This window comes from Lingula anatina, chromosome 4 (assembly GCF_051362555.1).
Source record: "Lingula anatina isolate TDL-2025a chromosome 4, LinAna3.0, whole genome shotgun sequence".
NCBI lineage: Eukaryota > Metazoa > Brachiopoda > Lingulata > Lingulida > Lingulidae > Lingula > Lingula anatina.
This window is the reverse complement of record NC_141770.1, coordinates 24,117,716-24,219,385: the sequence shown is the minus strand read 5'-3', so window position 1 is coordinate 24,219,385 and position 101,670 is coordinate 24,117,716. Positions and strand designations below refer to the sequence as shown.

The 101,670-nt window shown below is 37.2% G+C and overlaps 4 protein-coding genes across 8 annotated transcripts; 2 read left to right on the top strand and 2 right to left on the bottom strand.

Moving 5' to 3' along the window:
• The first annotated feature begins 8,429 nt into the window (after nucleotides 1-8,429).
• Nucleotides 8,430-28,266, top strand: LOC106179235 (GTP-binding protein RAD-like). The gene is made up of 5 exons (XM_013562775.2): nucleotides 8,430-8,724; nucleotides 8,938-9,597; nucleotides 20,875-20,957; nucleotides 22,561-22,750; nucleotides 25,176-28,266. The coding sequence occupies exons 2-5, from the start codon at nucleotides 9,000-9,002 to the stop codon at nucleotides 25,445-25,447; spliced, it is 1,143 nt and encodes a 380-aa protein (XP_013418229.1). The 5' UTR covers nucleotides 8,430-8,724; nucleotides 8,938-8,999; the 3' UTR covers nucleotides 25,448-28,266.
• Nucleotides 28,267-38,751: 10,485 nt separating this feature from the next.
• Nucleotides 38,752-41,085, bottom strand: LOC106179243 (exosome complex component RRP41). Its single transcript, XM_013562785.2, has 3 exons — nucleotides 40,872-41,085; nucleotides 40,176-40,382; nucleotides 38,752-39,535 (listed from the first exon to the last, which is right to left on the bottom strand). Exons 1-3 carry the CDS (start codon nucleotides 41,040-41,042, stop codon nucleotides 39,167-39,169), a joined length of 747 nt encoding a protein of 248 aa, XP_013418239.1. The 5' UTR covers nucleotides 41,043-41,085; the 3' UTR covers nucleotides 38,752-39,166.
• Nucleotides 41,086-41,216: 131 nt separating this feature from the next.
• Nucleotides 41,217-59,599, top strand: LOC106179242 (5-oxoprolinase). The gene is made up of 34 exons (XM_087010827.1): nucleotides 41,217-41,581; nucleotides 42,288-42,479; nucleotides 42,834-42,959; nucleotides 43,090-43,196; nucleotides 43,688-43,803; nucleotides 44,552-44,631; nucleotides 44,850-44,902; nucleotides 45,186-45,298; nucleotides 45,581-45,669; nucleotides 45,889-46,006; nucleotides 46,253-46,395; nucleotides 46,831-46,959; nucleotides 47,323-47,435; nucleotides 47,621-47,709; nucleotides 48,000-48,081; nucleotides 48,479-48,616; nucleotides 49,071-49,209; nucleotides 49,490-49,602; nucleotides 50,042-50,105; nucleotides 50,498-50,598; nucleotides 50,844-50,880; nucleotides 51,208-51,318; nucleotides 51,720-51,821; nucleotides 52,047-52,221; nucleotides 52,603-52,712; nucleotides 53,013-53,087; nucleotides 53,389-53,535; nucleotides 54,829-54,963; nucleotides 55,296-55,445; nucleotides 55,760-55,834; nucleotides 56,232-56,314; nucleotides 56,733-56,893; nucleotides 57,339-57,436; nucleotides 58,026-59,599. Exons 1-34 carry the CDS (start codon nucleotides 41,393-41,395, stop codon nucleotides 58,212-58,214), a joined length of 3,942 nt encoding a protein of 1,313 aa, XP_086866953.1. The 5' UTR covers nucleotides 41,217-41,392; the 3' UTR covers nucleotides 58,215-59,599.
• Nucleotides 59,600-63,025: 3,426 nt separating this feature from the next.
• On the bottom strand, nucleotides 63,026-100,902 carry LOC106179240 (uncharacterized). 5 transcript variants are annotated; one of them, XM_013562781.2, is made up of 9 exons: nucleotides 100,639-100,902; nucleotides 90,187-90,368; nucleotides 74,306-74,476; nucleotides 69,323-69,580; nucleotides 68,851-68,880; nucleotides 68,031-68,176; nucleotides 67,453-67,678; nucleotides 66,374-66,490; nucleotides 63,026-65,837 (listed from the first exon to the last, which is right to left on the bottom strand). In XM_013562781.2, exons 2-9 carry the CDS (start codon nucleotides 90,365-90,367, stop codon nucleotides 64,696-64,698), a joined length of 2,271 nt encoding a protein of 756 aa, XP_013418235.2. In that variant the 5' UTR covers nucleotide 90,368; nucleotides 100,639-100,902; the 3' UTR covers nucleotides 63,026-64,695. The 5 variants fall into 5 exon arrangements, with proteins under 5 accessions (XP_013418235.2, XP_086866955.1, XP_013418234.2 ...); XM_087010829.1 differs by lacking the exon at nucleotides 100,639-100,902 and adding an exon at nucleotides 97,979-98,134; XM_013562780.2 differs by lacking the exon at nucleotides 100,639-100,902 and adding an exon at nucleotides 97,066-97,230.
• Between the last annotated feature and the right edge of the window lie 768 nt (nucleotides 100,903-101,670).

Here is a 101,670-nt window from a genome sequence, read left to right as displayed (position 1 = left end):
TAATGTTATTTAATCATGATCGAGACAATTTTGTTTTGACGTGAAATTTGTTAGGATTTAATATTTGCAATTTCCTGGTAATTTTGTGATGACATTTTCGAACCTGTTGGTTTCCAAAAGGGTCAAACTTGGGCATTTTCGTTACACTTGAAAGCTAATTTTTATTTTCCGAAATGCGTAAAATGTTCATAATCATATTGTTTAGAGTGATCCATGAAGAACCCATTACCGGGACTGAATGTGGCTTTTTATTATTTTTTTCTTTCGTGAAACAAAGTCATTATATACTTGTACCCGGTGATTCGTAATTTTCCGGGGTGATGCAAATTTAAGTACATGAATCACGGAGTTCATAATTATTCCAGTAGTGTATTTTCGTGGGATCTTGCAGTATCTCTGTTGATGTCATCTGCATGGGTTGGCACAGCACTGTGACGTGCAAGCAGGAGAATTGCTAGATCTAATTAAGTGGTTGTAATCTGTCGTGGTAAAATGGATTTGATCTTTTCCTAATTGGAGTACTACCATATAAAATTATATACTAGGCTTTATTGTGCTAGGCAAAAACACTTTCGGTCTAAAAGGGTACCTACATGTAGTTATAGAAATGATAATGGAAAGTGAATTTCCCCCCTCCTTCGTATCCTTAATTTTTAGAACAGGCTAGTTTATACATGTATATGTTACATACTCATTTTCCGAGAACAATAAATAAGACACAGATGTAGACTGCATGTTTAATCCATATCTGATTATAGATACAGGACATTAGCGTAGTAGCTATAGCTTCAAAGAATTGTGTTACAAATTCAAAATAAAGAGATACAGTACAGTTTGCCCTACGTACGTCTATGCAAACTGGTAGGCCTACGTCCTACATTTCGATGCCTGTTACATTTCGTAAGGCTCTAATCGAAGAGCTAAATTCGAAAATCACCCCCCTTTTTAACATAGTTTATTAGCAAGTACAGACATGGTTATAAAACCTATTCACAAGTCAGACTACTACACATGTACATGTAGTAGTCACAGATACATTCATGAGAACTCGATGCCCATATTCCAAGCACTTTCTTTGTGGGTCTCAAGCGTTCACTCTCTGAAACACTCTCAGATCAAAATAAATAGCAAACTCGACATCGTACGTGCATGCACTGGAAAAAAAAATAAGCACTAATTTTCTTACTTTTCTAGCAATAATATACACAATAGGCCTATACATGGGACAACAGTGGCAACCACACCTGTTATGAACCAATCGTTAAAGAAACACTTTCAGGCCAATACAGAAAAGTCTGCAAAGTCGACCTTACGTGCACTGTATCCAGACACAAGCAGCGTTATCTTATAGACCCTGGAGGTGAGATGGCCGCTCTCTGCCTCTCTGAAACAATGGGAATTATATTCCGCCGGATATTATCTTTACCATCACCGCACCCGCTGCTTTATTCAATACCGTAAATAATGTGTAGATGGCATCTGCAAGTATCTCTTTTCACATTTCCATAAACACCATATGAGATTCGCAATTATTGCCCATTGATATTGAGAATACATTCGATGTTAATCTCTTTGCCATGTGTTAAGACGTCTATTACAGCACGGTTGTGAACCGTACAATATCATACCCCATGATTCTTAATTAATTGCAATCAATCTACCTCAGCATGCAGCTGTTGTATGAATAAATATATGAATAACATTTAAAAGCTTTTATTTGCGTATTCAGTCGAAAGTTCTTCGTATCACAACCAACTGTGACGTGTAATAACTGTATCTGGCGGTTCTGGAACGCTCTAGAACCGCGCTTGAACCGTTCTTAACAACACGTGTGGGCGCAACAAAGGTCAATCAAGACCAAATTAATGAGACCGAAGGTCAATAAGGCATATATCGTCTAATTTCGTGGCTATCTTTCTCAGTGGGTCAAAAGTAATAGGGCTGGCTTTGATATACATGTCGCCATCGATTTCAATTCCGTGGCACGATCACTATTGTCATTTCTATTATTGTTTTTCTCGTATCCCTTGCTCGGCTAGCAGGTGTTCATTAGGATGTTTATACGTTTGTCATTATTTCGTATTCAGCAAAGCTATTTCAATATACTTTTTCTGCGTCATTGTGGATACGTGAGGCAACTGAAGTGGACATGCAAACGTATATACCATCCCCATGTGCACGTATTGTTTATTACTATCATTGTATTTTTATTACCTACGCCAAGAAGGTTGCCCATTTGCCTTTGCTGGTTTGTTACATGTATATTGCAGTTAACAGCCGAACTCAAAAAACTTATGGACGGATTTTGATACATGTCAAGAATAGGTTAGAGATGGGCTAACTTCAATGTAGGTAGAATCGATTCGATTTCTGCGGTGATCCATTCATTCATTGATAATGAGAAATGATCTCTCTTGGCAGAAGTCTGTGCTCTCTGGGTGCCTTTCTTGTTACTTTTAGGGTAAAGCCTCGTAATGGATAACGCTGTTATAGTTAAAGTTTAGTCGTGCTGTTGTGTTTTTAAGTGTCAGTGTACCTAAAAAAAAAAATTCTTCGTACAATGTAAGGCAATGCACATTACAATAATGTTTTCGTAAACAGTTTAATCTGTCTAGAAACAATTTCCCTTATATGTCTAATCACTACACGAAAGCCCATTTTTCCATGAAAAAAATGTTATTATCATGATCAAAAATATTTTGATTTAGTGAATGGAGAGGGGGATAAGGAGGAGAAAGACATAAGTTCTGTACCGTGCAATAACTATCTATAATATGAACTTATTACTATTTTAAATCTGCCTGAGTACCCTTTTATTTTTTGAAGTTTGGAGTTAAGAATAATGCATCTTTTGGAGCGAGCCATATTGGTGCCAAATCTTTATGAATCTTATTTAATCTTAAAAGTAAAATTGATGAGTTCAAAACTGATAATGGAATACCATGAAATGTACACGCAACAGTTCATGTCGTTTCAACAATATTCCCTTTCAACATAAGGCGAGGATTGTTATGATTTCTAAATTTTGCACAGGATTTTTTCCAATTTGTTTGAAAGAGGGACAAACATAATCGGTACAGATTGTCATGAGTATAACCTTGATTTGACCAGCCAGTGGCAAAATCGCAAAACAAACAGCATCAAACCGTGGCAAAAATACGTAGATGTAGCTATGTGATAAACGAGCACTTATAACCTTTTCTTGGACGCTATTCTTTCGCTTCCGACTCTAAATCACACGGCACTCAGGTCAGGATATCGCACGGCTTGCTTATTCCACCGACATTATATTGCTTTTGGAACAATAGATAAATGCTCGGATTTGTTTATTTATGGCTTGATCTTCACAGAATCGAACGGCTTTTATCAGAAATTTCTATTTTGATGTAGTTATCGAGTCATTTCCGAAACTAATTATCACTTGCATCAACACCACCTCGCTCTTCCTAAACATCTAAAAATTCCACATAAGCTAAGTCAATTGACTCTGCGTGCTGTTTATTAAAGGTTTAATTTATATGGAGATGCGGTACTTTCATTTTCTTTTTTTCATAAATTCTGCAATGGTTCTTTTGAACGTTATTTCGGGTAGGAAGACGGCAACTACAGGACGATATTAACTTTTATATTAAATAAACATACTCCCACATTCAAACATGGGACACAAGAACCGACAAAGCATGTTGCGTGGTTCCCGTTTTGGAAAAATAAAAACAACTATACAGATGAATAAACACAGGTGTCCTTCAGATAAATGTTGGAATTACTATTGTTCCAGCAACGTGCGTGTTGCTTATAAAGCGTAACAGACCGCAATTTTTATTTGCCAAACGATCGCAATTATAGTTTTTCTAACACGTAGGAAGAGAAAACAAGCCGTGTAAAGATGAAACTATGAGTAAACAAAGTCGAGAATTTTCTTTGAGCTTTGCGAATTTGGCCTTCCCTTTGCGGACACTTAAGTAACATTTTGAATTCCTTGAGGTTTATGACATTTGAAATTCGATTCATATGTTGTTGGAACCTTGTCGTGATGTTATACATTCGTGCAGCACCTGTTGTTTTTTGCACGAAATTCATGGTTACTGCGTTCGACGACTCATGTTTATCACCGTGAGTCAGTTGAAATAATCTTTATCTGTGCTTTTGAAATGGCCTTATGTTTATGACCCAACCGTTTTTGTCGTTATTATTCACTGTCTATTATTCACCTAAGTGATTGAAATGTTTCAATCTGTATTTAGAAAAAGTGAGTAGTGAAATGCTTATTTTCGTATAAAGAGAAAGGGAAGTATATCCGTCATACATTAATCATCAATGCTTTTAAGATGCAGAAAAAACATCACCTGCGACCGTACACATTGTGTGTATCTGAAGGCGATTGAAGAACAAAACCAGCTGGGACCTGTTTCGCGGATTTAGGGAGGTTCCTGACCCCCTTCGGTTACTGAGAAGAAAATCACAGCAAAAAAGCGTCTTTCAAGTGACCTATCGACTCTACTGACTTAAAACAATTAACAAATAATGCTGTCAGTCAGTTGTTGTGTTTGATTTTTGTCATGTTAGCATACTTAATTTACCAATAAATGTACAGTGTATACAAAGTTTCGTTACAGCCTGGATGTATTCTCAATAAGCTGCACTTCCTAACTCCACGCCCATTACATGGTGTTGTTGCTATGTCGCTGAGCGCTCGTCAATATGACTGGGTTCCATCTCCGAGGGCTCTCTGATTTTTTGATGTTACAAAAAAAAAAAAAATAAATAAAAATAAACGGATCGCCTTGGGTCACTGTCACTGGGCATTATCCTTCCCGGCCCTTAAGTGTCCCAGGACTGTGCACTGTTTGTTTTATATTACATGTATGATATTGTCCGCTTTGCATCCGAGGCCTGTCATTCCTTAAAAAAGGGACACCCCTTTAAATAATCCTGGATCTGCCCCTGACAAATTTTTGTAAACTTTCACTAAGTAGGAAAAATTAAGCCATCAAAGCATTAAATCAAAGATATTATAAAGGTGGCAATATACTCTCACCGGGAGTCAGTGAAACTGTGACGTGCTGTACAGGTACCGGTAGCTGCCCTTAATGCTTGTGTCTGTACAGCCACAACAGGACCCACCATACAGGATGACCATATTTTATCTCTTCCATACACACTTATGAAGGATCCAAGGACCACTTTACTGGTACTGCTAACAGGGGCGGGTCTAGGATTATTTGAAGTGGGTGGGGGAGGGGGGGGAGGGGAGCTGTGGATGCTTAAACCGACCCTCACCCCCCCCCCCCTCCAACACTTGGCGTGGGGAAAATTTTTGGCATTTTAGAGGGCGAACCGTGCGATTTGGCACGGTATAGAACTACAATTCAGCTAGTCAAATTCAAGAGGGGACCAGAAATCGATGGGGAGGGGGGGGGAGGGGTCAGGACCTTCCTGACCAACCTCTTAATCCGCCACTGGCTAATATCAAAATCGTCATTCCGCATTTTTTTTTTGAAAGGGGGACACAATCTCCCACTTTCCTTCATGAATGTCACACATATCAAACATGTATGTTGTACGACCCCTTTTAAATCTTCACCTTATAACGTTACCCAAATTATCGTTAACCTCGAACAAATCTCCCGGAACAGTTCTTTTCCTGATAAATTTCAATATCAAACTGAAATGAATATAATTATTGCCCAGAATGTACTTGAATCTACGCCTTACTCGTACAATTTCTCCCGGCCCTTAAGTGTCCCAGATTCATGTTATTTGACCAATGGTGTAGGTTTAAACGGATAGGCATACACGCAAACATGTTTATTGAAAATGAGCTGTCAGGCCATCCTGGTTAACAAACAAACTACTTATATTTTGACACGATTATTAAGAGCATTGATATGTATTTATATAATGCACTATAGATATCATTACCAAGGACGTGTTCTTTAAAGGCGCATTCAGAACAATTTGATCCGCGGACTAACAAATATGCGGGCAAAATATTGCCGACCCACTTGAATGCTTGCCGTATAATCCCCAAAAAGGCACTAAATAGATTCCACGCCGGAATTACGCGAAAAGCTTTCAAGTGGGTCGGCCATATTTGATCTGCGGATCTGTTAGTCCGCAGATCATCTTTGGTTGTGAATGCGGCCTAGGTACATTCTGCGTACTCTTATAAAATAGATAATTATTATGGGGGTATTTTCAACGTGTTGTTGTCATAGAAAGGTGCCAGTATTATATGTATGCGTATTCAAATTAGTAATAACTTTTAAATGTGGCCAAGGTTTGAATACAATACCTCAGAACGGGAAGCCCCATTGATGTTTAAATTATTATTGACTATTTTGACGCGGTGTGGGTTTTGGTTTTTAACGTCTTAAATTGTAAGATCCACAGAGGCGGCAATATTGTGTGACTTTGATTGCAAATCTTTTTTTGGCATTGGAAAAAGAAACCTGAGACGTTCGCATTAAAAGCTGGTTAATTTCATCGTCGTGGGTGACTGTATTATCTGTAAAACACATGAAACTCCATGTGACAGCTGTGAATATATTGAAGCTGCGTGATTTTTAACGTAAAAAATTCCATTTTGCCATTTTGAGCATGTTGTTGATTTGACACTGACGTAAAAAAGTAAAAAGACCGGACATGCTGCAACGTGCGGCGGGAGTGGTGGAAGGGACAGCTTTGCATATAATAATGTTAGACAGGTAATTAAAGAACTTAATCAGACCTGTTTGGCCACGCGGCTGAGGGATAGAAGGCTTAGGATGGCAAGTCTTTCAGTTTTATCTATTTATTTATTTATTTATTTTGCCGTACTATATGTGAAACGAAAGTATTGTTCTACCCGGAAACCTCCCATTAATCAAACTTACAGCCTTCAGGACATTTCGTATTGAAAATAAACTCTATGTGCTTTTTGTATCTTCTTGTAATCAATTGGTTTCTTTAAATATGTTAATCGATTATTAGCTATCTTTGGAGCGTAAGATATAAATGGTCCTCTTAACATAAATGTTTACGGCAAAATGTTTTTGTAGGTTGCCAAAGTGGAAAATTAAATTACTGCTAATTCTTTGAATGTAGATGAGTCGGATTTTCCCCATCGGAATTTAGATACTGCAAATACTTTCTGTATTTTTGGCAGAAATTTTAGGATTTTCCCAACAATAGCATATTTACGTCATGAAATGTTCAACTGAGCACGCAGTCTCGACGCGGACACTTTAACTAGACAAACAATCATCGTGGTTATTTTACAACAAATCAACTAATGCCAAGGACGTGCCTTTCTTCAACTTTATGCACGTAGGTCTAGGCACTGGCTAGCAGGAACAAGTTCGTCTCCAACTGACTAGTGGGCCTCATTAACAAGTTGAGTTACGTTGTCACTGTGTATAGGCCTACTTATCTGCACGTCCACGACACTGGGTAACAACAATGGGTTATCATATATGAAAGTCTGTCGAAATATTCCTATGTGTTGGATTACAGTGGGGAGTGTTTCATGTGAAAGGGGATGGATTTGTCTTATGATAACAAACAATTTTGTGTTTCCAAACATTACTAAACTTTTTGAATTCTTAGCCGAAAATGACATTCAAACAGCATTAAATCGGAGACACGGACATACCGGTCTGTTTTGAAGCTGCACATTATGGAAAAGAAAGCTCTCCGAATAGTATTGTTTCGAATGAGACTAATTAAATAAGCTATATCCGGTTCCCACTTTTTAAAGCACTACAGTCGATTTCATAACATCGCTGTTTAACCGCCGATTCAGGATTGCACCTTGCTTTGTCAACTCTCTGAATTTAAGTGCACTTTTCCCTGATAATCCTATATGTGTTCAATGTCACATCTTGCAATTTTTATGGATACATTTAGCAAAATACGATTCATCTTCTGAGCGGAAAGCGTGCTAACAAAATTATTGAAAATGTGATGCCACGTTCCATTGATGTTGCCCAGTATTGTGGACATGCAGTATTATAGAGTAGCCTACCTGTAAAACCCTTTACAAACGCACACGATTTCTAGAAACGGAGGTGGAATAATGCTTGGTGCCCAACCCAAATATTAGGCAATTATGGCTCTACGTTGTACCCCTCAGTCCTTTACTTCGTATAGATAAGGGTAAGGGCAGTTTCTCTTGTTTTGTCTTGAAAACTGATGGTTAGCCCCCGCCTTTTCTCTATTTGTATGTCTGTCTGTGTGGTTTGACCTGGCTGTCGTCCTCGTAAGAATAACAAGTCCTTGTCCTCCTACAATGTATTTTTTTTCACACAATTTCTTTTTTTTTTCTCAAGGTAAAGACACTGCTTTGGTCATACCTTAGATAAACTCTTCCCCGGAACTTAGACACTAAAAAATTTAAGTTCAGTAAACCTCACAGTTGGTGCTGGGAATACGGTGAACACATTCGAGAGTGCTGTTCCCAGAAACCGCCACGAAGCGAGTGCCGATTTTTATCTCCACTCGTGTTCTGATAAGTTGAGACTTGCGTTGATTGACAGCGGCGCGTTAGTATTTATTGGATTTCTCAGGCAGGAATAGGCAGTAAATATAACGGCATCATCTCGGCAGTATGTATGCACAGGCAATCATTTACTTGTGGTGATATTGGATTTGATCCGGGAGAAGAGAATGCGAAGAGTCAGAACGGTGCATGTTTAAAGCAATATCGACAAGACGATTCATTTAGCCACTTTTAGGTGACTACTAGTAAGTTGTACATTTCGTAACAGGCAATTAGCCCAATTAGTATTGTAACAGTTTTGATAGATTGTAGGGCATATTTTGGTGTGGTTTAGAGGAAAAAGTGTACCATTATGCTCATTTTTAATACTTTGGCGCCAAACATTGTTTGAGCAGAGAAAAGAATATTTTGCCAGACAGTATCGAAAACCGCTTCAACAGCGCAAAACAATTTTACAGAACAAAAAATCTTTGGAAAAGAAGTAGTTTAAAAGATATCACAAACCCTCTCCTACTGACTCATGGCTGACACGGAGACACATTTGCTTGAGATACCCGCCAGTTTGGACGAAATACGTCCGCGTTCGGCCAGTTGGTCGTACTGCAAGGGCTCTCGGGCCAGCTCCCCGTGCGGACTCAACAGGCACGGCAATCACGTCACCATCCAAGACAAACGAGTCTCGGTCTCCTCAACCTGCCGAGGGAGACCTCGCAGCGACAGCATCCCAGCCACAGTGTATCGAAGTCTTCCAAACTCGGTGACCAGACTCCTTCAGCACGGCGACACGGAGTTGATTCCCGTTCGAGAATTCAGCACCTCCCCCAAGGGACTGCTCAAGAAGGCGGACACTTTCAGAATTATATCGCGAAGCAATCAGAGTATGTCGTCGACGGGGAGCGCGGAGTTAGGGGACTATTTCACGGGGGACCGAGAGGGATATCGTCTGCGCTCCAACAGTGTGATGTCTGGCGGGAGCAGTCATTACAGTGAGGATGCCTGTAGCGACGTGGGGCGAATCTACAGGGTGATGATGCTAGGCCACGAGACGGTGGGGAAAAAAGCCCTGGTCCAACAGTTCAAGACGTTAGACTTTGTGGAAACTTTTGACACGGACGAATGTAAGTATTTTCCTTTTCGTTTTGTAAGTACATTATTGATATTATTATCATTTTTTGACAAATGTTGCATTCTGGTTAAGCGTTGTGCACTGTTTGAAAAGGCAACGCAAAAAAAAAGCTTAGGTTCAAAGTTACTGTATGTAGTGAAGTGTGTTATGTCTAATGAGTATGGGTAGATTCTGGAATTTTTGTTTTTTTTTTCATTCATAAAACACTTCACAGACTGCGTGAAACGTATTGAAAGGCACAGGTTGGGAATCCTGTTGGAAATCCACCATGTTGCGCTGGAATTAAGCACCACAATTAATATGCACATCCTAAAAAAACTAGTTCTCAATATAAGAAGTTTATCACTTAAAAGTTGTTTCTTAGGCAACTCAGACAAGGTAACCGCGAGCAAATTTTTTTTTTTTTTTTTTTTTTTTTTTTTTTTTTTTTTTTTTTTGCCATACCAGCCCTCGTCCCCCGTGTATTTTTCAGTTTTTGACCATTAACGCCGTGGCCATTACCGGGAAACATAATTCCCGCGAGGCATCGAGAGATCTGTCAAACATTCTGTTCGGTAAAGATGGAAAACATGCATAAGCACAAGTGTTGCAAATTCAACGCGTCACGCAAATGCGGCCCGTGATTCCACGGAATAATACATCCATGAGGTTTTGTCTTAATTAGAAAACCGTGGGATTAATGACTGATCGAGAGCACTTGTCGACTTGCGAAACCGGGTCCATCGGTATAGGCCTATACAGAACTACTCAATTGTAATATCTGCTTTTCGTTTTATCTCAAAATATCGCGATAATGGGGAATAACAGAGATAAAATTATAACATTATCCAGGTTGACTCATCTGCAAAGACCCATTTACAAACTGCGATTTTTGTGTTTGTGTTAACTGCCGCAGTAATGGGTAATGATGGAATTAAAATGCCATTCGTAATCACACGAGGCCTATTTGCAAGCGTTTATCACGTCTCCGGCGATATATGACCATGAGATTTCCTCTCACTACAGAACTGACAACGAGTGTTCGACCCACAGGACAAAACAGATTTATACCAAGAAAAACTGTGTCACGTAATATCACAACACATTGCTGCCAGCACGTTTATATTCACGTGGACAGTGAGCTGACGTTGTTTTATTCACTACACTAGTAGCCCAATTCAGAATACATTTTAGTAGAATGACAGTGGTATATAACGCGGATTTATGGTTATGATTATGTCACTGGAAATAAAAGCATATGAAATACGTATAGGCTAACGCAACCCCTTATCCACCTATTTTCCAAAAATGATATTATATTATACTATGAAAACTGTGTCCATAGCTGGAAAGTCAAGGAGGTCGATACGCCATTTGTTTAAATTAACCAGAGGCCGCATTGAATAATGTGTCCCCGCTATGTTATGTAACAAACATATATGACCGTTTGTTCTTCGAAACGGTACACGCAGAACAGGAGCGTCAGGTTCTCTTTACTCGAATAATTAATTGGTTTTCTTTTTATAATAGATGAATTAAATGGACCGTGCAATAGGGATGATTAATTGTTGACATAGTCTGACAGATATTAATTGTCTATGTGCAAAAACAACCCAGCGTAAAGGATGGATGATGTCATGGTTATAGCTATGAATTTGTGCAGGAGGGACTTTTCAAGGAATCCTACATAGAAAAGCAGGCTGCTAAGAATCTTGACCGACTAAATCTGAGTCTAAGCCGACTAAGTCTATGTCTAATCCCAAAGACAGTATGATAAAAGTCTACAAAATCAGTGGTGATAACTAATTTTGTTAAGTATTTGTCATTCTTAAAACTATCAAACACTGAACAAGTATTATCGTTAGGTTGGGTTATACCCCCTTTACACTGGACGGCGTCCTTTCTGCGACCATGAAATTTGGCATCGCTGTGGTCTTAATAAGGAGGCACGAGCATTAATTTTGTATCAGAATGAATGCTCAATGATCGGCCAGTTGTCGGGACGTAAAGCATTATAATTTTTTAACTCTCAAATGGGGCCGTACTGCTGGACGCAGAAAGGACGCCGTCCAGTGTAAAGGGGGCTTTAGCGGCGTCAGCTGTCTGACAGAGCCAGTTTTAGGTTAGTCTCAAAACCAAAGTTTAAACGCACATGTACTATTACATTAAACCCGGGAACACCGAATCGTAAATGGGCTGACAAGTATTCAAGTTAACCTGCTGAATTAATTTGCATTGGTCATCAGTCGGATGTCCCAAATCCCATCCCAATTTGAAGTGACCCAATGTTGACCCCATCTCTATCTGCATATCATTACCGCCAAATCCTATAATCTGGCTAAATTCCGGTGACGTAATATCATTTCTTTTCCTGTTTTTCAAAGAAGAACAAGCTTCTTGTAAGATCGCAGATGACAGACAAAACCCCTTCGTCAAAATTAACGGAATCGAATGCTTCGTCATGTACATTTAAAGTGACGCATTTAATTTCACATCTCTCTCTTTTTGTCGGTCTCTCTCTCCATCTGAAGCATCGTACTTTTCCAACAGTCAACATCTACATGAGTGCCACGGGCGCTACGTAAAAATTTCCTTACATGTACCGGTATAACGTTGGCCTTCAACGGCCGCTAAATCCCCTCTCCCTCACCCAAGGCCCCTGGCCACTGTCCGGTGGTTTGTATTCGTCCTTTCAGCAATCCACCGAGATGAGCCGCCAGAGACCAAGATTGGCCGACTTCCTTTCCCCCTACACACATTTATTGAGTAAAGATGTTAGGACAATCAAGGTAATAGATATCCTCTTGGGATATGATAAACTAGTGGTCGGTTGGAGTATACTATGGACACCCTGGCATGACGCATGCATTGAGTTAAATGCAATCAAAGCAACTATTTCTGGAGTAAGTCCAAAAATCACTCGTGACGTCAAAAGGAACACTTGGAACCGAATCTGTTTTTCTCTGTGACGGCACTTTAAATATCCCGTCGATCTGCATCGGTCTCTCGATGAGAAATCAATTCTTTTCGAGGGTGATGCAAATGGTGTTGTTATTTCAATCAACTGAATTATTAAAGACGCGTCCCTTGCGATTTGCTGCCAGATTATAGTCGAATATTTGTCCCGTAGAGCTTGACGGAAATTATGTCAAAGTTTTAAAATGTATTTCGATCAGTTCTGAAACAATATTTGTTTTGCTCTGAGTATTGATGGAAAGATGATAATTTGAAACTGTTACTTTTGTCCGTAGTCTACCCGGTGTTGTTTGGCAATGATTACACGGACCTATGTTCAGAACTGACATGTTTATTTGTCTCTTTCTTCATTGTCCTTATTCAAAATGCAATGTGAATTAGAGTTTTTTGGCAAATTGGATTATATGGTTTGCTTAACAAACAGTTTAGGATAACAAAGATAAAACAAGCATAATCGACGTGTTATTTGGTAGCAAGCAGATTTCGAAGCCATTTGTACTTTTTCTTTGACTACGGCCTCTCACAAGTGTTCGATATGTTTCTGATAGTGTTTCTCATCTTTGACAGTTCTATCGTTTTATTTACATAACCGATACTGTCTGCCATAACGGCAATCTTTTCATTTGACGTTTTGCACTCAAAAAAGGGGTTGGAACCATTTGTAAGAAAATGTCAGTGCTCGTCCCTGCGGACAAATTTGATTTCGTCTAACCTGGTGCTGTCTATCACAGTTGCTTGTTTTCCCTGTGCTACCGGTGTGCTTAATCAAATCATGTTCCATCTGGAACGGTTCCTGGACCAGCCACCCGGAGTTTCTGAGCTCTGGCACCAACTCTCCATGTTATTTCCACCGAGAGAGACACGTGGGACGAAGATACTATTACTTTCTGAAACTTAGGGTGGTGTCGCGCGGTTTGGTGCCTAACGTACGTTGTATTCCAGTGGGAACTTGACTACAGCACAGGAAAATGTCAGAGATACATCGTTTTTTTTTCAATTACAGAGGGGTTTGTCCGGTCCTCGACATTTCAGAAGCCATGTAGAGGAGAAATGTTTTCATCTTTGGTCACGTATATTTTCATATGTTGAAATCAAGCAGGGCTTCGATTGCGGTTAAAGTATATAGAGACGTAGCCGAGTTCTACGCATCACGTATGTGACACGTATGTGACGTTTGAAAAAGAAAAGCACGCCTTCTTAACATTGTTGATAAAGAAAAGGATATTCCACTCGCATGCATTTTATCAAACAACGTCAACAAACTGAATAAAGATAGATGGGTAGAAATAGTAAGTGCGTCAGCCAACGGTCAAGGTATTTAAAAAACAACTGGTCTCTCTCCCATTTGACCGTCTTAACAGCGCGTTTCAGGCTTAATCCTCGTCTGAATGCATGGCATAGTCACATAGCCGCGGTAGGTTTCCTCTACCCTCAACCAGGGCCGCAGATTAATTATCTGCACTTTTCTCTAATGTGAATAGAGAAAAGGGTCATGAAATAACCAGAGACATATTTGTGAATATCTACCGGAAAATCAATCTGTGGCACTGGTAGCGGGACAGTTTCCCCTGATAAGCAGTCATTGGTGAGATAACGTTAAATGACACCTTGTCACTAAGGTTCCAGCATAGGCATCGAGTAATGGTATCTTTTTCAGTTTTAGATATTAAGCCATTAATTTTAGATCATTATTGATGGTGCCTGTGTATAACCATGAAAACAAGGTTAATACGTGATGCTCACCGACTAATACTGTATGAGCCTTGCCATATCAATAATTAATGATATAGCCTACGGACACTTTAAAACGGAACAGTCCCCCATCGATGGTTGTCTCTTAGCTAATGGGACTGGGTATAAACTGGTTTTCAAGGCCTGTGTTTCGATTACTATATGTCGTAAAATTTAACCCATGTTTTCGCTAGTTCAACCCAAGTGTAGGAACATTTACATTTCAACTGACTTTCGGAATCTGCACCTAATGATAAGCAATTTAGGATTAAAATTAAAGTGAATTAGATTCTGGAAAATATACACCCACCTGTTTACCATGAAAACCTAGATGGCTCGTGGAAAAAGGGGGCTTAAGAATGAAACGTAATTTTAAAATCCCCATCATCAACTGTAGGAATAAATTCTTCTCGAAGTAAAAGTAATCAATGTAGCAAATCCATCGAATGTAATTTCATGTCTAAGATAACAACGGAAACAAACGAAGGACTGGATGTTGGGAACATGCGGTGAAAATTCCCCTCTGTTGGCAAAATGTAATAAGGTTGAACAAAAAAGTAATTTACGATCTAAAGGCATTCTCGATTGAGTCGAAGGGGAAAATATGGCGGGTTCTTGTGTGTGTTTGTGTGTGTGTGTGTCTTATGACGGAGTAACCTGAGGCCCAACTCTTAACTGAACTGTACTAGCTACCTGACGAAGCACATATTCCTTAGCCATCGTATCGTATATCAGCTTAATAAGACCAGCATTCTTTCCACCACAAGGAAATTAAATCAACACCGAAGTTATTAGTGTTCTATGGCATGTTTTTATGCCAAAATAAGTTATTAGTGTTGAAGGACTCCATTATCATGAAATTTGATGACATGTATATGTTATACATGGTTTTTATCATCAACAAAATATGATGGTTATATTAGACATTAATTTTCTTTGTAGAGATATTAAAAACCTCCCATGCACGAAAACCGTTTGCACGCACAGAAAGAAAATAGCGTGTGATATTCAGTTACCGGCGTGTATTTCTTTCCCATTTTATTACAATAGTGCCATGGTACAAGATATATCAAAAATTTGATTTGAATTCGATCATGCTACCAAAAGATTATTAAAGTGTGGTGCCTGATACTGATTTCGGTAATACGTTTTAACAAGTCACCATAATGTTTGCAATGAACCAATAGAGAGTAATGATGTTTTTCTCCTCACATTTTCTTTTGTATCCATGATTCCTGGTCATATTACAGTGACTGGTAGAGATTTCGTTGTTATGGATTAAAAAAATTATGGGGAATTTCGCAGCACGTGAACAGGAATAGTGCATTTCCCATTCAGTTCAGCAATACCTACATTATCCATGTCAGAGCGCGGCGGGGAACTCGGTGCGACAAGATGAGACTCGTTTGCAATGCTTGCAATTTGGCGCAGCGTGCCGACTGCAAACAGAGCTGTGTTTTCTGTCAGTCTTACCTGTGATGGTCTTCAAGTAGCAGGCATTGGTTTTATGAACAATAATGCCCGGAAAAACATGCTGTTACTGCACGGGATGTCACAACACTTGCTGTGAATTAAAAGACGATTAATAGCCGCACTTCCTTGTATTAGCTAGATGGATGTCTACATTATGTGTATTTGATAGACGAAGGTGTTGACATATTTTCTCTTTTCTCTTTTGGCCTTGAATAGTGTGTGAAATCTCTCTCTCTCTCTCTCTCTCTCTCTCTCTCTCTGTATCGCTATAAACATGACATACACAAATGGCCGCTCTGCTATGTAACTGCATACCAACAGTGCATATGGTGCAGCCTTCTCCCTTGACACTCCCTGTTTTTATCTTCGTAGTTCTTGCGAAACCGTTATTTTTTTCCAGGCGGGGAAAATGTAAACATAAATCGTACAAAACAACACGTGTACATTATCTTGTTTAAAAAAAGAAACACAAGCAAAACATTACAAGGTTTCTGTGATGTACCAACGCACCAATGGCGCTGCGTTTGCGATGATTGTCGTGTGCGGCTTCCTTCACCGCAGATTTCGACATTTCTAGCGATAATCTAAATGTACATACTGATGTTCAGACAATCTACTTGCAAAAAAGAAGGACCTTCCTGGCGAGTCTCCTCTTTTGGTCTGAGTTTGGCTAATTTAAGCGATTATCCCAAAATAGGCAATAAGAGAAATGCTCACCATCGGGGTTATGGAGCAGAATGACAAAGTGAGTAGACATAAAGGGTCGAATAATGTGACAAGGTATTCTGGTAGATACATCCCCCACTAATCGGCTTGAAATTTGCTCCACACGTCTGACTGTGTGGCAAATGGAAAAAGTGATGACAAAATCAGCGGAGAAGCAAAAGTAATTTTACTTCTCCTTGTTGTTACCGCATGTGGCCAACTGAGATGTAATGTGATGGTATTAGCTACTCCTCTGTACTTTCTATGTACCAAGGAGATTTTAAAAAATGACGAACAAAAACAAACAAACTAAAAACAATACAAGGAGTGACCGGAATAACTGTGGTTTCTTTCCTTCTTCCCACTGTGCAGCTTCCCCGCTGATTGAATCCCCCTGAGTTTCAGGGCAACTTCTTTTCCTTATTTGTAAAACAAGATCAGGAATGGCTAATAACACCATCTAGCATGATCGAGTGTGCACAGCATATTCCTCTGACACTCGGAGTGAATAATGAATAGGCTCTTGCCTTGGCTTTGATGATTCACCATTAACGCAGATAGTCAGAGAGAGAGAGAGAGAGAGAGAGAGACGTGAAAAAGAATAAACTGGCATAAGTCAAAAATCGGTCTTAACATGCGTAGAATATTTAACCAACTAAGTTGAGTTTTACAATGAATCTTAAAGACCGCTTCTCTGCTTTGATTTGGTCTGTTGTGATTGTCTTGACAACGTTGTTTTTTATACAGCGGGTACAAAGAGCCTTTTCAGACTAATATTGGCGAATCGTTCTTCAAATGCTCGCGAAAAATGTTTGTAAAAAATACGAAAGCTTCTGTATATAAGGTATGATAAATGGCACAAACGCTGCATGTACATTTACATTAAGAACACTTCCCAAACCCAATGCCCATTGAAATGATAAATGCTCAGATATAAGCCCGGTGTAAAGAATTCATCTCCATTAGATTCACATTTATTTATATTGGACTTCATCGCACGGTAAAAATAGTGTCTTTTGGGGATAAAAATACTATCTTCTGAGCCCTGGACAAACCACCTCTCTCATTTTAAGACAATACACACATGTATTTAAATGTCTGTGCCATACCCGAAAATGAAGAGGACATATAAAAGTTTCAGCGTCTCTGATACAGTCTCACTGAAAAAATGGACATTTTATGTTCCTTCGTTAACTGTGCAGAGTATGAAATTACACTGAAATTACATTGCTGTATGAACTGAAGCAAAACCTTACAATAACTGCGACGCCTGCCAGCACTGGTCTCTAGCGAGGAGCGGTACATGGCCTATAAAAAATTGCATCATATCCCAAAAATAGAAGGAACGGTACTAAAGAGATCCGTTGCAGAGGCCGTGTTCTACCGGGTAAATTTATACATGAGCAGTGCAGATGACGCTGTTCTACGTCCTCTTTCCTTTTATTCATAACAAGGGACGCGGTATCACTTCAACCCACTATACTCCTGTCCACATCAGGACGTCGCTCAGGGACGCTGTGACTTCCTAATTATACGTCACGTGACCGCAGACATTTGCCCGAGTCTCGGAAGTTTTTTAGACCTCGTAATGACTCCTCCTGGGAATCGGTATTTATCATTTGACTTTTTCCATAACAGCAACAACAACAAAATACACATGTAGTAAAAACACGTGCCTGATGTATATTTTCTTCTTTTGTTAATTATAGGATAAGGAGCTGTAAGGCAAAATGAAGTATTTGCCCTTTATGGGTGAAGCATTTTACTCAAGAAAACAGTAAACAAATTCTTCGTGTTCCGAAATAACAGTGTGTCTTGTCTTGCTACATTAGTGACATCTTTGGGCGGTGACGCATGATCGCATTCTTTTAAGATTATGTCGAAACAGTTAAATTAAGTATAACCTCACATTATATAGTGCTATAAATAAACCTATGACAAAAAGAGCGTTGACCTGTCTCACGTGGATGAGACGCTTGTCTTTCGCAGCAAACTACATCACTTTGTGGCAACTGATCACTTCATTGTCTTCATATCGCTTCCTGCTCACCTTCACTTATACGACTTCGCAACGACATTCTTTAAAACATGTGGCAGTGTGTTTCCATCTCGAGGTGCCATCCTCAGTGACGTGAAGCGGGGCTATCAACCGTCTATTATAGCATTAAGTCATTCAGCCGTGATCGTCAGTGGCACTCATAAGGGCCTACTGGCTTATATGGTAGGCCCTATTCTCGTTTTTGTGAACTAGGCCTACATATCGAACGTAAAACTTAATATGATTTATGACGTTTGTGTAATTAAAAAATATAACTTCCACGACATTTCACTTTGGCATCGACATACCACGAGGCTGTCGCGTCTCTAGTGACATGCTTGTGATGCATGTCCATCAAGGGCGGATCCAGAGATATTTTTTGACAGCCTTCAAAATTACTTTGTTGATCTATCCTCAATTTTTGATCGTCTTCCGTCAGAAAAAATAAAAAATTATATACCCATCAATGTAAACTTGAAAAGTTTCACCGTCTTCCGGAAGACCCAGAAGCCGCACTCAATCCGCCCATGCCCATGACCGCCCGTGTCAATCAATTTTACCCATGGTTCGCATGCCACTAGTATTAGTGTATTCATGTATTATAAATATAATATACATGTAGGCCTACTTATAGATATTCATGGTAATTATAAAAATCGGAATGAACGAATGGTTTCTGCACGTGCCCATTATTGTAAAAATACAAAGAAATCTGAGAAAAAATACAAAAAAATCACAGAAAAAATGTCTGAGACAATATATATCACCAGCACTAATTAAATCAGAATCTATAAATGCTATTTTTTAACACGGGGCTTCCTACCACGTGAATATAAAGCCAGACGAAGGCTTGCGATTAGTCTAGATGTCAACGCTTTATTTTTGTCCACTGGTGGTTAGATTTGAAGACTTTAGACTACAGTGTATGTTTAGAAGGTCTCCTCAACCAGAAGTCAGTGGGGTGATGACGTAAGTTCTGTGCAAATTTCCTCGCTGGAGAGCACAGAAATAAGCCAGAGAAATATCTGGTGAAAAAATCTCTCTGGGGTCCTGGTAGAGGGTGGTAGGAAGCAGCGCTTCTGTTCCTAGCAACACATTTGTGATTAAATCTCCTTATGACAAAATTTACCCTGTACTTTTAAGATAAACCGTGTGCATTATACAGTGGCGTCGAGAGACTTTATTTCAATCACTACAACGCAGTTTCTGGTATTGAGATATAAAAATTTCAGGATGTTTACATCAAATTCTTCCCTCACATTTGATGTGAAGTCCCGGGAGGCGGTACAACAATTAAAAATAAATCAATAAAGACAGGATACACCTTTTTTGGGTTGCTGATATCTAAGTATATCTGAGCGCGTCTTAATATCGATGAGAATTCTTAGAAACTGGGTAATTAGATCCCTGGATGTATTCCCGTGATTTCACAGATGTTCTTTAATCATGTGAGTTCAGACGGAGAAATTAGGTTCAGCGAGTGAGAACCCTAGATTTAACGCCACAACGGGTCCCTGTCAGAGATTAATAAAGCGTTACTTTTGATCCAGACCTTGAGTGCAGGAATTAATACTGGGAACGGTTATATACAACAGTAAGACTTTTTATGTTGGATAAGCTCATAAACACGTTGATTTTTTTACCTGAGGGTTTCGTAATTGACCAGTCCATTAGACCACGTGTTCTGATGGCGGTCAATTAATGTAGATTTTTTTCTGAACACCAAGCATTAGCATTGGTTGTTTTAATAGTCCAAACTGGATCTGACTAAGCATTTCTTCTTGCATAAGAGTAAATGTCCCTCTACGCAACTGAATAATAATTGCAAGATAAGATTTGTGCATGAACTCTGTTAAGGGCAATGGCTCTGCTCCCAATTGCCTTTCTTAGGGGAAATGGCGCATCACTTTCAGTCCTTTGGAAAAATTGGTGTCAAATATGTGTGGCAACTTAAAGATTTTTTTTTGAGAAATCGATGCCAAGAAAGATGCTTATTCAATCGAGGATCCGTAATAAGATTTGGCAAAGAGCTCTGTTGAGCGTAAGAATCTCAGATTAGGGGTGATGATCGACGCGTCATTTTCACGTCGTTGTTTTGTAGTTTGATGCCAAATATGCATCTTTCATTTTTATAACGATATCAAGAAAATGCCTTTTAAATAAAGAAATCATTTGGCAAGGAGCATTCTCCAGAAGTGCAATAGGCGAATAGCTGTATTTTTTTTATATCTTATATTTCCTTTTAATTTTACTATTATTTTCAATGTATATTTCATTCGAAGGAGGAGAACTTTTGGCCAATTTCCCCTGACCATCATTGCACACAATGATCATATTAATGACGCTCTAAACCGCCTTTCATTCCAGTGGACAACAGCCAGACGTCAATATCAGTCGTCCTTAATGGGGAAGAAGCCGAGCTTGTGTTTATTAATCCATCAAAGGCTGAGGTGAGTGGCGTGTTATGGAATAATAATAACCTGTAATGCATCATTCTCTCTGTTTGTATGCCCATTGAAGGCAATGGATGGTAAACTGATTTAAATTGCCCTTTTTTGTCCTTTATGCACGGTCCCTTGACAGAACAAGTAGCTGAGACTGAGTTTACATTCACGGTATGGTGCTACTCTGAGAGCGGTCTGATCAACTAATGAAACCTACGTTCTATGCACGTAGATTGATGTAACTCATAGAAGACTATCGCGAAATGCAATCAGTTTAACAAATTAATACGCCTCTTCCTGGTGTTGAATATCTATACCGAGAAGCTGGTGATTGCATGAGTGCGTTGTAAACAAGAGGAGGCGTGTTAATCTGTTAATCTGATTGCATTTCAGCGAGAGTCCCCGCGGAGTTGGATCTACAAGAACCGATATTTTTACTGGGAATAAGCCTTAAGTCCACCATCGGCGACACAAATAAGCTTTATTGCTATGAAGGGATTCACAACAGATGATCCTCGGATCTACTGATCCACGGATCAAATATGGCGTACCCGACTAATCCACTGATGGTACAAAATGTATCCCCGCCTCCACACGCGCCGTCCTTGCAGGGGTCTAACAATTAAACCTGGAAGCCGTGATTTAATCCGTTCAGTGGCGCGTGCGGAGGCAGGGAGACCATCAGCGGATTAGTCGGCTCTCCTTTCATGTAGGGTCCGCCGTATTCTGTTGTGAATGCCCTGCTAACACTGCTTATAACATTTAGACTAATATTTTAAACTACTCGAATCCAAGACAAATCCGTAGTGGGTCTATCAGAAGTTCATGACCAATTTTCAGGTTAAATACAACTGGCCCCCATACTTGTTTTTACATGTACCAATGTTACCTTTCTTTTTGACCCTCACAGTATTTTGACTCTGGCCCCGTGCGTAAAAGGTGGTGTCTATATTTTGTTTACAGCAATTTACATCTTGAAACAAAAATGAATTATGTGGCAATATCAGTGTTTTTAACTGATCTTACAGATTCCTTTGGTAACATCTGGAAAAAGGAATCTGTGATTTTATGCATTGCTTCCAGGTGTTAAGCGTTCTGAGCAGTGCGCACTGTCTTTTATCAAAAAATAATCCATAAAAATCTTGTTTTTCTTCATCCGCTCTTAATGGTATATATAAACCCCCTCAGGTTGTAAGCGTGCATATTTTCTAATAGTTCAGCAGATTTGACATTCACTAAGAAGTAATCTCTCTCTCTCTCTCTCTCTCTCTCTCTCTCTCTCTCTCTCTCTCTCTCTCTCTCTCTCTCTCACAGACACACACACACACACACACACACATACACATACATATATACACACACATACACACACACACACACACACACACACGCATTCTTGGACTTCGCTGAACAGGACTGCCGACTACGCAAAATTGTCTTTGCGTTATTAGTTGGCTTATACTTTGCAGCCTACAAAACTGACTTAAGATTTTTTAAAGTTTGCCCCAAGGAATTTTCTTTCAAAACACATGGGGATACCTATCTCAATTCATCTAAACCACTCGTCAGTGCCTGGCACCAATAACTAACATTCAGCTTCTCTTTCTAGAACACAGACTGGCCGAGAGACGTCCACGCCGATGCCTACGTCATCGTGTACGCCGTGTCCAACGAAGACTCGTTCAAGCACGCTGAGCGACTACTTGAAGAACTAAAAAGTGGGCAGACCAAGGACCGGTCTATTATTCTAGTCGGAAATAAAACCGATCTTGCCCGGGGTAGGGCAGTGTCGACAGCCGGTAAGCGCCATGTTTTGTTTAAGAAAATTTTCACAATCGACGTTAAATAATCGACGTTGTGCCATGTGCACATCTGCATGGTTTATACGGTGGGCATTGGCGGCAATCAAGACCGTATCGTGTTCAGCTGATAAACGAGTCACGCACGTTCAATCACTCCGTGTAAACTGGACTTTAGCGGGAGCCGAGACTAAATCACTCAATTATCTCATCTGAGTGTGACATCTAACTGCTTTCGATTATATAGGCTACATGTATGCTGTTTGATTTTTACAAAACATTTTTGACTAACACAGGGATCTAAAATATATCAACAACGTGCCTTTTGATACTGAAACCGCCGCTGGGCAAGCCCAATAACGTAAAGAAAAAAAACTGGCGCCATATCAAGAATTAACCTGAAAAAAAGTCTGCAGGTGAAAAAGACATGCAGTTTTCGTGAGATTAATGGGTTAAACTCGATATATATGATATTCAACACATACTAGTCTATTTCAACATGTGCCAGGTAATCGTTTTCAAATGTCATACAGGACTTCGATCGGAAATGAAATATAAGGACATGAAATCTTATTCGCCCCAAGAAAGGCCAGGCTCTAACCTGAGACAAAAATGCCTACCGACTTACAGATTAACGAGACACGCGAATAAAAAACATGGCGTGCAGCGTCGTTTATTGTGCCCAAACAGGATATCTGTTGTCTGAAATATTGCGCACATTGATTACAAGTAATGACTATGACATCGAGATTCGTAACTAGCTGACCAGCTTGATTTACCCAATTTGCCAAATGATCCTCAGTACAGGACCTATGAGGATATTTTTCTCATCCCCCTTTAACAAGACGAACTGCCCACGTCATTACTTTTTAACAAATGAAAGTATGTGTTTCGCTTTAGGACATGTTTTTTGGGGAACAACCAAAACAATCGATAATACATTTTAGATAATGAATGCCACAGATATACTCAAAACTAAGGTTAGAATGAACAACCACCTCGTTGTATCTTGGGCGAATTTAGATTAAACCAATGCAGTATAAGACTGACTGCGGCGAAACTACAAACTGCGGTATATGACTCTTACAGTGGTCAGTAAGAAATTCTCATGTCTTTGTTTAAAGTAAATTGCTTTTCCTCCACACACCCCTCATCACAAGGAATAAATAATTTCGATGACAAGATAGATTTTCAATTTAAATGGAGAGACAAAAGTATACTCCTTATTTTAAGGCGGATTTTATTGCCGTTTATGTCTGCCTGTTAAGTAAGTACCGGTATTTGTTGTTATACATAGAGCTAGTAATAACCCGATGCAAGTGGTTTTTCGGACAAGTTTGTCGTTAATCACGATGATTTCCATGGCGTAGAAGATATCCTATGCGAGATTTTTTGCATCACATCCGATTTTTTCTCGAGATAAAAAGCGATTTCTTATACGCAGGAATCACAACCCATCTCTGTGCTAGGATTCGATATTTTTTGGCATTTCTAATCAAATAAGTTCTTAGCTAATCGCGATTCATTTACATGTTCGTCGGACATTTTAGAAAGAATAATTGACATTATGTACTTTTATAGGAGGGTTTCCATCGTTTCTTTGTCTGGATTGTGAAGATAAATGGCTTTGCAGGATAATTTGACATGCAAATGATTTTAGGATACTTTCAAATGTGAATAGTATATCCTCTTAGTACACCGATCTTAACAGCCAAAAATAATTTACAAATAAAGATTTAAAGAAACAAAAGTAACTTTCCAGTATTACATATTCCGAGTCGAAACAGTCTATCGGGAGATACTACATCTGTCTTTCTCTGCTACAGTGAACTTTTATAATGAAAAGTGAACGTCCTCTTAAATGGCCTGGATTATGATTACTGAACGCCTACGTAGCGAACTTTTCCGATAACATTTCATATCTAGGGTCGATTATAAGTATGTACTAATGATCATAGACTTGAATTAGCTTCATTCATTCAAGTTTCCAGTAAATGCATCATTAACCTGTTAGCATGTTAGCGTAATGAACTCAAGTATTTTAGATCGATAAATATGGATATGGTCGTAATTAAATCATCATGCTTCTTTAATTTTTAGCTTTTGGCCAATTGCCACTGTAATGTACCGTACAACAATAGAAATGAAAAAAAAAGTAAAAAATGGAAAAGCAGGAAACATGAATGAAATTTGTCCTAAATAAAGCAACTTACTCACTACTTTGAAGTAATCGGATTGGCTTTTGGAATTTTGAGGACCTGTCCCAACCTTTAAATCGATTCCTTAAATCAATAGGCCTATAATGTACTTAGTACTTAGGCCATTTAAAAAGTAAAAGCCTCAAAGTTACAAAAGTTAATAATCTCCTTCAAGCGTGGAATGGTTTATTTTTAGCAAATAACGTTGCAATTTTTATTCTTTTCAGACGGAAAAGCACTGGCTATGCGATTTAATTCCAAATTCATCGAAACGTCAGCACTTCTGAAAATAAATGCGGACGAACTGCTAGTTGGCATTCTGACACATATACGGCTTCGGGAATTCACGACAGGTGGCGGTACCTACAAGGACAGACCACGCCGAAAGTCTAAATCACCGGTAGATCTCGCTAAAGACTTGTATGATAGACTCACTCTGTCTCCTTGTCGTAATAGACGAAATTCTCACCAAGTTTGCGAAGATTTTAATCTTATGTAAGAACAAGGAAACGGTCAGATGGTAGCATCGGCCAAAAATATGAAACTCAAAATATGTGAACGCACAACAACTTGAACATACGTCTATCGTCTTTTTTTTGGCTGCGGCTAGCAGCGGGAACTGCACATTGAAGGAATATTGGTCCTACTTGAATATCATCAACGTAAAATCGGGTATATATCACACTCAACGTACCAACCAGCCTGGCCAAAACAGAAACACGTACAGACCAAATGGACAGCATTGTTTTTGTTAAGTAGCGGATGGAACAATCCGAAAAGGTGTTCGTTTTCCTCTCCTTATTGTCGTACTTCTGTAGACTCTCTGAACTGTAATTTTCTCCTTCAGTGGGAAGTTTCAGTGGACGGATCCATGATTTTGTTTTGGAAAAAAAAGGGGGGGGGGGCTCAGTGCCTACTACCACCCCCCCTCCCAGCAACTGCTTGATTAAACTGCCGTAATCGACCTGTTAGTAGACGGTCATGAGGAACTTATTCACTGCTTTATATGCTCATTACTTGATAGAATTCCATTAATAAGATTCCCAAGTTTCTGGGTTGTAAGCCATGAGAGATTTCATTCGCCTTTCTTTTTGACACTGAAACATTGTGGCGCAGTGAAATATAACAATATACATTTGTTTCTGTGCTTCCGTACAGAGTGCAGATCTGATAAATGGCAGACGTTGTCTCTATGGTAATTTAAACGCTATATCTAAGAAAACAAAATAGTTACCTCGCTATTTTTAGCAAGTAACGAGAATTGTGTTTTGCACCAGTGCACATTTTAGTTACATCTGAGCACATTTTTGTAAGTAACAATGTTGTCATGGTATTTGGATACACTAGTACATTCTTTTTTTTTTTGTTTGAAACAGAACATGCATACCAGTACTAGTAGTGACTAATATTGTCCTGCCAAAAAATGTTCATTGCCAAAATAGGTGCGTCTGACATGTGTGTGTTATTTATATTGAATACTGTCAAATAAACTTTGTTCAAATTTATTTTCAAAAGGGGCACCAAAATGTTATTTGAAATACTAAATAAACGGGCGAACTATAAATTGATTAAAATGGTATAATTTTCTTGACAATTGTTTTCAGTATGGACCTGGTATATGGAGGGCTAACATGAGCGATATAGTTAATTCTTATGGCACCCCCTCTTTTTTTAGTATCCCATTACGGATATTACTTAATTCGTTTATGGCTATTTAAAATGTGCTGTTTTTCATTACGTGAAACACCAGACGTACTGTAATCTTATTTTGGCAGACGTTCCTATTTTGGTGTAACAATATTACCGATCTGCTGTACAAGACGTGTATTACTTAGAAGGTTTAATATTTACCTCACGTACCACGTTAATAGGCCGTTTATGGGTTAATTGATGATAAGTGCGCCCGTCGTCAGTGGGATGTTGCTAATCATTTTAACAAAAATAAAAACTGGATACAACTGGAACACGTTTAGCTCTCCATTATTAATACTGTCTAGAAACTGGTTCCTGGTAACGCACTATCAATGTGATAGACACCAAAGAACAGTGGGGGTGAACTTCCAAACCGGAAGCACATTGAGTAGAGCTAGACATTTTATCAGGATAAGAAGTAAACCCATGTCTTGGCTTTCGTCATCCCAGAAATGCCCATAGAATTTGGCCCAGGTGCTGTGGTATATAAGCCATCTGGACCAGGTGTCATCAAGGCTGAAACATTTTATCCCATGGACAGTGTTATCCACAAGAAAGCACTATGCAGTTTTGATTAATTAAGCCAGGCCCTGATGTGTGGGGGAGTGAATTATACTTTATTTTCATAATAGTCTTGCTAATACCAATACACCGTATTTCTATTTGTTAAACAATCTTGGCATTGATTTGACCATGGGTGTTTTTTCCCTTTGCTATGTAGTAAATGTGTAGGACTTAACGAGGGGCTATTGGCACTATCTGTGTCATAATTAATCCGATATAAAACATATCAGAGACGCTGATATTGCTAAAGGCTTTGTCTTTCAAGTTTAATATTTGTGACCGAAATTGACTTCCTGTTTCAAGTTTACAACTTTTTATAATGGAAAATGCCTGCAATTGTCTGGCATTGCGCAACACAGGTTTTTTCTTTTAGGGGGAGGGGTAAAGTTTTTTTTTCTATATCTTCGTGTATTTTACAACCAAGACATACACTGTATAAAAGAGTATTTTAAACAATTTTCTAAGTTCTTGAACGTGAGAGTGCAGGCATGCCACATGAATGCCGTGGGATATGACAAGCCATTTTGGTGAACATGTGAACACCAGATTTGTAAAGGCATAATGGAAACAGTTTCTGGATATATCGTGGCATCCATTCCATTTGTTATATGATTCGATTTTTCTATCGCACGTTTGACCTCTTTGCTTATTTTTCCATGTATTTTCACATTGTTTTTTAATGTATTATCATATCTTTTATAAGATACATTGAATGTCTTCTGTGAGATTTTTTATAAAATGAGAACTATTTTGTTTGTCCGTATGGCACGTTTGTATGAATCCACTGAATAATGTTAAAAGTTAAATCAGAATTGTGATACCCATTGTTTCTTGTAGGTATAGCATATCCTTTATGTCAAATACAATCAAATTTAATACATGTAGTACTTACTAGTTTGCTACCACTTTATGTGAGAAAAAATTAAACTCGGTTTCAATGAAATGCTTTGGTTCGTTTACCGCTGTGATATTATTCCAGTCTGCTTTACAAAGTGTATAGTTATAAATTGTGATTTACTTTTGGCCTGTAGGCCTGTAATACTGAATAAATGAATTTGAACTCAAAAGTACCTTACACAAACTAACAATTTGCAATATTTTAACATTGATTGCTCTGACACGACCCATTTAGATGAAAACAACTCTTCTTGCTAATATATCAAATGTTCAACTGAAACTGCAGCGTTAAATGTCAATATTTCTTCTTCTCTTAATTTGAGTTTGTTGTTTGTGAATAACGTAACACAAAAATGCAACGCTATATATATATATATCGAGGGCGGTCCGGTTATCTCAAAATTTGCTATAAATTTTCGTAACTGAATCGCTTTGCAGTTTAATATGCACTTTAATATTAAAAATATGGGAAAGGCAAAATGAGAAAATATACATGATTGTACAATAGTAACCAAATATAAATATCTTAAAGTGACATTTGCCCCGCATTTTTATCAAACTTTTTAAAGGTTATCTCTCTCTTAAGTTCCTCGACCATGGGGTAAACAGTCATATGCAATCTTCAAAATAACCACTTTGTTTAAATTAACTTGAAGATAGATATGAGCTGATTCATCCCAACAAACAATCAACGGGGCGTTATTGTTAGGAACGCTGTCAAATCAGGTTTTTCAGATGATAAAAATCTGAACTGTCTGTCACAGTTTTTACCATACTGTCGACCAAATCCCGCAAAATCGCGCGTGAGACTTTGGAATATCTAGAATAGTGCCTATTAACTTCCATTTCTCTGAAGCAGCATTCATTGCCTTCCAATGTACATTTTATGGTATTTATTTGAAAACACGACATTTACATTATTCAAGGGCAAAATGAAGGACAGCAACCAATTAAACGAATTAATAAGAAGTGCATAATTACCAAGATAGACTCATCAATCGTGTGACGAACTTAAGGGTGACAATAAAAGTTTATCTAACAGTGAGACATTGAAATGATAATAAAAATGGACTGCAAATAACTCTGAATTCGTCTGTTATTAAATTAACAATTGTTACAGCTGTACAGTCGTTATGTCTTTTCTGCGATAATGGTAAGTATGGAAACAAAACGTTCAGTAAATAATTCATTCTGTCTGGGAATTGTTTGTACGGCCGGCTTTCAGTTTATGGCATTCAGTGGCGAAGTGTCAACTTTCCCACAAGTTCACAAAATCGTCAAAGAACATAGAACTCGACCTGTCTGAATACATTGACGACATAATGTCCATTTAACGTTGTTAATGTGCCTGTATAATGTGTCTGGGATTAAAAACAATACAAAACAACAACAACAGGATACATCACACGTGTAGTAAATGCACATGGAGGAGAACAATTCAAGACCAATGGTCAAATCATCGGCAATTAACCCAGTTCTGCTGACCACTACCAGCGCCACTCCTACAGAGAAGTGAGGGATGGACAGGAATGGTGGGACATTAATGAAGACAACAATAGCACATTTGACTTTGATTTATCGCTATTGAATAATGCATGAAGGACAACTGGTATCTAAGTGGCAATTTGCTTACAAGCTCACAACATTGTCTTCTAGGAAATCTTCATTCATTCATGTGTTCTTTGTCTGTTTCTTCTATTTCTTAACACCACTCGTCCTTTCGATGAGAGAATATACCATTATTAAGTGAAAAAAGGAAACCTCGAGCAATTAAGTATAAGATCTATACATAGATTTGTCAAGTTATTTCTAGACTTTAATGTATATCTATAGATTTTTACTAAAACAATGATGACGTTGCGACATCCTAAGGAAGACTTCGGAACGTAAGTGAATTTTTATTGCGGAAATGACGTATGTGGCCAGGGTGCTACTCATTGTCCGTATACAGACATTGAAATTCCAGAAATAGCTTTAAAAACAATATGCATATTGCAGCAAATCACATCTATTAGTTGTCTGATAATTTTCATCAACTTAGTATAAAGGCCATGGCTACGAATAGATCATCAGAAGGGTGTTTTTTTTTTGCGTCGTATTCAAACCGACTTCAATAGATACATCCGGTGGAAAAACTGCAGTATATGTGATCGAGTTATCTAAATACTATTTTTTTTGCTGTTTTTAAATTGTAAGAAATACTAATGTCGCGTTATATATTGATATATTTCACGTTTAGTTGGCGTTTCATTTTCCGTTTCCTTACCGTATTTTTTGTTCTACAAGAAAGGCGCTTTTCCACCATGTGCTTGTATTCCATGCGGTAGCATTATTTAGGAAAGATTTATATAAGATTCCCTGGTATACAATTAAACATAATCAGATTCAACCCAATTTCGGTCTTGATGTGATTTGTGAAAAAAAAACAGTATTGACTATCAACATCCCTAAATGATAAAATATTTGAGATTTTGATAGCATTTAGAAGGTTTCGACTGGAAGCCTTGCAATTGACAATGTGCGTCCGTTTTCTTGCAGGCTGTAAAGAACACGACTTGACAAAGAGGGTTGATACACAGGCCTGTAGCCAGGGGGGGGGTCGGGGGTTCAAAAGAACCGCCCCTTTTGCTGAGAAAAGGTCCACTCTGGGTAAAATTTGATCTAGGTACATCAAGTTTTTATGGAAAAAGGTCCACTTTTTCAGAAAAAGCACCCCCCCTTTTGAAATTGCTGGCTACGGGCCTGATACATTTCTCCCTATCAGGACACGCGACATTTTCAGCTCTTTTTTTTCTCACCACATACTCGCATTGCCCGAAATCCTAAATGAATCAATATGGCTTCAATTTAATTTACATGATGAGTTCTATCGATTAAAGCTATTTGCAACAGAGAATAGCTAGGGTCCATTCGCTCCAGATTTTAAATGAAAACAGAAACCGGATAACTGAATGATCGTTTAAAATTCAACTGCCTCGGAGCGAAATATCTCTATTTTATTGGGTTGTTGTGGCCCATTTATTGGTTCATATCGATTAATAAAGATACTAAGGGTATTTCGATATGGATTCATTATTACGGAGTGGCAAAATGGTGCGTATAGAGGGGAGTAGAAAGCGGTTTGATTTCAGTAACAGATAGAGAAACACCCTTTGAGCTTTTACATATAATTTTAATGTCCAAGTTGTGTCTAAGGCGGTCATCTGCCTCTGTCTGCCTTGACTTCAGAGGATTATAATCCGGTCTAGCTTGTCCGAAAGTTCTGCCCTCTGTCTCCATTGAAACGATGCGCTGTCAGCATGAACTTCTAGTAGTAGCGTGTGGAGTCAACTAAAGTTCAAGCATGAATCTAGTGGCGTTCACTAGATTAACGATTCAGAATCAAACGTGTAGTGTGTAAAACGTCAACTCCATAAAACTAGTTTATATACAAATGACATAAAATCTTGGCTACGCCATATTTTTGTATTCTTATCAATCATTCGAATTGCAATTTTGATTAGCTTGTCAATTAGTTAATTTGAAATCATAAAACCCCACATGGGGTTGGTATAGTAAATGAAAACGGCATTCAATGGGCAAGAATCAATCATCCTAAATATTTGGTTTGTTATTCATGTCTTGACCGAGATATCGCATGGCTCGATGTGTGTGTGTGTGTGTGTAGTGGGAAGGGGCATAAGCGGGAGGTATTGTCGTAATTACTTGTCCCTTAATATTGCACTCACTTGTGTCTTTTCACATCAACCTCAATTGAAAAGTTCAAACTTGCATTCTGAGCCTGAAAAAAGGAGAGTGAATTGTTGGCACATTTCATGAAATTTCGGTCGCATTTGTCAATAAAAATCCACCTTTTCATTCAGTCAAAACACTGTATCTTTTCGATTTTAGTTCGTATTTTGAAGTTTTTACCAAATAAACACACTCACACACACACACACACATTTATATACCTCCATGGACAGAGTGAAGCATAATATCGATGTCTATAAAACCAATAACAAAGTAAAAATGCTCTATGTAAACATGTAAACATGCACATTTAAAGTCACTGGATTTCAATACCAAAATTCGCTTTAAGAAATAAAGGACAGAAATAAAAGACAAACTTATTGACTTAATAGACTTGATATGACAATATTTTACTGACACGCGGACAGTGCTAGAAATAAATGCAAAGAAAGCGCCTTTAGATTATCTTATTGAAATTTTAGGACACATATAAGGTTAATTTCTGGCGGCGTTAGATCAGTCTTCCTACGCGACAGAAGCAAGCAGCTAGAGCCGAGAGACGAACCTGAGAATGGAAAACACATTGTGTACCAAAGTCTGTTATTGATTTTAATTACTATGCGCTTTTTTATGGCGAATGCGGTTGCATCAACACGCTTTCAGAGCAATTCTATAAGGTGGCATGAGGATTATGTTTGTGGTTTGTTCAACGCCTTTTTTGTGTCACACCATTTTTATGTCAAACAAAAGATAATGAAAAGTGTTGCGAGATGTAAGAAACATCACAACAGATTGCTTTTAAGTTGGTTATATCACCATTCTTTCCTGGAATAATGGCCTTTCTATTGTGTTGCAGTCTGAATACAAGATACATTGATTCTGTTTATTTTACCAATACAATATGTGCTAATTTAAACGATTGATTTCTGTGAGGTACAGTAGATGTTTTCTTCGTTCGTTTGTTTTTTTTACCTGTACTAACAAGACACATTAGCCAGCTTTTTTTTTCGTTTTTGTTATTTACTACAATTTTATCGCATGTCTGTTTCATTCTCTGTTTGTTTGTAACTTTCCTAAGGCAATTCGACTCCAGTTCTTCTTCTTCTTCTTTTCTTCTTCTTTTTCTTCTCTCTCTCTCTGGCTATTTCCTAACTGAAATTCAGCGTAGTCAGTCTGGCTACAAAACTTCTAACTTCTCTACTTCTTTTCCTATATGTGGCCAGAGTTACACAGATGTTACCAGCGGCACAAAGCTAAGTGGGACGATGAACCAGATGATGCTTGTTTTGGAATACATGTAAATTCAATAAAATCGTGGGACGTATAGGGAAAGGTCGCTTTCCCAGAAAACTGGGTTCCTCTAATCATGCTATAATCGTGCGAACGGATTCCTTTTCACAAGCACTTTCCTTAATGCGATCTTTATTTTGTCATCTAATTTGGCATGTGCTGTTTAATTGAACCCAATGGAAGGACAGCTCCAGTGAAAATGCAAAGATTGAGAAAGTTATTCTAAATAAATGTATTTAGTGAATTACCCTACAGAATACATGTAATAGTTTCAAATTAAAGGACTTTTTCTATGTCAGCTGTGCACTTGGGTATCGAATACAGTAACAATTGACTTAGTGGGATAATACTATTCACACCTGGATACACGAATACGACAACAGACCAGAACAGGACATCAGAGAAGATGCCTCCAGTAAAACAGGCATAAAACACAGGAGCAGGCTTACTGATTGGGCTGTAAAACAAAGAAGACCATAGCGTCCACAATGAATCTATCGTACTAACTACGGAGCACGCACTCCACGGGGGCTCTCGCCAAGAGGAGGTGTGATTAATCTGATTGCATTCAGCAAGAGTCCCCTTTGAGTTAGTACCCATTAGCTGGATCGACATAACTCATTCTGAAAGATCCCTTAACTTTCCTCTCCTTTTTCTTCTAAACTCTGACAAATGGACAGTTACTGTCACAAGCTCTTTTACAATAGGTTCGGACCTTGAAAATGGTGAATAATAATAATAATAATTTATTGTCATATTTATACAAGTATAAAATGAAAATTGGTATGATCTGTCGATAAAATGTAAAACAATGGAATAATTAAAATACATTTTGTTCATTAAAAATACGTAGTGCTGATGGAGCAGTACCGTACCAGACGGTAATTAAAATACATTTTGTTCATTAAAAATACGTACTGCTGATGGATTAAAACTATATATTTTAGTGCGCGTGGAGGTTGCTTTTAATGACCGTAGTCGGATGATGACATATGCATAAGTAGGCTATTCGCTGTTTGACCAGGGTCACCCGTGATTGACTTCACTTTCTTTAGCACTCGTCTCGTATACAAACATTCAATTGACGGCAAGTCCCTACCTACCATGCGCCTGGCAGTTTTAACTACACGACTGAGGCGATTCTTGTCCTCTGCTGTAGCAGTACCGTACCAGACGGTGAAAGATTGTGTTAGTACACTCTCAAAGGAATGCCGAAACAGAACAACTTTTAAGAATCAGGCTTGGTCGACATGTCTTAGACTGGGTTCCCATGCCTAGAACAATCTAACAGGATCGATCCATCTCCAAGGGGTTTCTCGCTAAATTGCTTTCAGCTTAAGTGGCTTATATATCTGGCACGCCTAATGAAGCTGCAAAACGATAGTTATTTCCCCCCCCCCCCCAGCAGCTTCAGTAGGCGTTACAAACATCTAAGCCGCTAAAGTTAATTGCAATTTAGCGAGAATCCCCTTGGAGATAGATCGATCCACACTTAGTACGAAAGGGTCTGGGAATGGTCCCTTAAACTGCATCAAGATCTCACCGAGATCTCGCGTTATCAGGCTACAAAATTTCCCGAGAGACCCCGTTGTCTCTCGTTTCTATTTGGCCGTCGCTGAAACGATTTGGGCCGATCACTGTTGTTTAAAGTCAGTCGGGTGTAAAGGCACCAGCCTGCTTCAAACAAATTCTCCGACTTTGCGGGAAACGTATTTTTTGTAGGATGAGGTTCATCTCAGACAATTTAGAATTACTGAAGTATATCTTTGAGGGCGTCTCTTTTGTGTGCTCACGAAACCCCCGTTTACTCAGACCAGACTCGACCGGAGACTTCATTTCCCATTCTTCATAGATCAAACTACTCTGTCGCCTATCATACACCATTACTTTTGTGAAACCTCTAGACAGGGTTGTGTCGGTGCAGTTCCTCCGCGCGTCATTATACACGGCGGGTAGGATTAATTCCATTACACTTATACATCTCTCTAAGCTCCATTAGCGAAGAGATTTACAGTGTAAGCGGTTGTTTTATGCAAAACTGCTCCTGACTATGTCATTGTCAATTTGAATGATGACCGCCATTAAGTAGACTCATTTGCCATCACGTTCAGTTGTCATATGCATTATTAACGTCAGTTTTTTTAAGCGTGGTTTAGATGATTTCTAATTTAACCAATTAATTCAGAAATGCTATCCAGTTCAAATTCTTAAAATAATATTAGAAAGGGGTCGGAGGTCGCTTTTTGATTCTGAGAGTGCAGTTTTCAGAGACAAATCAGCTGCACCCAGACCAAATACCAAACTGGTATTAGAATTTTACTAAAGTCATTCGAATAGTGCAAGTCTGTCAAATCATCAATATTTAAGCTATTGTCTTCTCTTTCTGGTGTTAAAACAAAAACCTTAAAAATCTAAAAATTGGTAGACGTGGCTTTGCTTTTCAAGTTAATAAATTGGAAATCGTTTCGTAAGTAATGCTTAATTAAGTGAAATTCTGTAAAAGTACATTACAAGTATACATAGGTATATAATGCTGATAAGCTGAAATAAACCTTTTATTTCATTTCTGTATTTGATACTTCTTTCGTGCTAGAAGCTGCTGCTAGCTAAAGGGTAAGCGTTAACCGCAATGTTTACGCCAGCTATCGTTTAGGGATATTCACTTCTATTGCGAAAGCGGCTCAAAATTTGAAAGCCAAGAACTCAAAGACGGGTTTGTAATGGAGGTCGTGTTTTATTGACGGTTTTGAATTTGGTGTACCTTGATGATTAAGAGTTTTCTCCAGAAAAATTAATTTTTTGCTGTATAAAGTTTTAGCACTCATTGTGGGACTGTAAACGAGTCGCTGTAATTTCCAAGAAAAGAACTGCGTGCAACGGAAACTTTTATTTTCTTTGCCTTTAAATGTCCAAATTGCTGGAAGTTTAATCCTTGTCATCAATAACCACAGGATATCCGTGAGATCACAAAACGATTGCATCGTGCCAAATAAGCACTGTCTAACAGAGGTCTTCTCTTGCTGTAAACATATAGTTTACATTAGACGTCTTTCGTATAGTTTTGTAACAGCTACATGTACATGTAGCTAGAGAAACCTTTAGTAGAGCGTACAATATAAGCCTTTTACAGCAAAAGCTTTCAGCCACTCTTCAGATTTTGTGTTGTGGTATGACCTAATCACTGGAAAGGGGAAATAAAGGTAAATTCAACCGCAGTGGAGTGTTAGGTCTACTAAAACTAAAATTGACGTAAAGTAATTAATGGGCTAATAATGAAATTAACTTTGTTAGCTATTTCTGACTACACAATTTTGCACTAATTTCGAGACAAAACCTATTAGTATTCCATTATCCAATCAGTTCTGTGAGACCTCATGTTGGCACAGAACAGCCGGTTATCGAAATTCAATCGACAGACCTCTTTGTGACAGGAGATGAAATAAGAGTATCATATCATTTTTACGTATCACTTTTATTATATTTTGTAAGTTTAAGGAGAGATGGGAGTGTTCGAACGTCTGGAAATGACGGATGTTTTTATGATTTCTTTTTTTCTTCCTCTTTCATTTTTTTTTTTTTTTTTTGCAATAATATAGTTTTACCTCCATTATGGAGAGAAATCTAGATACAAACAGATACCTAGAAAAGCGGGCAAGGTCTACCGAAACCTGGCAAAGACTCCCTTCCAGGAAAACAGAGATACAAAGAAGCATTTGCCTAAAAGCAAACAATCGTAAGTGTACAATTTATGGTCCCAGTAGACCTTCAACCTTTTTCAATACTTCCATTTGCAAACAAAACTTGACTGCGCCAAAACGTAATGAAATATGTTGGCATGTGATATTCCACAGTTTAAAGTAGAGCTCCATGACATACTCAATATTGAAATGAGGAGTTCAATTCCAGTATTTCCGTTGCTCCTCAACGTTACTGTGAAGGAGCATCAGAGTAGAAATTACTTACGCCCAAAAGCATGATTCTAATAATTACTTGTTTTTCACAAAACGCAAATGAAACCAGCTTGATGAAAGAAAACATCCCATTATCCCTAGTGGAAAGAAAGATTTCATCTTACTTGCAAGATTTAAATACCATTTAGGAAATTGGTGCTTTTGTGCATTTTAATGTTAACCTATATATAGGTTTTGGGAAGCTTCCTTTTAAGTGCTTTTGTCCGTTTCTTAAAAGGAAAGCAGGAAAACAATGTTAATAGCTCCCGTGACCTTGTCTTCTTTTTTAAAGATCAAAGACGGTTGGAATCCAAAAGGAACAAAAATTCACAATGATGGCAATTTGTTTTGCACACTAAAACCGCCAAGCATTTGCAACAAGCAAATAAATACATCCAATGAACAACTAGGAAAAGGACTAAGTACATCACAGAGAGAGGAAAAAAACAAGGAAATTGATTGCAACAAGTTTGAAATCCTCCCAAACCAACAAAATACATGCTCTACCGTAATGCTGCAATCAATTTTCGTTCGGTCGTTTCCTTGTCCTTAATGGTGTAGCATGTCACTTATCGTGTTCAGTTTGAAAGGCAAAGTCCAGTTAATTGCATTTATTTTTGGGGTTTTGAAATTTTTTCCGGTGGAGCATAAATGACTTCTGTTTGTGGTGACTGGTGGGAGAAAGCTACGTGTACCCCCAGGGAGATAGGTAGATCCAGATGGATCGATCCAAATCTGTGGGAATGCGGTGTAAGGGACCATTCCCATAGATATTTGTATCGTTCTATCTCCCTGGGAAGTCTCACTAAATTGCTGCCAATTTGACCGGCTTCATTGTCGCCTACTAAAGCTGTTAGGGGGTAATTATCTTTATCCCCTAGCTGATTTGGTAGGCGTGACAGACATTTACGCCGGTCAGTTGATAACAATTTAGTGAAACTCCCCAGGGAGTTAGATCGATCCAGATGGATCAATCTATGTATAGGAACCAAGTTTAATAGTAAATAAATTCGTTGAAACTAAAGACCATTCATTATACGCAACAAATCTATAATACGCAGTAAGCACATTTTCCACATTATTTTCTTGAATAGTGCCCCTTAAAACAAGCGAGGAAATAAAAGAGGGCAAACCCTATTCCAAGATTGCCATATTGAATTGGGAAATCAGCAGAATTTCTATTTAAAGTAGTCGAAAGTTAGGGACCATTCCCACAGATATTTGGATCGATCTATCTCCCTGTGGAGTCTCACTAAATTGCTATCAACTTAACCACCTTAAATGTCTGTCATGCCTAGTAAAGCTGTTAGGGGGTAATTATCTTTACCCCCTAGCTGATTTGGTAGGCGTGACAGACATTTAAACCGGTTAAGTTGATAGCAATATAGTGAGACTCCCCAGGGGTTTAGACCGATCCAGATGGATCGGTCTAGGCATGGAATCCAGTCTTATTAACCCAGTTAGAGCGATCCAGCTGGCATGATGGGTTTATGGGAACATAGTCTTACACTCAGAACAGTCTACTGAGTTAGACAGCTTAAGATGTTTCAGTGTACGCTTTAAAGTATTTTTTAAACATCCATTAAGCATTTACAGAAAAGCGATGAAAATATGCCTTCAACAATCTGTCATCCCAACTGATATCACATTTGTAGGAGAAAAAACTGTGCTGACAGGATTACGAAATGATACATGATTTATTTAGAAACTTTTGCTTCTACAAAAATACAACCACATTAAAGTGAATTTCTAAAGGCCATGAATCAGGATTTTAAAAACTAGACAATTAATCTTTACAGATTCCATACATCTTCCTAAAAGTACCATGTACATAGAAGCAGGTCTTACTGTAATCCAATACTTTTTGCGATTTCCTCTCTTCTTACAAAAATCATAATTATCTGGCAACCACATCCCTGGTTTTCTAAAAAAAAAATCACGGTAACTGGCCGTCACGTCCAAGACATCAAGGCAGAAAATGTATTCACTTTTTGTATAGTAGTACCTATTTATTCATTTATTTAAAAAAAAATTAATTATTTTTTGGCATAGGGTTCCCCAAGGCCCAAAACTGCCAGTCTATTCTCTATCGACTATGTGACACTACTGTCCTGTAGTGCTATACTGCTGGTCAAATGTTCTCTGACTGCAGTGTCCAGTATAGAGTGGACATCCTTACACCCCTGAGTGGCCATGTCCATTACTTTACTGAGATTGTCCTCGTGCAATCTAGAATTCATCTGTAGGAGTACAATCTGCTCTGACTTGGGCAACATGGCCATGATGAGCTCGGCACTTCCCGATGACTCCTCCAAATAGTTAATGTCTACTACTGGGTTATCTTCTATGTAGCTGGCAGAGCAGGCGCAAACATAGTCTTTCATAGGAATGCCTGCATCTATGATGGCTAGAGTGGCAGCGTTGACACTGGCGCAGTAGTTCCCACCATCAGACTGGAGAACCTGAAGCAATAACGGTATTGTGTTAGGTGTGCTGGGTGAGCATTTGGGGAATGTGCAAGTGTCTGAGCAACAAAGAAAGTCAGCAGCTGTGTTAGGCACTCTTAGTTACAATTATAATATTTTTGTCAAAGAATGGCTTTACTCATAGAATTATTAACAGTACAACGGTTTTAGTATTATAGCCTCACTCCCTGATGAAGGTGTCTTGTTACACAGTAAAATATTGAGTACTCATTACTCAAACTAAACTGTCATTTGAAGAAACAGGTTTTTGTAACTTTGAGTACAATTCATAAGAATGAGTGTTAGAGCATCCACTTTCAATTTAGAAGCCAAAAATTCTAGTTATGTAGTTTGCTCTTATCTCAACATGGCTAGTATAATGTATTTTCAGGTGTATTTCAAAGTGACAAACCAAAGCATTTAAATCTCAGCTGTCACAAAATCTTGTAAAATATGAAATACCTTTTATTATTGTGTCTTGCGTAATGATGGTGAAAGTAAAATCATTTGTAAATTTGTTGAAAGGTAAAAACTGGATGCCCTGTATGTAGATACCCATTTAATGTCTTTAGAAACTGTACTATTTTGCCTATATTTTTCTTTGTCTTGCATTTTCTATTATAATGGTCCTACTTACCTCAACAAAAATATCAATTTGTGACCTGGGATACAGATGTGTCAGTACAGCAGCCTCAAATGTCTGCTGTAGGTGTTTTGTCATCTCCTGTGACTTCCTGTCTCCCCGCGGCCTCCTCTTTCTCTCCCCCGTACTAAATGTGGCCATGCTGTACTGACAGTTGATCAGCACCTTGTCTGGTTGCATCTTCCCTCTGCTGCCTCGGATCTGCAAAGGTTATTATGATAATGATATACATAGTAAAATATATTATATATGATTAAATAATCCATGTAACAATGTATGACTACAATGTCAATAATTAATTTCTTGCCGCAAGAAGTAATTAGATTTTAAATTTAACTATAAGAGGATAAAATCAAAACAATAAAAAATAGACAATAAAATAAACTGTAAATAATGAATAGGCTGCTCTAATAAATTGATAAAATAGCAGTACTAAAATCAATCAGTATATATTATTAACTTATTACTAATATTAATAATTATATTATTATTATACAGATACGTTTGTGTATTAAATCATGAATTGCGTTTCTGTTAGGGAAGTTTAATAGTTTCAGTTTGGAATGCATAACTGAAATCTAAAATGTTATCCATAATAATACATTAAAGCCTGGAATACTATCTCTGTGCATGCATTTTAAATGGAAGTGGGAGTCTGGACTTTCAAATTCAAGAATAAGAATGAAGCACCTCATGTGGACCGTAAACAGCCGCTAAAACTTTAGTGTTCCCTTGTTCCACGTACGCAGATCCCTCTGCCTGACCGAAAACTCCCATGCGACACTGTATTCTTCGCAATTCATGCGGCCGGCGGCCGTCTATGCGGAAACCCTGATCAGAAAGCAACTCCAGACCGGCCATGCTGCTTCCTGCTCTCGTGAAATCTCGGGTTTGACCTTGTTACCGACGTGAGTTAATCGTCATGCACAAAATATGCATAAATCAAAATTGCAAGCTTTCTGTTCTATTTTGAGCACATGATACTATTTTGCATATTATACAAATTGCTTTTTCATTGACGAACTTAAACTATACTTACACATGATCGCCTGTTTATTTAGTGGCTTATCTTGGTTGACCCCAAAATCCTAATCCTGATTGAGGTCGCATGTGTAACCTGTACCTAGTAAACAAACAGGTGGAGCGTGACCGACAACTTTGCAAAATCCTAAATCCACTTCGTCAAAAAGCTTGGAACTCGCCCGTAGATCATGGCGAAGATGGATCTCAACGATCTAAGCGATGAGAAGTTTGAATTTGCGATCGACAGAGGCGGGACTTTCACCGACGTTTGGGCAAGATGTCCAGGTGGGAAAATTGTTGAAATGAAATTGTTGTCGGAGGATCCGTCCAACTACAGCGATGCTCCTCGAGAAGGCATTAGGCGAATACTGGAACAGGTAGGACGGGGAGCTATCAGGTCTTGCCAGATGGACAGTATGGCGCCTAGCTTTTCCACCCTTAATACCGGTAGCATCAAAGTCAAATCCAAACTGCAGATATTATAATTTATATAATGTATTTATTAATATGAGCAGTTGAAGGGATATTTAATACATATCTCAATACAAAAGTACAGGTATGCTGAGCTGCAGTACAGTGAGGACCTAAGGCTTGGGCGTTTTCTGGATGTCAGGTTCAGCTGTGCAGGTGGCATAAATAATTGAAGTTAACCTTTAGATGACTGCTGCATAATTCTATTCTTGGCTCAGCCACATACCAGTATATATGTAATGTGATATGCATGTGGTTTTGATATATTGTATTATGTTATGTTTAACTGCAAATTTTAGTATTAGTTTGAACACAGTCATAGAGCATATATAGAACAGAAGCAGGCTACATTTTTTCTAAAGCTTTTCAGACATTTTGTTTAAAATAATTAGCTTTTGAAAATGCATTTGTTAAAATTAAATATTATTATTAATATACCCAGTGCAAAGATAATGACAATTAGAAGTTAATAGATCCAGGAATTAATGGATAGAAAAGAATAACAAAAAAGATTATTAGTAATTATGAAAGAAATAGGAAGAAAGAGATAAATCAGCTGTTTTAACAGTCTCAGTTACTGCATATAAAATTAATGTTATGCTCACCTTTCAGGAAACAGGGATAGAGATGCCTATAGACCAGCCCGTAGAGTCTTCCATCATAGAATGGATCAGAATGGGGACCACTGTGGCCACAAATGCTCTCCTAGAGCGTAAGGGGGAGCGTATTGCACTGGTGGTGACAAAGGGCTTCAAAGATATCCTGCACATTGGCAATCAAGCTAGACCAAAGATATTTGATTTGGTATGTGCCATATATGTATGAAATAAATGTACTATTCAGGGTTCAACTTGATTCAGATGAAAATAAAACTTCTACAAATAAAGAAAAATTTATAGTTATTGGCCAGTGTGATATTATTTGACAATGAGTTTGTGACATTTTATTATTGAATAAATAAATTTAAATAAATTGCAAGAACATAAGTAATGGTCAGTCACTATAAAACAAACAAGTTAAATATGACTAACATATCTGGACTTACCAAAGTATAAAAGTTAATTTTTAGATATATATTTAAAGACATAAGGTTTTTAAAATGGATGAGAATCAGAAAAAAAAAAAAAAAATGTATTTTAAGTTGTTTGTAAATTTCAGGAAATTGTAACCCCAGAGGTCCTGTATGAGACAGTTATTGAGGTTGAGGAGAGAGTCGTGCTACACAACGAGAAATGTGAACTCGGAAAGAAATGTGAAAAAGTCCAAGGAACCACAGGAGAACAGGTATCTCATATAAATTTTTAATAGTAGATATTAAACGGATTCATATGATGTATTTATATTTTTGTCTAATTTATTTTCTTTTTTCTTTTTTTTTTTTAAGATTGACTACATGTTCGTTTTATATTTTCAGTTTGAAATCTGGCAGCCTATCAATATAGAGAGATTGAAAGAAGACTTGAAAGTAGTTTATGACATGGGGATTAGGAGCCTTGCTGTAGTTTTGATGCATGCTTATTCGTAGGTGTTAACTTTCATTGTTATTAGTAAAAGTTACAATTATAACACGAAGGACTTCAGAATATTTATCAAATATTGAAATCATAACTGAAGAGTATTAAATAAATATAATCATTTGATTTTTATAAATAAATTTAATATGATGAAAGATTTTTTATCTGTATTTCTCATTTGTCTAATAAAGAATGATTTGACTCATTTCATAAAGATGCATAGAATTACAAATTAAAGCTTATAGTCTTTTGTCTATAAGTTTATTGGTTTAGGTTATTTGTGTGAAAAAATGTTAAATCATAGTTGGGTGATACTACAGCCGACTCTTAGGGACTAGAAAATAATTTGTTCAAATTATGCAAAGATTTACTTTCTTTTCTACCAGTAAACACATTTGCTACCAGTAAGCAATTATTCAAGTTATAAGATAAAGAGCACTTCAGAGCCAACTATATTCAAACTCAGGTTATTGACCATAGCTCTCTATCCTTGTTCAGGCTTGGCGACCATGAGCGTGAGGTGGGACAACTGGCCAAGGAAATGGGTTTTACCCAGGTGTCTCTGTCCTCAGATGTCATGCCTATGGTCAGGATGGTACCCAGGGGCTATACAGGTCAGTGTAATAATGTCTCAGGGGGTGTACAGGTCAGTTTTATACTGTCCCTGGGGATATACAGGTCAGTGTTATACTGTCCCAGGGGGCATACAGGTCAGTGTTATACTGTCCCAGGGGGCATACAGGTCAGTGTTATACTGTCCCAGGGGGCATACAGGTCAGTGTTATACTGTCCAGGGGGGGCATACAGGTCAGTGTTATACTGTCCCGGGGGCATACAGGGCAGTGTTATACTGTCCCAGGGGGCATACAGGGCAGTGTTATACTGTCCCAGGGGGTATACAGGTCAGTGTTATACTGTCCCAGGGGGTATACAGGTCAGTGTTATACTGTCCCATGAGGTATACAGGTCAGTGTTATACTGTCCCAGGGGGTATACAGGTCAGTGTTATACTGTCCCATGAGGTATACAGATCAGAGTATGCTGTCCCAGGGGGTATACAGGTTAGTGTTATACTGTCCCATGAGGTATACAGGTCAGTGTTATACTGTCCCATGAGGTATACAGATCAGAGTATGCTGTCCCATGAGGTATACAGGTCAGTGTTATACTGGGACTTCTTCCCTGTCAAGCCAAGGTGGTACCAAAGGGCTACAACAGTTTTCGACAAATACTTATATTTTATGTAATGGAAGTATTTGCATTGTTTTGGTAGATCAATAATTTTTTCTTCTGACCCCCTGTAAATTGTCCTACCTGTGTGTACATATGTTTACTGTACTCTATGTATTTTGTTTTCTCCAGCGTGCGCAGATGCTTACTTAACCCCCTGCATTAACCGCTATGTCACTGGGTTTATGTCCGGCTTTAGGGATCATTTACAGGTGAGTGAAGAGAAACCACAGGTGGGTATTAAATTTTTTCTTGAGTACAGGTATTCAAAATGCATACTATTAATTTAAAATGCTTGTCTGGGATCAGTCTTGCAATATTTTAAAAATAGAATATAAGATGTGAAGTACCTGTAATATGCATTAATGAACCAGAGGCATCCTCTTTGGGGATTAAGATAATAAGATGTGTATTATAATGTCTCTTCCAGGGAGTGAGAGTTCTGTTCATGCAGTCAGATGGAGGCTTGACACCTGTTGGGAAGTAGGTCACTAAACACTCCATCTTCAATTAAATTGGAATCGGTTTCACAACAGAATTTTTGTTTTCAAATCTAAGCTATCAGTTGCTGCTTCATTTAAGGATAAATATTTAAGTTAATCTATTCTTAATGTGTCTTGTTGAAGTGACATACAAAGTATTTATACATTTAATTTGCACCATTTGCGCCTGTTGAATCTTGTTAAAATGCACAGTGCTTTTTCAAGTTAATCAGTATAAGAAGACCTATTAAATACAATATGATTATAAATGCCTATTACTCCAGATTCAATGGATCCCGAGCAATCCTGTCTGGCCCAGCTGGTGGAGTGGTGGGCTATGCACTGACTACATACCAGAGGGAGACGGAATCCCCAGTCATAGGCTTTGATATGGGGGGTGAGGGAGCTTTCATTATAGCTATTTAAATGTAGCACTTTAGGCAAGGCCATACTTTGCGTTTGCCAAAGTGTTTTCTTTTGTGAGAAATTTCTGAAAAGAAAAAAGAAAATTGACACCCAAATCCCATCTATAACATAATTCAGGGAATTGTAAAACAGGACTTTTTAAATTTAGTAAAAACACAACTGTGAAGTATGCATAATTGTGTTGTCATGGACATATCTACCTGGTAACTGAGGCCTTGTAAACAGTTGTACAAATGAATGGATTTTGCTTCAGGTACATCCACTGATGTCAGTAGGTATGCGGGACATTATGAGCACGTGTTTGAGACAACGACAGCAGGAATAACCATACAAGCTCCACAGGTTAGACTTAAAATTAACAGTGACGTACCCATATACCAGGTCACCACAAAAAAAAAAGGGGATTTCTCTTTCGGCTGTGTTTCTATTTCAAGTAAAAAAGAGATACCCCCAAAGCTTAATATTTCTTACATTCTTATAATAAAATGTAATAATAGTAAGACATATACACATAAACAAGAAGAAAAAAATCTTACCATTTGTTTTGGTCCATCACTTCAGCTTGACATCAACACAGTAGCAGCAGGAGGTGGATCCATGTTGTTCTTCCGCTCAGGGATGTTTGTTGTTGGTCCAGAGTCTGCAGGTGCCCACCCTGGGCCTGTGTGCTATAAAAAAGGTAATTATCACACTGGGTCCAGAGTCTGCAGGTGCCCACCCTGGGCCTGTGTGCTATAAAAAAGGTAACTATCACATTATCACAAAAAAGTAATAACTAATATCACCATAGATTGCTAGATCTTAAATTGGCATTAATTTGTGAAAACTTTTTGCTAACTTTAACTTAAAATTGTTCACCTATAGTCCACTTTAATGAAAAATTATTACTATTATTCAAGCATCTGAATACACATTCCTTTTACAGGTGGACCCCTGACAATCACTGATGCCAACCTTTGTCTGGGAAGACTTCTGCCTGATTTCTTCCCTAAAATATTTGGTGACTCAGAAAACGACCCCTTGGACACAAAGGCCACAGTAAAAGCATTCACAAAGCTGACCAAAGAGGTAAACTCCGTCATGGCTTATAAACATATATACGTATCATGCATTCTCTTCAATGTCAAACCTAAAACACTATGTCAGTAACAGAAATTAATGCTAATATGGTCTTAAGAGCTTGAGTCTCTTTCCTAGAAAATTTCTTATTGATGTGATTTAATGAGTGATTTAATTTTGCAGCTGACATTTACATATAAAACAGATGATGTAAACATTTAGAAAATTTATACTTTGAGGTCCTTTTTTTTTGCACCTGAATTATTTTCTTACTTACATCTCTGTATTATAATTTTGCAATTTATTTTCTGCAGTTACTCATGTAATACTGCTTGCTATAGTTAACAAGACATGGTATGATTTGATTTCTATGATACATTATTTATTCTATTTTTAAGAGTTGAAGTTGTATTGTGTTGATCTAATGGCAAATTTATTTTTCAGGTAAATAAATACTTACTCAGCAATCCAGATAACGCACACAACAAAGCCATGAGCATCGAGGAGGTTGCCATGGGATTTCTCCGAGTTGCCAACGAAGCCATGTGTCGGCCAATCAGGGCTCTGACTGAGGTAGGAAACATGTTGTAAACTCTATGAAAAAGAATAGTCAAAATAAAATGGTTTCTTAAATATACAGAAAAGTTTTTGATTAAATAAAGAAGGCCCAGCTAAGAAGTGATGAGGGATTAAAAGTAATGTGGTTTTCTTATTTGATCCTTTATCTTCAATCAAAGGTGACAACACTCAGTTTGGGTTGAAATCCAAAAACGTATGATGTAGCATTCTTATTTTGCAGTTTAGATCAGTCTCCACTTCTCCACTTCTTGTATTGAACATTTTATGAAGAATTTTATATTTTACAGTCTATCGTTCTGCAGGACAACTCTCCTTGTTTGCTGTGGCATTTGAATGAAATATTTTACCATCTTTCAGGCCAGAGGTTACGACACATCTCGTCACGTCCTGGCATGTTTTGGTGGTGCGGGCGGCCAGCATGCATGTTCCATAGCACGGTCACTGGGGATGAAGACTGTATTTGTACATAGGTCTGACATTTTTTGAAATTTGTTTTCCTGTATTGGTGCAGGATCATATAAAAATGAGTCAGAGTAAAATGTATAGAACACGGGATTTAAAACTGAATGTAAAACTAAATGCCAGACATGACATTCATGTGAAGTAACAAAACATTTTTGGAGAATATTATATATTTGTGTATCTATTGTTTTAGATATGCCGGTATATTGTCAGCCTATGGCATGGCTCTGGCAGATGTGGTACATGAAGCACAAGAGCCTTGCGCTGCCACCTATGGTAAAGGTAAGTAACAATGGTGATGACATGTATTATTACCAGGTAAACACTGGCAAACTCTTGCTTTTGCAAAATTATATTTATCTGACAGTTTTGTAATATAGGCAGAAAAATCTGACCAATTTATTTTGATAATAATTAAAATTTTCTTTCTCGTATAATAAAATCTTCAGTGAGATATTATCACAATGACTGTAGTTTTTAATGTAGACTATCTAATTTCCAGTATTTTATTATTAAGGAGCAGCATTATTACTACAAATAGATTCAAGGCTGTTCTTTTTTCTCTCTCTTAGATTCTTCCTCAAGGATTGATGAGCGCATTGATGAGTTGAAGAAGGACTGCTTTCAACAGTTGCATGAACAGGGATTTAAGAAGTATGTCACGCAAGACATTTCATATTATGATAATCTGTCACAATCACAGTGAATGTTTATAACTATCATATGGAAATTCTTTTATAAGTTTTGTGGATTTTTGTATGGCATTTTGTCAAACTAAAAGATTAAATTAAGATAACCATTTTAATATGATTTGATGAATGAGTTGACTGTAAAGAATATAGATTGATATCCTTAGAAACCATTTTTGAAAGGATTATTTCAATATAAGACAACTGTAATAATCTCATAATTCAATAGATCAATAATAATAATAATAACAGTAACAATAATAACAATAATAGCAAATGAATACAATAAAATTTTTAGAAAATAGAATAAATGTTTAGTTGAATTTGTAGTGCACTCTGATCAAATATAACATCCCTCCCAGGGACCAGATTCACCTGGAGCCCTATCTCCATCTGCGCTACAAAGGTACAGACTGTGCCCTCATGTGCCCTGGGAGAGGCAACCCAGCTACAGGAGACTCCTCCAAACATGGGGACTTCAGGGCCTCCTTCCTGGACAGGTAAGGGACTGCCTAAATACCAGACTGACTGACTGTGAAAGTAGGTAAGTGTACCCTGAGTTTCATAGGTCACTCAAACCTGTGCTGTACTGGTAGTCATGTTGCAAACAGAGGTGTGCTAATAATAGGTTATATCAAGTGACCTCTGAATCTCAGGGTGAATGAGGATCTGCGTCATTGATAGATATTTTAAATGGATATCAGGATGATATACCAGGTAAATGTAGTAGGCAACGAGTGAAGTAAAACTCTTATTTTATTTATTAAGGGCTCAGTTGATAAAGTTGTAGGATTTAGTTAATAGAATGTCAACAAGATTGTAATATATAAAAAGATATATAAGCCATGGTTTTAGAATTGTTGAAAATTTTTATATTGAAGCTTCTCTTTGGCAGACAATAAACACAAAACAGCAATCATAAGTTTGCCTAATATAACAAAAATTTAATTTTAGATACCAGAGGGAGTTTGGATTTACCATCCCAGAGAGAGATATTATAGTAGATGACATCAGAGTGAGAGGGGTAGGGTCTACTGGAGTCTTAGATCAGCCAGACATCCCACATGCTACTGGGGAACCAGTCAATAAAACTGTGAGTTTGGGGAACCAGTCAGAGAGCTGTACTCCTTTGACACCACTTTTACACACTTAGTATATTTATATAGAAAATGGGAGCTCTTGTTTAATAAATACAAAAATTGAGACAGGTTATATTTTTATCTCTGAGTCAGAAATATTCACAAGTACTAGTATCAAATAAATTGTTTAAATAATTGAATGGCGTTATAGGTGGTGACATTTTTCCAACCTTCTTTATCAAGGGTATTTCTTGCTAACATAGTAGTCAATTCACATTTATGCATCATTTCCAGAAAACCAAATGCTACTTTGAAGATGGCTACCTGGAAACAAGTGTCTATCTACTGGAAGAATTACAGGCAGGGCACAAGATTCATGGGCCTGCTATCATTATGAATGGGAACAGGTATCATATTTATTGAATTCTTTGGACTTTTATTAAGATTTAAGGAGGTTTTAACAATACGCCTGTGTAATTGTTAACAGAAAGCCAGATAATAGACCAATAATTTGATTTAGCAGTATGTACCTTAGAAAATTGCTTTCATCTGTAAGCGTCACTGACAAATAGCTTTTACATAGAATACTTCATATACTAATACAATTTTTTTTTCTGAAAATCTGAAAAAAAAAAAAAAAACTGGCTAAATGTAAAAGTGCTTGTCAATAAAAAGAAAAACAAAATAAATCCCAACTATTAAAATTATACTAATAACACACATGAGACAAGTTGAACATTTTGGATACATACTAGGATTAGTGCATGTTTTGTTGTGAATAAATATAATAAATAAAATAAATAAAATACACAGATGCCTATTCCTTATTTAATAAACTCATTTCAGCACTATTCTCATTGAGCCAGCCTGTGAAGCTGTCATAACTAGACATGGGGATGTGAAGATACATGTAAGTACCTGACAGTCTCAAGGGGGAAGGGGGGGGAGGATGAGTCTGTTACATCAGCACTGGTGCTTTGCCAAATACCACTTTTAAAAAGTAAATTGGGGCCTGTAAAATATTGTCAATTTTTTTTAGTTATTTGTTTTTGCTTTAGGCCAGGAATTTTTTTCCATATAGACCCTTTTACCCGAAGGTACAGTAGGCTTAAAAGTTTCTCGCTTGGAATGGTTTTGATATACAGAATTTCTTGATTTCAACTCTTTTCCCAATGATTCATCCACTTTTGCTATCATGGTCTTGGATATTTAATACAAGCATATTCTATACAATAGCTATAGGCATATAGTGTAAAATAAAAAAAGTTATTATATATATTAATAATTGTTTTCCTATTCCAGATTGGAGATGTTAAGACTGATAAAGTAGGCCCAGAGCTGAATGCTATCCAGCTATCCATTTTCTCTCATAGGTTTATGAGTATTGCTGAACAGATGGGAAGGTATATAAACATCATATAATAGTTTTTAATATGTCTTTATTGAAAAGTTAACATTTTAAATAGAATAGATAATAAAATAGCAGTGCAATCGGAAAGCCAAATTTTAATATTTTTAGCTATTGAAAAATATTAAAGATTTCACAGTACAACAGTTCTTTGTCTTTTTGTTATCAGTTGGATATCTGATAATGTCACTGTTTAATCATGACTGTACCTTCTTGAAACTATGATATCTCATATTTCAGAGTCTTGCAAAGGACAGCTATTTCTACAAACATAAAGGTCAGCAAATTAATTGCCTATGAAATAAATTGCTTGATAAAATGTTTGTAAGAACAAATGTGTATATTAATTTCTGCATGTTTGCATTTGCCTATGTTTTATATGTGTTTGTTCTTGTCCGTCCTTCATCTTTGTGCTTGTGTGTGTTTGTTTGCATGCATGTGTCACAGTGTGAGTGTGTGTGTTTTTAAACATCTGTGAGAACTTGGGATTTATTTTATGTGTGTGTCTGTAATTAGGCTGGGAAATACATCTTAATGCATATAATATTTTGATTGTTAATTCCTATGTGAATTGCCTAAAATGTTATTTGAAATAATGTTTCAGGAGCGGTTAGACTTCTCTTGTGCAATGTTTGGTCCAGACGGAGGTCTTGTGGCTAATGCTCCTCATATTCCTGTCCATCTGGGAGCCATGCAAGAGACGGTGCAATACCAGGTAGACTTAATTCTGTTTATTTGAGAATATGTAATGTCCCAATTTTAATCTTATTGTTGAAAATCTAAGCATATACTTGATATATAAAAAGCAAGAATCTAGATTTTTGCAAAGTCTGTTCAACCAAAAGTATACAAACTTAGCTTGATAAAATGGCCTCTTAAGTTAATTAATTCATGCTGGGATGAAAGTTTGTTTTTTGGCAGCTGTGAATTTCCTTACAGACATGTCGTGTTATTTTACACAGATTTATGGTCTAAAATGGAATCTTGGCAATATCATGTTTAAGTTTTCTACAGTGACATGAAACTTTGATCTTTTCACACCCTGCATAAATATGATAAGATAAATAGAGAGGTCAATAATATCAATGTTTTTTTATCAAGTATTTGTAACTGCAGATTAAGACCCTGGGTTCCGATATCCACGAAGGTGATGTCATCCTTAGCAACCATCCCTGTGCTGGTGGAAGCCATTTGCCTGACTTAACTGTTATCACTCCAGTAAGTAGAAGTAGAATCTCTCTCTCTCTCTCTCTCTCTCTCTCACACACACACACACACACACACACACACACACACACACACACACACACACACACACACTTGTATCGTTTCTTGGAGTCATTGAAAATTGTGTCGGTATGCTGATGAATATCTGTTGCTGTGCAACCAATTCAAATAACCATGTAATGTGCCAATCAAATTCTTTCTGCTCCTGTATTCTAGGTGTTCTTTAAAGGCATTGAGAAGCCAGTGTTCTTTGTGGCAGCAAGGGGTCACCATGCCGACATTGGGGGTGACACCCCGGGGTCGATGCCCCCACACTCCACACACATTATGCAGGAGGGGGCAGTTTTTAAATCATTCAAACTGGTCGAGGCAGGGAAGTTTCAAGAAGAAGGTACTGTCCTCCTGAACTTCAATGTAAATTGTTGTGTGATCCATTTTTTTAAATTTGTTTGTGTATCTCTGTTGCTGACTCAGAGAAACAATGCCAGTACAAACTGTACTTAATAATTCAATACTTTTTCAAATCATTTATAAACAATTTAAAGAACACAAAGCATAATCATCTTTTCATTCACATTTCACCAACCTGGATAAATATGGATGCTTTTTGGCAGGTGTTTTAGAAAAAAAATAAACTGATAAATCATATATTAACCTGTGTCAGTTCAGCACAATAATATAAATATAAATATAAAGGTTTTTTGGAGAAAAGAATGAAATTATAAATTATGTATTAACCTGTTGAGCACCAGTAATTATTTTTCTTCATCAGCACTGACAGAGGCCCTGATGGAACCTAGAAAATACCCAGGATGCAGCGGGACAAGGAATCTCAACGATAACATCAGTGATCTGAGAGCTCAAGTGGCAGCTTGTAGAAAGGTCAGTGAGATGTATGTGGAGATATCTATCCTACCTTGATAGATATTCTAATCTGTCAATACCCCAGCTGTATGTTTTACATATATTGTATCCTTAAGTATATTGTGTATTATTAATGTGCCCTGTGTAAGAGTGTCTGTTATAGTATTTGTGTAAGGTGTAGTTTTAGTCTGTATTGTGTATAACCAAAGAACATGTTGCAAGTATTTGAAAAGATAACAGTTACTACATGTATATTAATAGCTGAATGTTAAGGGTCACAGCTCATGTGATTAATACACTGCTTTACTTATCTTTTAGGGTATTGATTTGATCTGTGGTTTAATTGAGGAATATGGGTTGGATGTGGTGCAAGCTTACATGACACACATTCAGGTAATGTTACTTTAAGATATGGAAAATGTACATAGCAAATGCCAATATGATGATATTTAGACACTGTTATTTTTGTGCTTTTTTTTAAGGGTTCCTAAAATTATTAAGTTGTCACTTAGAGCGCCAATTTAAAATAGATTGTAATTCAGATTTAAGTATATCGTATAAAAAAACACCATTATGTGTTTGAAATGAACAGGAATGATAGTAGTGTCTATTTATCATACGTATAACTTGTGGAAAAAGTTTGTGGGATGTGGGAAAATATTTTTACTTGTCAACATAAGTAACATATCTCCAGACCAATGCAGAGGTGGCTGTCAGAGACATGCTGAAGGAGATCGCGGCAGCCACCAAGGAGAGGACGGGCACCACCAGGCTACAGGCGGAGGATTTCATGGACACAGGCAGCAATATCCGTCTTTCTGTAGAGATCTCTGAGAAAGAGGTAAGTAAATATATCATACTGCAGGTAATCTTAGTGTATTAATGGTGGAAAATAATAGCTGAGTTACAGGTGGTTAAATAATGTTGCTATCAAATATGCCTCAAATTAAAACTATTTTATATATTTGCTATGTTTTTTAAAGGTTAAAATGAACATTTTTGATGGCTTGCTAAGAAAAATGAGGCTGAAGATGATGACAACTGCAAGAAAGACACAAAAAATATTGGAAACAACTAAATAGAGTCTTTTCCACGGTCACGTGACTTCCGCTAAATTATCCGTGGGAACGCGAGATTTTGCAGGATTTGAAGTTTCAGGGGGAAAGTGTGGAGTGTACACGACGGACGCCATATCGAGGAGTGCTCATTTCAATCTGAATTTTCAAAGTTTCGTAACATGTTAACACCTGATTTTTTTTTGAAAACACATTCATGGGAGCAGTTGGAATAGAAATTTAGCAGAAGTGCCTGATGACTTTTCAATGAAAGAACTAAAAACGTACCTCATCGACAGCAAAGATAGGACATTCGGTACTTTTGTAGTATACCCCCCACCCTGTAACTTCCTGAAACCTTCATTTTTCAAACATTTTTTTACAGTGTCTTTTGCACCTATGTCAAAGCTGTTGAAATAAAATGTTTTTGTAATTACCTGTGGTCTTTTTATTAGTTTTAATCACGTTTAATCCATCCCATCGAAATACAATGTGAAAATTTACAATGTAACCGCAGCTTGCTGCGTTTTTGTTGCCTAACTCTACCTTATTTTATGTGAACATAGGATTGATACATTGTATAATTGGATTTCCTCTGTGAAATTATTATGAGCTACTTGTTCACATAAAATTACCTTAGGGTTAGCCAACGAAAATGCGGCAAGTTATTGACTGCGGGTGTAAATTGAAGATTCTAACTTTGTATTTCAATGGGCTGGATTAAACGTGATTAACACTAATAAAAAATCCACAGGTAATTACAAGAGCATTTTATTTCAACAGCTTTGACATGGATAAACAATAAAATGTAAAAAACTGTTTGAAAAGTGAAAGTTACAGAAAGTTACAGGGTGAGGGGGGGGGGGTATACTACAAAAGTACCGAAGGCCCCTTCTACTCTTTCCCCCTGAGAAACAGTCCCGCACAAAATGGCGCGAACTGCGCATGCTCACGATTTCGTGGAAAAGACTCTATTTTAACTGTTGCTGTGAAGAAACTATTAGAGAAAGTCTTCAATTATAATATACAATATATACAATATATATAAAATATCAACTTTTGATTACCTTTTACCTCAGGGCAGTGCAGTATTTGACTTCACTGGGACAGGTCATGAGATATTTGGTAACACAAACGCCCCCCGTGCCATAACTCTCTCTGCCATCATATACTGTCTAAGGTGTATGGTGGGCCATGATGTGCCACTGAACCAGGTGAGCTGGAGCTTTACATTTATGAATTAGGATAAAATAATATATTAAACAGCCTGCAGTGTTATCACCCAAATCCAGGTGCAATTCCGGAGTAGATTTGGTCTGATATTAAAAAAAAAAAATGAAAGATTTTTTACAGTGGTCAAGCCCAAGCAATCTACCCCTTATGTTATAGATTAAGTTTTTTTCTTTTCATATTTTGATTTTTTAAACTATTATTATCTGCAAGTGAAAGTGACCATTTTCCTGAAAAAATTGAAGGTGCAGACTAAACGAATATCTTTTCTGGACTAGAGACTACATAATTCTGTTATTTTTGCTTATCTTTTTAGGGCTGCTTGAATCCCATCCAGATTGTGATCCCCAAAGGGTGTCTTCTTGATCCATCCAATGATGCGGCTGTCGTTGGGGGCAACGTGGAAACATCACAAAGAGTGGTTGATGTCATACTTAAGGCTTTCGCTGTTTGTGCTGCCTCTCAGGTAATGCTGTGGCCATAACTAAAAAAATTCTGAAGATGCCAAATGTTTTTTTAACTATGAGGCAATGTAAAAGACTTCATACAAAACAAAAAAGAATGTGGTTGCTTGGCTTCATACACATTAAGATAATTACGGAGAAATATACAGAGATGAGATTTTTCCAACTATTGGCAGATTTCTGACTTTTTGGGAGCTCAAACTATCAATGGCCTAGCAACCACCTAGACCCATGCCATATTTTCTCACTTTTCTCTTAATGGCAGTTTCATCATTGCATGTGGATTAATATTAGACTTGTTTGGATAAAATTTTAGGGTAGCATGAACAATCTGACATTTGGAGACGGAGACTCAGGATACTATGAGACAGTGGCTGGAGGGGCTGGAGCTGTAAGTATTGGTATTTTACTGTTATTCTGAAGTAACATTATTGAAAGAAAGAATTTCAAATCATGTGGTTAAAAAATTCTAAAAGAACTTTTAAGGGGCTAGATATGATATACTACTTAATGGTTTTTAGTACTGGATTATAAGATTTTGCATAGATGTCTTGATGAGGTTCTTAGATTCATAGGAAGAATATTTCAAAAGTTCATCCATTAAATGAGTTATTTCTTTTATAAACTATCCATCCAACCATCAATCCAACCATCCACCTATCCATCCATCCATCCATCCACCTAGATAGTGTACTTGTTCTCTTGTGAATTGATGGTATATTGAAGTTGAAAAAAAAAAGCATTTCTGCCATAATATAAAATGAATTGTTGTTTGGCCATGTTTTCAGGGTCCAGGGTGGCATGGCAGAGGAGGGGTCCACACCCACATGACCAATACACGAATCACAGATCCTGAAATATTGGAAAAAAGGTAATTCTCACTCTGACATTTAGATTTTGAAAAGTGAGCAAGTAGAAAAAAATGTTCTTCAAGTTTTGATTTTACTGATAGCAGGGGTTTTCCCCAGGAGTTGGGGTACAGGGAGTCCAGAATGTGAATTTATAATTTGGTCATCATATTTACAGGGAGTTCAACCCAAGCAAGACCAACCAACCAACCAACCCGTCATTTCCCAAAAATTATGTAAGCTGTCTAACCTTTTACGCTGCTCTTTGAGGCAAAATATGCCATCCAAATGACAGCTGGACGGTTCTTTGTGGAAAGCCTTGACTGACAGATTTTTAGATAGATATCAGTCCCAATGCATTTTATTATGATAACATTGCTGGAAGTTCAGTAATGGAATATTGGAGTGTTTTATGGATTCTTTATTATTTATCTGTTCTAGGTATCCTGTAGTGTTGAACTGCTTCAGTCTTAACCATGGCAGTGGTGGTCGTGGCAAGTACAGTGGCGGAGATGGTGTGATGAGAGAGCTTTTGTTTAGGAAGAGGTTAACTCTCAGCATCCTCACTGAGAGGAGGGTGTTCAGACCCTATGGATTGTTTGGTGAGGATCATTGTGTGATGTCTGTTCAGTCTTATTATACTTCCCACTATTATGTCATTGAGTGGGTCGTAGACTTTGATTTCATTTCACTGTTCATACAGTCTTAACCTTTTTTCTGATGGTCGCTGTCATTTTAATATATGTAAAATAAAGTGCTAAGCAGCATTTGATGATTGTATGTATGTGTTAAGTCAAAGACAACAACAGTTAGTTATTTTAATCCTTTGATATTCCTTAAGTTACTTTTGTAATGAAGTTATATATATTTATATGGTAGTAGTTTATTCTGTCTTCATGGGCTTTTATTTCATCTTAACAGATTTCATCTGCCCATATCATTTCCTGACTTTTCAGTCTTTCAGTCTGGGAGTCAGTAAAGACTAAAATTTTGACTCTCTTTCTATATTTTGTTATAGTTGTAGCTTTTTTCTTTTATGATGTACAGGTGGTGAAGCAGGACAACGTGGATTAAATCTGTTGATTCATGCAGACGACAGAGTGGTAAATCTGGGGTCCAAGTGTTCAGTAACAGTATCAGCAGGGGTGAGTGACATCTTGGTGATGTAGGTGGCATGGTTGTAGTGGTTGCCCTGCGTGAAACTCAGTGAGATAAATAATTATCAAAAATTTATCATTGACAAATTTTTACTCTGTTTTAAGTGCAAGTACTGTGAAATTTAAGGTTTTTTCCCTCTCCTCTCTCCCCTCTTTTGAAGAGAAGTATTTTAGTAAGGATTGTGAATAGAAAAGTATAGAAAACGTCCAGTAACTTTCAGAAACATTGGGTGCCTGCTTGGCAGTTAAGTCTTACACAGTCCAGCTTTCTCTCGGATAATTTGCGGATTTTTTATAGCTGGGCAGTGAACATTTTTTGAAACACAAGACAGAGGATACATGAGCCCCCTCACAATTTTAGTGTGTTTGAAGCTGAGGATTTTTGCAATTAACTCCTTAGATGAGCATAATGTTTTTTGAAGTGCCTCACTAACTATTTATTTTGATCTCTTGGTAATGACATTAACATTTTCAAATACTCATAATGCATTACTTCAATGTGAACAAATAGTTACTGAGTTATATTAGTCATTTTTCTTGTCACTCTCAATTAATCAATGCTCTTTGATTTCTGTAGGATCGGTTCCGTCTGTTAACACCAGGTGGCGGTGGATATGGTGACCCTGACGACGATCACCTTAGCGACCAAGAACATGACCATGATCACAAAATGTTCTTCAAGAAAAGGAGGGCAGATAAAGGCCATCACAAGTACGCAGAGAAAGGTAGCGTGCATGCATACAAGATGAAACAGGAATCTGCATGAACGATCAGAGATCACTGCAGGTCACAATTTTATTGATGATAAAGGACAATATAAAAAAAAAAACTTTTTAAAAATATGACACCTTAATACCTTATCCTATTACAAGAACTGTAGAGGATTGGTAAAAGTAAAAATGGTGAAAATTGATATAGCCCACAGACGACCACCTGGCTGTGGATAATAGTTATAGTAAGGGACAATAAACACTTTCAAATTTAAAGGGTCACTATGATAGCACCAGGGGTGAAAGTTTTAACTCAAAATTTCTCATCGCATTTAGACCATACATAAAAATCAATCAAAATTAAGACTGAAAATCCTGAAAACTTACCCATATATAACTGGGACATTATCCAATGGCGCCGTGATGAGATGGAGTGATGCCTTGACATCAAGAAATAACTTGGGCTTGGAGTGAAATATTTTGTGGTGATTCATGACCAAGCTTTGTATGAATTGTGATAAATAGGAAATTGCTGATGTGTTGAAACATTTTTTTTCTAATGTAAAACCTTGAGTTATTATTTATTTTAGAATTCTTCATGATTTCTCTATTTTTGCGTAAGCATAAACTAGGTTAATATAATCACCTCATATATATGGCTTTGAAAGCAAACTTTAAGGCAACAGATTTTATTTAAAGGTGTGTTATTTGTTTATGTGGAACTATAGGATCCATATTTAAGAAAAACAAATGCACAAAGAAAGCAACAAAAAGTTCTCTATTTTAAGGGTTGCTTTGATAGTATCAAGAGGAGAGAAATGTCCTCAATATCATTAACATCAATTATTCTCTAGTTATCATTTCCATTAGGTGAAATGTAACATAATTATACAAGAGACCATATTAGATTGTTTTGCAATATGTTTTATCTATCTGTAGTCCTTCCCAGTTGTGTTTAATTTACTGTTATATTGATGATAATGCATATTATATCATATATTAATTATATTTTTTGTAGTATAATAGGAGTCTTACTCATTTTTTTCTTTCCACAAGATAAACGTTATACCTCATATATGGGATTAAACTTTCCTTCTTTGTTTTTATATTTTGAATATCAAGGATATCAAGCTTAAGAAGTAAATATTTTATTTAAAAATATTAATAAGTAAAAATGTTTATTAGGCTGGTGGTTGAATCACATAATAGTAACTTTTTTAACACAAGCTGGATATTTTCCTCAGAGGCATTTATCAGACTGGTGAGTAGATGTTGTTACGCACCAACTGGGTTAGCAGTAAGTTAACTGTAAAATCCAGCTTAAGTATGTTAAAAAAAAAAAAAAGAATTACTATTATATGTATTAGTATTAGAGTGCATAAACAAGTGTATGAAAGTTAAGAGAAAAGGAAGGATTAAAAATAAATAGTAACACTGGTGATTCCCCCATTTATTTTATTGTATAAAATTTAATTTGGGAAGTACAAAAAGGTTAACAAGTTCTGGAATTCTAATGTGTGCATCAATATATCACAAACAAACCAGAAACGAACTTAATGCAGTTCATCAACACAATGAAATGACTCAGACTTAAAATGTTTAAGTTGCATGTTTCCATCCTAAACTAGAGGATCAGAGAGGCGATACCGCCTCCGAATATTGTACCACCAGCTGGAGCAAGCGCATTCATATAGACCCCCACATATACAAAATAAGGAACACAGCCACCAGTCTTGTGCTTGACAAGCTGTAAAAATGCAATCAACAAGAATTTTTAAAATATGCAAAAAATATATATATTACTAAAAATGGTACAATCAAAGTTAAGTTCATCGCAAGGTAGGTCAAAGGTCAATTCCAAGGTCACAGTAAATTGCCAGTATATGACTTCCTATTCAACTTCAATCGTAACTATGGGCCTATCTCTGCCAGGTTTGGAGTTAAAAGAGAAAGAAATTAGCAGAGTTCAGTTCATGATAATAAGTAGGTCAAAGGTCAATTTCAAGGTCACACTTACATTGCCAGTATATGACTTCCTATTCACGTTCATTAGTAACTATGGACCTATCTCTGCCAGTTTTGGAGATAAAGGGGAAGCAAACTATGCAAAGTTCAGTTCATGGTGAAAAGTAGGTCAAAGGTGAATTTTAAGGTCACTTTTAGATTGCCAGTATATGACTTCCTATTCAACTTCAATAGAGACTATGGACCTATCTCTGCCAGTTTTGGAGATAAAAGGGAATCAAAATTTGCAAAGTTCAGTTCATGGTGAAAAGTAGGTCAAAGGTCAATTTTAAGGTCACATGTAGATTGCCAGTATATGACTTCCTGTTCAAGTTCAATAGAGACTATGGACCTATCTCTGCCAGTTTTGGAGATAAAAGGGAAGCAAAATTTGCAAAGTTCAGTTCATGGTGAAAAGTAGGTCAAAGGTCAATTTTAAGGTCACATTTAGATTGCCAGTATATGTCTTCCTATTCAACTTCAATAGTAACTATGGACGTATCTCTGCCAGTTTTGGAGATATAAGGGACTAAATGTTTTAATTTTGGAGTTACCATAATGTGCCATATATTTCCTACAGAAAAAATTTATTAAAATAAAGAAAAGGTCATTTTGGTCAAAATTCTTGAAATGGGAGGTGCTCTGAAGTTCCAGATGTTCAAATTTGATGAAATGTCATTTTTGACCACAAGTTGTCTGCTTTGTCAAGCCTTTTGTTTTATTTTTCCGGAGTTCAAAATTTATTATCCATTACCGTACTGCACATTTTGCTTTCACCACCAATATGACTTTTTGATACAGCGTAACTTTGGAGATAAAAGGGAAGCAAAATTTGCAAAGTTCAGTTCTTGGTGAAAAGTAGGTCAAAGGTCAATTTTAAGGTCACATTTGGATTGCTGGTATATGACTTCCTATTCAACTTCAATAGTAACTATGTACCTATCTCTGCCAGTTTTGGAGATAAAAGGGAATCAAAATTTGCAAAGTTCAGTACATGGTGAAAAGTAGGTCAAAGGTCAATTTTAAGGTCACATTTAGATTGCCAGTATATGACTTCCTATTCAAGTTCAATAGTAACTACGGACCTATCTCAGCCAGTTTTGGAGATAAAAGGAAAGCAAAATTTGCAAAGTTCAGTTTATGGTGAAAAGTAGGTCAAAGGTCAATTTTAAGGTCACATTTAGATTGCCAGTATATGACTTCCTATTCAAGTTCAATAGTAACTACGGACCTATCTCAGCCAGTTTTGGAGATAAAAGGAAAGCAAAATTTGCAAAATTCAGTTCATGGTGTAAAGTAGGTCAAAGGTCAATTTTAAGGTCACATTTAGATTGCCAGTATATGACTTCCTATTCAAGTTCAATAGTAACTATGGACCTATCTCTGCCAGTTTTGGAGATAAAAGGGAAGCAAAATTTGCAAAGTTCAGTTCATGGTGAAAAGTAGGTCAAAGGTCAATTTTAAGGTCACATTTAGATTGCCAGTATATGACTTCCTATTCAACTTCAATAGTAACTATGGACCTATCTCTGCCAGTTTTGGAGATAAAAGGGAAGCAAAATTTGCAAAGTTCAGTTCATGGTGAAAAGTAGGTCAAAGGTCAATTTTAAGGTCACATTTAGATTGCCAGTATATGACTTCCTATTCAAGTTCAATAGAAACTATGGACCTATCTCTGCCAGTTTTGGAGATAAAAAGGAAGCAAAATTTGCAAAGTTCAGTTCATGGTGAAAAGTAGGTCAAAGGTCAATTTTAAGGTCACATTTAGATTGCCAGTGTATGACTTCCTATTCAAGTTCAATAGTAACTATGGACCTATCTCTGCCAGTTTTGGAGATATAAGGGACTAAATGTTATAATTTTGGAGTTACCATAATGTGCCATAAATTTCCTACAAAAAAAATTAATTAAAATAAAGAAAAGGTCATTTTGGTCAAAATTCTTGAAATGGGAGGTGCTCTGAAGTTCCAGATGTTCAAATTTGATGAAATAATGTCATTTTTGACCACAAGTTGTCTGCTTTGCCAAGCCTTATGTTTTATTTTTCCGGAGTTCAAAATTTATTATCCATTACCGTACTGCACATTTTGCTTTCACCACCAATATGTACTTTTTGATACAGCGTACCTCGAAAACCGTATGGAATACAAAAAAACGGAGACCACCTCCAGTGTTGGGCTTTACATGCTCTACAAAATGCAAAAAAGAATGGGTGTCTAGCATTAACGGTTCCCGAATTAGAGACAGTTTTCAGTTTCGATATCTTATGGCCGCTACTCTCGTGAAAATGCACCGATTGACCCCAAATTCACGGAGATGAAAGATGACCTGAAGGGTAACACTTTCCATTAATATTATTAGTTAAGTCTGTGTGGTGTCTGAATAAGACCGCAAATAATTTTTTTTTCGGCAAAAATTTTGTTTTTTTGAAAATTTTGGCCTGTTTGACCTTAAAATAAAGGTCAAAGGTCACATCCAAGGGCATATTTGAAATCTACACATATGACTTTTGGAAAGCTGTCTGTAGAAATTTTTCCCATAATTCCTTCTGTAGGGGAGATAATTAGCATTTAATTTTGCCAATTTTGGACAAGGGTGCATTGCAATGAGTGCCACACCTAGACCCCAATACCGACAAAGCCCAAATTTTACGTGGAACGAGTTGAGATTATAGGTGACCTAAATCCAAGAGATGGGTATGGAGGCCCTTACCGTCTAGGAGGAGAAGCGGTAACGGTGACTTGGCGGCGGAGCCGCAGGAGCCGCAGGAGCCGGCGGAGCCGGCGGAACATACGGGTCGGGACTAAAACCATGTGTACCGCCAGCGCCTACGCTGGTGGTACAATAAATACATCCATTAAAGTGATTTTAACATCTCTAGGTATTTATTCAGTATGTTTTCATTTGGGTTTTTTTATCAATGAAATGTATGCATAACAACACATATTTACATGGAAATTGGATCCAACAAATTCAGTTGATTTCAGATTATTTATATAGAATTCATACTTAATAATAATATATAATACTTGACAAAAATTTGTTGATTCAATATTCCTTGACGCAAATGTACTAGCAGAAAAAAGAAATGCTTTCAGTTGTACATGGCTCTGAATACAAAGATTCAGTTTAACTTAAGTACTTTAACTGAAGTATATTTCCATTCACATCAGAATCAAATAATACAAATTTCCATTCAAATTAGGTATAACGTAAACCTATTTCAGTACCTTGTAGTAAGATGCCTGGAAATTGGATTTGTGAAATGTGAGTAAAGACACTCTCAGTAGCTGTGGATCTTACATTAGACCTGGCTATTACCATTAGGTACCATATTCTCTCTTCAAGTTCTGATGTTCAGGGTGCCATCAGGTAACGATGTGCCCTTTTTCAGGTCTCATGCTCATGTTACCATCAGGTAACCACATTCTCTATTTAGGTTCTGATGCTCAGGGTACCATCAGCTATACATATGCCTTTAAATTTTTACCTGCTGCTTTGCTTAATTCCAACTACTGTTTACAGTTTGACCAGACAGAGTATCTTTCTAGACTGGAGGTGTTGATCAAGAAACACTCAAAATCACTTTTCAAGCCAGACTCTTGGGGGACTCTATAATCTGATTTTATTGTATGCTGATCTCTCTGTGGCTTTTATGTTTTGCCAAATGTTATTACTAAATTATCACCTCTATTGTCATTGCTTTTGGACAAGACTGTCATTTCTAGGTAAAATGAACTATCTGGACAACACCCAAGCAGAAAAAGTCCATAGATCACCAAGGATCACCTTGGCATCTTTTTGATTTTGAAACCCTTTCCTCAGAGAATGATGGATTGCATTAAGAATGGTTGTTGAGAGCCTTTCAAAAGACTAAGTTAATGGAAGTCCACCTACTAAATGTAAGGATATTATATTACCCTTATCACATTTTCTTAGAAATCTGGCACTGATGTCCCATATACATGTATGTTGTCTTTTGAAGTTGGCAGCATGAAATAACTAAGAATTAACTAAAATGGAGGTCACGTGATCAGGAAAATGAAAGAATAAAAGGGTCCCATTCAGCCAAAAGACCACTTATCTCTGGAATATTTTCAAAGACCTTAAGAAAATTAAGTTACATTTCGTATTTTCCTTTTTCAATATTCCTTTTTCCTTTTTTGCTGTTCACACTTCACACTTAGTGTCATGTGCCAACGTTGGAGAATTTCTTCCAGACACTATTGGTAAAAAAAAGATTAATTACCATATAATTATATATAAATCAGGAGACTCATAAGCCAAGTAATGACATTTTGACCCTTCATCAAAGGGCCTTGATCACATTACTGTGAGCTTTATCAATATTACTTGGTCTGTGCATTTTGGAACTCCTTGATCTAGAGCCTGGTGTTAGATCATTGCTGTCTATGAGCCCTAAGATAATGGTGACAGCAGCAAATTAAACACAGATAGCCCACAAGCACAGAAACTATGGGTGTAGATGCCAGGTTTTTTTCAATGGTCACCAGACCATTCACTCAAAGCGTGTCACACTGGCTGTCCAGAGTGAGATTGTTTTAAGCTCTGTGATGTAGGTGGCGCGCGAACTGTTACATCGGCATCGGTTGTTGTGTTTGGTATTGTTACATTGCCCCTGCTTCGTTCCCAAACTCTTTCGTCCTGTACCACATCAGGCTTTGGACTTGGTGGACCTCGCCTGCTGTGATTATCACTGAGTTTCAGTCTAGGATTGTCATACTTATTGCTTTGCTTTTTGTCAGGAAGAGATGTCTGTTTGGGGGTAGAAGTAGTGGGTCCTTGCTGTGAATCCTTTTGAACATCCTGGTCATTTAAAGTGATCATTGCTATGACCTCTGGATTATTTTTATTTGCATCAACTCTATTTCTGTCACTTTTCTTACTTCGCCTTCGCCGCCTTCCACCTCGACCAGGACTGCGTGCTGGACTTTGGCGGTTACTGTTGTTACCACTTTGTGACTGGGGCACCTGTGTTGAAGGAAGAGGTGGAGGTGGGGGGCTAGGGCTTGTTCTCTGTGTGTTATTTGATATAACAGATGATGTTGTACTTAACATGGGATCACTTACAGCTTTATCTAGAGAAGCCTGTCTTGGTGGTGTTTCTATACACACAACAGTTGGAACTTTGCGAGGAGTTGCGTTTCTTGAAGATCCATTGCCATTTGCTTCATCAAGTATTCTTGAGATGCTCTCAGAGCTTTCATATTTATTCCCACATGCCATTTCTTCAGTCTCATAATCAGAGTCATCTTTTTCTGGGACCAGCTCCTCTTGGTTACCTCGCCCTCTACTGGATGTTTGTGAGGATGGGTTTCCCAGAGAGATATGAAAGACACCATTCCGCTTAACAGCTGTAATGTCATCACTGTGAAAACGTCTTGAAACTTTTAGTGCACTCTCCTCATCTAGCAGCCCAGTTGGAGTATTTGGGACAATAACTTCATTCATGTTTGTTAGCAGTAGCTTCTGAATCTCCACTGGGTCTAATACAACTCGTTCACGTAATTTTTGCCGAAGCCTGGCCTCCTCACGCCTATGTCTTACTGTGAGACAAATGGATACTGCCACTATGATAACTAGTAAACCTCCAACCACTCCCAGTATCACAGCATGGTATTTCATTTCTAGTGGAGTTGTAAGGCTGTCTTCCTCTGAAATTATATTTTTAAAAAGCTTAGGTTGAACTTGGCTTCATTTACAGTGCTGACAATATATAACAGAGACAAATAAGTTCAATAAGCTGAAAAACTTTTAATATGGTAGCCTTTTGATTAAGCTCTGGACCTGTAGCCTGCTATTTCAAATGGGAGATTTTTTCTGAAACTTTAATCACTCATTTAACCTAGAACCTGGAATAAATTTTGATACAGAGTTGACCTTTTTCCCTGCCAAAGTGGTGGATTTGTTGAAATCCACCCCGCTTCCCATCCAACTCTTACTGGCCTGAACTCAGTATATAAAATATTTTTTATAAAAGGGTGAACTGCTACCTTTTACCAGGGCCAAAGGGACATTTTTCACTAGATATTCCCAATTATATCTCTCTTTGCACATTTCTGTAATTCTGTAATTATTTTTTCTTTAAAGTCCTCACCCATATGCCAGGCCTCTTGTAAATATTGAGCAGTTAGCACAGACATTGGTGAGAAAAAGTTGATGAAAAAAGTTCAAGGAACCTGGTCATTACCTTTTTTACACTTCATTTCATCATAGGAGAAGTTACAGTTAATCCTGCCATTACACTTCAAGGTAGGGCTTATACAGGTCTGGTCTCCACAGTCAAACAGGCTGTCCCTGCATGGACCTGAAAAATTGGGAATCATGGAACACATTGTAATACATATAATTGCTTGCAAATTTTAAACACCAATTGTTTCAAAGATATGTCGTTCCATGAAGTGTTAATATTGTTTTCTAAAAAAAACTATTTTAATGTTAAAACATCTGAAATTAACTCACAACTAAAGGGCTAACAACTGTTCGTGTGAGATTCATATTGCACAATAAATACATTGTAAGCAACTCATAGAAATATAATATAAATTCCATAAATAATATAAATTCCAATTTAACATGAAAACCGTGGTTATTGAATTATTTTGGAATCTGTGCTTGCCATTGGACCATGTGACCTTTATAGATGGCTATACCTACAATCTTCTCTTAAAAGATTTTTACAAAAAAAAAAAGACTATTTTTGAATGTCATAACAGATTCATTAGCCACTGACAAGTATGGGAAAAGTGCCATTTGCCCCAGGAAAATCCTTATTTTGGCCAAAATGAACAGTTGTTATCCCTTCCACTTTTCAAAGAAAAAATTACTTTTATTATTTGAAGTTACTGTATAAGTGCTGTGAAGAAAAGACATTGTGTTCCAGTCTCAACTACCACAAAGAACAGCAACTGTATGACTCATACTTGTAAAATTGAATTTTTGCTGATTGCTTTTGTGATAAATTGGCTACAACTGAGCTTGATTGAATTATTCTTCAATAAAATCACAATCTTTCGCTTTAAATCTATTCATAGAAATTTTAAACAAAATCAATGACTCTTAGACTGAAACGGTTCTGCTAAAATGTCTTTTTTATTAGGAGGAAATGTGAGGTATTGGAATACGTCTAGAAAGAATGGCCTCAGGAGACTTTATTTACTTACATTTCCATTTTTAACAAAAAATACTTGTAATATGGATTGTCTCTTTCATGCCCTTTGAAAAGATTTGCAGACTGTGGGAAGACATTCCCACCTCTTATTAACTTACCGTATTCAAATATAGTATAATCCACTTTAAATTCACTTATGATGTTCCTGTGTAAGTGGAAACGTAAGTACACTCTGTTACTTCCAGATTTGTACTCTCCTGAAGATGGAGTACAGAACTGACGTTCCCTGTGATGGATGCTTGTTGTCCTATCATATATTTCCAGAAAATTCAGTGAACATTCCAGAGGGTTCTTCATTTCAAAAGAACTAACTTTCAGATGGACCTTAAAGAAACAAACACATTTTTTTACCAATTAAGTGATCATTTAGACATGATCCTGATATAATCATTTGCTAAACAGCTTTGGAAGACCTACATGAAGTAAAATCTGTTCTTATTTTTATGTCATGTTCCTGTATATTTTTATAGTATATTGAGTCCAAGTTATAAAAAAAGTGTCCCTTTGTTTGTAGGTATGTTGTTTTCCTTTTCCTTTATTTCTTTCTATTTCTGTCAGTGGATCAATTTTGAGGATACATGCAGGGATCTTACATATTATAATTAAGGGTGACGGAAGGGCTGGGATGGAAAAAATGCCCCTTCCCAGGAATTTTTGGATCCAGACTCTATCTTACTCTCTGTCCTGGTCTGACAAATATTTCCCATGTGCAGTCCATGTCTTCAGTGCCATTCCAGGCATTCACCACCAATCCTGGGGGAAGGTCCTTTATGGTCAGGTTACCATCTTGGTAGAAATCTGTAGCAACTGGCAGACGACAGACTGAAATTCCAATATGAAAATATAGTATCATATTGTTTATTCACTAGTGTTTCAGACCGCCTAATAAAGACCTAACATAAACCTGTATCATACTGACCATCTGGAAGTCTACTGGTCATGTTTAATGACAAAGAATTGAATAGGTGTATAACCACCATCATATACCTGTATAACAGACAAAAAGATCCAGACCTTTGCCAAGTCCATTTAACCACACCCGCATGCACACACACACACACACACACACACACACACATATGCATGTGCAGACATACACACAAACACACACACACACACAGTAGATTGCAGATTTAGATTCATTATGTCAAACCTGCTGACTGTCAGAGAAAAAAAATCGAGATCCATGGCTTTTTGTTTCCATTAATTCTGCTAGTACTTCACTTGGATTCGGAATATATGAATTGATTGATCAGTTGAGTGATATGGCAATCAAGTATAAAGCAAACCATTACTTGAATAAATAAACTGATTAATTTGAAGAAATAAAATGAAGGTGGAGAATTTATTGCATACACACCTGTATACATATACAGTACTGTGTATACATGGACAATGAATATTAATATTTTACTTGTTTCCAGTTTTTATGGCAGAAGGACTTTTATAATTTAGGTTCATTTAGTGTTCAAAAACAAAGATAAAATAACGCTTACATGCTACATGGCCTGCGTCTAGTCTTGGTGCTGTAAGGTAAACAAAAGCAGAAATTTTGATATGTTTAAATGTCTAAGAGAGTTTTCTAGAGTTATCCAAGTATTGCTAACTTAAAGGCTATTTAAATGATCTTAACCTTGATAAGTTGAAAGAACAAAACAATGAAATGAAATCATCACACATCCTTTTTAAAGAGAATTTAAAGAAAGTAAACAATGCAGTTCTCCATGGAATATAAGAATATAATATACCGTATATATATATATATATATATATATATATATATATATATATATATATATTTGTTTGAAATGATATTGAGATCTGTTGGTAATGTTTTTCTAACAGGCAACCTTTTTGTTTGAAAAAAATAAAATGTAAGTATAATCGCAAAATTTAATGAGCGATCTGTACAAAAGTTGTAAAATTTGAAAGGAGAAAAAATCATTAGGCAACAAGGACATCTGGTACCTGTGTTTGGCTGGTTTACAAATTCATACACAGCCTGAAATCCCTTGTACTCGATGGTACCATCTGTCTCAAAATGGATCCACATAAACTGGGATGTGGACTTAATCAATGGTGGAGGCTTGGCACCACAGAATCGTCCAATGAGAGGAGAGTACCCATATGGTCCATCATGGATCTCAAGGTAATCATATTCACAGTCGTATGATGGCTCAATTTTAAAAAATTGAAATTCAAGTTTGATGACAAAGCCTGGTGGGGCTGAAAAAAGAAAAAAAATGACTACATGTTGTCAAGAATCAGTCGATATATTGTTTATTTATTCATTCATTTATAATAAAGCATTCATTATTTAATAATACTTACAGTAAGGTTGTTATTGCATAATTTGTTTTTATTGATCTTCTTATTATTATACAGAAAGTCTATCAACTGAATTGTTATGAAGTACAACTGTCAGTGAGTGAAATAAAATATGATTAAACAGTTATACATAATTCTGTAGATTGAGCTATCTAAATTCGCTTCTACATTTCTTCTGCAACAACCTTTTGGGCCCCAGGCACCACTTGAATACAAGTATTTTGTATAAAACAAGCATCAAATGAGCAATACTGACAGGTGATAGACATTATATGCATTAAAAGGGTTATATTTAATTGGATAGGGGTGAAGTGATGCTAAGCCTCCATATATAGTGTACCATTAAAATATATTGATAATTGAAACACTGAATTTACAGTAGCCTGTAGATGGAATATGAAGTATGGAATGGTCTTGGGAGAGAGAGAAAAAAAGAGGGAGAGGGGGTCTAATTCATATGTTGATTATGATGTGGTAAAGCAAGTTGCAGTTGGCAACTATGGCAACTGATGGAGCATCTCCCTACATTGGGTAATACTCCTTGGGGTATGGTGGTCCTCTTTAACTGAGGGGTGCATGGGGATTGGTCAAACAACAATTACTGGAACAGCTGAGAGAAGCAGAAAAAACATTAGTCATCAGTTCTTGGGCAAATTTGAATAATTTTTTTTTTTTTTTTTTTTTTTTTTGTATTTGGAAGAAACCTTGTCCTTGCACTTCTGTACAACATTTCCATTCATATCATTTCTTGTTTGTGTCCTCTGCTTCAGAGGCTTCCATAGACAAACTCTTCTGAGTAGTGTTATTATATTTATAATTGTTACATCTTGCTTCTCTGGGTTGTATAAAATGTTCCGTTCATCCTGCTTTATCTGCATTTTTTTTTCTAAAAAAATCTTTCAACTTTTATGTTTAACTTTAAAAAGTGACATCAATAATTATTAATGGATCCTGGAGTTTTGTATTCAACTTTTAAAACTTTGGGTTGTCAAAACCAACTCTTTCATAATTTAAATAGCATACAGATATTACAGCACTTAATTAATCCTCACTTTATCATGTCAATACCCCAAACAACAAAATTACAATATCATATTAGGTATTGACAATTTCTTTAGTTACTTTTGTTGCATCTTTTGGAAACTAATTTCAGAAATATTCAATTTTGAATATGTACAATATAAATATATAAAAAAAATACATGTTTCACAAATTCAGAAAAAAAACATCAACAGGCTGGCAGACAAAGCTGGAACATACCCAAGCACGATGAAAAGTCATGAGATGTTACAAGAAATCATGATTCCAATCCAGTGGTATACCTGGATATCATAACAAATCTAAATATTTTCCTTCTCTGAACTTTCTAGCTCTGTCACTTATTTTGTGTGCAAAGAGCAGAGAAGGTCAATTGATGCTCATGTGCAAAGCATTATTGAATTATGGCATATTTTGAATGTTGTTGCAACATGCCAACTTCAGAAAGTGATTGTGCAAAAACCAGGCAGATTACAGATACTGGACCTTAAAATATCTAGATTTACCATTAGTGGTGATTCAGCTAAAGAAACCATAGGCAAAACTGCCTATAAAATGGGCTTCTGGCAGCCCATTTTAATTTTATGCAAGTTGTAGAATTTTTTCAAAATTTAAACAATATGACGTGCCCCTTTAGAATAAGGAGTATTTAAAAGCACACACAGGGAAGGTGCCTGCAGCTGGCCTTTGTTTCCCAGGGTAGTTACTAGTCATGTGAAAAACAATTTTTGTCCTATCAGCTCTAAGTAACTAGGCCACATGAAAAACATCCAGTAGCGTGGCCAATGGTCACTCAGCTTTGTTTCATATGCCTATTAAATTTTCACTCCTGGGGCAGTCTTTGTTTAGCGCAGCAAGCTGTAACATGCGTAATATTTTGCGTTAGTACACCAACTTTGTTAGTTTAAAGCCTATTCTGCTCTGCTCTCCTGCTACCCTTTCCTTTCCATATTCGGGACTTTTCATTATCTTAACTCAGTCGCAAGTGGTGGGATATTTCATTTTCTGTTGCAGAAATAGCTGAATTTTTTATGGTCCAATTAATTACTATTTAATTTGTCTGTTCTCCTTATAGTGTTCTAGATTATGGGAAATAAAGGTCATTTTGCCGACTCTGTGTGTGTTTTTTAAAGTTTTATAGTAAGTATGAAGAATTTTATGACATACATAAATACAACATATTTAAAATGTCACGAAATTGAGGGTTTTCTTATAGGAAAATTTTATAATGAAAATATTTAAAATAACTAAAAGCTTATATTTTGGCTATCCCGTATGTCATTGCCGGGCTTTTTTCCAAGATGATCTTCTCTCGCTTGTGAGATCATTACTTTCTGTTTAAGATGCATCCTATTCAGAATTAATCTCTCAAAGGACATGAACCTGAGATAAGGTATCAGAAAATGTCAAACCCGATTCATTTGCAGTTGATGTGTATTGTTTTTCTTTCATCCACACTTATGACCTGACAACATATGTGTATCTTTTAGTGCGTTCTCAACAGCCTGGAAGAACAAACCTGAAGATATCTGTTTCTCAAGGGTGGATATAAAGAGTCAATTGGGTCTTCAGGAGATGATCAAAATTTTCTTTAAAGGCACCAATGGTAATTATTTAAAAAAAGTTTAACGCCTCACTCGTTCCATATTATTTTACTTTGAAATTTCAAGATATGGTATCCTTTAAGACCCTTTGCCAATAAGAAACAAATGTGGATTTATGTACCATGCAGTTTCTTTCAAATATTTTCATAGATACAATAGCATATTATGTAAGGAAGGGATATTTGATTAATTGATTATGTTTAAATTTAAGGCACAGTCATCCTTAATCAAGAGCTTAAATGAAATGAAATATATAATGGAATCTGTTACATATTGGTGATATTCATCAAAAAACTGAAAATTAAAGGAGTCATTAGGGATGTTTATTAAGCACCTTGTTAGGTAACATTTTTAAAAATAACTTTGGGCAGTAGCTGGAACATTGCACCCACCTGCTATGCAGCTATTTACATGAAATTCTCAAGTTAGCACCCTGTGGTTCAGGGGTCACTGGATAAAGGATCGACAGCTATGGAAAGGGCAGAGCCATTTTGATAATTGACTGGTATGGTAATTACTTGGTCTTTTCAATGGCCAAACTGTCAGATACATATAGTTTTATTATAATCACAAAAATTATATTTTTTGTGGCATTTGTGTTGCTATTACTGCATATAATGGTAGTAGGAATGTTCTTATTGTGAGAAATTTTGACTTGAAAAATATAGTATTTGTAACATGCACAATTTCCCCCACTGAAAAGAATAAGATGTTACCACAAGTTTCCAATGACCATTGAAACCCTGGATGCCAATTTAACTTATTTTTACAACAAGTGGTTGGTTGGATACCAGGCTAATAAAGGAATTACTTGAATTTCCTTAGCATGTCGTATAATTACCAATTACAGCTGGTAATTCAATCATCTACTTCCAAGAGTAAGACTATTGAAAATGTTTTAGAGTTCTCAAAGTGCCAAGTGTCCTGCCATGCTGTGAAGAATCAGAATGTCTTGATTGATGACATCTAGGAACAGGATGATGCAGAGTTGTTTTATTAAGTTTGCTTTGCAAGAACATGCTCCTTCCATTTCAGCCACTAAAAGTGCATTTGAACTGAGCTGACATGTCAAATCTTTGCCAAGAAACCCGACCAAATGACATTGTATAGTTTCAAACAGCATATATAACTTAAACAAATGCCACAGGGTATTGTTTCATATTTCCCCAAAAAAATGACATTTGAACAGATATTTTATGTTTTTTCCCCAGTTTTTTTAAAATTTAGGATGGAGCTCTTCAAGCCAAAAGAAAGTCTAGGTTCATTAAAAACCCAAAACCCCCTGCCTACAGGCCAGTAAATGAGTAGACTGAGCAAACTGACTGCCTAAAACTCAGGGGCATCTCGATAGTACGAAGGTTCATTTGGCAAAAAAATGGTAACATTTTCATTGTTTTTTTAATCAACCTTACCTTCGGACTATTGCTGTGGCCCTTAAAACTCAGGGTTCCTAGCTGGCAGTGAATATCCTTTGAGCAGCCATTCGTGAATTAACGGATACATTTAAGTGAATCAGGTGATTAGAGAGAAAGGCAATAAATACCAGACCTGGTCAATGATGTGACTGCTATGTCACTTAGCTAACACAGACATAATAGATTTAATTGTTCCATTCATAGGGTGACTCAGATCTGACATTGATCTAATATGTGGTTGTCTGTTTTCCTAATGATCACAAAACAATTAGCTGTATTGCCAGTGCCCTCCCTGGGGAGTTGAGATCATCTACACCCAGGCTCAATTACAGCACAAAATGTGCCAGATATAGTGTTTATCTGTTGTAAATGGAGTGCAATGTGTGAGAACCAAACTTTACTTTTACTTTTTGAAATGTGTTCTGTAGCATGGTATAACTCTTTTATAAATGTGTAACTCTTTTTCACTGGCCATTTCCATATTTGATTTTATGAAGCTGGAAATATTATAAACTAAATATCTAGAAGGAAAAAAAGAAATTTTTGAAGCAAACTTTAAGTATTACCTGCTAAAACTTGTGTACATGTGGTGCCATTGTCGTAGTTATTGGGGAAGTTTGGGCTGTAGAACTCTTGTAAACCTTGCTGGTTGCCGTAGGTGAAGTTCCAACAGGCACTGGGTACATAGTCACCAATGTGGGGGGCAGGAAACCTGGATGCTGTTAGTATATCATCAGCTGAAGATATAATAATAATAATAATAATAATAATAATAATAATATGCATCAAGAAAACATAGCAGGCACTTGCAATTGGTACATGATCACCACCGATGTGAGGGACAGTATACTACCAGTAATAATAATAATAATAATAATATTAATAATAAGAATAAGAATAATAATAATAAATAGTCAAAAAAAAAACAGAAAGATGAGTGGGTAATGAATGAGAATTCTTGCTGAAGAAATCTAGTTTCAGAGCAGGTACAAGTAGGTGGCTATATATCTATTAATATTGATAGCCCTCATGTAAATAGACCACAATTGTCAGGATGTCAGATAATAGCTGGCCAGTAATATGAATACAACAGATATATTCATATAAAGACTGGATATTAGCAAAAAAGAAAAGTGAAGTAGCATTTTTTTTCATTAATATTTCTATCCTGATTTGTTTAAATTCTTGTTGTAAATTTGAGATTCTTATGTTCTCTCCAGCATATAAAGCACAGATAGAAATCCAAGAGTATCTGTGCAAAAATTGTTTTTTGGAAAATGATGTAATGAAACTGGTATTTCATTTAGGTAACCTATTTGAAACTAAATGGTGGCATTTTGTTGAGTTCTGCAGCATTAATTTGACGTAGTTACTTGCTTAATGTGCAAGTATGCATTTTTATTTCATTAATATGTTAATAATGTGTTTTAACTTAAGCTTAAATTTTTTTGAAAAAAAAAATGATTTTAACTGCCAATATGAAAAAGTTTGCACAGAAATTGACTTTTTATCATATAGCACAATCGTGGTATGCACATTACATTTAAAGTGAACACTGATCTCAAAATTAAAGTAACCCAGCTGAAATTTTTGAAATTCTCTCTTTTAAATTAGATACAATAAATTAGATTTCTTTTCTACGCTTCTTGCATCATGACTAAGAATAAATATCTAGACAGAGTTTTGGTTTGTTGCCAAATACACTGATGGACAAGTTTTTATCTTTGAATACCTACAAATTAAGAACTTCAGTTGCCTGTGGAGAACAAGTGAGAGCACAGCTTCTCATAGTTTTCTCCCCCCCCCCCCCCCCCCCCCCCAAAAAAAAAAAAAATGTGTGGAGGGCATACAACTTATTCTTGGATTAGAATACACAATTCACTGGTCTTAATGCAAACATAAACCAGTAAGACTTCAGAGAGAGGGGAGGGTGCTCTATGTGTTAGGTTGACCAACACATTTAAAACATATGGAAGCCAGAACATGCATATTCAACCTATAACCCCCTGTTGCTAGTATTTTATCATTTATAATTCTACAGAAATAGGGACATTTTTTGTAACAAACCTTGTTGCATTCTGTGCTTCTGTGAAGTGAACTGAGAATTTAGATTAAATATCTGAAGAAGTTTGTAACAGTTTGTGCAGGCTGAAAAATTCTACAATTTATGCCTACACTAGTAACTGGACATGTGCTTTTTTAACTGTCAGATACAAATATATGAAAACAACAAATAAATAATCAGTTTGTTACATGAAAAAAATTGTCAAATAAGTTCAGACTGCCAATATTTAATATAATTTTTACTTAATACTAATCACTTATATCAAATTTGAATAAAACAAATTCAATTTGACAGTATGTTCTCTAAAACAATGTTGTTTCTGGATGACTTTATGTCAAAAAGATCATTTTTGTGTGTAGCTTAAGCCTGTAAAACCTTAAAAAACTAAGATTTTATTGTAAAAATGAGCCATGTGAATACTTAAAGTAATTTCTATTCTTTTCACCTTCCATACAATTCAAGCAAATGGCTATCAGCTAATTATGTGACTTGAGTAGTTCTGGCATCTGCCTCTAATTTCCTGTAGTCTAGATAGGGACAAGATAGCCACGATGTACTTACCTACATTGAGGGGCACTAACCGGACGATGATTAAATAGAGTGTTATCACCAACTTGAATTTGGAATGCATTAGATCAAGTCAACTGAATATGTCCGTGCTTCAGAATACTTCTTGTAGTCAAGTCCTCAGTTAAAATGGCTTCAAAAGAGATGAACAAATTGAATATTCATGTGTGTAGTTCACTGTAACACTGTTATTCACTTCAGAAAGTTGGGAAAAAAATGGACATCATGTCCATGTTCCTGTTATTTGAGAACCAGCAGTGCTTCCAATGTTTGCATTCAAATGAATTGCTGGCTTGAACCAAATACACATGTTTACACGAATAAGTCATATGCTAAAAGTCAAACAGTTGTTGTGAAACGGTGTCTGTCAGCATAAGAACCCATTTTTGCCACATATATGGGTAAAACAAAATACACCAACATATGTTACTATTTGATTTTGCTTGATATTTTAACTCCAATGAGAGAACATGGTAAAATTTAAGAAAAATCACTGCATGGATTGTGATAAATTTGTAAAATTATTTTCATGGAAAATATGAAGTTGAGATTTCTGGCAGCTCTGTCTTTTAATGCAGGAGGTTGGTAGCTTTCCTGGTGATGAAAAAGTTCACTTTTTCTTCACTAGACAAATGTTAACCACTGAAAGATTCTAGCCAATATATAGAAATCATCTCCTTGCAAATTAATTTTTAAAAGCTTTTTCAGCATACTTGTAACATACTGTCTCCATTTTTGCTGGATTTTCCTGTTTTGCTATTGTAGTTTTGGTATAATATCCATTGAGTTTTCCTTGTTGGTATGTTTCATCTGGTGTAATATTGCCATTTACAGGTTGCATGGAAAGACAAAGCACTGTTTTTTTTTAAATAAAATGAAAACCACAAGGAAGAAAGTCCATCTGGATCAGAGAGACTGTGTAAATGATATGGTCAGTACCTTGCCTGTACAAGCCATACCATGATCAGCACTTATGGTCACTATGTATTAGTCTTCCATTAACTATAACTTGTCACAGACAGATGAACTCAAAAGAAAAAATATCCTCTTCCAGAGCTTGTTCAGCATGGTCGATACATTAAGGTGTGGCTATGGTTAAACTGATTATCAATTAAATAATAACAATATTTTGAGGCACACAATCCTTTCTGTTTAAAGTTGACAGAGTTATAGACAGACATGAAATCATTGCACAAAAACTATGAATATCCTAGAAATGGCAGCTGGCAGGATCCTGGCTGTTTCCTTCACTGTACTGGTATGTGGTAAGATAGCCAATGGGGACACCAACCTTTCAAGTGGATATCCACACAGTAATTGGCCTCTCTGAGACACTGTCTCTTTGAATTTCCTAGCTTTAATATCTTGTTAATCCTATAAAGTTGATGCTGTTTTATATATCCTGTTCCTGGAGTATACAGGTCTTAACTCCTATCATATACTGCCTAAGTTACAGCTACTCTCTCAATATTCTAAATAAATGGACTAGAAGTCTGGATCCTGATATCTGAGTAACAATTGCATTACTGTTCCACCAAGATCCCACAACAGTAGCAGGGCAATAAACCCAATGGAGTAAGTAGTAGAAGTTACAGTCCTCAGCTTTCTAAAAGGGAAGAAGCTCTGCTTGTTCTGCTGCTTCAATCTGGCCAAACTGGTTAAGACCTCTAATCACAGGATAAGCTTTGATATCTGCTGTTACTGAGCTGGTCTCCGCTGACTCAGTGAGAGAGAGAGAGCTAAAGCAAGTCAAACATAAATTCCCTCTCACACGTCCCACACCTCATGGTAGTTATAGGCATCTTATTCAATTTGTTTTGTTTTTTTCAAAATCTGAAGTCATGACCTTCCCTACAGCTGGTTCCATGTTGTGAAGATACAGAAATCCACCACTGTGTGTTCACAGGTGCTTGTATTGGTTTTAATGCATTTGATAACACTGGTCATATGTCTGTTTGTTTTTGCATACTTTGGCCGATTCTCGATAAAGCAGCAAACTGTTCTACAAAGTCCTTTTTCCCTTCTTCATTTTCATCAAATATCCAACACTGCTGGGTTTGTTTGTCTGTTTTCATTATATATATATTTGCCAATGAATGCTATGCTTTCATAAGTTCCCAATAAAGCACTTAGTCTGGCTGGAGTTATTGTACACATGCAGTTTTTTCTTTAAACTTTTACTTACTTCCCATTGCTCACAACTGCTTCCTGGCTTCTAGAACACTCTTAAGATAGTACCACACTACTTATCACTGCAGGATAAACCATCAAGAAAAGTATTACTTAAGATATGTATTAAGAATAATCCTGGAATGACAAAAAGGCCCACAGATCCTTATGTAAGTCACAGCTAGGTCTTGTTCCAGGAATGAGTCCAGCGCTATATTAGACTGATAAGATGTCTGGTCTGTCACTTACACCACATATTTCTGATAACAGCACATCTTTTCACCAAACAGCTTGTTACATATTGGCCATGTACAGTACGTCCAAATGTTTTCAATTTTTTGTTGATATCTTCTGGATTTTTCATTCACTGTCCATGTACGATGTCAACTTTATTGTGCCAATAACCTAATCCTTTTCATTTTATTTAGCTCCACCTGAAATACTGTTATCTTAAGTCAGAAAAAAATTATCTGGTTGCCTGACTTTAAAAAATTCAGAAAATAATCTTTTTCAAAGAGAAAACTGATTCATAATGAAACTTTTTTTGAATATGTACTGCCTTGAATGCGTGAATCTCCACCATTTGCAAATCTAGATTAGTTTTGCAATGTCATAAAATCTTGGTTCATTGGAAAAGTCAACTCGTCACGGAATGGCAGCTGCCATAAAACCATGGGCAGTCAAAAAATCAGTCTTCTGATCTTAATGCCTGTTAGTTACTCCTCCTGCTGGGTTCCAGCGGGGTTCCCTAGTTGTGGTAGTGGTATCCAACATCTATGTTTTCCGGCAGAGTATACAACTGTTTCAGACCAGAATAGACTGTTTGCATTGAATGGCCAAGAAGTCTGCCTCACACCTGTTTACTATAGATGCACTTGGATAAAAAGAAAGGCCGTGTACTGAGATAAAAAAAACTCCTTCCAATCTGGCATAACCATTTGCTGGGATGCTAACTTCCAACATAAGGACCTCGAGTCTTGTTCGAATCAATGCCAACAACCCCGCTGCTTTCCAAAGCATGGTTGCAAATCCCAATACAATCTTCCCAGATGACCAGATGGTTGCTGAATTATTTCCTGGGAATATTTTACATGGTAGTACATTGTTTTATGTACTTTCGCCTGATCTCCCTTCATAAATTGGAAGTAATGGGCTGAGTATTTCTGCAATTTTTTTTTCATTTTTTTTTCTCTGGTTATGTTCTCTCTTCTCTGTAATGCATCTAATATTGTAGTTGATTTTAATAAAACTTGATGCCAAACTGCCTGTTACATGTAACTGATTAAACTCTGGCATATCCCTGTATATCATTTGATCATTTGACTCCAATATTGCACAAAATCCAATCTTGGTTCATACTAATGTCTGGCATCACCTGTTACAGTATAAATACATTATCTTTTGACTTCAGATATAGGATCGCAACTCAAAGCTCAAAACTTGCTTAACAAGAACAAACGATACCATCTGCATGCGCCAAAGCTTTTTAGAATAGCATTTCTTCTTGAAATATAGGCTGCAAGTTTTTCTTCCCCGTCTTACATCACAGCCTGAATTATTGATGCCTTTCAACTGATCCCTTCCTGATGGAATCGTAAATTAATAACACTTGTATTGGGTATCAACAGCACTGCAACTCTATGGTTACATGAAGAACTGCCCGATGGTCAGTCAATGGTCAATCGCCATGAGAGTCTTAAAATTATGAATCAATAAGAAAATAATCAGTCAACAGCATTAATGCCCTACAACTAGTGTATCATGTGTAAATGTGGCACAGGGCTCATTTCCAGTAAAAGTGTCATGTGGATCGATCCAACTCTGCAGAGATTTTTTGCTGAATGCAGTCAGATCAACATGCTGCACCTGGTTTCGAACCCTCTTGTATAATCACCAGAAGCGTGTTAATCTTGTTGCATTCAGGGATAGTCCACATGAAGTTGGATCGATCTATGTTGAATGATAATTTCATTGGAAATGAGCCCACAGATGAGGGATGCAGACATAAAGCCCTCAAGGTAAATTAAACACAGATGAACAGGCATGAATATTAATGAATGATGGTAGATGATCCGGACCTTAAGTGTATCAATACTCCAGGTAATACCTGTGATGACACACCTGGATCTTCATATACATATGGCCACTCAGGTGTGATAATTACTACATTAAATATATACCATGTAAGGTACAAGAATACAGGTTAGCACTGAAGAATACCTGATAATTCCAAAATTCATGGACGGATATCAAAATGTGAGGTTAAAATTAGAAGAAAAAAATTTGATAAGTTTTTACCATTTTACCAATTACCAACTTCATACATTGTATCAGAGCTATTTCTGATCATTGAATAATCAAACTGCCAATACTGGTTAGCAGCCTGGACTTTCAATTAGATTTGTGTGAATTTAGAACGCTGATCGGTGGGGATTTATGCAATCAGCTACTTTAAATAGAAACATACCGGTATTTTGTCACTGACGATGATGCAATATATTATAACGTTCATAGTAAGTGGCAAAGCATTTAGTAGTACCCAAGAAAGGTATTTAGAAACAAACACCTAAAAGAAAATACTCTTTTAAGAGCCCATGGCTCTTAAACTCATATACTAAAGAGTTTAAATGACAAAGAAGTTAAGACCCTCCCCCCCCTCCACACACACACACACACACACACACACACACACACTGATAAAAACATCCAATTAAACAACTCCATTGGTAGCCATCTTTAAAGTGGAATAAATATGGAGAAATATTAGATGAACATAGGCTCCATTTACCTCGGTATATATTGTATACTGTCTAGAACTTTGTGACTATAAGAAAAATGGAGTAACTGATGAAAAAAAAAATTCTGCCATGATTTCAGTGCTTATTAGAAGATGAAGTAATTTATGGACATTTTTTCAACTGAAAGATGATGTGGCTATGCTGCCTCTAAATGCCGCTGATTGCTTTAAGCTATGTTGCTACCAAGTATGAGTCAGATTACTTATGTTTTTCACTAGTTTAAACAGGTGTGAAAGGTTTGGCTCTACCAATTTTACTTCATTTTTTTTCCTTTTTCTCAGCTGGCGGCCAGGGAAATCAAATAACTACAATGTGGAAATATCAGGATTGAAATTTGCCTTTACTTTGAAGCTTTTTTTCCAATGCTTTGAAATTAGATTGGTTTTGCCAGATACCTGAAAATAATTTCATATCAGTTGATTACAGTCTGTTGAGCTGGGAGCCAACGGTGAGAAAACTTTTGTCAGTTTTAGATTTTCTTTCGTAGCAAATTTTGCTAAGATATAGGAATCATTCTGTTATAATTTTCATTTTTTTTTTTTGCATTTTTGACATGAAATGATGTTAATTTTTGAAATATATAACACATCTTTCAATATTTCGTAACTGCAAAGGTCAGTTTTTTGCCAGATATCAAATATTAAAAATCAAATAGAAAATGATGACGTTTTGTTGCCTCTATTTTAAATAATTGATTAATCCAAATGATAGGCTAAGTCATTATATAATTTGAATATAATAGGCATAACCATTGTTGGATCGAGTGTTTTGCTGGGGAGGTTGGCGGGGAGGGGGGATTGGGGCAAAAGGGTAAGAAATAATTTAAAATATAATACACTAGGCGAGTGCAATTTTAGTATGATATAAAAGACACTAGGATGGTACAATTTTTTGGATTTTTGGTCTTCTTTTGCTTGTTTTATGTTTTATGTTATTATTTTTTTTTTTTTGTGGCGGGGGGGGGGGGGGGGAGAGAGAAAAATAAGAGGTTATATCAAAAGCTGCTGTGCCCTATTTCATTAACTTATCAAAATTGAGCTATCATATATTTATCATGCAGCAATATAAAACAAATTTTTGTAGCTAGAGTTTATTTTTGCTGTCACAGCTAGGACTCTGTAAGGGAAGCCTATGATGCACTACAAACCATATATTTAAGTCAAGATTCACAATCGAAGTATCTATATACTTAACGGAATAAGCGTCAACATTATTTTGTTAAAAGTCATCTCAAATGTTGCGTATGTGATAATCCATCATTTAACGACCAATAGTCAGATTGAGGTTAATGAGGCAAATTACGTCATAATGAGAGGTGAATGATAAAATTGCCGTAAAATACCCTCATGCTATATTTACTAGCTTTCATCATTATAAATTAACAATATAGTCTAACTTAAGGTTCAAGTGTAATGTGTGCCAGCTTCGTTATGTTTTTCAACCTCTGCATGTACACACTTATAAGACAGGAGGGCACGTACCGGTAATACTTTTTAAAAAATGAGGAACACAGCAGTGGCGGATTTAGAGGGGGGTCAGGGGAGTCCTGACCCCCACCCCCACCCCCGCCCTTCGATATCTGGTCCCATCTTGTAATTAGAATTGTGACGAACTGAATCATAGTCCTAAACCGCACCAAATGGCACCGTTCGCCCTCCAAATTACCAAAATTTTGGAGGCCCCCAACCCCACGCATCCGCGGACCTCCCGCCCCCTTCAAATAATCCTGGATCCGCCCCTGGATAGCCTGTGTCAGGTTAGAAACTTGGGCAATAAGTCACTGACCTTTTGAAAAAATTGTATATTGCATGGTCAATAAAATTACACAGACAGTGGACTTAATTGCCACCATATAAAGCTTTTTTTTTTCATTCTTTCACTTTCATTTTATAATTTGGGTTTTGAATGGATCGTGTTCATATCTCTGAACATTTATTTATCTCTTTTGCTTCCTTTCGTTCTTTCTCTTTTCTATGGAGATCGTTTTTGATTTCTAAGAATATTCGTTGCTCATTCCTTTACTGTTTCTCCCTTTTTCCTTGTTTGTTTGTTTCTTTTTTTTTTGTTTCTTTTTCTTTCTTTTTACTTCCCTTCTTTCTTTTTGCCTTATTTTCCAAATTCATGCAGGCAGAGCGTACTGCACAAGTTTTGAAAACTATACGCTTTGTCTTCCTTACCACATCTAATTTGTCGGGTAATTTTCAGCCAGCCAGATCCCGTTCACCTCAGTCATAAATCTTAACTCTCAGTTTTACAGTTAAATTGATCAAAACTCACTGGCAACATGTGGATGTCAGTTTTGAGTTTAGTAATTGCCTGTTAACTAGGTAAATACGAGGGTTTAGCATATGCATGGACAAATGTCATCAATTTACACAGTGACAGTTGTTGATGTCATCCCATTTGTACAGTGCCAGCTGTTATAGGGTATACATTATACATGTTACGTGACTACATGTAATATCATGCTTTGGTGGGGATTACTATACCCAGACAGCCTCAATAATCTGGCCCACGTCTGGCCCAGATCTGGCAACGTCTGGCAATATCTGGGCCAGATTTTGCCAGACACTTGCCAGATCTGGGCCAAGTCTGGCAAAGTCTGGCATTTATGCCACATTTTGCCAGACACTTGCCAGATCTGGGCCAAGTCTGGCAAAGTCTGGCATTTACGCCACATTTTGCCAGATGCTGCCCAGACTTGGGCCAGATATGGTACTTTCATTTTCAATTTTTATTTTCTATTTATTTATTTTTATTGACCAGTGAGCTGAATGCATTGAACTGACGTCATTTGATAAATTTTGATTTAATTTATCTCTCTCTTTTTTCTTCAAAGTCCCCTCATAAGTGTGCTATTTGTTTAATTTGACTTGACATTTGAATGAATTCACTGATCTAAAACTTTTTTGGACTACTCGTTCCGCTGTTGTAAGATTCCGCTTTTTATGCTAAGCCGGTCAAGGACCCGGATGTAGCGTTTCTTAGAGTTATGGATATGAAAAAAGCACAAGCGTATCAAACTGATACAATTTCGTTGAGTGATTTGATTCGTGGTGCGATTTATTTCGAAGGCATCAACACTGGCGACGAGGATAAACACTAGTGCAAAACTGTGAGTCAAGTTTCTTTGAAAAAAATGGAGAAAAAATGTGAAATTACGGAATTCGAACCGTACAGAAGTCCGGAGACATTGGGTCACGCTCGACGCGATGGCTAGACAGTTTAAACTTTTCGCTGACGGAAAAAGATTGATCTTTTCAAAACCAACGAACGGCATGAATAATGAACAAAGATAGAAAATTAAAAATACATGACAAAGGAGACGCGCGCTTATGTTGTATTCAGCAGGGACAGGTGTACAACTTACAAGATATTTTCAGGACTCTCCCAAACACAGGTTAGAAACATGAATATACATAAGACAGTTAACGCTTTGAATGAAATTGGAACACCAGAAACTGAGTATGATGAAACTGAAGTCATTTGACAAACCAAGCCAGTCTAAACATTACGAGTTTAGACATGAAAAACGAAGTAGAAACTCCCTGACTGAGAAAACATGGAACGTTGGATCACTTTGCAAAACTCTGCAAAACTGAAACTATTATTCATGTAAATGACAGCTTTGAACATGAAAATCCAGGAGTGCATATACATTTGGTGTGGGAACCAATGCACAGAAGACATGGAGGAAATAGAGGAGGTGTTAATCTCAGTGTATTACCAGATTCAGGTGCATATTGTAATATCATTGATGAAAATACATGGAGAATGCTGAAATCCAAGAAAAATAAATGTGGCTCTTGTGGAGGACCAGAAAACAAACAGTATTATTCATGTACACGTCTGAGAAACCTTTAAAAGTGAAGGGAACATTTGAATATGACGTAAAGGCAAGCAAAGGAAGAGACCAGTAGTAGTGAAAGGACATGGGATTTGATATGAGTTGATTAGTTTTGAGAATTTTCAGTGTGGTTTAAGGAATAAAAGTTGGAGTTCATATGCTATTCTGCAAATGTTTGAAAAGACATTTTAAAGACTGAACTGTCAATTAACATGTTTTGAAAGGACCGTTTCTCTCCAAGAAAGGAAGGGATGTTGTGTTTGGACTTGACATTTGAATGAACTTTTGTTAACTTGGTAGAGTTACTTGTTCCATTGTTGATTCCTTTAATAATTATAAGCTTGTCAAGGAGGCGGGTGTATCATTTCTTAGTGTTATGGATTTGAAAAAAGCGCAAGCATTGCAAACTGGTTCAATTCATTGAGTGATTTGATTCGTGATGTGATTTAATTCAAAAGCATTGATACTGGGGTTTGTTTTTGTGCACATGTAATTCTCTTTTAATTGTACATCTATATCTGTGCTGGAGTATACATATTTTTTTTCAGAATTTACATGTATGTACAGTACTGTAGCCAGCATGCAAGTTGAATTGAAACAGTTACTGCATGGTTATTTATAATTTTGTTATAACTCTCCATCATCTAAAAAAGAATGTTTTTTCATTCATTATTCAAGATTTATTCATTACAAAACTATATTCATTAGTGATTATTATTATTAATGATATGTTTGAATTAGTTTAAAAATGACAATGTATAATATTATTTAGGTTGAGGTGTGCAAAAATATTTCCCCCTCAAATCCCCCCCCCCCCCCCCCCCATGTACATGCATAATTAATTACAATTTTTGTAATTTGTGTTAATTCAGATTCGATGAGCAGCTTTGTGTTGAAAAAAAAATTGTTGTTATAACTGTTTTCTTTACATGTATGTAAGTGACATTTCCTCCTGTTAAGTGTCTGTATATTTGCCTTTTTGCAGTGTGTTTTTTTTTTTTTTTTTTTTTCAAACATACAAATTGTTTTGTACAAAAAGACAAGGAGTGGCCCTTAATTTGTTGCATGTTAGTTGCCAGCAAGGTTATATAATGTGTAATAATTTTGTTTAGGCTTTTAGCACAGAATAAATACTTGAATCTTGAATCTTGTATGTCTTTTTTATAGTTATCTTATTGAATAATTAAAAATAATTAAAAAAAGAAAAAAAAAAAAAACAATCTGGGCCATATGTGGTCCATGTCCGGCCCTAATCTGGCCCACATCCGGCATGCCATACCTTTGCCAGATATTGCCAGATCTGGGCCAGATCTGGCCACATGAGCAAATGTGAAATAATAAAAAAAAACAATCTGGGCCATATGTGGTCCATGTCTGGCCCTAATCTGGCCCATTTGAATATGATCTGGCCCATATCTGGCCCACATCTGGCATGCCATACATTTGCCAGATATTGCCAGATCTGGGCCGACATCTGGCCATATGAGCAAATGTGGACTGGGCCAGATGTGGCAATGTCTGGGCCAGATCTGGCCCAGACATTGCCACATCTGGCCCACATGTGGCAAGCCATACCTTTTGCCAGACATTGCCAGACGTTGCCAGATCTGGGCCAGACATGGGCCAGATCACTGAGGCTGTCTGGGTACATTTTTAAACACCTTACCAATTTGAACATCTTGCATTTTCAATATATATATCATTTTAGTCACTCATATTTAGACCTGAACTTCATTGTTATGGCTACTAATACAGGGGCGGATCCAGGATTATTTAAAGGGAGGGGGGGGGGGGTCCGCAGATGCGAAGCCGACCCTCTCCATCCCCTTGACGTGAGGTTCGGGACCCGCTGAAGGGCCCCGAAAAATTTTGGTATTTTAAAGGTCGAACGGTACCATTTGTTTCGGTTTAGAAATTCTAATTTCAAGAGGGGACCATTGGTGTTATTTATTTTAGAAATCGAAGGAGGGAGGGGGGGGTCAGGACCCCCCCCTGACCCCCTCCCTAAATCCGCCACTGTGATACATTGCAATCAATTATTAGCTATTTCCTCCACGCCATTAACGAAGAGGTTTGCGTCCCAGCAGTTCAGTGCACCCTGTGTTTCAGAAGTAAATGGAAACTCATCTCTCTCTACTGTCAGCATATTCCGTATGCTGTTTCCAATATCAGTAACAGCATGTCTGTAGTTTCTCCAGTTTCAGAGACTGGAAACGGGGGTGCAGGCCCGTACCCGAGGAGGTGGGCCGTAATTGAAAAGGTCCGCTCTGGGTACAATTTGATCTGATTTGATCAATTTGACGAAGATTTCATGGTAAAACATCTATCTTTTGTCAGAACCCCCCCCTCCACCCCTTTTGAAATTGCTTGCTACAGGCCTGGGGTGTATATGGGTGCATTCAATGAATCTGTCGCACTGCACACTAAGGCTGCATTCCCAGAGCTTTTAGATCGATCTATCCCCGCGGGGAGTCTCACTAGATTACTGTCAGATAATCCGGCTTAAATGTCCGTCCCGCCTACTACAAGCTGTAAGGGGGTAATTAACTTTCGTGTCCGCTCGGCTGACAGCTATTTAGCGTGAACCCCCAGGGAGTTAGGTCGATCTAAAGTAGGTCGATCTAATCTATGGAAATGGGGTGAAAGGCTGTATTCCCAAAGTTTTTAGATCGATCTATCCCCGCGGGGAGTCTCACTAGATTGCTGTCAGATCATCCGGCTTAAATGTCCGTCCCGCCTACTACAAGCTGTAAGGGGGTAATTAACTTTCGTGTCCGCTGACAGCTATTTAGCGTGAACCCCCAGATCTGTCTCTGGAAATGGAGTCTAACTCCACGAGGACTCTGGGTGACTGCAATCAGATTAACAGATTAATACACCTCCTCCTGGCGTTGAGTAGAATGCAGAAAAGCTGGAGATTCTACGAGTATATGGAAACAAAAGGAGGCGTGTTAATCTGGTAATCTGATTGCATTCGGCTAGAGTCCCCGTGAAGTTCGTGGGCATTAGCAATAGTACAATAGATCCATTGTGAACGCACTCTGTATGTCCTATGATATTGAAAACGGCCGTGAAATTGTGACAGTAGAGAGGTGAATTCCCGGTATCCCCTGAAACACGGGGTGGAAATTAACCCATGGCCGTGTATATATTCACATCATTGTGAAGCAATTTGGAGGATAAATTCCTAAATCCCCAAATTACCCCCATTTTTCATCTTTTTAATTACCAACTTTTTTGCGAATAAATTTATGCGCATAGACGCTAACTGTGGTTTTCTGCCTTTTTTGTTAAAAAAATTAGTGCCAAAATCTCTTGCGTATCGTGTATTCCATGCATCTTGATATTACTCGTCCGTGCACAAATTATTTTCATTTGCAATTAAATGGGCATATCTCGCGCAGCGCAGTTGATAGGGGAGCCAAATTGGTCGATGAACTTTCAGGAATCAAGCTGTTTAAATATTTATTCCCCATGTGAGATTAGGTCACTTTCACACTGAGCTCATAAGGACTGAATCTCATTCGATCCACGTTGCTTTTGTAGTCTTTGGTCCTGTTTTACAAAAATGCCGCTGCGTGGTCTTAATTAAAAATTAGAAAAAAAATCCTCTTGGATAATTTAATAAGGATGCTGGTTGTAATCAAGTGTGACAACTTTTGAAAAGTAGGTCTAATACGTACATTTAAAACACACAATAAACGTTGAACTTTATGTAGCAAAAAACTTATTTTCTGGAAATTTCAGCTCTTTTCCTACATCCTCAAAGGTTAAACCGTATCAAAATCCTTTCATAGAACTACGATCCATACACCCTTTTTGGAGTTCCAAGAATGAGGTTTCGGTCACCTTAGGGAAGGACTTGTGATATTTTTGTTCATTTCAGTATAAACTGGACATTTGGATCTTGAAATTCGTTTTACGTGACATATTTTTTCAGCAGTTTTTTTTTTATAAGTTATACCCAAGCTATTAGGGGGAAATTGCTGAAGTCTCTAGGATTTATTCTTTTGCTATATCATAGTCTAGCCTACGCAAGCCTTCGCCTTTTTTTTAGCTTAATGTGATAGAAAAGAAATCTGTTGATATACTGGACAGTAATCAACTAGATGTCGAAAAGATACGGAAACTTGATTATCTAAATGTCTGCCCGTGGCAATCGATCTGTTCGTTGCCTCCAAGGGCGAGATTGACACAAAAACTAAGAAAATAGACATAGGGAAGCAGAAAAAGGTGAGCAAAAACACGAACACACAGGTGGGAAAACATTCCATTTAACAGTCAGAGATATCGAAGAACTTATCCTAAATATGCACGAGCCTTTGAGGTTTCTTTGCTGTTTTTGTATCACCGTTAAAATAAGTACCGGGGTAGGCTAGGTCAATGGGCATTTCTCAACCTGCACGGAATCCTATCCAGGACATGAATCTCTCTTTTATTTATTTATTTATTTATTTATTTATTTATAACTCTGCTCATTTATCCTGATGCTTATTAATTTTTGTTACTGCACCTATTGCTTATACCGACCCCGTGGGTGTGTGTGTGTGTGTGTGTGTGCGTGCGTGCGAGTGTGTGTGTGTATGTGGTATACTTTCACGCGTAAGGCACCCCTTGCTTTTCATCTTTTCAGATCTTTCCCTAAGATGACGCTAGAAAACGATCGACTGATTCTTTCAGTCTGATTTATGATACGGAATCAACCGAAGTCACCCGAGGTATGAAAGGGAAGGCGACGAACCATGATACACATAACAACACATCGCGGTGATAAAATATACACCGACTTCACCTCGCTTATCCTAGCTAACTACACGTTCATCAAAAGGCAATTATTCTATCATACCGGCGTTACTATGATTCAACATCACAGGATAAAGCTTAAATCGGATAAGGAATAACTCGCACCACACGATAAAATCCACAGGAGATCGAGGCTTCATACGATATATTGACCTGTTAAGTGCAGTGGCATAGAACAACATGGCCATAATGTCTCACCTGTTGGTCTGCGTGACGAGTCCCTTGTCTGCATGTCTCCTCCCTTCTGTTCACGCCCGTGATTGCTGTCCTCTTGGGTCATCCCTGCTCCCCACAAGTGGACACTGGTCAGCAGGAAAAGGAGCAGGTAGTAGTAGCAGTAGTGGTGACCGTCCACCGTGTGCCCCATTCTGCCGGACATTCTATAACGAGAAACGAGATGCATTGGCTTCTGCGTGGGACTAAATCATGCATGAAAATACGCAACCTCTTCAGAACGCGTTTTGGAAAACAATCGAATAAGCTGTTATATATGAGAGAGAGAGAGAGAGAGAGAGAGAGAGAGAGAGAGAGAGAGAGAGAGAGAGAGAGAGAGAGAGAGAGAGAGAGGCATGCGTCATACAAACAATACTCCCTGTGCATTTAAACTCGCATTTTACCTCATTTTCGAAAGCATATTGATTACACATGTATTTACAGCACGGGTGTTTTTGTGATACTGGAGAAAAAATACCATACAAACGCTCTTATACGTGCCATATTTAAGTACAAAGAAATGTGTGATGCAGTACAACAGTCAGCATAGATGTAAACTGTGTTTAAAATCAGCACCAAGTTGCCCATACTCCTGGTAGAAAACATGGCAGAAATCTATATAACGAGTCATACAATTTCACAGTAGCAATGTTTTAATACGGGTACAGGCACTCGGAGAATCGCACTAACAAGTGTCCTCGGCAGCTACATGCCCAGTCCAACGAATTTTGTATGATTGTGTTAGCTGCGACGTGCAGCTGTACCCCTCGGAATTATTGTACCATTACTTCGTAAGCCAAGCATAAGATTTACTTTTTCCTCTTAACACAATGCATTATGGAAAATGGTCGTCGTATTCCACCATTGGATCTGTATGTAAACTGTTGACACATTGTTAAGGGCAAATAGTTCTCCTTATTCCTCTCATAATAATAATATAATGCGGCAATTAATTATGTGTCTGTTATATTGTATTCGGTGCGATGGATGATTCGTGATGATTGTTGGTACCCACGTATTTTATAGTTTCTTTTGACGTAAAAGTCGAAAAAATCGATTATAGGCCTAATACCTAATCACCTTCTCCTAAAAAGATCGTTCGTAAGATTTGGACTCGAAATATGCGAATCTTTCTCTGGCGTCGCCAAGAAATGTCTGGCGCTAAACGACCATCCATCCGTTTTAAAGAAATGGTATAAATGTGTGTGTGTGTTAGCGACTGGCTTCCCCAGTCTTTTGAACTGTTGCATATATACGTGCATTCTTTGCCTTCCCACGTTGCGTAAAATGCTATATTTGTGTACGGTCAGTAATTTCCTTACTTTTGAGGCTGAAGCATGCCTTCGAGACACAAAACAGATTACAAACAGGACAAGAGTGAAGGTTAATCGCATTACTCTTTGAATTTTTGAATATTTTTAGGACAAATTCAACGCCTTATCATTATTACCCATCGCTGCTCCAGCATTTGAGCATGGTCGCGAATTTTGAGATTTTTAAAACTAATTATAAAATGTTTGAACATGACATGTTTAGGTCATGAAATGCTTATCAATCGCAAAAGTCACTTTCATGCACACAATTTGCATCCTATGGCCTTCAATTGATATTAACCTTGTGTACAGTTCGTTTGAACGACCGTGGTAATTTTGCGAAGCAGAAGGAATACTGACTGTCGTTTTTTGCCCATAGTCCTTTCTTTGGCCGCATTCAGAACACATTAACTAGTCCGCGGGAAAAATATGGCGACCCACTAAAAAGCTTGCCGTCTAATCCGCTAAAAGACTGAATATATTCCCCGTGGGGTAGTATTCAAAAGGGTCGGCCATATTTGACCCTCGGACTAGTTAGTCCACTGTTCTGAATGCAGCCTTTGAATGACTTCTAGATGCAGTTATGCTCTCCTTTTCCGGAAGATTAGAATTCCCCCGGTAGTAACGTGTTCCTGGCTGACAAGAGGCCAACTTTTCCCTTTAAATGATGCAAGATAAATCACTTAAAATTTATCTTGGAACATTTCTCACAAATTAGTAGGATTCAATTTGTGCTAATGGCTCTTGGCAACGATGTTTTTTTACCAGAAGCAAAAAAGGATAATGACTTATTTGGATCAGACCCAGCAGATGATATCGCCTGAAATTTACAAAAAAAAAAAAAAAAAAAAAAAAAAAAAAAAAAAAAAATAATAATAATAATAATAATAATAATAATAAATAAATAAATAAATAAATAAATAAAATAAAAACGCTCGGGCTGAAATATCTGAAGACCCTTCTCAGAATGAATATCTACGAACTTATTTGGATCAGACCCAGCAGATGATATCGCCTGAAATTTACAAAAAAAAAAAAAAAAAATAATAATAATAATAATAATAATAATAATAATAATAATAAATAAATAAATAAATAAATAAATAAATAAATAAATAAATAAATAAAATAAAAACGCTCGGGCTGAAATATCTGAAGACCCTTCTCAGAATGAATATCTACGAACTATGGTTTATAGATCTCTCTAAAAACTTCTTTGTGGTTTATGGCAAAAATCAGTTCGTCTTCATGTTACATATCATTTATGTAATCAAATCATCACCACCTACACCGTGCTAAACTTTCTGTACCCCTGTATCCCGCGTCTCAGTCCAGTGGTCATTTAAGGTAAGATCCTGACAAAAATTTCACCGCCGACTACATATCTTTTCTTCTTAACAATTCTTAACGTTGAAATATATGTAACGCACTCTAACATTCTGTGTGGTGTTCCAAATTTACCCTATGGACGGAACACCTGCATCATTTGGCAAGCAATGAAAGTACAATTTTGATGCATTAATGCGTTAAATAAAGAGAAATATAAACCATATATTATGTATGGTGAGGAAACTACGTCCAGTATGGTGGTAGGCAGCAAGGCAGGTGGTCAACGGTGGCGGTTCTGTTTTATCATATACACTTCTCACCTGACAAAACTTTTCATCTACTTTTATCTTACCTGGCACGTGCTTGTGTGGCAGCCTTGGATTAACCAAACGTAACCCGGAAAACGGGGAACACCTGGACCAGCGAGAACAGATACATTCAGAAAATGGTTCGAATGAAGATGAACTAGAAATCAACACTCCCAGATCTTTTTCATTTTCTTCGTCGTTGCTCAATGAAGGTTTATCTCTTTTTTACACGTGTACAGTAATGTACTATTTGTGTCCCATTGCATTCGAGTTATTCCGACGAAAATCTCTGGATAAAATCATCGACGAAAATATATCCATGCATGAAAGGGCATCATCTCCATGCATCTAGGTACCAAAAAGCCCGAAATGCCCCCGTCTACCTTTACTGACTTAAGCCGCTTTCACAGTTCAAAATCACCGATTCATAAACTGACCCAGGCGTTCTGATACACGGACAATGGTGACAATTTCAGGCGCGGCGCGTTGTGACAACCTAATTATGATGGATACCTGTAGTAAAAGTTGTCGACTCATATCAGATATCAGTATATTGTAGTTACTGGTGCATCTAGCCACTAAAATTTCGACATAAAATGATGCATCGACAACTGATTAAAATGGAGTAAAAGCTGCGGTCCGTCCACTGGCAAATTGCACTGGTGTCACCGCCCATTGTAACCAATAGCTGAAAAGTGATGTATATGGTTGAAGATGAACAGAAGGATATCTTACAGGCCATAATTCAATTTAACTGCCATGGAATTGAAAAAGTACATGTAAATGAATACTGATCAGTCCAATGGGCTTGTAGACATTGTTTTACCTAACAAACCTTTAAATTCAGTTTTAAACTTACATATCAAGAAAGGCCTAACATTAAATTGCTATCACGGGGATAAGGTGAACCCCAACAAGATATGTCCCCTAAAACATGTATGAGAATCTTCAAACGGTACTGTATTTTCCAGATATGCTGAATAAGCCTTTTGCAGCTAGATGACAAGATGTTGACTTTTTTCTTTACTGAAGAGCATGCTCTCCAGCTTTCTCTTGTTTACTGGGGAGCTTGGACATAATAATGAATCATGTCCAAATGGGGAGCAAGCCCTCCAATAATCAAAAGAAGTGAAAATCAAGTCATCTAGCTGCAAAAGGCCTATAGCAGACGGAAGAGAAAAGTCACCCCAGAAACAGGTTACAAATGTGCCCGAATGACAAAAAAAAAAAAAAAAAACAGTTAACGTGAATGAATTGTGTTCACTAGCGCGGTGGTTGCATTGTGTGCTGCTTCACGTTCATCAGTCTGATTACAATTAACGTTTTTGACGGCGTCTGTCAGAATGCCACAGGATCTGTTTCACGTTTGTCAGTTGGTCCGATTCCATGTGACATTCTTGTGGCAGTCACCGAGGGTTCGTCGCCGCAGGAAAGGAGCGAAAAAGAGCAGGGCCCCGTATCTCGAAAGCTTCGCTTATGGCGTGCGGGTGCAAGCATGGCGATTCCGCGCTATCCCATATCTCGAAAGCTTCGCAAATCGCGGCCGTGCGCAATCACCATTAGTGTCGAGGCTATTATTTGCGGCGACACAAGCTAGTCGCAAAGGCCTCTGCGTATGCATAATTCGTCATTTTAATGTGCCTTTCATGTTATTAAACATGGCGGCAAGTTTGGGTTGCTAGTCATAATAGCACATAACAAAAACTATAACAAAAACATGAAAGCTTATAATAGATTGAATCACTCGGTACCTCTGATAGAAAAACTTGCGGTTCTCTCCAACCATAGAGTTCGTCACTAGTCTGTCACAAAATTTTTTAACATATTCTTCAGTTTCGTAACAGGCTACACTACAGCCCCCTCTGATATCAAGAGGGTAGATCAGATGAGTGATTAGAGCTGACAGCTAAAGCAGGTTTGTACGACAATTTAGAGGTTGAGAAAACACCGTGGCCTTATGACAACTAAGCTGACCATTATGATTTTCCACCATACCAAAAGATTACCTGTGTAATATTGAAGGCGCATCCAGAGTTGAAGAGTCATATTCCTTGTTTAATTGAGGAAATCATTTCATACTTTCCATCGGAGTTAGAAGAAAGGAAGTGTGCAAGATTACCAGCACCAACTTTTCCATTTAAATATACTTTCTATTTTTATTGCTGTTTTAATAGTTTTAACATAATCCTTTCTATTTTTGATGGTTTATTTTAACTTACCTCATGAGGGCCATGGGGAAGAATAATTTTATATTACCATGTTTTAACCCTCATTAAATAAAGTTGTAAAAATAAATGAATATATTTGTTCAATGACCAATGTTTTATACTCGTAATTCATTTTTAATTTTGACAACCCGTGTCTTTTCCTAGTTTAACTATCATTAACACAGTTAATACACACAACGTGTTTTTAGCCAACCATGTCTTGCAAGAAAAAGTAATCGGACTTTAGCTAATAAGGTGCAAGCAATAACCAGTTGTTTAGACAATTCTTCTGGTTAAGTAGTTGACATCAGTATCTAGCACGGTAGAGTTAACAGAGGCAGTCCCTCTACCTCTTTATTTTGAACCTGTTGCTTAACAACTAGGATCTATTTCTCTGAATATTCCGTTCTCACCAATACCATTTTGCTTCGGTACGTTCGCTTCGTTTGGCTAAGTGTAGTGAGATTAATTTTTATGTAATCAAATGAATCGATTTTGAGATAAAAGCAGTGTTGTTGATAGATATTGGCGGAAGTTTGCCATTAAAAAGTCTCTGCAATTTTCGTTAAAGCCATGGCTTCACGCATTTTCACTATCATAATTCATGGGCCACTGAGGCACTTTGCAATAATTTAAAACCGCATTATCCCTTCTTTTTATTTTATATACACATGCTCTCTCTCTCTCTCTCTCTCTCTGTGTGTGTGTGTGTGTGTGTGTGTGTGTGTGTGTGTGAGGGTAATTGTGTGTGATCGGTTATGTGTGCTTTTGTGCATATAATATAATGCGTGTGCGTGCGTTTCCTTGTGTTTGGAATGTGCCCTGATATAAATATGTACGTGTATCAATCTTGGTGGCTGTGGGCTATTAATGGAACGACTAACTCAGTACCTCTATCATCAGCCAACACCACATTAATGATTTATATATAATTTCATATTTACGAAGCACTTAATGTTTGATGGTATTCGATATTCGCTGTCATGAAGTCTAGTATATTATGGTATACATTCCAAAACTTAAACTTTTTATCAGAGAGGTTCAAATTTAATGACCCATGTTCCTTAGGGTTATACAATAAAATCTAATTTAATTAGGGATACATATCATATAGGATTTAACCCACAGATCTGTGATATTAAATTCTATATATATAGAATGTGTCTATGCTATGGCTTATTTTCTAAACGCATTTCGCCTGCTTACCTTCGAGCTTCTCCGCGTGTTGCAGGGTTTTAATTTAGAAATGCACGAAGCGTCCGTATCAACTGGACAAGCGGATTGGAGAGACTATCATATTTGCACCTGCAATCTTTGCACACTGTATAAATCATCATTTTTTCTTCTTCTCTGCCAGACTGTTGATAGCTATAGCTATACCGTAAGTTTTAATTTAGAGTTGATGTGCTCAGGTTAAGAATCCAATACGGGTTTGCTGGGCTTTGAACAAATGGCTCTTTTTTACAGGTTTGACATCACAAATTAATCTCTCTCTCTCTCTCTCTCTCTCTCTCTCTCTCTCTGTGTGTGTGTGTGTGTGTGTGTGTGTGTGTATGTTTATCCCAATTCTTTGTATCTTCCCCAGTCTCTGGATATGTAGAACAACTAACTATATAGTATATATACTGGCTAAGAACAAACACTGAAAACAAAAGCCACCCTTTTTTTTTTATCTCGTACATGTATAAATATGTATATCAACCTTACCTCCTACATTTCACTCTGACCATTGCTGAGAGACCTGTATTGAAAGAACCACACAAACAGATCACCACTGGACGCAATGTCTTGACCTACCACCTTGGTGTTAATGAAGCGCATTTAGGTGCAGATGCGTATCTGTAAGGTCACTTGACTGGCGAACTGACAGAACGCAATTCCCTTGTTCATCGTTTTTCTCAGAATTGAATAACGCACACGCGAGTTCTCATTTTCTTTGAAAAATCCGTAGATAATCAAGCCGAAAGGTTGATACCCTTTCGTGAAATGTAAAGACTACCTTATCAGTTTGCGTTCGAATGGGGTTCTGAGTATCGTGTAACAGAGATGAAACGTTATGCACTCCGTCATTAGCTCGTGTGTACTGCTCTGATACATGACCCTCTTTTCTCTACTGTCTACTGTCGCGACGAAGAGACCGGAAATCCATGTCCAATTTTTGGGCCTTTTTAGCATCACCTCATTAATGACATCTTCGAAAAGTTAACGGCTCGTTTGACAGACGAACAAGAACAATTTACGCACTTTTTCATGCGCAGGGACGATTTTGTTTGCTATATACCATCCAGCAAATGTTTTTTTGTCAAAAACGGAGGCGCCCGCTTTGTAAATTACTCAAACGAAGTTGATACTGGTAAATTTTCCGGTTAGATGGAATACTTGACTGATGTTTGGGGCAAAACAATTATCCTTCATGTGCGATGATATTCATGTGTCAGAGAGAGAGAGAGAGAGAGAAAGCAAGAGTGACGGCGGGGTAAAATTGCAAACCAAATCAAACCACTTGATTAAAACCCTATTACATGTAATAAGTAGAAAAAAGGAAAAAAAAGACGAAAGTGGAGATCTACACTAAATGCATTAATGTCAACTACCAAGAATCTGGGATCATTCCTCTTACCTTTAATAGAGCTGCATTTTAGACACTGATGCTTGCTGACGATCCGTCAGTGGAAATATGAAATGGGCTTTCGTTTATTAAAACAAACTCATCTCATCATGCTGTTTACCTGCCTTTTCCTAGAGTACCACCTGATCTACTATACGGTAGTTATATGTGAATAAAAATAAACACCAAAAACGGTATACCCGCGGCTGATAATTAATAGACCACGGGTCGAGATTCAAAACGCTAAATACATAAATACGTCATCGGGCTGCGTGAGGGGCGTTCGTGTTTTGTGCGTTATGTGATCCCCCCGCTGCTCGCGGAGTCTATTCCTGAATACACACACCGTGCCTTGTCTATCAGTTATGCCAGTTCATGAAATGTTGATTCCATTAGGCTTAGTCGGCTTTTCGTTTATTAGTAAATAAGACCTGTTAATAGCGAAAGAGACCTGTGAATAGCAAGTTGAGGGTTTTGTTTGCCAGGTGTTTCAGGGAACTCGTCATCCGGTCTTGGATGTTTTTGAGGTCTGAACTCCTCTTACTCACCATCCATCTCCCTTGCCCCCTCCCCCCCTTCCATCTCCCGTATTGTACGCAAATGAAACGCGACAGAAACGGACCACGAGAGAGGATCGAGGCTATCACTCCTCTGTTTTCGAGGGCTCTTCCCCAATTTTGCAATAAACCCCAGCAAACGGAAATATGTATTTTCTGTCCACGTACACGCACGCACACACTTACACACACCAAACATTTACACTGATTATTGATTTCCTCTCTTTTTTTCTGATTTCACTATGAACCATTGGCTTAGGATTTTATCAGCCAATGATAAATGTAGATATTTATGAGTAAGGGAGTTATCAGAGAACTTCCTTTTATTCTTCCTGTGAACAGAATTACAGATTCTCTTCTAAATCATTCCACTTTATTGAAAATGACCGTTCACCGGTGAAATTTACGACAAGTGTCTGAATGCGAATTTATTGGTGCTAATATTATCATACTATTATAAGTACGTAGTAATAACAGTGCAATCATTGTTAAATAATTGATAATCAAAGTATGGGCTGTGATTGGGAGACGTGAGTGATGTGAAAATAGCATTGCTTCCCAGCGTTTATAAACCAAAACACTCCCTTCTTCTCCCCTTTCCCAATGTCTACCTCGGAAGACCACCGGAGGGGCAAAACAACAAACAAATTACAGATATATTACTTAGACTCATACCTTGCGCAATCCCACCATCAAGATTGACGTCAATTTAGTGTTTTTTTAATTGTAATATTGCGTCCGGAAGAAGTGCCCGATGTTCATCATCTCCCCCCATGTGTATCCTTGTACAGCAGGTAATTTGCACCTTTGATACTTGGCAAACTTTGTTACTATTGATAGAGAATTGACACGCTGAGCGTGAGTGGGCAAAACCAATTTGATTACTAACACATGCTTCGATTCTGTTTTATCAAAATAAAGAATATGAAGAAAAATAATATAATACATCCAACAAAGTACGATTTGCAGGCAATTTGGAGTCACGTTTCTATATATATATATATATATATATATATATATATATATATATATATATATATATATATTAGAGAGAGAGAGAGAGAGAGAGAGAAATGAGTACTCACAATCACGTTTAAAATGCCACGTGTGTTATCCTGAACATCAAAATTTAGAAAAACCCTACGCTGGAGTCATTTGATTGATATTAGCTGAAGGTGTACGTACACGTTTTATTTTTATCTAAAACTGTTTACTCGTCGACCTATAACATGAACCATATCCATTACGAATAATTCCCGTTTAAATGTGACGTAAGACGTGAATTGTGAAGCGGTCTACCCGAAAGGCCATTCATGATTATTGTTAACATATCGACATTTGTTTAATATACCATGAGCTACTATCGTCTTCAAAACTGTAAACAAATTAAAGACTATGACGTTTTCTTTCTCGTATATGTAAAAAGGCCATATCTGAAATATGGACTCTATATATATAGGTGAGTACTATACTAGAAAAGGGAAACACAACGAAATGTGAATTTCTTTCAACTACGTCGTCACTCTAATTTTTCAAAATAACAATAGTAATAATAACAATAATAATAATCCCCCATACGCGCATGCACACACTAGCGTGTTTAACCACTTTTCATTAATTGGGGGTAGAAGTGATTATAATAGGCCTATTAAGTCAAACCTGGCATCACGGAGTATAACATTATCAACTTACCGGTGACTTAATAGTTCTTGCTCTCCATGTTAGTGTATATTATTCGTCGTGTACTTGTTTTTGTTCTCGAAAAGTATATTAGTATCGAAATGAATAAATAACAATAATAATCATCAGCCACAAAATTTGGTGCAATGTACGTGTAACATCAGCTGCCTATTATTACAAACCTTGTATAGATGTTCACTGTACATGCATGTGCCTGATAATTGACAAAAATGACTATAATTTTTCTACTGACAACAAGAAATGTGTCATTTTCCTTCTAGGCCTGTCCCAAGAAATATGACAAAAATGCATCGAAAGACACTGGGGGCGGTCACTCAACGCTGGTCAAGCGTTTGGCCGCGTATGCATACTAGCTAGATTTCGCCAGCTGGGTATTTAGCTAAAAGAGTAAACCGTATACTATTATAAACTCACCCTTTGTCCGCCTCACTTTTACTTGTGTCCCACTGACGTTAAAACAATGTGCGTTCGCTCCCCTGAATGGTTACTCACTGCGAGTCAACGCAGCGGACCTGGCAACGCATTTTTATCCCACTGGACCTTGGCAAGACCCACCAACGCGTGCTCAAGCATACAGATGACCTTTCTAATCCCTTACGTCGAGTTTGGGTACTTCGAAGGTGGACGCCAACTTGGTTACATAAACCAGTGGGTTTCCGTTTCTTTTCTTTGTTGTTTTGCCACCGTTTGAGTACAGGCGGCGTCGTGACATCTATGTCCACATTGTTGTTGTTCCAAATACGAGAACACAGAAGACCAGTTTGAGACTGTTTTAACAAGCGCGCTATACCTTTGTTAGCGTTATTATGGCTAGAATATGCTAGATTAGAGACCAGAAGTATAAAGTGTTGGGTCTGGGATTTCAACTGTGCTGGCAAAGGCAAATATTTGTAAACAAAATGAAAAGCACAGGTGTGTCGATTTAGGGCACACTCGAATGCCAGCGCCGATCACGTCCGTATGTACCAGCACTGTAGACATCGTAAACCGACGCACAAAGATGTCAAAAAGACGTAAATGAAGACATTGTTGATTGTAATCAAGCGGGCATGCAGCATGCAGGCAGCATGCCACCAACATGTCAAGTAGGCGACTACTATCTTGCCTTATTTGTTGCGACTGAAACGTTGCTGAAAGGTAACAGATTTCTGAGATCTGTGCCTGGAGCCACCGATGTGCTGAGGTGAAATTGTATCAGTTGCGCCAGTTCAGATGAAATATTTTACACTGAAAATCAACTGAAATAACAGTACGTGAAGTCTCCAAGACCCTGTGAATATTTGTACCATTACTTTGTTTCTGATATATATATATATATATATATATATATATATATATATATATATATATATAAAGAGGTTTTAGATGTGAGTAGTCTTTGCCATTTCAAACTCCCACTGTGGAGTTGCCCCGCGTACTGTATGAATATATGTACAGTCTTGATAA

Coding starts and splice junctions, on each gene's coding strand:
- LOC106179235 (XM_013562775.2), top strand. CDS start 9,000: ATGGCTGACACGGAGACACATTTGCTTGAGATACCCGCCAGTTTGGAC. Junction 9,598..20,874: donor AACTTTTGACACGGACGAAT/GTAAGTATTTTC, acceptor CTTTCATTCCAG/TGGACAACAGCCAGACGTCA. Junction 22,751..25,175: donor TAGGGCAGTGTCGACAGCCG/GTAAGCGCCATG, acceptor TATTCTTTTCAG/ACGGAAAAGCACTGGCTATG.
- LOC106179243 (XM_013562785.2), bottom strand. CDS start 41,042: ATGGCCGGTCTGGAGTTGCTTTCTGATCAGGGTTTCCGCATAGACGGC. Junction 40,383..40,871: donor CTGTTTACGGTCCACATGAG/GTGCTTCATTCT, acceptor TAACCTTTGCAG/ATCCGAGGCAGCAGAGGGAA. Junction 39,536..40,175: donor AAATTGATATTTTTGTTGAG/GTAAGTAGGACC, acceptor TTATTGCTTCAG/GTTCTCCAGTCTGATGGTGG.
- LOC106179242 (XM_087010827.1), top strand. CDS start 41,393: ATGGCGAAGATGGATCTCAACGATCTAAGCGATGAGAAGTTTGAATTT. Junction 44,903..45,185: donor GGCTTGACACCTGTTGGGAA/GTAGGTCACTAA, acceptor CTATTACTCCAG/ATTCAATGGATCCCGAGCAA. Junction 57,437..58,025: donor CAGTAACAGTATCAGCAGGG/GTGAGTGACATC, acceptor TGATTTCTGTAG/GATCGGTTCCGTCTGTTAAC.
- LOC106179240 (XM_013562780.2), bottom strand. CDS start 97,088: ATGGTCAGAGTGAAATGTAGGAG. Junction 74,477..90,186: donor CTCGTCACGCAGACCAACAG/GTGAGACATTAT, acceptor TTATATCTTCAG/CTGATGATATACTAACAGCA. Junction 66,491..67,452: donor TTATACTATATTTGAATACG/GTAAGTTAATAA, acceptor CCAATTTTTCAG/GTCCATGCAGGGACAGCCTG.